The 142,526-nt window shown below is 45.2% G+C and overlaps 4 protein-coding genes and 2 pseudogenes across 10 annotated transcripts in view; 5 read left to right on the forward strand and 1 right to left on the reverse strand.

Annotated features, from left to right (window-relative positions):
- The first annotated feature begins 6,416 nt into the window (after positions 1-6,416).
- Positions 6,417-20,475, forward strand: LOC113889927 (cytochrome P450 4A25-like). Its single transcript, XM_027537349.1, has 13 exons — positions 6,417-6,661; positions 9,262-9,403; positions 10,706-10,750; positions 11,183-11,310; positions 12,557-12,681; positions 13,031-13,185; positions 13,622-13,728; positions 13,813-14,003; positions 14,101-14,234; positions 16,358-16,422; positions 16,567-16,643; positions 19,470-19,642; positions 20,000-20,475. The coding sequence occupies exons 1-13, from the start codon at positions 6,467-6,469 to the stop codon at positions 20,005-20,007; spliced, it is 1,545 nt and encodes a 514-aa protein (XP_027393150.1). The 5' UTR covers positions 6,417-6,466; the 3' UTR covers positions 20,008-20,475.
- Positions 20,476-40,356: 19,881 nt separating this feature from the next.
- LOC113889928 (cytochrome P450 4A25-like) lies at positions 40,357-99,259 on the forward strand. Of its 5 annotated transcripts, none has more exons than XM_027537352.1 (13): positions 40,357-40,598; positions 43,199-43,340; positions 43,967-44,011; positions 44,435-44,562; positions 45,508-45,632; positions 45,934-46,136; positions 46,579-46,685; positions 46,770-46,960; positions 47,058-47,191; positions 48,882-48,946; positions 49,091-49,167; positions 51,984-52,156; positions 99,188-99,259. In XM_027537352.1, the coding sequence occupies exons 1-13, from the start codon at positions 40,404-40,406 to the stop codon at positions 99,193-99,195; spliced, it is 1,593 nt and encodes a 530-aa protein (XP_027393153.1). In that variant the 5' UTR covers positions 40,357-40,403; the 3' UTR covers positions 99,196-99,259. The 5 variants fall into 5 exon arrangements, with proteins under 5 accessions (XP_027393153.1, XP_027393151.1, XP_027393154.1 ...); XM_027537350.1 differs by lacking the exon at positions 99,188-99,259 and adding an exon at positions 62,750-63,038; XM_027537353.1 differs by lacking the exon at positions 99,188-99,259 and adding an exon at positions 62,750-63,038 and having other exon boundaries at positions 45,982-46,136.
- Positions 86,807-98,929, forward strand: LOC113882515 (annotated as a pseudogene).
- Positions 99,260-117,437: 18,178 nt separating the features above from the next.
- Positions 117,438-132,528, forward strand: LOC113889930 (taurochenodeoxycholic 6 alpha-hydroxylase-like). 3 transcript variants are annotated; one of them, XM_027537356.1, is made up of 13 exons: positions 117,438-117,671; positions 121,131-121,272; positions 121,855-121,899; positions 122,353-122,480; positions 123,410-123,534; positions 123,903-124,057; positions 124,502-124,608; positions 124,693-124,883; positions 124,980-125,113; positions 128,504-128,568; positions 128,693-128,769; positions 131,297-131,469; positions 132,314-132,528. In XM_027537356.1, exons 1-13 carry the CDS (start codon positions 117,477-117,479, stop codon positions 132,322-132,324), a joined length of 1,548 nt encoding a protein of 515 aa, XP_027393157.1. In that variant the 5' UTR covers positions 117,438-117,476; the 3' UTR covers positions 132,325-132,528. The 3 variants fall into 3 exon arrangements, with proteins under 3 accessions (XP_027393157.1, XP_027393156.1, XP_027393159.1); XM_027537355.1 differs by having other exon boundaries at positions 131,297-132,528; XM_027537358.1 differs by lacking the exons at positions 123,903-124,057; positions 124,693-124,883 and having other exon boundaries at positions 117,457-117,671; positions 124,502-124,614; positions 124,964-125,113; positions 131,297-132,528.
- A 1,067-nt stretch (positions 132,529-133,595) lies between these two features.
- LOC113890351 lies at positions 133,596-134,256 on the forward strand (annotated as a pseudogene).
- A 1,836-nt stretch (positions 134,257-136,092) lies between these two features.
- LOC113889931 (cytochrome P450 4B1) overlaps positions 136,093-142,526 on the reverse strand; it is a 20,354-nt gene continuing 13,920 nt past the window's right edge. Inside the window, exons 5-12 of the mRNA XM_027537359.1 lie at positions 142,095-142,219; positions 141,664-141,815; positions 141,403-141,509; positions 139,949-140,139; positions 138,025-138,158; positions 137,189-137,253; positions 137,006-137,088; positions 136,093-136,597 (exon numbers count right to left, since the gene is read on the reverse strand). Coding sequence (XP_027393160.1) covers positions 136,414-136,597; positions 137,006-137,088; positions 137,189-137,253; positions 138,025-138,158; positions 139,949-140,139; positions 141,403-141,509; positions 141,664-141,815; positions 142,095-142,219 — 1,041 coding nt within the window. The 3' untranslated portion in view covers positions 136,093-136,413. The remainder of the gene's footprint in view (positions 136,598-137,005; positions 137,089-137,188; positions 137,254-138,024; positions 138,159-139,948; positions 140,140-141,402; positions 141,510-141,663; positions 141,816-142,094; positions 142,220-142,526) is intronic.

The raw sequence follows: 142,526 nt of genomic DNA on the forward strand, positions 1-142,526 counted from the left end.
AAGCAGAAACATCACTTTGCCAACAAAGGTCCGTCTAGTCAAGGCTATGGTTTTTCCTGTGGTCACGTATGGATGTGAGAGTTGGACTGTGAAGAAGGCTGAGCGCCAAAGAATTGATGCTTTTGAACTGTGGTGTTGGAGAAGGCTCTTGAGAGTCCCTTGGACTGCAAGGAGATCCAACCAGTCCATTCTGAAGGAGATCAGCCCTGGGATTTCTTTGGAAGGAATGATGCTAAAGCTGAAACTCCAGTACTTTGGCCACCTCATGTGAAGAGTTGACTCATTGGAAAAGACTCTGATGCTGGGAGGGATTGGGGGCAGGAGGAGAAGGGGATGACAGAGGATGAGATGGCTGGATGGCATCACTGACTCGATGGCCATGAGTTTGGGTAAACTCCGGGAGTTGGTGATGGACAGGGAGGCCTGGCGTGCTGCGATTCATGGGGTCGCAAAGAGTCGGACACGACTGAGTGACTGAACTGAACCAAACTGATTGATGGTCAGCAAGCCCACAGGACAAAGTCTTGTTGTGTAACAATCACATGGTTCCTGGGGAAAAGCCAGCTAACCTCTCAGGTCTTAGCCCCTCACCCAGTGCTGGGAGCTCACTCCTCTTCAGGCCCTGTGCTGACAACCTCGGGTCTGTTAGACACCCCTTCCTTAGGGAAATCTCAGGCTATCCTGACAGCCCGGCCCTTTGAAGACAACAGCTGTTCCTTCCTGAGTCTCCCTGTTCTCCAGGCTGAGCACCTTCAGCTGTTCTCACAGGCATCTGGATGCTTCCCTGCCCATTCTTCAATCCCACCGTCCCTGCCTGGACCTGAGCTTGCCTTGGACACAGACGTCAGTCTGATGGGCCAGCCCTGCGGGTCCACTGTGTGTGGAGACAACAGACAGGAATCTAAGATGGTGTCATGTCAAGGAAAAGAGGCTCACCTGCTGTGTGGGCGTTTTGTCAGGTAGAGCGGGCCAACTGGCTTGATTTTGTGGAACACAGGACTTTGCTTAAAACTGACATTCCCAGACAGAATGACCAGCCTCAAGGATGGCGTCTAGCAAAGGGTGCTGATATTTGACTTGTGCCCTTAAACTGGGTCTGGTTATCTCTGGGTGTTCTTCCCTCATACAGTGTGCTGTGAGTTTCCTGGGGCTGAGGTATCATCCCCTCCCTGTACCCCTGAACTCAGCACAGAGACTGACCTGGAGGGATGCTCAGCCCAGGTGTGTGGAGAGAGAGAGGAAGAGAGAAATGAGCTGCTTGCAGGCTGGGGAAGCGCAGCATCGACCCCCTGAAGGAGGCAGCACTCAGCCCTGTGGCGGGTCGGGGCTGGGGGGTAGAGGGGGTGAGGGCACACTGTGGGGCCAGTCTTTTCAAGAGAAGGAGTCTCAGTCATTATCAGCAGAGTGGAGGCAAGACGGGGACTGTTAGAATCAGCCACAGGGAGATGCCAAATCCCAGTTTGTTCACAGAAGTTGTTGTATTAGATTTCCAGAGTATTTTGATTTTGAGAAACTGTGGTCTTTTCTTGGTGCAACTGTCACATTTCTGAACTAAGGGTTGACACATGAAACCACTAAAACACTTCCATTGCTGTTCCCATTTCACTGTTTGCCATTACATAATATTTAGACTCTGTAAGTAGATAATTTCTCCTTTGTCAATTGTACTATTCATGGGGCTTCCATAATGGCTCAGATGGTGAAGAATCTGCCTGCAATGCAGGAGACCTGGGTCTGATCCCTAAAATGGGAGGATCCCCAGAAGAAAGGAATAGCTACCACTCCCTTATACTTTGGATATATTGGAGAATTGCAATACTTACGAGAATTCCAGGGATACAGGAGCCTGGCAGGCTGCAGTCCATGAAGTGGCAAAGAGTAGGACACAAATGAGCAACTAACACACACACACACACACACGGTGCTTAATCATCTCTCAATTTCTGCTGGTCTAGTATAGCAATTGCAACCAAATATTTCTAGCTGTTATAATACACAGATTTTTTCAATACTTCTGTTATTGGCACAGTTAGGAATTAGAATGCCAATTTAATTGGGTAGAACAAAGGACATGACCAGGAAGAAGAATTTGCAGGCATCTGGCTTTCTTGGGCACCAAGCAATCAGAAAAAATGTCCAGGACCTCTGGGTCCTCCAGAGGAGATCCAAGAAAACTAGGTAACATAGCTGGAATTTTAAGAAGCTCCTAAAGGTCAGTCCCTGCACTGGATGAGAAGAACAGGACAGAATAAATAATGGTCATGACTTTGGAGCACAGAGCTGCCCTCAGAATGCACTCAAGCAGAACATGTCTCAGTTCAGGGCAGGATTGTCAGCCCCCACTAGAACAGGAGCTCCATGAAGGCAAGGATTCTGTTGCTCACTGCTGAATCTCTAGCTCCTAGGATGGCAATTGATCCAAAGCATGTACTCAAGATATAGGTATCAAATAAATGAATAACTCAGCTCCTCTACCCACCCAGTCTTTCATGTACTTGACATTCACTATGGTGGAAACATTATGGGATGTCTGCCCAGCTCACTTGCTCTGAGATCTCTTCCCTCAAGAGGGTGGGCCTTTGGAAGGCCTTCACCCCAGCCACAGTTGATTGTAACAGGTGGACACCTTGGCCATGATATAAGAATCAGAGTCTTAGAATAATATTCAACAGGTCCCCTCAGGCTTAAGGGTGGCAGAATGGGGAAACGTGCCAACCCCAGAAAGGTAGACATTCTCTCCTCCACCGCCCAGACCCACCTGTGCAAGGATAGGAACTGTTTCTGTTGATTCATGACTGTATCATCAACTCCTAGAACAGTGTCTGTTCAAAGTAGAGCCTCCGTAGACACTTGCAGAGGGATGACTGCGTGGATGTACAGAGAGAAAGAATGGGAGACACAGTCCTGGCAGCCCTCCAGTCCCTGGTTCTCCCCTTCCACACCCTGGCTGCCTCTCCCCTTGTGCTCTATGAGATGCCCCTAAGCCCCAGCTTTATTTTTGTGCTTCCTTCTTTCCTACATTAGCTCTGATTCTATCTGACACTTGCAAACAGAATTTTGTATTAAACTCACTCATCACTCCTATATGTACTCATTTCTTCTTCATGAACTTATTGCTTCTTTGAAAAGTGAGGCTTAATCCATATGAACATGCTCTACACTCACTCTAAAAACAGATATGAAAGGCAAGCCTATGAACACAATGCTAAGCAATTAGAATATTGAATGGAAACGTGATAAGAGAGGCACCCAGGGAGTCTTGGGAATCCTGGGAAGGGACACCTTGGGGTCAGCAGCTTTGGGTTTAAATGATCTCACCTGGGTATATATCCTTTACATGGGTTTCCTCATTCTTCAGTGAAACATGATTGAGTAATAATCTCCCCTCATACAGGTTTGCCTTGAGTTTTACATAAGCCTATGAAAATGTTTTGTACTCCGTGGAGTTAATCCCTGAACATTTATCAAGCATTCACTGTGTTTAAAGTTCTAATGGCAGTTCTGAGTGAGAAACAAACAAGGAAACTAAATCAGATCTTAGGAAACTAAATTAGAAACAAAAAGGAAACTAAATTAGATCTAAATCAGATCTGCAGGCCAAGTTCTGGAGAGATATTAGAAGTCTGGATCAGAGTCTGACTCAGCAGTTCTAGTCTTTGATCTCTGTGGATACCTTCAGAACCATCCCACCATGCCTGTGCAAACATTCAGCCTTACCTCAAGCACTTGACCTTAAAATAGAGTTGCTGCTGTTTTTTATTTTTTGCTCTTTTTATAGATCCAAAGGATAGAAACAGCAACAACTTCTGAAAAGGACAGAGAAATTCCCATGTATTCCTGTTCAGTTTCTGTGGGTGAGCAATTTAGCCCTGTGACTCTGACCCTGACAACATGAAGGTGGTCCTGTGAAGGACAGGTGGAGTGAAACCCACATGCCAGCAGGAGCAAATCTTCCCTCTTGGGTACATGCCCTGGGTCTGAGAAATTCCTACAGAGACTGGCCCTTCAGCATCAGTATGTGACTCTCTACCAGCCATCCTTGAAGCCTGAGAGAGTCAGGGATGGGAAGCAAGTTTGTGGTGACTGAGACAGATTGATAGCTGAGAGTCATCAGGAAGGGAAGGCAGTTCATTGTATTATTCTTATTAAAAATAGTCATGATAGTAGCAACAACCCTCTGAAGTATTTTCTAGGATCTAAAGAAGAAGAGATAACAAGCGCTCTTAGTAACACGAACTCTTCTTATTAAGTGCCAGATGAGTTCCCCCACCTGCCACAAATAGTGAAAGCCTGCATGTAGCAACGAGGATCCAGCACAACCAAACATAATAAAATAAATAAATAATTTTTAATTAAATAAAATGGCCCTATATGCTGCCCAATATTATTCTTCATATACTAGAAAGGAGGAGATTGTTTCATGCCTATCACGATGGATAAAACTTGTGAGATGATCGGTTTTCTTACTTTTTTCTGAACAATGAATAATTAATAACAAATAACAAAGGAAAGAGATTATTAAATGTTTTCAGAGTGTGACTATATTTCAAATATATACGAGTTTTTATAACTTATTGTTAAAACCTTTTATTGCCATGTCATTGATTTACCCTGTTCTGCAGTGTTAGGTGTACAGCACAGGGATTCAGATTCTTTTCCCTATAGGTTACTACAAAATACTGAGTGTAGTTCCTCATTTTTTACTGTAGGTCCTTGTCTCTCCTACTCTTTTTTAACCTTTATCTGAAACTGTCACATCTTAATGGAACAGCCATTTTGGAAATTCACTTTCCAGAAATGTACTGGCCATGCTGAATTTTCTCGTGCCATACGGCCTTCTGACAATCTTGGTTCCTCCTATATAGTCCCCAGTCACCTCTCTGATCCAGTCTCCCCAACACATACCCATCTGTGGCCCAGGGAATGGTTCTCTCCTGTTGAAGGGGCAGATGTGGTTCCAGTACCAGTGGATGCTGACCCCAGCCTTCTACCATGACATCCTGAAGCCCTCCATGGGGCACACGGCCTACTCTGTCCAAATGATGGTGGTGAGTCCACCTCTGTTTCATCTGCTCATTCTCACACCAGGCTCAACCCACAGTTCACTCTCAAGCAGATATATCTATCAAACATCCATCAGACACAGCCCCCTAGAATAATATGCTCAATCCCAGAGACAGGCACATTAGACACTATAGTGCATAAACACATTGTCAAGTGCTGAAACTCCCTTCTACAGCCAAGCCTGTTCCCTCTTTCAGAAACATGGACATATTATTACCCATCTTACGTGGCACACACCTCAACATATGTGTGCTACTGCCACATGGAGATAAGAATTTGGGGCTATGGTGGGGCTGCATCTGGGCCCCCAGAGTCCTCATCCCTAGCTAGGAACCACTGTTCTGGGACAGATGCAGTGATCAAGGAGAGGAAGGCTCACCTGCAGAAGGAGGGACAGCTAGAGAAGGAGAAGACTAGGAGGAAAGTGAACTTCCTGGATGTCTTCCTCTTTGCAAGAGTGAGTGTGGGCAGGAGAGGCCTGAGCCTTTGGGCAGAAGCACACAGGAAGGGATACCTGCACTCTGGCCCTGCCTCCATAGATGGAGAATAGGAGCAGTTTGTCTTACGAGAATCTGTGGAAGTTTCAGTTGCCTTGGATAAATGAAAATGATTCATGTTGTCAAGCAGGGTATTTCAAGGCTATTTATACTAGAGAATTAAACCTGATTCTGAACAATATAACACTGTTATATAAGACATCACAGGGATATGCTATTCAAGAAAGCTTTTTTCTTTTTTTTAAATCAGTTTGTTTGTTTGTTATTTAACATTTTGTATTTTTTACTAAAATGAAAGTCGCTCAGTAGGGTACAACTCTTTGCAACCCTATGGACTGTAACGTGCCAGGCTCCTCTGTCTGTGGAATTCTGCAGGCAAGAATACTGGAATGGGTAGCCATTGCTTTCTCCAGGGCATCTTCCTGACCAAGGATCAACCTGGGTCTCCTGCATTGCAGGCAGATTCTTTACCCTCTGTGCCACCAGCCCAATTTTTATTGGGGTACAGTCAATTATCAATGTGTGATAGTTTCAGGAGAACTCTGAAGGGACTCAGTCATCAGGAAGCTTTTAAAAATATTTACTTTTCTGTTTTATTTCAAACTGTCTAAAGGTTTCAAAAATGTAAGCATATGATAGTTTCCAGTATCCTAGAAAAACTCAAACTCCCAGATCAGGTTACAAACATTATCTTCTCTTTATAATACTTACATTTTGTAACAAAAGAGAGATTGGTTTAAGAAAAACAGAAAAAAAGAACAGCAAATCTGGAGGCCCAGGTCTGAGCTCTGCCTTCACCCTCCCCCTCCCCCAGGTGGGCGGGAACATCCTCCCAGATCAGGCTGGGTGCTCAGGGGAGGTCAGCCACAGTCAGGGACAGTCAACAATCCAGAAGCCACTGCACCATGAGTGTCTCTGCACTGAGCCCCTCCAGAGCCCTGGGTGGTGTCTCCGGGCTCCTGCAGGTGGTCTCCCTGCTCGGCCTGGTTCTGCTTCTGATCAAGGCGGCACAGCTCTACCTGCGCAGACAGTGGCTGCTCAAAGCCCTTCATCACTTCCCATCTCCTCCTTCCCACTGGTTCTATGGACACAAGCGGGAGGTAGGATGGAGCTGGATGGGGGAGTGGGAGGGTCGGGAGGGCCGGAGATCTAGAGCATGGTCACACTCAGCAAGTTCATACCTGGCCCTGTGTTTTCCTGAGAGCACAGATGTCCAGTCTGATGGATCAGCCCCGTGGGTTCACTGTGTGTGGAGACAACAGACAGGAATCTAAGAAGGTGTCAAGTCACAGGAAAAGAGGCTTACCTGCGGGGTTGGGTTATGTCAGGTGTGGAGACAGAGCGGCTTGGTTCATTCAGACTAAGGGATTTTCTAGTCCGGTAAGGTCAGTGCCAGAAACCCACACCAGAGGCCACACACAGGAGCGAAGTTCCCATGATGAGGCCAAGTGAGGAGAACTGCCTGTTTGGTGTCGTCTTTCTGAACTATGAGCTCTGGGAACTGAGCCTGTAATCCTCCTCACCCTCAGCGCCCAAAACAGAGCCTGCACAGAGCGGTGTCAGTCCATTGTGTGGAGGGACAGGCAGGAGGGAAAGGAGCAGCTTGCAGGCTGGGAGGGGCAGCACCAGCCCACCCAGCACCGGCACCAAAGCCTGGGGGTGGGGGAGCTCAGAGCAAAGTCAGGGGCCACATGGAAATGGGTCACCAAGGGTCTGTGGCTTAAACAAGTTTGAGGAGATAATCACAGGTTGCAGAGAGCTGAGGTCTCTCTTTCTCAGCAGCACGATTAGAGCAGAGTGGAGCCAAAGACAAGAACTAGAAGCAGCCCATGCCCCATGCAGGCTGGCCCAGTACCTCTCTCCCCTCTCCTTCCTAATCTCCTGCACCCCAGGTCATTCAAGGTCCTTCCCCCCTGCCTGTGCATTCCAGCCTCTGGGACTCAGCTCCCATGTGCCCTCTCCCCGGAATGATCTCATCCCTCCAATGAGTGTCTCACAAGTCCCATGCCCAAGTCATTTTCATCCTGAATCTCCCAGGAGTGGAGAGGATACTCTTTTTCCCTTGGATGTCCTTCCCTCAAGTCAGTGCTAACTAGATGCAGCTATTTCTCTCTGCAGATCATAGCGATGAGCTTCTTCTGGGAAACCTTGCCTCTGGTTCATGTTTCTATCCTGAAAGCATCTTGGTAAATTAGGAGCCAAAGAAAAAGCAAGTGCAGGAAGACTTCCTAACATCCAGGTCTGAGTTAGGCCCCCTTCCCCAAAGCTTCCTCATAGGCTTTGTCTTCTGTCCATCACATGTTCATGACGCCCTCCACTTATGGCCACTTGCTCTCTCAGTCTATTTCACGAGCCTTCAGGCCACAAACAGACAAGCATCTCGAGCCGCTGCCTAATTTAGTGCCTTCAATCTGTGTCTGGCACAGAGTTGCTGCTCAGTAAACACAAGCTCAGTGAAGGAATGTGACCCAGAGTAGCCAATTTGCCTCAGAGCTGGTGAGTCTTGATGGTAGAAAGATGCTGGTAGAGGTCAGATACCAAAGTGTAGAGGGTTTGATCTGAGTTACACAGAAGCCATTGAAATAAAGATGATGTGACTATTTGGAACTTGCCTGGGATCAACTGTTGACCAGAAATCCAGAGGTAACAAAACAAACTGAGTCTCCAAAGTAGAGGAGAGGCAGTTGCTCTGTGGTAAAGATAACAGGCCACCAGGTAGAGGGAAGAACTTGAGCAAAGACACGGAAGATGAGCAGGTGGACCCAGTGCAGGAAGCGCTGGCAGCAGCATCCTGGGGGCAGAGCAATGGGTCCTGTGGAATCGCCAGCCTGTCAGGGCAAGAAGAGAGAGGGCAAATTCAGAAAGGAAAGGCCTCTGTGGTCCACACTCAGGGGTGTACAAAGATTCCACCACAAGACGGGAAGTGCACAAAAGTGTCTGACAATTAGTCAACGAAAATGAGATCAAAACTCCACATATCAAAATCTTATTTCAATACCATTCTCATATGTGTACATGCCAAATCTGACCTACAACTGTGCACACACTCAAGATGAAAAATTATATCACACACAATGTAATATTTAATTTTTTTCACTTAGCCAAACACATTCCAAACATTCTTTCATACTCATATACATTAAATGTATGCTGGGATAACATCAAACATATATATGATCAGGATGGCAAATGAAACTAATATATAAATTAAATTCTTAAAATATTTATCTCTTCTATAAATAAACCAAATAATATGAAAACTTGCTTACTTTCTCCAGGGAATCTTCCCAACACAGGCATTGACCCAGGTCTCCCACTTTGTAGATAAATTCATAATACCTGAGGTGCCAGGGAAGCCTACCAAGTGATACAAATTATCATAAATTGCTCAAGTAGTTTTCTGACTGTGTGCAAATTATTTCCAAATGTTTCACAAGCCATGGAGTTACCTAAGATTCTGTAGGCAGTTTGTAGTGTTGGCCCATAACTCTACTTGACATGGGACAGAATCCGATCTTAGGAGAATGGTGGACAGCCTGCAAGGTTGGATGAGATTCCAGGTCAGAAGAAATCGTTCTAAACTCTTAGTTCTGCTGATGGCTGCAGAGTGACCACCTGGTACCCTCGCAGGCCTCCACCTCCACTCCTGCTCTGGAACTAAAAGAAAGAAGTCACTGATTTGTCTTTCCCTTGGTGACAGTTCCAAGAGGAGGGCGAGCTGCCACACCTACTGAAAAGGGTAGAGAAATACCCAAGGGCCTGTGTTCGCTGGATGTGGGGCACGAGGGCCTTGTTATTGGTCTACGACCCTGACTACATGAAGATGGTCCTGGGGAGATCAGGTGAGAGGGAAACCCTCAGCCGGAGACAATCTTCCATTTGAGTACATGCCCCTGGGTGTGAAATTCCAGAAGACACAGGCACATCAGATGCCAAGGCCTGAATTCCTCCAAACACCCTCCCAATCAAAACCAGATAGGACAACATTATTTACTATTATTAAATGCCTTACTCCTGGTGGGGCTGGTTTCTCTTTTACGTCTTTTTTTCTTTTTACAAACAAACTGAAATGATCCCAGACTGGAGCCAATTCCTTGTCCACACTGTCTTAGGTTGGGCACCTTTCACTGTTGCCTGTCCTGGGTCTTTTTTTTTTTATTAAATTTATTTATTTTAATTGGAGGTTAATTACTTTATAATATTGTATTGGTTTTGCCATAAATCAACATGAATCTGCCACGGGTGTACACGTGCTCCCCATCCTGAACCCCCTCCCACCTCCCTCCCATACCATCCCTCTGGGTCATCCCAGTGCACCAGCCCCAAGCGTCCTGTATCCTGCATCGAACCTGGACTGGCAATTCGTTTCGTATATGATATTATACATGTTTCAATGCCATTCTCCCAAATCATCCCACCCTCTCCCTCTCCCACAGGGTCTAAAAGACTGTTCTATACATCTGTGTCTCTTTTGCTGTCTCGCATACTGGGTTATCATTACCATCTTTCTAAATTCCATATATATGCGTTAGTATACTGTATTGGTGTTTTTCTTTCTGGCTTACTTCACTCTGTATAATAGGCTCCAGTTTCATCCACCTCATTAGAACTGATTCAAATGTATTCTTTTTAATGGCTGAGTAATACTCCATTGTGTATATGTACCACAGCTTTCTTATCCATTCATCTGCTGATGGACAGCTAGGTTGCTTCCATGTCCTGGCTATTATAAACAGTGCTGCGATAAACATTGGGGTACACGTGTCTCTTTCAAGTCTGGTTTCCTTGGTGTGTATGCCCAGCAGTGGGATTGCTGGGTCTTGAGATGGCCAGACCACCACTGACTATAGAAAAATCACAGATTCTGTCTCATTCTATGGCACTGAACAGAGTTTATGTTTCAGGGCAATTCACCATCTTAGTCCTGTGGGTGTTCTGCTCTGCAACACTGAGTCTACTTTCCTGGGACCACAGTGACTATCAGGACAGAGAGAATCAGGGATGGGAGGCAAGTGGGTGGTGGCTTCAGAGTGAGTGCCATTTGGCAGGCACCAGGAAGGGAAGGAAGCCAAAGTCTAGACCTCAGCTGCTCTAGAGGCTGTCTCCGTGTTTGGTCCCATCCATCTTCCCTCCTTACTTTTCAGACCCAAAGGCTCAAATTATCCACAGATTCATAAAGCCCTGGATTGGTAAGTACATTTAAATAAAACTGCAAGCCACCCACCCGTTAGGTTAACCAAGAGTGGTCGTTTTGTGTAAATGGAGAACAGGTGTCAGGCACCCTCATCTCTGAATCAAACCTCATTTTTCTAAAATACCATCAGTCTTTGTAATGGCGCTGTAGCCCTCCTGAAGCCTAGCTGCTTCTTCATCACTTCTCAGTCTTTTCTAATGTTCCCTGACTTTTTGATAAGTTCTTTTATCACCTGCCCTCTTACACTTTTTTGACCTCATTGCTGTCATAATCACATGCTATGGACAGACATACTGGAAATTCACATCCCTGAAGTGTACTGGCCTTGCCGACCCTTGCCCATGAGGAAACTTCTCCTGACACCCTTGGTTCCTCCCAAGAGGGCCTTGGCCTCCACGACACCCATACACACCCATCTGTGGTCCAGGGACAGGTTTGCTGCTGTTGGAGGGGCAGACGTGGTTCCAGCACCGGCGGATGCTGACCCCAGCCTTCCACTATGACATCCTGAAGCCCTACGTGGGAATCATGGCCGACTCTGTCCGAGTGATGCTGGTGAGTCCATCGCTTGTCACCATACGCACTAGAATCCAGGACAGCTGACAAAGTCCACTATCAGACACTTACGTCCCTCAGACACCTATTGAATAGAGCCACCCAGAATGATGCACTCATGACTTAGTAGGAGACAGCACTCATTAAAGCTAGGTGGGACAGAGGAACATCTAGGCACCAACCTGGATCCATACTTTTCTCCTCACCAAGAGAAATAGGGCCACGGTGTATTCAGGGTCCACTCTTCTCCCATCTCCATGTTTGAACACAGGGGAGTAGATCAAGGAGGTCAGCTCACAGTGGCCCTGGCTGGCCTGGACAATGACAGTTGCAGAGGCAGAGTGGATATCCCAGGATGTCACACAGGTGGGCTCTGGCCTGGGTTCCATGGCTTCTGCACATCACTGAGCCACTCATGGGAGGAAATGAGGCCAGGTATACATTCACAGAGCTGGGTCTTCACAAACATCACCTCTGATCCAGACCAGGTACCACCTGTTCTTAGCTAACATTAGATGAACGAAAGCAATTGAGTAGCTCATGCCCCATTAGAGCCATTTTAGCTTTTCCTTGCCTTGAAATATTTGCTTCCTAGTGTTGGATATCAGAGAAAGCAATGACAACCCACTCCAGTACTCTTGCCTGGAAGATCCCATGGATGGAGGAGCCTGGTAGGCTGCGGTCCGTGGGGTCACTAAGAGTCGGACACGACTGAGACTGAGCGACTTCGCTATCACTTTCACTTTCACTTTCATGCATTGGAGAAGGAAATGTCAACCCACTCCAGTGTTCTTGCCTGGAGAAACCTGGGGACGGGGGAGCCTGGTGGGCTGCTATCTATGGGGTCGCACAGAGTTGGACACGACTGAAGCGACTCAGCAGCACCATCACCAGCAGTACTGGATATCACCTGTCCAGATCTGACATCAGGACACAAAGGTTCTGGCTTTGTCCCCTGAGAAACTATGCTTTCTGCTCTGCCAAAGGTGGTTATTTTCATAAATTATTCCACATATTCAAAATTACTTAGGATATTAGAGGAGAATATAACTGCATATATAAGAAAGATTCAGAAAAAATAGGCATCACATTACACATGGGTGTTACAGGCCTAAGTTGCTAAAACATGTCTACTTAGAAAAGGGGAAATCTCATCTGAAGATGTAGAGACAGAGAGAAAGCCTGGACCTGGCAGCACAGGTCTTCTAGGGGAGCAGAGCAGGGCCAGTGCCTCCTCCCTCCACAGGACAAGTGGGAGGAGCTCGTCAGCCAGGACTCACATCTGGAGATCTTTGGACATGTCTCCTTGATGACCCTGGACACCATCATGAAGTGTGCCTTCAGCCAACAGGGCAGCGTCCAGACGGACAGGTCAGTGACAGCTCTTCAAGGGCAGGGTCCTGTTTTCCCGAATGGGAAGGACTTACCTGAGAGGCAGTAAGGGCAGTGTGGATGTTTATCAACACAAAAAGTAACATTCTACAGAGAAACATGCACCACGGTCAAATTCCACCCAGACCACCCTTGACTCAGTCAGAGGTCCCTGACTTCTGCTCAGGGAGAAGCCTGGCCTCTCAGGACACCTGTAAAGGACTCCAGGGGGAGGGCTCCAGGGAAATGAGGCAGAAATCACAATGCCTCAGTGTTACCTGAGGAATCTGACCCTCTCCAGGTCAGTGCCTCCCTCACCTCCAGCCTCTTCTGCGTCCTCTCCCTTCAGGAACTCCCAGTCCTACATCCAGGCCATCAAGGACGTCAGTCATCTGATTATTTCCCGACTGCGGAATGCTTTCCACCAGAACGACCTCATCTACAGGCTGACCCCTGAAGGCCACTGGAATCACCGGGCCTGCCAGCTCGCCCATCAACACACAGGTTCCCCTCCTTCCTGGGCTGCTCCCCCACCTTCATCAGGCTCACATGGCCTGGCCTTGACCCCTTAGGCAGATCCCAGACTTCTGCTTCCTCTTCAGGAGCTGGCACAGACCCACCTGCTGCAGGGACTGGGAACCCAGAGGTCAGGGAGTCGGGTGTTGAACAGGGAGTTACAGGAGTCCCCATGTTGGTGATGACTGAGTGAGACCCTATCCAAGCAGCATTCAGCCAGAGGCCCAAGGGCTGTGCTAGTGTTGGGATTCCCATCTAGAGTAGAATGTGTTGGCGCCCTAATTCCTGACATGCTCACCCAGTCCCACCCTCACCCTCATCCACCTGGCACCAAACTGGGCCTGAGGGGCAAATGGGGTTATGGTGGGTGCAGAATCTGAACTGCCCAGAGTGCTCAGTTCTGGCTGGAAATCATCTGGGACAGATGCAGTGATCAAGGAGAGGAAGGCTCGTCTGCAGAAGGAGGGAGAGCTGGAGAAGGTGAGGAGCAGGAGGCACTTGGACTTCCTGGACATCCTCCTCTTTGCCAGAGTGAGTGTGGGCAGGAGAGGCCTGAGCCTTTGGGCGGAAGCACACAGGAAGGGCAGACCCTGCACTCTGGTCCTGCCTCCACAGATGGAGAATGGGAGCAGCTTGTCTGACGAGGACCTCCGTGCTGAGGTGGACACGTTCATGTTTGAGGGTCACGACACCACAGCCAGTGGCATCTCCTGGATCCTCTATGCTCTAGCCTCCCACCCAGAACATCAGCAGAGGTGTCGGGAAGAGATCCAGAGCCTCCTCGCCGATGGTGCTTCCATCACCTGGTGAGCATCCTGGAGATGGAAGAGCCCTGTCCTACCTGAACTAGAGAGAATCCGTGTTTGTCCAGTCCTGCCTGCCCTCAGATGGGCTTCCTTTCAGGGACCATCTGGACCAGATGCCCTACACGACCATGTGCATCAAGGAGGCCATGAGACTTTATCCACCAGTACCAGTCATCAGCAGAGAGCTGAGCAAGCCCATCACCTTCCCTGATGGACGCTCCTTACCTGCAGGTATGAACTTCACCTCACCACTCAGCTAAGCACTCTGTAGGACCACATGCTAGACCAGTAATCCACCTGTGCATTTCCAGTTCCAGGATGCTCTGGCTCTTGTCTGCCTGAAGATAATATTTATTCTGTAGTTTGAATGAGTTTTAAAAAATGCTTTTCCATAAATCCTAGGATTAATACTACCATATACTCAACAATCCTACTCCTAGGAATATACCTTGGGAAAACCAGAATCCAAAAAGCACATGTGCCACAGTGTTCATTGCAGCATCGTTTACAATAGCCAGGTCGTGGAAGCAACCAAGGTGTCCACTGATAGATGAATGGATATGAAGCTGTGGTCCGTATACACAATGGAATATTACTCAGTATAAAATGGAACAAATATGAGTCAGTTGCAGTGAGGTGGAAGAATCTACAGCCTGTTATACAGAGGGAAGCACTCAGAAAGAGAAAAACAAATATTGCATAATAACACACACATGTATATATAGAATCTAGGAAAATAATGCTGATGAATGTATTTGCAGAGCAAGAATGTAGATGCAGACATAGGGAATGGACTTGTGGATGCAGGAGGGGAAGGAGAGGGTAGGATGATTTGAGAAAGTAACATCGACATAGATAGACTATCATGTGTTAAATACTAGTATGTATCTAGTGGAAAGCTGCTATATAAAAGGAAAGTAAGAAAGAAATAGAGTGAAGTCCTCAGTCGTGTCCAACTCTTTGCGACCCCATGGACACCAGGCTCCTCCGTCCATGGGATTTTCTAGGCAAGAGTACTTGAGTGGGTTACCATTTCCTTATCCAGGGAACTTCCCGACCCAGGGATCAAACCCAGGTCTCCCACATTGTAGACAGACGCTTTACCGTCTGAGCCACCAGGGAAGTCATATAAAAGGAAAAAAGGAAAGGAAAGGAAAGCGAAGTGGCTCATTGTGTCCGACTCTTTGCAACCCCATGGACTGTAGCCTACCACGTTTCTCCGTCCATGGGATTTTCCAGGCAAGACTACTGGAGTGGGTTGCCATTTCCTTCTCCAGGGGATCTTCCCAACCCAGGGATCAAACCCGGGTCTCCTGCATTGCGGGCAGAAGCTTTACCGTCTGAGCCACCAGGGAAGTCCTATAAAAGGAAGCCCAGCCTAATTCTCTGAAATGACCTAGAGGGGTGGAATGGGAAGGGGGAGAGAGGTGCAAGATGGAGGGGATATAGCTGTTGTTTAGTTGCTAAATCATGTCTGGATCTTTTGCAACCCGATAGAGCGTAGCCCACCAGGCTCCACTGTCCATGACATTTCTCAGGCAAGAATACTGAAGTGAGTTACCATTTCCTTCTCCATATATATAGATACATAACTGTGCCTTATTTGCACTGTAGTATGGCAGAAACTAACACACTGTTGAAAAGTAATTAACCTCTACTGAAAGAAAAAATGTTTGACACAAAACTTGAATGCAACAAAGCTCAACAAATAAATGTTGGCCCTTCTGTGCGATCAGAACTAAAATTCTGATTCTTGAATCATGACGGCAGAAGCAGAGGGAGGCATGGTGCTTCCATATGGGGTGTAAATAAGGGAGGGAGCTCAAAAGACTCCACTGTCATGGGTCAGAGGCTCTAGTCTCTGAGGTGCCCTCTGCTGGGTGGCAGAGAGCAGGTGATGATGAGGTCTGAGCCCTGCCATGGCTGGAGGCTACCCACTGACTCAGCACCCAGTGGGTCTGAATCCCAGCCCTGTTCCCTCCTAACTGTGGGATCGTAGACCCAACCCTTAACCTCTCTGAGGCTCAGGTGCTTCATGGGCTTGTGGGGACAGGAGTGCTTGTGTGAGGATTCAATCCCAGCTTCATGATGGCACTTGATAAATGTGAGTTGTCACCTGAGCTGCTCCTAAGTGTAACCTTGCAGTTCTTTTAATTCTCAATCCTGGGCTGTGGTCACCTACCCCTAATCTGTGATCATGTGCTTTGTCATGCCCCGCCCACCTGTCTTGCAAGAGCATCATTTCTTTCAGAGTGACCGGGGGTGCTCCCATGATGGCTCCCAGGACTTTTGTGAAGCCGCTCATCCCCTGCACTATGGGACCATCAGGCTTCTCTCTCTCCTCTGCCCCACAGGAATCTTAGTCTCCCTCTCCATTTATGGGCTTCATCACAACCCGAAGGTGTGGCCGAACCCAGAGGTACGATGGACGTGGGAGGAGGAGATGGGATGCTCTCTCGACACCAAACCCTTCCCCTGCTCCCTCTCTGGGATTCTTATCCCCCGGTGCATTCATGTGAGGGGTTTGACCCTAAATGTCCTGGCCCTGATGCTCTCTCTACAGGTGTTTGACCCAACTCGGTTTGCGCCAGGTTCTACTCGACACAGCCATGCCTTCCTGCCCTTCTCAGGAGGATCCAGGTGAGGCCTCTGTACTGGGGGAGGCAAGTGTCACTGGTTGCTACCCGATGTGTGTGACTGTCTACCTTCATATGAGGAGCATGCAGTTCTGTCCTTGTCTGTTGATGTGCTGAGAAGGAGGCGTGGGTCTCCATGTACAAGAAGGTCTTCAGGGCCCTCCACTCTGACACTGACCTCCTACTGTCCACAAGGATTGACCTCATTTCCATGTCAGTGGCCAATCCAAAGTATCAGGGTTTTCCTCACTTTAGGAGTATGACATTTGAGCATTACAGGTCTTCATGAAATTTAAACTACACATGTTTGGTTAGCACAATTTCAGTCACCTTAAAAGATGGTTTTCTCTGTTCCCGCCTTCCTAGTCAGCCCACTGTCTTTCTGCTTAATTCACTTGTCACTGTATTCATCGTGCTTGTCTGGATTGGGAATTCCATGTCCTGAGGCTTCAAGTCATGTATGTGATCAGTTACAGTTGTAGTTTGAAGAAAGTTTCACAGTCATGAGTGTGTTCTCAATTCCTGCAGTATATCCGACATAGATTTGACTGTGTATTAATATAACTGTGACATATATTTTCTGTTGCCAAAATTATTTATTAAAAAGCAGAGTTTAGACCGCGTGGTCCCAGATTATACAGAGTAATGTTAGTAAGAAAAACTTTAAAGTGGAGGACAATCAAGCCTGCTTTGGGAAGTCTATTGCTGATCCTGCTCGTGATGCCAGTTTCTCACTGTTCATACTGTGCACACTGTTTGCTGAACCCAGGATAGATGCAAAGCGTCAGCTAAGAGGCTGGAGGAGGACTGGAGGAGCCATAGGAACTGCAGACACATTTATTCTCTCCTGGCTGTGTTATGGCCGCCATAACACAGCTCTGTCCTGCCTGACGCAGCCACTGTAGCAGCAGCCATAAAAACCATAACATAGCTAGAACATAACCTCATATAATATAACCATAATGTTGCTCCAACATGGCCCCAATGCAGCAGTAACCAGGGCTTTCATAGTCAAACTCATAAAGGCATACCACACACCTCCCTCAGAGCTTTTGCAGGTGGAGCTTATATAACAAAAGTAGCCAGAGTCCAAGCGAGTACCATGTGACACACATACGCAGTGCTATACCTGGTCTAGCTGTTCCATAATCATTAGTTACAAACCTTGAGGCGACAGTGAGAGACCGCAGGGAGAGAGCGCCTGACAATGCCATCTTGGCTAATTTGCTCTTTCCCTACATGGGGGAGAGTATTTTGTGTTTGACACGTGCATTTGAAAAATCTATTGCATGTAAAACATAAAGCACCCTTGAAATAGCTGTTAGCCTGACTGATACACTCCTAATGATTGCTGTGAAGATCTTAAAGGGCACAGAACCTCCCCTGAAATAGTAACTACAGTGACTTGTAACTTAGTAGAAACAAGTTTTTTCTGACTGTACAGATCTAGGAAACTTTCAGTTGGTGAATCAACCTTAACAGAAGAGTGTTGAAGTAAACTGTCTTCCTGAATTGATTCTAGGATTTGGTTTACACCAGGGTCCAGTCCTTCCTTGTAGACATGGCTGCAGGTCATTCAGTTGCTACTAGAGGGCAGGAGGGACTCAGCAGCTTGATTCCTACTTCAAACTGAATATTTCTTATATTCTCATTCCACTTGAGTTGTTTTCAATTCAATTACTATTGTTTAAATATGAAAGTATGTATTATGCGTGTCTTCGTGTGCCAAGACCTGTGCTAGGAGATGGGAACACGGGGATGATAACGCTGTCCTCCCCCAGGGCTCACTGTCAACAACATGTCTCCTCAAGACAGACATCATTCACACATCCACTCTTTCACTCATTCATTCCTTGAGCAGACTGTGGAGGATCCAGAATCCGGTGTTATGCTGGGCACTGGATGTGCTGTGTCCTTGAGTTACACCCATGGTGCCTTGAGGGTCCAGAGTGGGAAGAGGTGCAGCCAGCAGAGGGGGTGAGGGTGGTGGTCACTGGATGGAGCCTTGAGCATGAGGATGAGGGGAGGGGAGGGGACCTTAACCTTCACTGAGTTGGGAAGACAAGAGGGACAGGCCCCAGGTGAGTGAGGAAGAATCCAGAGAGGGCTGTGATGCCACTGAGGCACTGAGACGTGTGCTCCCTGTGGTGCAAAACACAGCAGGCCTGGAGCTACTGTGGGTTTAGAGGAAGGGGAGGAATGGAGGCTGAAAAGGCCTGATGAGGAGACCAAGTGATGGTAAGGAGGGTCATTTCTGGATTAGAATGGAACATTCCAAAGGTAGATTGACTGAGGGACTGAGGGGGACAGGAAGCAAGACCATTAACTGGAAAGGAATGGGTCCAGTAGGTTCAGGGTCATTAACCCTTGTCCTCTCCAGGAAGCCTCCCTGTTGCCATTCTGATTCCTTGCACAGCCCTGTCTTGTCATCTCTGGGGACTGGGCAGCCTGTCTGTCCACCGTAGGTGGTAAGGTTCTGAGAGGCTGTCTGCCCTGCCCCTACAGTGCCCTGGGCTGACCTGAAACCGGGAATTGCCAGTGAACGAGTGAATAAAGTACTAGTTCACAGTCTTGATCCACTAGACTTGACTCTGTGGTTTAGAGCACTGATGCTCCCCAGGTTTTCCTGCTGAGAGCAGGAGTATGAGTTAGGAGCTAGTCCTTAGAGAGGTGGGCTTTGTCATCTGTCAGGGGGAGAGCTTTGCTGGCAAGTTCAGTGTGTTGAGTAAGGAAGGGATTAGGGCTGGGCCACCTCTAGGAGAGCCCTGATTCCCTGTGCTCAGCAGGGGTTAGAAGCCTCTGCTTACTTCCTTTTTATCTCCGAACGTAGGAACTGCATCGGGAAGCAGTTTGCCATGAATGAGTTGAAGGTGGCTGTGGCCCTGACCTTGCTTCGCTTTGAGCTGTCACCGGATTCCTCCAGGGTCCCTGTGCCCATGCCAGTCATTGTGCTGAGATCCAAAAATGGGATCCACTTGCAGCTCAGGAAGCTCTCTGATCCAGGTGGGGACAAGGACAAGCCCTGAGGGCCCCTGCCCGCCATCCTGTCTTGCTGTCACTCTCCCTGTCCTTGCCCCTTTGCCCACTTCCAGCTTTGATCTGCCCACCTGCCAGCTTGCCTCATCTCCTGCCTCCTGCTCAGCTGACTTGCTGCCCTTCTCTCACCTTTCTCCAGGCTCCCTATCTGCTTGTCTCTCCATCTGTCTCTGACCCCCTGTATCTCTCACTGTCCACCGGAATCCTCATCACCCAACACCCTCGAGTCTGTCTGTTCTCACCTGTGTTTCTCCCTTTCTGCCTGCCTGTCTGTCCCTGTATTTACTTCTGTTTTGATGGTAAAATGAATTGTCTCTGCCTTAGGGACTTAGAACAACACAAAGTTATCCTCTGATGGCTCTGGAGTGAGAAGTCTGAAAAGGGTTTCCCTGGACACAACCAAGATGTTGACTCGGCCCTCATCCAGGGACCTGGTACAGGATCCTGCTTTTTGCCATTTTTGTATCTAGAGCTGCAATCCTTGCATTCCTTGGCTCCTGGGCCCTCCTCCACATTCAAATCCAGCAGCATCTTCAAATGTCCCTCTGCTTCTGTCTTCATATAACCTTCTCTTTCATCAAGACTTTGTGCTTACCTGGGCAACTCAGATCAAACAGGCTTATTCTGGGTTTCTGGGAACTAGGATAAGAACACCTGGGGAGCCATCACTGGACCTGTTAAATCCTGTGTGATTCCTTCACCCTGGGCCACTGCTCTCTCCTGTGTGAGATGGGTCTACCCCCGTTTCACTCACATGGTTTCCTCTTTCCCCATCCCTGGATAAAGTGTGCAAATTCATATGGAATGTGTGCGTCTTGTCTGAAAGGAGTTGGATGAAGCAGAAGAGAGAGAAGGGGAGGGAATAACAGTGGGGAGGAGGAGGGGAGACAGCACCTGCTCTATGGGGCCAAGACCCTAGCAGGGAGAGCATGTCCAGCCCCTCTGCAGCTTCACACTCTGGAGTCAATCAAGCCCCACATCCTGCCTGGCGCCTGAGGCTCCCAATGACAGCTGAGTCAGGAGAAAGGCCTTGTCGCCTAAGGCTCAGAGGGAAGACGCTCACTCCAACACCTGTCAAAGAAGGAGCCTGCCTCTTCTTCTGTGGTAGCTTTCTCACCACATCTGTAGAGGGGCCCAGCCAGTGCCCACCCTGTGCTGAGCAGGGGAGACTTACAGACTTGGTCAGGCACAAGGGTCTCCTTCACCCCAGAAGAGATTTGAGAAGAGCCCAGACTGGCCATGTCACCAGCCCCCTGGCAGCCCTTCCTCATGGACAGGACCTGCAGGCTCCTCAGATGCCACAAGGGGTGGGGGCGTGTGTGTGCAGGAGGGCCTGGGAGGAACCAGCTGGGCACAAGTCTTGGCTGCCATGCAGGGAGAAGCCAGGCCCCTCAGGACACTTGTAAATACTGAGCTTCTCCAGAGGGTAAGGCAGAAATGACAATGCCCCAGTTGGGAATGCAAGCTAGTATAGCCACTGTGGAGAACAGTGTGGAGATTCCTTAAAAAGCTGGAAATAGAACTGCCGTATGACCCAGCCATCCCACTTCAGGGTATACACACTGAGGAAACCAGAATTGAAAGAGACATGTGTAGCCCAATGTTCATTGCAGCACAGTTTACCATAGCCAGGACATGGAGCAACCTAGATGTCCATTGGCAGACGAATGGATGAGGAATTTGTGGTACATATACACAATGCAGTATTACTCAGCTGTAAAAAAGAATGCATTTGAGTCCATTCTAATGAGGTGGATGAAACTGGAGCCTATTATACAGAGTGAAGTAAGTCAGAAACAGAAAGACCAATACAGTACATTAACGCATATATTTAGAATTTAGAAAGATGGTAACGGCAACCCTATATGGAAGACAGCAAAAGTGACACAGATGTAAAGAACAGACTTCTGGACTATGTGGTAGAAGCAATAGTGGGGTGATATGAGAGAATAGCATTGAAACATGTATATTACCATATGTAAAACAGATGACCAGTGCAAGTTCAATACATGAAGCAGGGCACTCAGAGCTTGTGCTCTGGGACAACCCAGCGAGATGGGGTGGGGGGTTCAGGATCGGGGACTCACACACACCAATTCACAGTCGACGTATAGGAACAACCACCACAATATTGTAAGGTAATTAGCCTCCAATGAAAATAAATAAATAAATAAAAGGAATGGAGGTGGTGTGTAATAATTACAAAATAATATGAATGAACTTGTTTACAAAACAGAAATGGACTCACAGTCATTGAAACATGCATTTGCTTACCAAGGAGTAAGGGAGAAAGGAATAAATTAGGAGTATGGGATTAATCCTGAGAAGGCAATGGCACCCCACTCCAGTACTCTTGCCTGGAAACTCCCATGGACGGAGGAGCCTGGTAGGCTGCAGTCCATGGGGTTGCTAAAAGTCAGACACGACTGAGAGACTTCACTTTCACTTTTCACTTTCATGCATTGGAAAAGGAAATGGCAACCCACTCCAGTGTTCTTGCCTGGAGAATCCCAGGGACGGGGGAGCCTGGTGGGCTGCCGTCTATGGGGTCACACAGAGTCGGACACGACTGAAGTGACTTAGAAGTAGCAGCAGCAGCATGGGATTAATCAATACACACTACTGTGTATAAAGTAGATAAATATCAAGATTTTACTGTATAGCACAGGAATCTTATTCAATATATTTTGATAGCCTATAATGGAGAAGAATCTAAAAAAGAATATGTATGCATATACTGCATATATCTGAATCATTTTGCTGTACACCTGAAAGTAACACAGTATTGCAAATCAACTAGAAGTCAATAAAGTAAAAAAAAAAAAAAACAAACAAACAAATAGCACCATACATTGGCCTTTAATTTAGAGCATTTACCCTCTCCTGGAGAACCTTACCTCAGACATGCCAGTTATTGCCACCTAGAGGTGCTGTATACCCACCCCTCCTAAAGTTATTTTTCTGGTTCTGGAATGCATAACTAGAACACATATATTCATCAGTTGGTAAAGAAGAAGTAGCTAAATTTAGGGTTTTAATGTTTTGAGCTTCCCTGGGATCTTCCCATATGTCCCCATTCCAATGTCAGGTTCCCATTACTTCCCAATAAATGCTCACACTTTGGCAGAAGATTGAGGAATCAATTTGCATGTAATTCAGATACTGACAGGATGAGACTCTGGATTTTGTTTTCACAAATCTCAGCCCTGGCTGAGGCCCTGTGACTACAGGAAACAAAGGTTTCTTTCAGGTCAGATATTGAAGCTTTCTGGTCAATTACATGTAGTTTGGCCTGGGAATTTGAATCCCCAACCTCATCCATTTCCTTCAGTGCTTTCACCAGTACAGCTAGGACCAATCAGCTGGTCTCACTAAAGTCTTAAATTTGCCTGAAAAGTTCTAAGATATTGAATATATGGTCATCAGAATTTTCCTTTTTATGAAAATATGGTTAGTAACATCCAGTGATGATGTTTTATGTATCTTTATTTAAAATCCTCAAAGATGATGCTCTTAAAGGACTGCCCTCAATATGTCAGCTAATTTGGAAAACTCAGCAGTGGCCACAGGACTGACAAAGGTCAGTTTTCATTCCAATCCCCAAGAAGGGCAATGCTAAAGTATGTTCAAACTACATATCCTTGTGCTCACATTACATGCTAGCAAGATTATGCTCAAAATCCTTCAAGCTAGGATTCAGCAGTATGTGAATCAAGAATTTCCAGATGTGCAATCTGGGTTTAAAAAACAGAGGAACCAGAGATCAAATTATGAACATTCGCTGGATCATTGAGAAAGCAAGGGAATTCCAGAAAAACATCTACTTCTGCTTCATTGACTATCCTAAAGCCTTTGAGTATGTGGACCACAACAAACTGTGGAAAATTCTTTGAGATGGGAGTACCAGATCACCTTACCTGCCTCCTGAGAAACCTGAATGATGCAGGTCAAGAAGCAACAGTTAGAACTGGGCATGAAACAACAGACTGGTTCCAAACTGAGAAAGGAGTACATCAAGGCTGTATATTGTCACCCTGTTTATTGAGTTTATATGCAGCATATATCATGTGAAATGTTGGGCTGGCTGAGTCACAAACTGGAATCGAAATTGCTGGAGAAATACTGACAACTTCAGATATGCAGATGATACCACTCTTAATAGCAGAAAATGAAGAGGAACTAAAAGCCTCTTAATAAGAGTGAAAGAAGGGAGTGAAAAAGCTGGCTTGAAACTCAGTATTCAAAATACTAAGATCATGGCATCTGATTCCAACAATTTATGGCAAAAAAGGCAGAAAAAGTGGAAGCAGTGACAGATTTTATTTTCCTGGGCTCCAAAATCACTGTGGATGGTGACTGCAGCCATGAAATTTGAGACACTTGCTCCTTGGATGGAAAACGTTGCTAAAACCATATAGCACATTCAAAAGCAGAGACATTATTTGGCTGACAACGATCCGTATTGTCAAAGCTAAGATTTTTTTCAGTGGTCGTGTACAGTTGTGAGAATTGGACCATAAACAAGGCTGAGCACCGAAGAATTATTGCTTTCGATTTATGCTGCTGGAGAAGACTCCTGAGAGTCCCTTGGACTGAAAGGAGATCAAACCAGTCATTCCTAAAGGAAATCAACTTTGAATATTCATTGGAAGGACTGATAGTGAAGCTGAGGCTCCTGTACTTTTGGCTACCTGATATGAAGAACAGACTCGTTGGAAAAGGCCCTGATCCTGGGAAATCTTGAGTGCAGGAAGAGAAGGGGGTGGTGGAGGATGTGATTTTTGGATACCATCACCAATTCAATGGACATGAATTTGAGCAAACTCCAGGAGAAAGTGAAGGACAGAGAAGCCTGGCATGCTGTAGTCCATGGGTCGCAAAGAGTCAGACTCAACTTAGCAATGGATCAACAACAATATTGCTACCTCATGCCCTAGACTACCTGGGTCCTCTTTACCATTGACCACATAGTCATTAGTGTCTTTCCAACTACTTGTATTAGAGAACCAGTTCCATCCAGAAGCCAATTCAGGAAACTCATCCCTAAGATTTTGCTCCCCCACCACCATTATGGGTAGCAAAATCTGAGATAGTCTGAGTTCTAACAGAGAAACAGAACGAGCAGAATAGACGTCCACACAGGAAAAAAGACAAATGCAGCAGGAGAAGGTGCCTGCGTGCTGCTTCTCTGCCCAGCCACGAGCTCTCCTACCTCCTTCTCTGTCATCCCACTAGGAAGCTGAGCAGCTGAGCTTAAGAAGGGACCATGGGGACCAGGCAGTCCGGTGGATCAGATGACTGACTGAGTGGGAACAGGGCAGGGAGAGCCAGGCCAGGCAAAGATCCTTCTCACACAGCACCAAAGGGGAGTAGGAAGGGCAGGGAAGGCAGGTGTTCACTCACCAATCCGCTGGAAGAAGAAGTCATGTATATCTGGGCCTTAGGATCTTTAAGAGACAGAGAAGACTGAGTCAGGCAGAGACTGAGGGATTCCCAGAGGAAGCCAGGAATAAATAAGGTGGGTCCCCACCTGGCCAGACTTTGGGTGCAGGCCCAGGACCCCTCCCCACATGGCACCTTGAGCCCTCTCCTCACGAAGCTTCAACTCAGAATCATTTCTGTATCTGATTCCAGGCAGAGAGATGTGATACAGATTTGTTCTTGTTCAGTCCCTCAATCGTGTTTGAGTCTTTTTGACCTCATGGACTGAAGCATGCCAGGCTTCCTTATCCTCACCATCTCCTGGAGCTTGTTCAAACTCATGTCCTTTGAGTCGGTGATGCCATCCGACCATCTTGTCCTCTGTCATCACCTTCTCCTCCTGCCTTCAATCTTTCCCAGTATCATGGTCTTTGTTAATGAGTCAGCACTTCCCATCAGGTAGCCAAAGTATTGGAGCTTCAGCTTTAACATCTATCCTTCCAATGAATATTCAGGATTGATTTCCTTTAGGATTGACCTCCTCTAGGAGAGACTGGTTTGAACTCCTGGCAGTCCAAGGGACTCTCAAGAGTCTTCTTTAACACCACAGTTCAAAAACGTCACTTCTTCAACACTCAGCTATCTTCATGGTCCAGCTCTCACATCCATAAATGACTACTAGAAAAACCTTAGCTTTAACTTTACATACCCTTGTCAGTAAAGTAATGTCTCTACTTTGTCATATGTTGTCTAGTCTTCTCGTGGTTTTCCTTCCCAGGAGCAAGTGTCTTTAAATTTCATGGCTGCAGTCACCATCTTCAGTAATTTTGGAACCCAAGAAAAAAAAGTCTGTCACTGTTTCCATTGTTTCTCCATATAATTGCCCTGAAGTGATGGGACTGGATACCATATTTTAGTTTTTTGAATGTTGAGTTTTAAGCCAGCTTCAACAGGGGTGGTACATATTGTCCAAGGCTAAAATAAACAGAATTATTCTGCGGCTTCCACTGCATGGGGAAAGCAAGCAAATATTTAGGCTTGAAAGACTTTTCCTGGAAGTTTCTGTCTTTATATGAGGGTAAAGGTAAACAAGATATGATAAGTTGCATCAGCATGAAACCCAACTTTTTCAAGTGCAGAGAAGAAGAAGTGCCTGTGACCTCCCCACAGCAGTAATCCCTTCAAGCTGCTAACTTGGGAGTTGACTAATTTCCCTCTTCCACCTTTCTGTTGCCTATAACCTGAGCCAGGAAGCATCCTGAAATAAAAATATTAATTTCCTTGTTAAAATATGGCACTAAAAACTGACCCTAGCCTGTTGAAGATTATGATTTAACTAGTCCAAAGTTACACTTCCTCCCTCTTTCATTCATTTATCAAATCAGTAGGTATTTACTGAGGCTCATCAGTAGGTACTGTCTTCTGGTCCAGGTTATGGAAATTATAAGGACATAGAATGCTTAGTGACAACTTTCGAGGAATCCTTGGTTGGGTTAGGTGAGTACCAAATGAATGGGAAAAATATTTACTGGTTAATAAATGTTAACCATAGCTGACATAGTATTTTTAAAGAGTTTAGCTCATACTTTAGTTAAATAGTTTCACTTTGTAAAAAGCTCGTTGAAAATTCTCTGTAAACATCATTTTCAGTGATTGCTACATCTAACCACAGAGTTTGCCAACACTTTCTCACAAAGGCAGCCCTGAGTAGTGAGGCTGCATTTATACCAGTACATGGAGCTGATAACCTGAAAGACTCTCCTGCTACTTGGATCACTGGAAAACAGATCAAACACGAAACGCTCTTGGAAAATTAGGCTGCATTCACATATGGATGGCAGTTCAACCCACTCATTATCTTTTTATGCTCATGGTTAACAGCAAAGTCTCTGGATCCAGACTGCCTGGTTTGAATCCTGGTTCTACCTCTCACCAACAGAGTGACCCTGGGCAAGCAGCCAGCCTCTTAGTGCCTTTGTTTTCTTGCCTAGACTATTGGGATTATTTTAATTTGTCTTGTAGGATCCTTGTGGGATAAAACATATAATGTTCTTTGTTTAGTTCCTTTAATGAAGGAGGTGCTCACTAACATTAGCTATTGCCAAGCATTTTGAGCTCAGCTACATAGAAGAGGCCAAGGACTGAGGAAGGGAAAGGGTAACAATGAGAATTCAAATCCAGCTTCTCCCACTTCAAAGTTCTTTCCCTTACTTCCCCTATGCTGTGGGAGAAAAGCTAGTGCTGAGCCAAGTGAGGGAAAGAGTCAGGGTCCAAGAGTCCTTGTGTGGGGGCACAGAGGGGGATGGAAGGCAACCAAAGAACAAGGTGAAAGTGGAGAAGAATGAGTGTAAGCGGTTACATGCCCTGGAGTTTGGACAGACTCAGGATTTAGGGGAAAAAGAAAAGAACTCTGGCCTCACGGGTTGTGTAATAAATCCCCTGTCATGAGGATGGGTAAAGGAGGAGGGTGTTGGGAGTAAGAGGTTAAATAGTTCAAAGAGCACGTCCATAGGAAATGGGGCCCCATTGGGAAAGCTTTCCAAAAAATCCTTCCTGAAATGTATGGTGTTTTACTTTCTGTGTTATGGGTCTTGGATATGGCCTTGAAGGAGATAATCGTGGGAAAAGTGAGAGGCATGTTGAGTTGAAGGTGATGTCCTCACCCCTTGCTTTTTCATGTATGACATCCATCAATGTGCCAATACTTGGAAAATTTTCCTAGCGTTTGCCAACTTGTGTTCTCCAATCCATCTTCCAAAACTTCTTTATCTTTTAATTTTCACCTTCCCTAGGTGGCCCAAGCCTACTATTCATTCCTTCAGTGCATCCTTTATCATATTTTATTGAACTAATTCATTCTTCTGTCTTAAGGCACCAAACCGTGAACTCAAAAGATATTAATTTTTGAGTGAATGATTGAATAATTGTCTGAGGTATTTAGAGAAAGGATTACCATCCTACCTTTATTAGTTTTGCAGGAGAACTGTACCAATTGACCAGAAACTTGGTGACTTAAAACAATATAAATTTGTTGTGCCATAATTCTTGGGGTCGTAGTATGAAATCAATATCACTGGGCCAAAATCAAGATATTGGCAGGGCCATACTCTCCCTGGAATCTCTAGGGTGAATTCATTCTCTTCCCTGTCCCCACAGCTGCTCCTAATGTACCGGTTGTAGGAATATTTTGAATTTGAAGCTCATCCTCACCTTAAGATGGAGTACAGAGCTAACTTGTTATTTGTAGAATAAATATTAGCATTAATCTTATATTAATTAGTGGATGTGGTATGGGTAGAACAATTCAATTTGTTAATATTAAGGAAAGCAATAGAACTGATGCAATGATAAATATTAATACAGAAGAAGCTCATGGGTATAATGATTCTTTAATAATTTTACAGCTTTGGCAATTAGTATTGGTATTCCATAGAAGACAATACACTAGATCCTTTGTGAAGTTCTGCACACCCTAAAACCTTTTGTACCATTAATGTTAGGAATGTATGGTAATTAGACAGGAATAGCAGTCACAGGGCTTCCCAGGTGATGCAGTGGTAAAGAATCTGCCTCCCAGTGCAGGAGACGGCAGGAGACGGGTTTGATCCATGGGTTGGGAAAATCCCTGAAGGAGGAAATGGCAACCCACTCCAGTATTCTTGCCTGGAAAATCCCATGGACAGAGGAGCCTAGAGGGCTATAGTCCATGGGGTCACAAAGAGGTGGTCACGACTGAGCGACTTGGCACACTGGAGCACGCAGACAGCTAACAACACGTCATTAGTAATGAACATATTGTTAAGAGGAATTGCCCCTCTGAGTAGAAAGGTTTAAGTGTTATAAAATTACCAGGCTTGGCTACCTTAAGAAACCCATCTTGGAGTAAAGCTAATATTTTTGGTTTTGATTAAGATGATTTCATCTATAATAATAGAAAAAACTTTCAAAAGATCGGCCTTACATCTGTTGCCCACCTTAAAATACAGAAGCCTGTCAGGAGCTGTTTGTCTGTTAGGGCTGCTGCTGTTGCTGCTGCTGCTAAGTCACTTCAGTCGTGTCCGACTCTGTGCGACCCCAGAGACGGCAGCCCACCAGGCTCCCCCGTCCCTGGGATTCTCCAGGCAAGAACATTGGAGTGGGTTGCCATTTCCTTTTCCAATGCATGAAAGTGAAAAGTGAAAGTGAAGTCTCTCAGTCGTGTCTGACTCCTAGCGACCCCATGGACTGCAGCCTACCAGGCTCCTCCATCCATGGGATTTTCCAGGCAAGAGTACTGGAGTGGGGTGCCATTGCCTTCTCCAGTCTGTCAGGGCTAGATTTCCAATATTTACCAAAGATATAGGCAGAGTTTTAAGTGATCATCCTATTTTTTGCAAACCTGGCTCATCATTTAAATTACGAGTAATGGATACAAAGCATAAGACTAACCCACTGGAGTGGGTCGCTGATTCCTCTTTCACAGCATCTTCTCGACCCAGGGATTTAGCCAGACTTTCCTGCATCTCCTGCACCCCAGGATTTATTTATTTTATAACTGACAGTTTGAACCTTTTGACTCAACCCATTTTGCCTAACCCCCACCCCCCACCTCTGGCAACCTCCAATTTTTTCTGTGTAAGTCCAACTGTTTTATTTTATTTTGGATTAGACATTTAAGTGAGATGATGTCTCACTTAATAAGACATAACTAAGTGAAATGTTGGCATAATGCCCTTAAGTTTCATCCATGTTGTCACAAATAGCCAGATTTCCTTCCTTTTTTATGTCTGAATTACATTCCAGTTATATATATGTATATATGTGCTCAGTCGATTCAGTCATGTTTGACTCCTTGTGACACTGTAGACTGTAACCTACCAGGCTCTTCTGTCCATGGGGATTCTCCAGGCAAGAATACTGGAGTGGATTGCTATGCCCTCCTCCGGGGGATCTTCCCAACTCAGGGATCAAACCCATGTCCCCTGCGGCTCCTGCATTGCAGGCGGATTCTTTCCAACTGAGACACTGGGGAAGTCTCTCTCTCTCTATATGTGTGTGTGTGTGTGTGTGTGTGTGTGTGTGTATAAAACATGTTTTATCCATTTATAAACATTTTCTTATTCATTCATCCATCAATTAACACTTAGATTGTTTCGGTGTTTCTTGGCTGTTATTAATAACATACTGTTTTCCGTAGTGGTTTCACCAAGTTACATTGCCACACATGGTGCACTAGTGTTCCCTTCTCTCAATATTCTTGCTAACACATTTCTTGTCTTTTTGGTAATAAGCATTTTAAGAGTTCTGAGGTGATAACTCATTGTGATTTAACTTGCATTTCCCTGATGATTACTGATACTGAGCACTTTTTCATGTGTCTGTGGGCCATCTATGTTTTCTTTTGAAAAATGCCTATCCAGATCTTCTACCAGTTTCTAATCAGATATATAAGTCTGCTATTAATTTTATGAGTTCTTTATCCATTTTGTATACCAACCCTTTATCAGATTTATGAATTTCAAATATTTTCTCCCATCTGGTAGGTTGCCTCTTCATTTTGTTGATCACTTTCTTTGCTGTGCAGAAGCTTTTCAGTTTGACTTAGATGTTATATCCCACTTGGTTATTTTGCTTTTGGTGTCAAATTCAAAAAATCATTGCCAAGACCGATGTCAAGGAGGTTATCACCTATGTTTTCTTCTAAGGAGTTTTAGGATATTTTGAGCTTATGTCCACGTCTCTAATCTATTTTCAGTTAAGTGTAAGATAGTGGTTCAGTATCATTATTTTGCATGTTATGGTCCAGTTTTCCCAACACCACTTATTAAAGAGATTGTCTTTTTCCCATCGTATATTCTTGACTCTTTGGTCATGAATTAACCAACCATATACATGTGGGTTTATTTCTGGGATCTCTGTTCTATGTCAATGGTCTGTGTGTCCATTTCTATGACAATACTATATTGTTTTGATTACTACAGCTTTGTATTCTAGGCTGAAGTCTGGGAGCAGATTTGTTCATTTTCTCAAGATTGCTTTGGGTATGTGGGGACTTACATGCTTCCAACTTTTAAATTATTATTTAATTCAGTTTGCTAATATTTTGTTGAAGATGCTTGTGCCTATATCCATCAGATATTGGCCTGAAAGTTTCTTTTCTTGAGATATCCTTATTTGGTTTTGTTACCAGGGTAATACTGGCCTCATACAAAGGGTTTGGAAGTGTTCTCACCTATTCTATTTTGAGAAGAGTTTCAAAAGGATCAGTATGAATTCTTCTTCAAAGGTTTGGTAGAACTCACCAGTGAAACTGTCTGGTCCTACACAATTTGTTTATTGAAGGTTTTTGATTACTGATTCAATCTCCTTACTACTAATCCTAAGTTTAGATTTTCTCTTTTCTTCATGTTTCAGACTTGGTCGGTTGAACAATTATAGAAATTTACCATTTCTTCTAGGTCATCAAATTTGTTGGCATGTAATTGTTCACAGTATTCTCTTATGTACCTTGTATTTCTGTGGTATTGGTTGTAACATCTTTTCTTTTTCTTGGTGAGTCTAGCTAAAGTTTTCTCAGAAGAAAGCAACAAGTTTTAAAATACCATTTTTTGTTTGTTTGTTTAAGAACAGATTGCAAGGGATTTGCATTTCTATACACTAATAATGAGAAAATAGAAAGAGAAATTAAGGAAACAATCCCATTCACCATTGCAACAAAAAGAACAAAATACTTAGGAATATATCTACCTAAAGAAACTAAAGACCTATATATAGAAAACTATAAAACACTGGTGAAAGAAATCAAAGAGGACACTAATAGATGGAGAAATATACCATGTTCATGGATCGGAAGAATCAATATAGTGAAAATGAGTATACTACCCAAAGCAATCTATAGATTCAATGCAATCCCTATCAAGCTACCAGCAGTATTTTTCACAGAGCTAGAACAAATAATTTCACAATTTGTATGGAAATACAAAAAACCTCAAATAGCCAAAGCAATCTTGAGAAAGAAGAATGGAACTGGAGGAATCAACCTGCCTGACTTCAGGCTCTACTACAAAGCCACAGTCATCAAGACAGTATGGTACTGACACAAAGACAGAAATATAGATCAATGGAACAAAATAGAAAGCCCACAGATAAACCCACACACCTATGGACACCTTATCTTTGACAAAGGAGGCAAGAATATACAATAGAGAAAAGACAATCTCTTTAACAAGTGGTGCTGGGAAAACTGGTCAACCACTTGTAAAAGAATGAAACTAGAACACTTTCTAACACCAAAAATAAACTCAAAATGGATTAAAGATCTAAATGTAAGACCAGAAACTATAAAACTCTTAGAGGAGAACATAGGCAAAACACTCTCTGACATAAATCACAGCAGGTTCCTCTATGACCCACCTCCCAGAATATTGGAAATAAAAGCAAAAATAAACTAATGGGATCTAATTAAAATTAAAAGCTTCTGCACAACAAAGGAAATTCTAAGCAAGATGAAAAGACAGCCTTCAGAATGGGAGAAAATAATAGCAAATGAAGCAACAGACAAACAACTAATCTCAAAAATATACAAGCAACTCCTACAGCTCAACTCCAGAAAAATAAACGACCCAATCAAAAAATGGGTCAAAGAACTAAATAGACATTTCTCCAAAGAAGACATACAGATGGCTAACAAACACATGAAAAGATGCTCAACATCACTCATTATCAGAGAGATGCAAATCAAAACCACAATGAGATACCATTTCACGCCAGTCAGAATGGCTGTGATCCAAAAGTCTACAAGTAATAAATGCTGGAGAGGATGTGGAGAAAAGGGAACCCTCTTACACTGTTGGTGGGAATGCAAACTAGTACAGCCACTATGGAGAACAGTGTGGAGATTCCTTAAAAAACTGGAAATAGAACTGCCTTATGACCCAGCAATCCCACTGCTGGGCATACACACCAAGGAAACCAGAATTGAAAGAGACACGTGTACCCCAATGTTCATTGCAGCGCTGTTTATAATAGCCAGGACATGGAAGCAACCTAACTGTCCATCAGCAGATGAATGGATAAGAAAGCAGTGGTACATATACACAATGGAGTATTACTCAGCCATTAAAAAGAATACATTTGAATCAGTTCTAATGAGGTAGATGAAACTGGAGACTATTATACAGAGTGAAGTGAGCCGGAAAGAAAAACACCAATACAGTATACTAACACATATATATGGAATTTAGAAAGATGGTAATGATAACCCTGTATGCGAGACAGCAAAAGAGACACAGATGCATAGAACAGTCTTTTGGACTCTGTGGGGGTGAGGGGGAATGATTTGGGAGAATGGCATTAAAACATGTATAGTATCATATAAGAAACGAATCGCCAGTCCAGGTTCAATGCAGGATACAGGAAGCTTGGGGCTGGTGCACTGGGATGACCCAGAGGGATGGTATGGGGATGGAGGTGGGAGGGGGGTTCATGTACGCCCGTGGCGGATGCATGTTGATGTATGGCAAAACCAATACAATATTGTAAAGTAAAAAAATTTAAAAAAAGAACAGATTGCAACAAACAGTGCATTAAAAGCTCCCAAGCAGCGTGTAAAATCGTTAATTATATAATTGTTTTCTAACATAGTATAAAAGGGAATTACTAAAACTAGTCCTGCTACAAGTGTAGTACTTCAGTGAAGTAGGACTGAAACTGGTGTTGGATCCTCTACGTCTGATGGAAAGTGAGGGGTGTCGTCCAAGGTGAGCACATTTTCTGGTCACAGCTCAAAGTAAACCTATTAGTAGGAAAATACCATAATTAAGATCAAGGATAAAACCTTGTTGAAATTCTCAAGTGTTTGAATGGAGAAGTAATTATGCATTGATATTGCAAAACCAATCATTCCAATGTGATCATAGGGCTTCCCTGGAGGCTGAGACAGTGAAGAATCTACCTGCAATGCAGGAGACCCAGGTTTGATCCCTGGGTCAGGAAGATCATCTGGAGGAGGGCATAGCAACCCACTCCAGCATTCTTGCCTGGCCTGGAAAATTCTATGGACAGAGAGGCCTAGTGGACTACAGTCCATGGGGTCACAAAGACCCAGAAAAGCCTTGCATGACTGACTGGTCATTGCAATGTGATTATAAAAATGTGCTTAAGGGTTGTTAATTATCCACAGTCACAACCAGGAGGTAGGTAGGAGAAGGTAAGACAGCGGACTGGGAGGGCCGGACTGGAGGGCTCAGGTTCTTAGAGTATGGTTATGGTCAATGAGTCCACAGGACAAAGTCTTGTTGTGTAACAATCACATGGTTCCTGGGGAAAAGCCAGCTAACCTCTCAGGTCTTGACCCCTCACCCAGTCCTGGGAGCTCACTTCTCTTCAGGCCCTGTGCTGGTAACCTCAGTTCTGTCAGACACCCCTTCCTTAAGGAGATATCAGACTGTCCTGGTAGCCCTGCCCTTAGAAAACAACAGCTGTTCCTTCCTGAGTCTCCCTGTTCTCCAGGCTGAGCACCTTCAGCTGTTCTCAGAGGCTTCCAGATGCTTCCCTGCCCATTCCTCAATCTCACCCTATCCTGGCTTGATTTTGTGGAACACAGCACTTTGCTTAAAACTGACATTCCCAGACAGACTGATGAGCCTCAAGGATGGTGTCTAGCAAGGGGTGCTGATATTTGACTTGTGCCCTTAAACTGGGTCTGGTTATCTCTGGGTGTTCTTCCCTCATACAGTGTGCTGTGAGTTTCCTGGGGCTGAGGTATCATCCCCTCCAGGTACCCCTGAACTCAGCACAGAGACCGACCTGGAGGGCTGCTCAGCCCAGGTGTGTGGAGAGAGAGAGGAAGAGAGAAATGAGCCGCTTGCAGGTTGGGGAAGTGCAGCATCTACCCACTGAAGGAGCCAGCACCCAGCCCTGTGGTGGGGCCGGGCTGGGGGGTAGAGGGGGTGAGGGCTCACCGTGGGGCCAGCCTTTTCAAGAGAAGGAGTCTCAGTCATTATCAGCAGAGTGGAGGCAAGATGGGGACTGTTAGAATCAGCCACAGAGAGACGCCAAAGCCCAGTTTGTTCACAGAAGTTGTTGTGTTAGATTTCCAGATTATTTTGATTTTCAGAACTTGTGGTCTTTTTTTGGGTGCAAATGTCCATTTTCTGAGCTAAGGGTTGACACATGGAACCATTAAAACACTTTCACTGATGTTCCCATTTCACTGTTTGCCATTACGTAATAGGTAGACTCTGTACATAGATAATTTCTCTTATGTCGATTGTATTACTCATGGTGCTTCAATAATGGCCCAGATGGTAAAGAATCTGCCTGCAATGCAGGAGACCTGGGTCTGATCCCTGAAATGGGAGGATCCCCAGAAGAAAGGAATAGCTACCACTCCATTATACTTTGGAGTATATTGGAGAATCGCAATACTTATGAGAATTCCAGGGACACAGGAGCCTGGCAGCCTGCAGTCCATGAAGTAACAAAGAGTAGGACACAACTGAGCAACTAACACACACACACACACACACACACGGTGCTTAATCATCTCTCTATTTCTGCTGGTCTAATATAGCAATTGCAACCAAATATTTCTAGCTTATATAATACAGAGATTTTTTTCAAGACCTCTGTTATTGGCACGGTTAGGAATTAGAATGCCAATTTAATTGGGTAGAACAAAGGACATGCCCAGAAAGAAGGACTTGCAGGCATCTGGCTTTCTTAGGCACCAAACAATCAGAAAAGACGACCAGGACTTCTGGACCCACTAGAGGAGAAAACTAGGTAACATAGCTAGAGTGGTTAAGAGGCTCCTAAAGGTCAGTCCCTGCACTGGATCAGAAGAACAGGGCAGACTAAATGATGGTCATGACTTTGGAGCACAGAACAGCCCCCAGAATGCACTCAAGCAGTACATGTCTCAGTTCAGGGCAGGATTGTCAGACCCCACTAGAACAGGAGCTCCATGACGGCAGAGATTTTGTTTACTGCTGAATATATTTCTCCTGCTGCTGCTGCTGCTAAGTTGCTTCAATGATGTCTGACTCTGTGCGACCCCATAGACAGCAGCCCACCAGGCTCCCCAGTCCCTGGGATTCTCCAGGCAAGAATACTGAGGTGGATTGCCATTTCCTCTCCAATGCATGAAAGTGTAAAGTGAAAGTGAAGTCGTTCAGTCGTGTCTGACTCTTATTGACCTCATGGACTGCAGCCTATTAGGCTCCTCTGTCCATGGGATTTTCCAGGCAAGAGTACTGGAGTGGGGTGCCATTGCTTTCTCCTAGGTTGGCAATTGATCCAAAGTATGTCCTCAACATATAGGTATCAAATAAATGAATAACTGAGCTCATCTACCCACCTACTCTTTCATGTATTTGACATTCACTGTGGTAGAAACATTATGGGATGCCTGCCCAGCTGACTTGTCAGAGATTTATTCCCTCACAGAGGGTGGACCTTTTTAAGGTCTATTCACCCCAGCCACAGTTGATTGTAATAGGTGGACACCTTGGCCATGATATTAGAATCAGAGTCTTAGAATAGGATTTAATAGGGCCCCTCAGGCTTAAGGGTGGCAGAATGGGGAAACGTGCCAACCCCAGAAGGGTAGACATTCCCTCCTCCAGACCCCACCCAAGGACAGGGACTGTGTCTGTTGATTCATGACTGTATCACCAACTCCTAGAAAACTATCTGTTCAAGATAGAGCCTCCTTAGACACTTGCAGAGGGATGACTGCGTGGATGTACCGAGAGAAGGAATGGGAGACACAGTCCTGGCAGCCCTCCAGTCCCTGGTTCTCCCCTTCCACACCCTGGCTGCCCCTGCCCTCAGGCTCTGTGAGATGCCCCTGAGCCCCAGCTTTATTTTGGTGCTTCTTTCTTTCCTACATTAATTCTGACTCTATCTGATACTTGTGAACAGAATTTTGTATTAAACTCACTCACCACTCCTATATGTACTCATTCCTTCTTCATGAAATTATTGCTTCTTTGAAAAGTGAGGCTTAATCCCTATGAACATGCTCTACACTCGCTCTAAAAACAGGGATGATAGTTATGAAAGGCAAGCCTGTGAACACGATGCCAAGCAATTAGAACATTGAATGGAAATGTGATAAGAAAGGCACACAGAGAGTCTTGGGAATCCTGGGAAGGGACACCTTGGGGTCAGCAGCTTTGGGTTTAAATGCTCTCACCTGGGTATATATTCTTTACATGGGTTTTCTCATTCTTCAGTGAAACAAGATCAAGTAATATTCCCCCTTCATACAAGTTTGCCTTGTGTTTTACATAAGCCTATGAAAATGTTTTGTACTCCGTGGAGTTAATCCCTGAACATTTGTCAAGCATTCACTGTGTATAAGGTTCTAATGGCAGTTCTGAGTGAGAAACAAACAAGGAAACTAAATCAGATCTTAGGAAACTAAATTAGAAACAAAAAGGAAACTAAATTAGATCTAACTCAGATCTGCAGGCCAAGTTCTGGAGAGATATTAGAAGTCTGGATCAGAGTCTGACTCAGCAGTTCTAGTCTTTGATCTCTGTGGATACCTTCAGAACCATCTCACCATGCCTGTGCAAACATTCAGCCTTACCTCAAGCACTTGACCTTAAAACAGAGTTGCTGCTGTTTTTTATTTTTTGCTCTTGTTATAGTTCCAAAGAAACAGAAACAGCAACAACTGCTGAAAAGGACAGAGAAATTCCCATGTATTCGTGTTCACTACTGTGGGTGAGCAAGGTTAGCCCTGTGACTCTGACCCTGACGACATGAAAGTGGTCCTGCAATTACAGGTGGAGTGAAACCCACATGCCAGCAGGAGCAAATCTTCCCTCTTGGGTACATGCCCTGGGTTGAGAAATTCCTACAGACTGGCCCTTCAGCATCAGTACGTGACTCTCCAGCAGCCATATGTGAAGCCTGAGAGAGTCAGGGATGGGAAGCAAGTCTGTGGTGACTGAGACAGATTGATAGCTGAGAGTCATCAGGAAGGGAAGGCAGTTCATTGTATTATTCTTATTAAAAATAGTCATGATAGAAGCAACAACCCTCTGAAGTATTTTCTCGGATCTAAAGAATAAGAGATAACAAGCGCTCTTAGTAACACGAACTCTTCTTATTAAGTGCCAGATGAGTTCCCCCACCTGCCACAAATAGTGAAAGCCTGCATGTAGCAACGAGGATCCAGCACAACCAAACATAATAAAATAAATAAATAATTTTAATTAAAAAAGATGGCCCTATACGCTGCCCAATATTATTCTTCATATACTAGAAAGGAGGAGATTGTTTCATGCCTATCACGATGGATAAAACTTGTGAGATGATCGGTTTTCTTACTTTTTTCTGAACAATGAATAATTAATAACAAATAACAAAGGAAAGAGATTATTAAATGTTTTCAGAGTGTGATTATATTTCAAATATATATGATTTTTTAATAATTCATTTTAAAATACTTTTATTGCCATGTCATTGATTTACCCTGTTCTGCAGTGTTAGGTGTACAGCACAGGGATTCAGCTTCTTTTCCCTTATAGCTTACTACAAAATATTGAGCGTAGTTCCTCGTTTTATACTGTAGGTTCTTGTTTCTCCTACTCTTTTTTAACCTTTATCTCAAACTGTCACATCTTAATGGTACAGCAATTTTGAAAATTCACTTGCTGGAAATGCACTGGCCTTCCTGAGTTTTCCTGCCACATACCTCCTTCTGAAAATCTTGGTTCCTCCTATTCCCTCTGATCCAGTCTCTCTGACCCCCACACACACCCATCTGTGGCCCAGGGAATGGTTCTCTCCTGTTGGAGGGGCAGATGTGGTTCCAGTACCAGTGGATGCTGACCCCAGCCTTCCACCATGACATCCTGAAGCCCTCCATGGGGCACATGGCCTACTCTGTCCAAATGATGGTGGTGAGTCCACCTCTGTTTCATCTGCTCATTCTCACACCAGGCTTAATCCACGGTTCACTCTCAAGCAGATATATCTATCAAACATCCATCAGACACAGCTCCCTAGAATAATGTGTTCAATCCCAGAGACAGGCACATCACACACGAGAGTACACAACACATTGTCAAGTGCTGAAACTCCCTTCTACAGCCAAGCCTGTTCCCTCTTGCAGAAACATGGACATATTATTACCCATCTTATGTGACACACACCTCAACATACATGTACTACAGCCATATAGAGATAAGAATTTGGGACTATGGTGGGGCTGCATCTGGGCCCCCAGAGTCCTCAGCTCTGGCTGGGAACTAGTGTTCTGGGACTGACACAGTGATCATGGGGAGAAAGACTAATGTGCAGATGGAGGGACAGCTGAAGAAGAAGACCAGGAGGCACTTGGACTTCCTAGACATCCCCCTCTTTGCCAGAGTGAGTGTGGGCAGGAGAGGCCTGAGCCTTTGGGCAGAAGCAAACAGGAAGGGATACCTGCACTCTGGTCCTGCCTCTGTAGATGGAGAATAGGAGCAGCTTGTCTTATGAGAACCTGTAGAAGTTTCAGTTGCCTTGGACAAATGAAAATGATTCATGTTGTCAAGCAGGGTATTTCAAGGCTATTTATACTAGAGAATTAAACCTGATTCTGAACAATATCACACTGTTAAATAAGACACCACAGGGATAAGTTATTCAAGGAGCTTTTTCTGTAATCTGAATGTTTGTTTGTTCTTTAACCTTTTATATTTTTTACTGAAAAGAAAGTTAGTTGCTCAGTAGGTTCGAACTCTTTGCAACCCTAAAGACTGTAACGTGCCAGGCTCCTCTGTGGAATTCTGCAGGAAAGAATACTGTAATGGGTAGTCATTGCTTTCTCCAGGGGATCTTCCTGGCTAAGATTCAACCTGGGTCTCCTGCATTGCAGGCAGATTCTTTACCCTCTGTGCCACCAGCCCAATTTTTATTGGGGTACAGCCAATTATCAATGTGTGATAGTTTCAGGAGAACTCTGAAGGGACTCAGTTGTCAGGAAGCTTTTAAAAATATTTACTTTTCTCTTTTATTTCAAACTGTCTAAAGGTTTCAAAAATGTAAGAATGTGATAGTTTGCAGTATCCTAGAACAACCCAGATCCCAAATCAATTTATAAATATTATCTTCTCTTCATAATACCTACATTTTGTAACAAAAGAGAGATTGGTTTAAGAAAAACAAACAAAAAAAAAGAACAGCAAATCTGGAGGCCCAGGTCTGAGCTCTGCCTTCACCTTCACCCTCCCCCAGGTGGGCGGGGACATCCTCCCAGATCAGGCTGGCTGCTCAGGGGAGGTCAGCCACAGTCAGGGACAGTCAGCGATCCAGAAGCCACTGCACCATGAGTGTCTCTGCACTGAGCCCCTCCAGAGCCCTGGGTGGTGTCTCCGGACTCCTGCAGGTGGTCTCCCTGCTCGGCCTGGTTCTGCTTCTGATCAAGGCGGCACAGCTCTACCTGCGCAGACAGTGGCTGCTCAAAGCCCTTCATCACTTCCCATCTCCTCCTTCCCACTGGTTCTGTGGACACAAGTGGGAGGTAAGATGGAGCTGGATGGGGGAGTGGGAGGGTCGGGAGGGCCGGAGATCTAGAGCATGGTCACACTCAGCAAGTTCATACCTGGCCCTGTGCTTTCCTGACAGCACAAATGTCCAGTCTGATGGATCAGCCCCGTGGGTTCACTGTGTGTGGAGACAACAGACAGGAATCTAAGAATGTGTCAAGTCACAGGAAAAGAGGCTTACCTGCGGGGTTGGGTTATGTCAGGTGTGGAGACAGAGTGGCTTGGTTCATTCAGACTAAGGGATTTTCTAGTCCGGTAAGGTCAGTGCCAGAAACCCACACCAGAGGCCACACACAGGAGCGAAGTTCCCATGATGAGGCCAAGTGAGGAGAACTGCCTGTTTGGTGTCGTCTTTCTGAACTATGAGCTCTGGGAACTGAGCCTGTAATCCTCCTCACCCTCAATGCCCAAAACAGAGCCTGCACAGAGCGGTGTCAGTCCATTGTGTGGAGGGACAGGCAGGAGGGAAAGGAGCAGCTTGCAGGCTGGGAGGGGCAGCACCAGCCCACCCAGCACCGGCACCAAAGCCTGGGGGTGGGGGAGCTCAGAGCAAAGTCAGGGACCACATGGAAATGGGTCACCAAGGGTCTGTGACTTAAACAAGTTTTAGGAGATAATCACAGGTTGCAGAGAGCTGAGGTCTCTCTTTCTCAGCAGCACGATTAGAGCAGAGTGGAGCCAAAGACAAGAACTAGAAGCAGCCCAAGCCCCATGCAGCCTGGCCCAGTACCTCTCTCTCCTCTCCTTCCTAATCTCCTGCACCCCAGGTCACTCAAGGTCCTTCCCCCCTGCCTGTGCATTCCAGCCTCTGGGACTCAGCTCCCATGTGCCCTCTCCCCGGAATGATCTCATCCCTCCAATGAGTGTCTCACAAGTCCCATGCCCAAGTCATTTTCATCCTGAATCTCCCAGGAGTGGAGAGGACACTCTTTTTCCCTTGGATGTCCTTCCCACAAGTCAGTGCTAACTAGTTATTTCTCTCTGCAAGATATAGCGATGAGCTTCTTCTGGGAAACCTTGCCTCTGGTTCATGTTTCTATCCTGAAAGCATCTTGGTAAATGGGAGCCAAAGAAAAAGCAAGTGCAGGAAGACTTCCTAACATCCAGGTCTGAGTTAGGCCCCCTTCCCCAAAGCTTCCTCATAGGCTTTGTCTTCTGTCCATCACACATTCATGATGCCTTCCGCTTATGGCCACTTGCTCTCTCAGTCTATTTCACGAGCCTTCAGGCCACAAACAGACAAGCATCTTGAGCCGCTGCCTAATTTAGTGCCTTCAATCTGTGTCTGGCACAGAGTTGCTGCTCAGTAAACACAAGCTCAGTGAAGGAACGTGACCCAGAGTAGCCAATTTGCCTCAGAGCTGGTGAGTCTTGATGGTAGAAAGATGCTGGTAGAGGTCAGATACCAAAGTGTAGAGGGTTTGATCTGAGTTACACAGAAGCCATTGAAATAAAGATGATGTGACTATTTGGAACTTGCCTGGGATCAACTGTTGACCAGAAATCCAGAGGTAACAAAACAAACTGAGTCTCCAAAGTAGAGGAGAGGCAGTTGCTCTGTGGTAAAGATGACAGGCCACCAGGTAGAGGGAAGAACTTGAGCAAAGACACGGAAGATGAGCAGGTGGACCCAGTGCAGGAAGCGCTGGCAGCAGCATCCTGGGGGCAGAGCAATGGGTCCTGTGGAATCGCCAGCCTGTCAGGGCAAGAAGAGAGAGGGCAAATTCAGAAAGGAAAGGCCTTTGTGGTCCACACTCAGGGGTGTACAAAGATTCCACCACAAGACGGGAAGTGCACAAAAGTTTCTGACAATTAGTCAACGAAAATGAGATCAAAACTCCACATATCAAAATCTTATTTCAATACCATTCTCATATGTGTACATGCCAAATCTGACCTACAACTGTGCACACACTCAAGATGGAAAATTATATCACACACAATGTAATATTTAATTTTTTTCACTTAGCCAAACACATTCCAAACATTCTTTCATACTCATATACATTAAATGTATGCTGGGATAACATCAAACATATATATGATCAGGATGGCAAATGAAACTAATGTATAAATTAAATTCTTAAAATATTTATCTCTTCTATAAATAAACCAAATAATATGAAAACTTGCTTACTTTCTCCAGGGAATCTTCCCAACACAGGCATCGGCCCAGGTCTCCCACTTTGTAGATAAATTCATAATACCTGAGGTGCCAGGGAAGCCTACCAAGTGATACAAATTATCATAAATTGCTCAAGAAATTATGTCACTGTGTGCAAATTATTTCCAAATGTTTCACAAGCCATGGAATTATCTTTGATGTAAGATTCTGTAGGCAGTTTGTAGTGTTGGCCCATAACTCTACTTGACATGGGACAGAATCCGATCTTAGGAGAATGGTGGACAGCCTGCACGGTTGGATGAGATTCCAGGTCAGAAGAAATCGTTCTAAACTCTTAGTTCTGCTGATGGCTGCAGAGTGACCACCTGGTACCCTCGCAGGCCTTCACCTCCACTCCTGCTCTGGAACTAAAAGAAAGAAGTCACTGACTTGTCTTTCCCTTGGTGACAGTACCAAGAGGAGGGCGAGCTGCCACACCTACTGAAAAGGGTAGAGAAATACCCAAGGGCCTGTGTTCGCTGGATGTGGGGCACGAGGGCCTTGTTATTGGTCTACGACCCTGACTACATGAAGATGGTCCTGGGGAGATCAGGTGAGAGGGAAACCCTCAGCCGGAGACAATCTTCCATTTGAGTACATGCCCCTGGGTGTGAAATTCCAGAAGACACAGGCACATCAGATGCCAAGGCCTGAATTCCTCCAAACACCCTCCCAACCAAAGCCAGATAGGACAACATTATTTACTATTAATAAATGCTTTACTCCTGGTGAGGGCTGGTTTCTCTTTTACGTCTTTTTTTCTTTTTAAAACAAACTGAAATGATCCCAGACTGGAGCCAATTCCTTGTCCACACTGTCTTAGGTTGGGCACCTTTCACTGTTGCCTGTCCTGGTTCTTGAGATGGCCAGACCACCACTGACTATAGAAAAATCACAGATTCTGTCTCATTCTATGGCACTGAACAGAGTTTATGTTTCAGGGCAATTCACCATCTTAGTCCTGTGGGTGTTCTGCTCTGCAACACTGAGTCTACTTTCCTGGGACCACAGTGACTATCAGGACAGAGAGTCAGGGATGGGAGGCAAGTGGGTGGTGGCTTCAGAGTGAGTGCCGTTTGGCAAGCACCAGGAAGGTAAGGGAGCCAAGGTCTAGACCTCAGCTGCTCTAGAGGCTGTCTCCGTGTTTGGTCCCATCCATCTTCCCTCCTTACTTTTCAGACCCAAAGGCTCACGTTACCTACAGATGCCTGAAGCCCTGGATTGGTAAGTGCATTTAAATACAACTGCCAACCACCCACCCGTTAGGTTAACCAAGAGCAGTCTCTTTGTGTAAATGGAGAAGAACAGGAGTCAGGAACCCTCAGCTCTGAATCAACCCTCATTTTTCTAAAATTCCACCAGTCTTTGTAATGGCACTGTAGCCCTCCTGAAGCCTAGCTGTTTCTTCATCAATTCTCAGTCTTTTCTAATGTTCCCTGACTTTTCAATAAGTTCTTTTATGACCTGCCCTCTTACACTTTTTCATCATAATCACATGCTATGGACACACATACTGGAAATTCACATCCCTGAAGTGTACTGGCCTTGCTGACCCCTGCCCATGAGGAGACTTCTCCTGACACCCCTGGTTCCTCCCAAGAGGGCCCTAGTCTCTCCGATTCCCATACACACCCATCTGTGGTCCAGGGACAGGTTTGCTGCTGTTGGAGGGGCAGACGTGGTTCCAGCACCGGCGGATGCTGACCCCAGCCTTCCACTATGACATCCTGAAGCCCTACGTGGGAATCATGGCCGACTCTGTCCGAGTGATGCTGGTGAGTCCATCGCTTGTCACCATACACACTAGAATCCAGGACAGCTGACAAAGTCCACTATCAGACACTTACGTCCCTCAGACACCTATTGAATAGAGCCGCCCAGAATGATGCACTCATGACTTAGTAGGAGACAGCACTCATTAAAGCTAGGTGGGACAGAGGAACATCTAGGCACCAACCTGGATCCATACTTTTCTCCTCACCAAGAGAAATAGGGCCACGGTGTATTCAGGGTCCACTCTTCTCCCATCTCCATGTTTGAACACAGGGGAGTAGATCAAGGAGGTCAGCTCACAGTGGCCCTGGCTGGCCTGGACAATGACAGTTGCAGAGGCAGAGTGGATATCCCAGGATGTCACACAAGTGGGATCTGGCCTGGGTTCCATGGCTTTTGCATGTCACTGAGCCATCCATAAGAGGAAATGAGTCTGGGTCTACACTCACAGAGCTGGGTCTTCACAAACATCACCTCTGATCCAGACCAGGTAGCACCTGTTCTTAGCTAACATTAGATGAACGAAAGCAATTGAGTAGCTCATGCCCCATTAGAGCCATTTTAGCTTTTCCTTGCCTTGAAATATTTGCTTCCTTGTGTTGGAAATCACCTGTCCAGATCTGACATCAGGACACAGAAGTTCTCCCTTTGTCGCCTGAGAAACTATGCTTTCTGCTCTGCCAAAAGTGGTTATTTTCATAAATTATTCCAAATATTCAGAATTACTTAGGATATTAGAGGAGAATATAACTGCATATATAAGAAAGATTCAGAAAAAATAGGCATCACATTACACACGGGTGTTACAGGCCTAAGTTGCTAAAACATGTCTACTTAGAAAATGGAGAAATCTCGTCTGAAGATGTAGAGACAGAGAGAAAGCCTGGACCTGGCAGCACAGGTCTTCTAGGGGAGCAGAGCAGGGCCAGTGCCTCCTCCCTCCACAGGACAAGTGGGAGGAGCTCGTCAGCCAGGACTCACATCTGGAGATCTTTGGACATGTCTCCTTGATGACCCTGGACACCATCATGAAGTGTGCCTTCAGCCAACAGGGCAGCGTCCAGACGGACAGGTCAGTGACAGCTCTTCAAGGGCAGGGTCCTGTTTTCCCGAATGGGAAGGACTTACCTGAGAGGCAGTAAGGGCAGTGTGGATGTTTATCAACACAAGAAGTAACATTCTACAGAGAGACATGCACCACGGTCAAATTCCACCCAGACTACCCTTGACTCAGTCAGAGGCCCCTGACTCCTGCTCAGGGAGAAGCCTGGCCTCTCAGGACACCTGTAAAGGACTCCAGGGGGAGGGCTCCAGGGAAATGAGGCAGAAATCACAATGCCTCGGTGTTACCTGAGGAATCTGACCCTCTCCAGGTCAGCGCCTCCCTCGCCTCCAGCCTCTTCTGCGTCCTCTCCCTTCAGGAACTCCCAGTCCTACATCCAGGCCATCAGGGACCTCAGTCATCTGATTGTTTCCCGACTCCGGAATGCTTTCCACCAGAACGACCTCATCTACAGGCTGACCCCTGAAGGCCACTGGAACCACCGGGCCTGCCAGCTCGCCCATCAACACACAGGTTCCCCTCCTTCCTGGGCTGCTCCCCCACCTTCATCAGGCTCACATGGCCTGGCCTTGACCCCTTAGGCAGATCCCAGACTTCTGCTTCCTCTTCAGGAGCTGGCACAGACCCACCTGCTGCAGGGACTGGGAACCCAGAGGTCAGGGAGTAGGGTGTTGAACAGGGAGTTACAGGAGTCCCCATGTTGGTGATGACTGAGTGAGACCCTATCCAAGCAGCATTCAGCCAGAGGCCCAAGGGCTGTGCTAGTGTTGGGATTCCCATCTAGAGTAGAATGTGTTGGAACTCTAATTCCTGACATGCTCACCCAGTCCCACACTCACCCTCACCCTCATCCACCTGGCACCAAACTGGGCCTGAGGGGCAAATGGGGTTATGGTGGGTGCAGAATCTGAACTGCCCAGAGTGCTCAGTTCTGGCTGGAAATCATCTGGGACAGATGCAGTGATCAAGGAGAGGAAGGCTCGTCTGCAGAAGGAGGGAGAGCTGGAGAAGGTGAGGAGCAGGAGGCACTTGGACTTCCTGGACATCCTCCTCTTTGCCAGAGTGAGTGTGGGCAGGAGAGGCCTGAGCCTTTGGGTGGAAGCACACAGGAAGGGCAGACCCTGCACTCTGGTCCTGCCTCCACAGATGGAGAATGGGAGCAGCTTGTCTGACGAGGACCTCCGTGCTGAGGTGGACACGTTCATGTTTGAGGGTCACGACACCACAGCCAGTGGCATCTCCTGGATCCTCTATGCTCTAGCCTCCCACCCAGAACATCAGCAGAGGTGTCGGGAAGAGATCCAGAGCCTCCTCGCCGATGGTGCTTCCATCACCTGGTGAGCATCCTGGAGATGGAAGAGCCCTGTCCTACCTGAACTAGAGAGAATCCGTGTTTGTCCAGTCCTGCCTGCCCTCAGATGGGCTTCCTTTCAGGGACCATCTGGACCAGATGCCCTACACGACCATGTGCATCAAGGAGGCCATGAGACTTTATCCACCAGTACCAGTCATCAGCAGAGAGCTGAGCAAGCCCATCACCTTCCCTGATGGACGCTCCTTACCTGCAGGTATGAACTTCACCTCACCACTCAGCTAAGCACTCTGTAGGACCACATGCTAGACCAGTAATCCACCTGTGCATTTCCAGTTCCAGGATGCTCTGGCTCTTGTCTGCCTGAAGATAATATTTATTCTGTAGTTTGAATGAGTTTTAAAAAATGCTTTTCCATAAATCCTAGGATTAATACTACCATATACTCAACAATCCTACTCCTAGGAATATACCTTGGGAAAACCAGAATCCAAAAAGCACATGTGCCACAGTGTTCATTGCAGCATCGTTTACAATAGCCAGGTCATGGAAGCAACCAAGGTGTCCACTGATAGATGAATGGATATGAAGCTGTGGTCCGTATACACAATGGAATATTACTCAGTATAAAATGGAACAAATATGAGTCAGTTGCAGTGAGGTGGAAGAATCTACAGCCTGTTATACAGAGGGAAGCACTCAGAAAGAGAAAAACAAATATCGTATATTAACACACACACGTATATATAGAATCTAGGAAAATAATGCTGATGAATGTATTTGCAGAGCAGGAATGTAGATGCAGACATAAGGAATGGACTTTTGGACGCAGGAGGGGAAGGAGAGGGTAGGACAAATTGAGAAAGTAACATCGACACAGTTAGACTATCATGTGTAAAATACTAGTATGTATCTAGTGGAAAGCTGCTATATAAAAGGAAGCCCAGCCTGATTATCTGAAATGACCTAGAGGGGTGGAATGGGAAGGAGAGAGAGGTGCAAGATGGAGGGGATATAGCTGTTGTTTAGTTGCTAAGTCATGTCTGGCTTTTTTGTGACCCCATAGAGTATAGCCTACCAGAATCCACTGTCCATGAGATTTCTCAGGCAAGAATACTGAAGTGAGTTGCCATTTCCTTCTCCATATATATAGATACATAACTGCCTTATTTGCACTGTAGTATGGCAGAAACTAACACACTGTTGAAAAGTAATTAACTTCTACTGAAAGAAAAAATGTTTGACACAAAACTTGAATGCAACAAAGCTCAACAAATAAATGTTGACCCTTCTGTGCAGTCTTATAATACAGCCTAAAATTCTGATTCTTGAATCATGATGGCAGAAACAGAGGGAGGCATGGTGCTTCCATATGGGGTGTAAATAAGAGAGGGAGCTCAAAAGACTCCACCGTCATGGGTCAGAGGCTCTAGTCTCTGAGGTGCCCTCTGCTGGGTGGCAGAGAGCAGGTGATGATGAGGTCTGAGCCCTGCCATGGCTGGAGGCCACCCACTGACTCAGCACCCAGTGGGTCTGAATCCCAGCCCTGTTCCCTCCTAACTGTGGGATCATAGACCCAACCCTTAACCTCTCTGAGGCTCAGGTGCTTCATGGGCTTGTGGGGACAAAAGAGTGCTTGTGTGAGGATTAAATGATTCTTGCACATTCCCCAGCTTCATGATGGCACTTGATAAATGTGAGTTGTCACCTGAGCTGCTCCTAAGTGTGACCTTGCAATTCTTTTAATTCTCAATCCTGGGCTGTGGTCACCTACCCCTAATCTGTGATCATGTGCTTTGTCATGCCCCGCCCACCTGTCTTGCAAGAGCATCATTTCTTTCAGAGTGACCGGGGGTGCTCCCATGATGGCTCCCAGGACTTTTGTGAAGCCGCTCATCCCCTGCACTATGGGACCATCAGGCTTCTCTCTCTCCTCTGCCCCACAGGAATCTTAGTCTCCCTCTCCATTTATGGGCTTCATCACAACCCGAAGGTGTGGCCGAACCCAGAGGTACGATGGACGTGGGAGGAGGAGATGGGATGCTCTCTCGACACCAAACCCTTCCCCTGCTCCCTCTCTGGGATTCTTATCCCCCAGTGCATTCATGTGAGGGGTTTGACCCCAAATGTCCTGACCCTGGTGCTCTCTCTGCAGGTGTTTGACCCAACTCGGTTTGCGCCAGGTTCTACTCGACACAGCCATGCCTTCCTGCCCTTCTCAGGAGGATCCAGGTGAGGCCTCTGTACTGGGGGAGGCAAGTGTCACTGGTTGCTACCCGATGTGTGTGACTGTCTACCTTCATATGAGGAGCATGAAGTTCTGTCCTTGTATGTTGATGTGCTGAGAAGGAGGCGTGGGTCTCCATGTACAAGAAGGTCTTCAGGGCCCTCCACTCTGACACTGACCTCCTACTGTCCACAAGGATTGACCTCATTTCCATGTCAGTGGCCAATCCAAAGTATCCAGTGTTTTCCTCACTTTAGGAGTATGACATTTGAGCATTACAGGTCTTCATGAAATTTAAACTACACATGTTTGGTTAGCACAATTTCAGTCACCTTAAAAGATGATTTTCTCTGTTCCCACCTTCCTAGTCAGCCCACTGTCTTTCTGCTTAATTCACCTGTCCACCCTCACTGTATTCGGCGTGCTTGTCTGGATTGGGAATTCCATGTCCTGAGGCTTCAAGTCATGTATGTGATCAGTTACAGTTGTAGTTTGAAGAAAGTTTCACAGTCATGAGTGTGTTCTCAATTCCTGCAGTATATCCGACATAGATTTGACTGTGTATTAACATAACCATGGCATATATTTTCTGTTGCTAAAATTCTTTATTAAAAAACAGAATTTAGATAACATAGTCCCAGATTATACAGAGTAATGTTAGTAAGAAAAACTTTAAAGTGGAGGACAATCAAGCCTGCTTTGGGAAGTCTATTGCTGATCCTGCTCATGATGCCAGTTTCTCACTGTTCATACTGTTCACACTGTTTGCTGAACCCAGGATAGTGGCTGGAGGAGGACTGGAGGAGCTGTAGGAACTGCAGACACGTTTATTCTCTCCTGGCTGTGTTATGGCCTCCATAACACAGCTCTGTCTGGCCTGACGCAGCCGCCGTAGCAGCAGCCGTAAAAACCGTAACATAGCTAGAACATAACCTCATATAATATAACCATGATGTCGTTCCAACGTAGCCCCAATGCAGCAGTAACCAGGGCTTTCATAGTCAAACTCATAAAGGCATACCACACACCGCCCCCTGACCTTTTGCAGGTGGAGCTTATATAACAAAAGTAGCCAGAGTCCAAGCGAGTACCATGTGACACACATACGCAGTGCTATACGTGGTCTAGCTGTTCCATAATCATTAGTTACAAACCTTGAGGCGACAGCGAGAGACCGCAGGGAGAGAGCGCCTGACAATGCCATCTTGGCTAATTTGCTCTTTCCCTACATGGGGGAGAGTATTTTGTGTTTGACACGTGCATTTGAAAAATCTATTGCATGTAAAACATAAAGCACCCTTGAAATAGCTGTTAGCCTGACTGATACACTCCTAAATGGTTGCTGTGAAAATCTTAAAGGGCACAGAACCTCCCCTGAAATAGTAACTACAGTGACTTTGTAACTTAGTAGAAGCAACATTTTTCTGACTGTACAGATCTAGGAAACTTTCAGTTGATGAATCAACCTTTACAGAACAGTGTTCAAGTAAACTGTCTTATTGATTCTAGGATTTGATTTACACAAGGGTCCAGTCCTTCCTTGTAGACATGGCTGCAGGTCATTCAGCTGCTACTAGAGGGCACAAGGGACTTGGCAGCTTGATTCCTAGATCAGACTGAATATTTCTTATATTCTGATTCCACTTGAGTTGTTTTCAATTCAATTAATATTGTTTAAATATGAAAGTATGTATTAAGCGTGTCTCCATGTGCAAAGACCTGTGCTAGGAGATGGGAACACAGGGATGATAACGCTGTCCTCCCCCAGGGCTCACTGTCAACAACATGTCTCCTCAAGACAGACATCATTCACACATCCACTCTTTCACTCATTCATTCCTTGAAAAGACTGTGGAGGATCCATGATCCGGCGCTCTGCTGGGCACTGGATGTGCTGTGTCCTTGAGTTACACCCATGGTGCCTTCAGGGTCCAGAGTGGGAAGAGGTGCAGCCAGCAGAGGGGGTGAGGGTGGTGGTCACTGGATGGAGCCTTGAGCATGAGGATGGCAGAGGCAAGGGGAGGGGACCTCAACCGTCCCTGAGTCAGGAAGACGAGAGGGACAGATTCCAGATGAGTGAGGAAGAATCCAGAGAGGGCTGTGATGCCGCTGAGTCACTGGGACATGTGCTCCCTGTGATGCGGAACAGAGCAGGCCTGGAGCTACTGGGGCTTTAGAGGGAAGGGAGGAATGGAGGCTGAAAAGGCCAGATGAGGAGCCCAAGTGATTGTTAGGAGGGTCATTTTTGGATTAGAATGGAACATGCCAAAGGTAGATTGACTGAGGGACTGAGGGAGACAGGAAGCAAGACCATTAACTGGGAAGGAATGGGTCCAGTAGGTTCAGGGTCATTAACCCTTGTCCTCTCCAGGAAGCCTCCCTGTTGCCATTCTGATTCCTTGCACAGCCCTGTCTTGTCATCTCTGGGGACTAGGCAGCCTGTCTGTCCACCGTAGGTGGTAAGGTTCTGAGAGGCTGTCTGCCCTGCCCCTACAGTGCCCTGGGCTGACCTGAAACCGGGAATTGCCAGTGAACGAGTGAATAAAGTACTAGTTCACAGTCTTGATCCACTTGACTTGACTCTGTGGTTTAGAGCACTGATGCTCCCCAGGTTTTCCTGCTGAGAGCAGGAGTATGAGTTAGGAGCTAGTCCTTAGAGAGGTGGGCTTTGTCATCTGTCAGGGGGAGAGCTTTGCTGGCAAGTTCAGTGTGTTGAGTAAGGAAGGGATTAGGGCTGGGCCACCTCTAGGAGAGCCCTGATTCCCTGTGCTCAGCAGGGGTTAGAAGCCTCTGCTTACTTCCTTTTTATCTCCGAACGTAGGAACTGCATCGGGAAGCAGTTTGCCATGAATGAGTTGAAGGTGGCCGTGGCCCTGACCTTGCTTCGCTTTGAGCTGTCACCGGATTCCTCCAGGGTCCCTGTGCCCATGCCAGTCATTGTGCTGAGATCCAAAAATGGGATCCACTTGCAGCTCAGGAAGCTCTCTGATCCAGGTGGGGACAAGGACAAGCCCTGAGGGCCCCTGCCCGCCATCCTGTCTTGCTGTCACTCTCCCTGTCCTTGCCCCTTTGCCCACTTCCAGCTTTGATCTGCCCACCTGCCAGCTTGCCTCATCTCCTGCCTCCTGCTCAGCTGACTTGCTGCCCTTCTCTCACCTTTCTCCAGGCTCCCTATCTGCTTGTCTCTCCATCTGTCTCTGACCCCCTGTATCTCTCACTGTCCACTGGAATCCTCATCACCCAACACCCTCGAGTCTGTCTGTTCTCACCTGTGTTTCTCCCCTTCTGCCTGCCTGTCTGTCCCTGTATTCACTTCTGTTTTGATGGTAAAATGAATTGTCTCTGCCTTAGGGACTTAGAACAACACACAGTTATCCTCTGATGGCTCTGGAGTGAGAAGTCAGAAAAGGGTTTCCCTGGACATAACCAAGATGTTGACATGCCCCTCATCCAGGGACCTGGTACAGGATCCTGCTTTTTGCCATTTTTGCATCTAGAGCTGCAATCCTTGCATTCCTTGGCTCCTGGGCCCTCCTCCACATTCAAATCCAGCAGCATCTTCAAATGTCCCTCTGCTTCTATCTTCATATAACCTTCTCTTTCATCAAGACTTTGTGCTTACCTGGGCAACTCAGATCAAACAGGCTTATTCTGGGTTTCTGGGAACTAGATCAAAAACACCTGGGGAGCCATCACTGGACCTGTTAAATCCTGTGTGACTCCTTCGACCTGGGCCACTGCTCTCTCCTGTGTGAGATGGGTCTACCTCCATTTCACTCACATGGTTTCCTCTTTCCCCGTCCCTGGATAAAGTGCACAATATCATATGGAATGTGTGTGTCTTGCCTGAAAGGAGTTGGATGAAGCAGAAGAGAGAGAAGGGGAGGGAATAACAGCGGGGAGGAAGAGGGGAATAACACCTGCTCTATGGGGCCGAGACCCTAGCAAGGACAGTGTGTCCAGCCCCCCTGCATCTTCACACTCTGGAGTCACTCAAGCCCCACACCCTGCCTGGCGCCTGAGGCTCCCATGACAGCTGAGTCAGAAGAAAGGCCTTGTCACCTAAGGCTCAGAGGGAAAAAGCTCACACCAACACCTGTCAGAGAAGGAGCCTGCCTCTTCTTCTGTGGTAGCTTTCTCACCACATCTATAGAGGGGCCCAGCCAGCGCCCACCCTGTGCTGAGCAGGGAAGACTTGCAGACTTGGTCAGGCACATGGGTCTCCTTCACCCAAGAAGAGATTTGAGAAGAGCCCAGACTGGCCGTGTCACTAGCCCCCTGGCAGCCCTTCCCCATGGATAGGACCTGCAGGCTCCTCAGATGCCACAAGGGGTGGGTCCGTGTGTGTGCAGGAGGCCTGGGAGGAACCAGCTGGGCACAAGTTTTGGGTGCCAAGCAGGGAGAAGCCAGGCCCCTCAGGACACTTGTAAATACTGAGCTTCTCCAGAGGGTAAGGCAGAAATGACAATGCCCCAGTTGGGAATGCAAACTAGTATAGCCACTGTGGAGAACAGTGTGGAGATTCCTAAAAAGCTGGAAATAGAACTGCCGTATGACCCAGCCATCCCACTTCAGGGTATACACACTGAGGAAACCAGAATTGAAAGAGACATGTGTAGCCCAATGTTCATTGCAGCACAGTTTACCATAGCCAGGATATGGAGCAACCTAGATGTCCATTGGCAGACGAATGGATGAGGAATTTGTGGTACATATACACAATGCAGTATTACTCAGCTGTAAAAAAGAACGCCTTTGAGTCCATTCTAATGAGGTGGACGAAACTGGAGCCTATTATACAGAGTGAAGCAAAGTCAGAAAGACCAGTACGGTACATTAATGCATATATTTAGAATTTAGAAAGACGGTAATGACGACCCTACATGGAAGACAGCAAAAGAGACACAGATGTAAAGAACAGAGTTTTGGACTATGTGGTAGAAGCAAGAATGGGGTGATATGAGAGAATAGCACTGAAACATGTATATTACCATATGTAAAACAGATGACCAGTGCAAGTTCAATATATGAAGCAGGGCACTCAAAGCTGGTGCTCTGGGATAACCCAGCGAGATGGGGTGGGGGGGTTCAGGAAAAGGGGACGCATGTACACCTGTGGCTGGGTCGACATATGGCAAAAACCACCACAACATTGTATAGTAATTAGCCTCCACTTAAAACAAATAAGTAACAGGAATAGAGGTAGTGTAGAAAAATTATAAAATAAAATGAGTGAACTTGTTTACAAAACAGAAACAGACTCACAGACATAGAAACATGCATTAGCTTACCAAGGAAAAAGGGAGAAAGGAATAAACTAGGAGTATGGGATTATTCGATAAACACTACTGTATATAAAATAGATAAATATCAAGATTTTACTGTTTAGGACTGGGAATCTTATTCAACATATTTTGATAACCTATAATGGAGGAGAATCTGAAAAAGAGAATGTATGCATATAGTGCATACATCTGAATCTCTTTGCTGTACACCTGAAAGTAACACAGTATTGCAAATCAACTAAAAGTCAATAAAGTAAAAAAAAAAAAAAAAAAAACAAAGAAAAAGCACCATACATTGGCCTTTAATTTAGAGCATTTACCCTTTCCTGGAGAACCTTACCTCACACATGCCAGTTATTGCCACCTAGAGGTGCTGTATACCCATCCCTCCTAAAGTTATTTTTCTGGTTCTGGAATGCATAACTAGAACACATATATTCATCAGTTGGTAAAGAAGTAGCTAAATTTAGGGGTTTAATGTTTCCAGCTTCACTGGGATCTTCCCATATGTCCCCATTCCAATGTCAGGTTCCCATTACTTCCCAATAAACGCGCACACTTTGGCAGAAGATTGGGAAATCAATTTGCATGTAATTCAGACACTGACAGGATGAGACTCTGGATTTTGTTTTCACAAATCTCAGCCCTGGCTGAGGCCCTGTGGCTACAGGAAACAAAGGTTTCTTTCAGGTCAGATATTGAAGCCTTCCAGTCAGTTGTGTGTAGTTTGGCCTGGGAATTTGAATCCCCAACCTCATCCATTTCCTTCAGTGCTTTCACCAGTACAGCTAGGACCAACCAGCTGGTCTTACTAAACTCTTAAATTTGCCTGAAAAGTTCTAAGATATTGAATATATGGTCATCAGAATCTTCCTTTTTATAAAAATATGGTTAGTAACATTCAGTGATGATGTTTTATGTATCTTTATTTAAAATCCTCAAATATGATGCTCTTAAAGGACTGCACTCAATATTTCAGCAAATTTGGAAAGCTCAGCAATGGCCATAAGATGGGCAAAGGTCAGTTTTCATTCCAATCCCCAATAAGGGCAACGCTAAAGAATGTTCAGACCACATACCATTGTGCTAACTTTACATGCTAGCAAGAGTATGCTCAAAATCCTTCAAGCTAGGACTCAGCAGTATGTGAATCAAGAATTTCCAGATGTGCAAGCTGGGTTTAAAAAACATAGAGGGACCAGAGATCAAATTATCAACATTAGCTGGGTCATTGAGAAAGCAAGGGAATTCCAGAAAAACATCTACTTCTGCTTCATTGGCTATACTAAAGCCTTTGACTATGTGGATCACAATAAACTGTGGAAAATTCTGAAAGAGATGGGAATACCAGACCACCTGACCTGCCTCTTGAGAAACCTATATGTAGATCAGGAAGCAACAGTTAGAATTGGACATGGAACAACAGACTGGTTCCAAATAGGAAAAGGAGTATGTCAAGGCTGTATATTGTCACCCTGCTTATTTGACTTATATGTAGAGTACATCATGAGAAACGCTGGGCTGGAAGAAGCACAAGCTGGAATCAAGATTGCCGGGAGAAATATCAATAACCTCAGTTATGCAGATGACACCACCCTTATGGCAGAAAGTGAAGAGGAACTAAAAAGCCTCTTGATGAAAATGAAAGAGGAGAGTGAAAAAGCTGGTTTAAAGCTCGACATTCAGAAAACTAAGATCATGGCATCTGGTCCCATCCCTTCATGGGAAATAGATGGGGAGACAGTGGAAACAGTGTCAGACTTTATTTTGGGCTCCAAAATCTCTGCAGATGGTGATTGCAGCCATGAAATTAAAAGAAGCTTACTCCTTGGAAGAAAAGTTATGACCAACCTAGATAGCATATTCAAAAGCAGAGACATTACTTTGCCAACAGAGGTCGTCTAGTCAAGGCTATTGTTTTTCCAGTGGTCATGCATGGATGTGAGAGTTGGACTGTGAAGAAAGCTGAGCGCCAAAGAATTGATGCTTTTGAACTGTGGTGTTGGAGAAGACTCTTGCGAGTCCCTTGGACTGCAAGGAGATCCAACCAGTCCATTCTAAAGGAGATTGGTCCTGGGTGTTCTTTGGAAGAAATGATGCTAAAGCTGAAACTCTAGTACTTTGGCCACCTCATGCAAAGAGTTGACTCATTGGAAAAGACTCTGATGCTGGGAGGGATTGTGGGCAGGAGGAGAAGGGGACAACAGAGGATGAGATGGCTGGATGGCATCACTGACTCAATGGACGTGAGTTTGAGTGAACTCCGGGAGTTGGTGATGGACAGGGAGACCTGGCATGCTGTGATTCATGGGGTCACCAAGATTCAGACACGACTGAGCAACTGAACTGAACTGAAGAGGAACTAAAAGCCTCTTAATAAGAGTGAAATAAGGGAGAGTCGGACACGACTGAGTGACTGAACTGAACTAAACTGAAGGGAGTGAAAAAACTGGCTTGAAACTCAGGGTTCAAAATACTAAGATCGTGGCATCTGATTGCAACATTTCATGGCAAACAGAAGCGAAAAATTGGAAACAGTGACAGATTTTATTTTCTTGGGCTCCAAAATCACTGTGGATGGTGACTGCAGCCATGAAATTTGAGACACTTGGTTGGAGAGATTGTCTAGAGGGTGGTGTATGTTCTAGGACAGAGAGTATAGAAAGGATGATATAGAGAAAGCAGCTGGCACCATGGCACCACATAGCAAGCTGATACAAAATGAATGAGAGTCAGGAATTAGCAAAGCTGGAGTTATAAATTTAGGGCGATGGTCTTAATTCTGACAATGACTTGTTTTGTGTCTTGAAAAGTCCACTATCCCTGTTTTCTTATCCGTAAAACAAGCTTAATAACACATGGTAAATTGGGGAGTAGTTGTGATTGTGTTTTAGAAAGTATAAGCTCTATGTAAGCATTGAAGAGACACTTTAAAACCTTTACAGCTTTTACTGCCAGCATCGTGCAGAGTACAGGAAAAGGATACTGCGCTTTCTCAGATTCATTACTGTATCTAATTCCAGGCAGAAAGAGGTGATATGGATTTGTTCTTGTTCAGTCCCTCAGTCATGTTTGGCTCTTTGTGACTCCATGGACTGCAGCACACCAGGCTTCCTTATCCTTCACCATCTCCTGACCACTGAGTCAGTGATGCCATCCAATCATCTTGTCCTCTGTCATCCCCTTCTCCACCTGCCTTCAATCCTTCCCAGCATCACAGTCTTTGTTAATGAGTCAGCTCTTCCCATAAGGTAGCCAAAGTATTGGAACTCCAGCTTCAGCATCAGTCCTTCCAATGAATATTCAGGATTGATTTCCTTTAGGATTGACTGGTTCGAACTCCTTGCAGTCCACGGTACTCTCTAGAGTCTTCTCCAACACCACAGTTGAAAAGCATCAATTCTTCAACACTTAGCTGTCTTTATGGTCCAGTTCTCACATCCATACATGACTACTGGGAAAACCATAGCTTTGACTTTACATACCCATGTCGGTAAAGTAATGTCTCTATTTTTTCATATGTTGTCTAGGCTTGTCATGGGTTTTCTTCGAAGGAGCAAGCATCTTCTAATTTCATGGCCACAGTCAACATCCTCAGTGATTTTGGAGCCCAAGAAACTAAAGTCCGTCACTATTTCCACTGCTTCTCCATATAATTGCCATGAAGTGATGGGACTGGATGCCATGATGTTAGTTTTTTGAATGTTGAGTTTTAAGCCAGCTTCAACTGGAGTGATATATATTGACCCAGGCTAAAACAAACAGAATTGTTCTGTGACTTCCACTGCATGGGAAAAGCAAGCAAATATTTAGGCTTGAAAGACTTTTCCTGGAAATTGCTGTCTTTATATGAGCGTAAAAGTAAGCAAGATATGATAACTCACATCAGCATCAAACCCAACGTTCTCAAATGCAGAGAACAAGAAGTGCCTGTTACCTCCCCACAGCAGTAATCACTATAAGCTGCTGCCTTGGGAATTGACTACATTCTTTCTTCTGCCTTTCTGTTGCCTATAACCTGAGCCAGGAAGAATTCTGAAATAAAAATATTAATTTATTTGTTAAAATATGGCACTAAACACTGACCCTAGTCTATTGAAGAAAATGATTTAACTAGTCCAAGTTACACTTCCTCCCTCTTTCACTCATTTACCAAATCAGTAAGTATTTATTTCAAATCCTGAAAGACGATGTTGTGAAAGTGTTGCACTCAATATGCCAGCAAATTTGGAAAACTCAGCAGTGGCCACAGGACTGGAAAAGGTCAGTTTTCATTCCAATCCCAAAGAAAGGCAATGCCAAAGAGTGCTCAAACTACCACACAATTGCACTCATATCACACTCTAGTAAAGTAATACTCAGAATTCTCCAAGCCAGGCTTCAGCAATACGTGAACTATGAACTTCCAGATGTTCAAGCTGGTTTTAGGAAAGGCAGAGGAACCAGAGATCAAATTGCCAACATCCGCTGGATCATGGAAAAAGCAAGAGAGTTCCAGAAAAACATCTACTTCTGCTTTATTGACTATGCCAAAGCCTTTGACTGTGTGGATCACAATAAACTGTGGAAAATTCTGAAAGAGATGGGAATACCAGACCACCTGACCTGCCTCTTGAGAAATCTGTATGCAGGTCAGGAAGCAACAATTAGAACTGGACATGGAACAACAGACTGGTTCCAAATAGGAAAAGGAGTATGTCAAGGCTGTATATTGTCACCCTGCTTATTTGACTTATATGCAGAGTACATCATGAGAAACGCTGGGCTGGAAGAAGCACAAGGTGGAATCAAGATTGCCAGGAGAAATATCAATAACCTCAGATATGCAGATGACACCACCCTTATGGCAGAAAGTGAAGAGGAACTAAAAAGCCTCTTGATGAAAATGAAAGAGGAGAGTGAAAAAGCTGGCTTAAAGCTCAACATTCAGAAAACTAAGATCATGGCATCTGGTCCCATCCCTTCATGGGAAATAGATGGGGAGACAGTGGAAACAGTCAGACTTTATTTTGGGGGGCTCCAAAATCTCTGCAGATGGTGGTTGCAGCCATGAAATTAAAAGAAGCTTACTCCTTGGAAAGAAAGTTATGACCAACCTAGGTAGCATATTCAAAAGCAGAGATACTACTTTGCCAACAAAGGTCCGTCTAGTCAAGGCTATTGTTTTTCCAGTGGTCATGTATGGATGTGAGAGTTGGAATGTGAAGAAAGCTGATCGCTGAAGGGTTGATGCTTTTGAACTATGGTTTTGGAGAAGACTCTTGCGAGTCCCTTGGACTGCAAGGAGATCCAACCAGTCCATCCTAAAGGAGACCAGTCCTGGGTGTTCTTTGGAAGGAATGATGCTAAAGCTGAAACTCTAGTACTTTGACCACCTCATGCAAAGAGTTGACTCATTGGAAAAGACCCTGATGCTGGGAGGGATTGTGGGCAGGAGGAGAAGGGGACGACAGAGGATGAGATGGCTGGATGGCATCACTGACTCAATGCACATGAGTTTGGGTGAACTCTGGGAGTTGGTGATGGACAGGGAGGCCAGGCGTGCTGCGATTCATGAGGTCACAAAGAGTCGGACACAACTGAGCGACTGAACTGAACTGAAGTATTTATTGAGGATCATCAGTAAGTACTGTCTTCTGGTCCAGGTTATGGAAATTATAAGGACATTGAATGCTTAGTGACAACTTTAAAGGAGTCCTTGATTGGGTTAGGTGGGTACCAAATGAAAGGGAAAAATATTTACTGGTTAATAAATAGTAACTACAATTGACATAGAATTTTTAAAGAGTTTAGCGCATACTCTACAGTTGAATAGTCTCACTTTGTAATAAGCTCATTGAAAATTCTCCATAAATATCATTTTCAGTGATTGCTACATCTAACCACAGAGATTACCCAACACTTTCTCACCAAGGCAGCCCTGAGTAGTGAAGCCTCACTACTGCATTTATACCAGTTCATGGAGTTGATAACCTACTACTTGGATCACTGGAAAACAGATCAAACATGAAATGCCCTTGGAAAATTAGGCTGTTTTCATGTATGGACAGCAGCTCAACACACTCATTATCTTTTTATGCTCATGGTTAACAGCAGAGTCTCTGGAGCCAGACTGCCTGGGTTTGAATCCTGGTTCTACCTCTCACCACCAGAGTGACCCTGGGCAAGCAACTAGCCTCTTAGTGCCTTTATTTTCTTGTCTAGACTATGGGGATTTTTAAAATCTGTCTTGTAGGATCCTTGTAAGATAAAATATATAATGTTCTATCCTTAGTGCCTAGAACATAGGAGGTGCTCACCAACAGTAGCTATTACCAAGCATTTTGAGCCCAGCTACATAGAAGAAGCCAAGGACTGGGGGAGGGAAAAGGTAACAACCAGAATTCAAATCCCAGCTTCTCCCACTTCAAAATTCTTTCCCTTACTGCCCCTATGCTGTGGCAGAAAAGCTAGTGCTGAGCCAAGTGAAGGGGAAAAGTCAGGGTCCAAGAGTCCTTGTGTGGGGGCACAGAGGGGTATGGAAGGCAACCAAAGAACAAGGTGAAAGTGGAGAAGAATGAGTGTAAGCGGTTACATGCCCTGGAGTTTGGACAGAGCTCAGGATTTAGGGGAAAAAGAAAACTCTGGCCTCACGGGTTGTGTAATAAATCCCCTGTCATGAGGATGGGCAAAGGAGGAGGGTGTTGGGAGTAAGAGGTTAAATAGTTCAAAGAGCACGTCCATAGGAAATGGGGGCCCATTGGGAAAGCTTTCCAAAAAATCCTTCCTGAAATGTATGGTGTTTTACTTTCTGTGTTATGGGCCTCTGATATGACCTTGAAGGAGATAATCATGGGAAAAGTGAGAGGTGTGTTGAGTTGAAGGTGATGTCCTCACCCCTTGCTTTTTCATGTATGACATCCATTGATTTGCCAATACATGGAAAATTTTCCTAGCGTTTGCCAACTTGTGTTCTACTATCCATCCTCCAGACATCTTCAGTTTTTAATTTTCACCTTCCCTAGGTGGCCCAAGCCTAATATTCATTCCTTCAGTGCATCCTTTATCATATTTCATTGAACTAATTCATTTTCTGTCTTAAGGCACTAAACCATGAACTCAAAAGATATTAATTTTTGAGTGATTGAATGACTATGAATGAATGAATAATTGTGTGAGGTATTCAGAGAAAGGATTACCATCCTATCTATATTAGTTTTGCAGGAGAACTGTAGCAATTTACCAGAAACTTGGTGACTTAAACAATATAAATTTATTTTGCTATAATTCTTGGGGTCATAGTATGAAATCAATATCACTGGGTCAAAATCAAGATATTGGCAGGGCCATACTCTCCGTAGAATCTCTAGGGTGAATTCATTCTCTGCCCTGCCCTCGCAGCTGCTCCTAAGGTACCTATTGTAAGCATATTTTGAATTTGAAGCCAATCCTGACCTTAGGATGGAGTACAGAGCTAACTTGTTTTTGGTAGAATAAATCGTATCCTTAATTTTATATTAATTAATGGATGTGGTATAGGTAGAGGAATTCAACTTGTTAATATATAGGCAAGCAATAAACTGATGCAATGATAAATATTAATACAAAGGAAGCTCATGGGTATAATGATTCTTTAATAATTTTACAGCTTCATCAATTAGTATTGATATTCCACAGAAGAGAAAAAATGATCTTTTTGAAGTTCTGCACACCCTAAAACTTTTTGTACCATTAATGTTAGGAATGCTATGGTAATTAAACAGGAATAGCTAGTCACAGGGCTTCCTAGGTGGTATAGTGGTAAAGAATCTGCCTGCCAGTGCAGGAGACGGCAGGAGACGGGTTTGATCCATGAGTCGGGAAGATCCCTGGAGGAGGAAGTGGCAACCCACTCCAGTATTCCTGCCTGGAAAATCCCATGGACAGAAGAACCTGGAGAGTTATAGTCCATGGGGTCGCAAAGAGGTGGTCACAACTGAGCGACTTGGCACACTGGAGCACGCAAACAGCTAAAAACAGGTCATTACTAATGAACATATTGTTAAGAAGAATTGCCCCTCTGAATAGAAAGGTTTAAGTGTTACACAATTATCAGGCTTTGCTACTTTAACAAACCCATTTTGGAGTAGAGCTAATGTTTATTGTTTTGGTTAAGATGATGTCACTTATTTAATATAAAAAACTTTCAAAAGATTGGCTTTACTTCTGTTTCCCTTTTTAATATATAGTAGCCTGTCAGGAATGGTTTGTCTGTTCGTGCTAGATTTCTAATATTTAGCAAAGATATAAGCAGAGTTTTAAATGATCGTCCTATTTTTTGCAGATCTTGCTCATCACATAAATTACAAATAATGGATACAAAGCATAAGACTAACCCACTGGAGTGGGTCGCCATTAGCTCCTCCAGTGGATCTTCTCAACCCAGGGATCGAGCCAGAATCTCCTGCATCTCCTACACCCCAGGATTTATTTATTTTATAAATAACAGTTGGAAGCTTTTGACTCAATTCATTTTGCCTAACCCCTATCCCTTACTTCTGGCAACCTCCAATTTTTTCTCTGTAAGTCCAGTTGTTTTATTTTATTTTGGATTAGACATTTAAGTGAGATGATCTTTCTTGGTCTGACTTATTTTAGTTATCATATTGCCCTCAAGTTTCATCCATGTTGTCACAAATAGCCAGATTCCCTTCCTTTCTTATGTCTGAATTACATTCCAGTTATATATATGTATATATGTGCTCAGTCACTTCAGTCGTGTTTGACTCCTTGTGACACTATAGACTGTAGCCTCCCAGGCTCCTCTGTCCATGGGGATTCTCCAGGCAAGAATACTGGAGTGGGTTACCGTGCCCTCCTTTCTGGGATCTTCCCAACTCAGGGATCAAACCTGCATCTCCTGTGGCTCCTCATTGCAGGTGGATTCTTTACCACTGAGACACTGGGGAAGCCCCTCTCTCTGTCTCCCTCTCTCTCTCTGTGTGTGTGTGTGTGTGTGTATAATGTTTTATCCATTTATAAACATTTTGTTTATTCATTCATCCATTAACTAACACTTAGATTGTTTCTGTATCTTGACTGTTATAAACAACATACTGTTTTCCATAGTGGTTTCACCAAGTTACATTGCCACACATGGTGCACTAGTGTTCCCTGTAGGGTATGGAGTTAGAGAAGGTGAGGTTCAGAAAAAGAATGTAACTGGCACTTTACAGGAACAGATCACCTTTAATGAGGCAAGAAGGAGCAGCAGTCAGATTAGTGAGCTGCTGCACTAACCCAAGAAAAGAGTAGGTCTATATAGGCATACATGTGGAACTCTACTGTCTTAAGGGGGCCTGTTCTTCTTCAAGGTTGTTCGGAGTAGTTATCGCTTAAACTGCTGGGGCAAGGAATTCTGGACATCAGCCAGAGGCTGGACCTGCTGCGAGCTGAGCGTAATCAACCTTAATGTCCATTTTTTTTCTTTGGGTGTGAGAGTTCTTTGTTTTGCATAGAATGGTGGGGAGTTTTAACTCCAGGCTATTTTGAGCCATGTAACTTTCCTTCTTTCCAGACCCTAAGGAATATACACAAAAAGAGAAAGAGTGGTGGGTGCTGTTAATGTTCAGGGCTTCTTCGTGCTGATAAATCAGAGTCAGGGGTTTGTGGTCTGGGAGGAAGGAAGTCTAAGGCCCTTAGTGTTGATTTTCTATTCTAGCCATCAGGGTCTCAAGCAAAAGAACAGTCTTGACTTGGTCTCAGGAATTGGCTCACATTCGGTCTTGGAGGAATCCCTGGAAAAGATTAAACAAACAAGGCCCAAAGGTGAGTAGGAGGATGATAAAAATGAATGGTCTGAGAAGGGGTAAAACCCAAGGCATCCAGTTCCAATCTGTTAACCATGACTGCCAGGAGCTGCTTAATCCCTGGGGGACTCATGAGGCTCGATCTGTAAGGTTTTTTGCAGCTGCTTGGACATTATTGGACTGGTTGGCATAGAAACAGCAGGATTCATCTAGAAAAAGGCACAGACCTCCCTTCTCTGCAATGAGTAGATCTAATCCCCTTCTATTTTGTAATACTACGGCCGCCAAGGAATCAAGTTAATTTTGGATAGTTATTAGGCCTTGAGCTATTTCATGGAGGCTGTCTGATAAGTCTTTAGACAGTGTCTGGTAGTTTCGGATGGAGGTGGTTAAGCCCGCAGTTCCTGTTCCAGTTCCAGCCACTATTCCTAGTCCTACTAAAAGGGGAATGAAATGAATGGCTCGTTTTATTGGCTTGTGGATGAGAGGAATGGGCAAGGGTTGATCATTGGGGGCTATTAAAATGTTTGGACTGGAGTATACTAGGGTGCAGGTTCCAGTCCAATTAGTAGGTAAACAGAGGTTTGTAGACGTCCCACACAGGAAAAATAGGCCAGGTGTCATAATAGAACAGCTGAAGTCAATGGCAAAGAGGAGTCAAGGGGGCGTTTTGATCATTTGTTCAAGAATGTTCAGAGACCCCACTAAGGTGGCCCCTACGATAGGAGAAGTGGAGGAATATGCTGAGGGAAACCATCTTGTAAAGGTTAAAGAGTGTCCTGTAGGACCAGAAACATTATATATAGCCTTTCCAGTGGCAAAGAATAAGGTGGAGGCACGATTTATGGGGTCGCAAAGAGTCAGACACGACTGAGCGACTGATCTGATCTGATGGTTGTACATGGAGTTAGGGATTGTGCCCACGGGTTGGTCATACGAAATGTTTTGGGAATTTCTGGATATGCAAAAAGGAACTGCTTGTAACAGTGTTACTCTCTGGGAAATAGGGCCTCCTATTGGAGGTTTTTCATTGAAGGAGGGAAGTTCAGTGGGTAAAGATTTTAAGAGTATGTCTGAATTTCGAATTTGGTCACTAGTGTGAAGGTATTTAAGATATGAGATGAATAAAGGCTGTCCACATTATGAGTGGTGTAGGGACATGTTACCTGTGGCCCAGTCAAGGATGGATGTGGGGTTGGGGGGGGGGAGCTGAATCTCCCAGAGGAGTTACAGATAAACATATCTAGCAGTCTTTAGCCAATTGTGGGTTAGAGGCACTGAGAAGGGTATGGGTTAAATTAAGGGTCTGGAATAGATAGTTGAGGTTAGAATTTTGAAGGAGTTCGTGGGTCAGAGGAAGAAGAGAGGATAAGAAGAAGATGTTAAACAACATTTGGGGAAGTGAGTATAAGACAGATCACTATGGAAAAGAATTGGATTTCAAAGGGGTAAAAGTTATAAAAGGTTCTCTGTAGCCACGGGGTGGAGATGTAATCTTCAACATGTTCAAACGTGGATCCTTGAGGACTCGAGACCCAGATATCTGCCAGAAGTTGTTCCAGGAATAATTGCAGCTGTGAAACCAACAGGCTCATCCGTTGCCAGTTGGGGCCAGTGTGAGAAACTTGATAAGTATTAGTCTGGCAAGCATTTTCATCATTGGGCTGCATAAACTTTTTTAACCGAGTGATGTGTACCCAAGGGGTGATTTCTTTAAATTTTGCAGTGGTAGGGGTCAGCAGAATTACCATTTAGGGCCCTTGCCATTTTGGGGGTAGATCTGAGTGGGACTGAGTTGTCATATAAACTTTGTCTCCTATTTGAAGGGATGGGTATGGAAGATTGGGGTGTGGTCAAGGGAGTAAGTCATCCATATGTTGCCAAAGGGCATCTCATATCTGGGCAAGTAAAGGAAAAGGAAGGTGGGACGGCAGTTTGGGACCATCCTGGGAGGGGGGAAGACCCAAAGGTATTATGGGCCTCCCATATATGGCCTCGAATAGACTGATATTTAAGGGTTTTTTTGGTAAGGCCCAGACCTTCAAGAGGGCTAAAGGGAGGAGTTTAGTCCAATCTTGATGAAGTTTGATCATTAATTTGGTCAGAGTTTCTTTTAGGACTCGGTTGGCTCTCTCAACCTTACCGGAAGACCGGGGATGATAAGGAATGTGAAACCTCCAAGGAACTTGAAGGGCTTGTGCAATATTTTGGGTGATTTGGGATGTGAACTCGGGCCTGTTGTCAGACTGGAGGGAGGAAGGCATTCCAAACCTTGGGAGGATTTCAGTAAGAATAAGCTGAGCCACAGTAGGGGCTCATTTCTCAGTGGTCAGGAAAGCTTCAATCCATCCAGAAAATGTATCTATGAAGACTAGGAGAAATTTAACCCTTTTTACGGGTGGCATGTGGGTGAAATCTACCTGCCAGTCTTGTGCAGGAAGATGTCCATGAATTTGGTGGATGGGGAAAGGAGGGGGGCGAATGTTAGAATTAGGATTTGTCCGCTGACAAATGGTGCACTTTTGGGTCAGATTATTTTAGTAAGTCACATTGTCCTTAGTTAACTCTAAAGTTCTGAAGGAAAGTCTTAAGTACTTTTGCAGAGGGGTGGAAAAGGGAATGTAGATATGAAAGTAATGTGCGGATGTTAGGCTTGTCAATTTGGGCTATAGTAAAGACAGGACTAACAGAGGCGGCCTGCTGCTTTGTTTCTTGATCTGCTGTATTGTTATAAAAGGAGATAGGACTAAGTTGCTGATGTCCCTAGCAATGTATTACAGCAGCTTGTTTTGGGAACTGAGCCTCATGGAGGAGTTCAGAAATAAAAGAAGCACTGAGAATAAGTGTGCCCTTCTGAGAGAAATCCCCTCTCCCTCCAGATTATAATGTTAGAATGTAATATGTTATAGACATATTTGGAGTCAGTGTAAAAATGTTTACCTTTTGGCCTTTGGCTAGGGTCAAAGCTTGTGTAAGAGCTATCAGTTCAGCCTGTTGTGAGGATGTGTGAGCTGGGAGTGTGGCTGACTTGATGAGGTAAGGGGGGATAATTTTGTCAGGCTGTCTCTTAACTGTAGCATATCCAGCCCCAAATAGGGCTTGCTTCTGGGCACTGCCATCTATGAACCAGGATGGGACTTTGGGGTCAGTAAGGGGCTGATCAGTTATATGTTCAAAGGGGTTAAATGTCATATCTAAGGTCTGAACACAGTCATGAGATAGGTGTTCTACTGGATCTGGTGTGGGGAGTAAGCTAGCAGAATTAAGATGTTTACAAGGCATAAAAGAAAGGGATGGATTGAGGAGGCGAGCGTGGAGGATGTGTAGTCGAGCAGGGGGCTGAGAAAGGAAAGCCCGATGAGAGAGTAAATCTTTGAAGGAATGAGGTGAGCATACATTTAGAGGAGCATTTCGGGTTAGTTTTTGGCCTTCAGGTATTAAGAGGGTGGTTGCAGCTAAGGCCTGGAGACAAGGTGGCCATCTGAGCATGATGAGATCAAGTTGTTTATATAAGTAAGCTAGAGACCCCATATGTCCGCCCCCCCTTTTTGGCACAGAATCCCTAAGGCATGTCTTTGTCGAGAATGTACAAAAAGGAAAAAAGGCTTGGTGTAATCAGGTAAGTAAAGAGAAAGGGCCTGTAGTAAATGTTTGATAAGAGTCTGTACTGGGGTGGGGAGAGAGGTGGGGGCCAAAAGGATTCATCCAAGTTTCCTCGAGCAGCTTGGTAGAGAGGTTTTGCATGGAAGGCAAAATTTGGGACCCATATTCGGAAGAAGTTTAATAGACCTAATAGAGAAAGAAGTTCCCTCTTGGTTTGGGGCCTGCGGGTCTGTGTCAAGGCTTGAAGTCTCTGAGCTGGGATTATTTTAGATGCAGGAGTGAGAAGTAATCCCATGTAATTGACAGTGGTGGAAGCTATTTGTGTTTTGGAGAGTGAGACTCTGTAGCCCCAGTTGCCTAGGGCATTTAATACCATTGCAGTGTGGACGAGGCAGTTGTGGCTAGAGGAACTACAGAACAGTAAATCATCTATATTGATCTACATATTGTAAGGTAGTAGAGCCTAGGTCTAAAGTTTGTAGGTCTCTTTGGAGGGCTGGGCTGAAAAAATGAGGGGTATCTCAAACTCTTGTGGTAAAACGGTCCAAGTTAATTGTTGAGATTGATATGTGTCTGGATCCGTCCAGGTGAAGGCAAATAGGGGCTGTGAGGAGTGGTGTAGAAATAGTAAAGAAAGCATCTTTGAGGTCTAATACTGTGAAATAGAGTGTGTCAGGGGGAATATGTGAGAGAAGGGTGTAGGGATTAGTGACCATGGGATATACAGGTATTATGGCTTCATTGATCTTGTGAAGATCTTGGACTAGATGCCAGGAATGGAGTCCCCATTTGACTGCCAGTATAGGAGTATTAAGAGAACAGATAGACCTCAAAAGGCTGGCTCTGAGCAGTCGGGAGATTACTGCTTTAAGTCCTTGTTGGGATTCTGTGGTCAGGGTATGTTGAGTTTGTGTTATTACTTGAGAGGGATTTTAAAGAAAGATCTGTATGGGGAATGGTGTCGGGCTACCAATGAGGCTTCGGTGTCCCAGACCTGAGAATCTATCAGGGGAAGGTCAGGGGGCAGGTTTTGGGAGTGAGGGCTGGCCAGGGGTTTGGGTGCCATTGTACGCAAAGAATTGATATGGGATCTGAGAATGGGAGGTTCATAGAAGTTTGTAGCTTAGCCAGAATAACACATCTCATCAATGACATTAGGCATTGAGGAACTACTGTAAAACAATGTGTTAGCGTTGCCTTAAGGAACAAAGCAGAGGAGGGGTTATTTTGGGATAAAAAGGGATGCCTGAGACCCCTTCAATGCCCACTTCTGAAGGTTGGAGAGGACCCTTAAAGGAGGTTAAAAGTGAAAAGGCCGCTCCAGTGTCTATTAGGAACGAGATTTTGTGTCTAGCCACTGTGCCAATTACCTGAAGCTCCGAGTCCATCTGTATGGGCGGAGTTGGGGTCTGGAGCTTGGGCTCTGTCACTGGAATAACTCAGCCACAATTGGATCATCTCTCACCTCATCTGAGGAATCATGGTCTGGGGTGCCAGGGCCCCCCAAGTCTGGTTCCCGGCCCATTGTTGTTGGGCCTGGGGTGGACCCCGAGATTTGGTGTGTAGTGTCTGAGGACAATCCACTTTCCAGTGGCCCCATTGTTTGCAGGTGGGGCAGGGTTTGGTGGGTGGCCGAGGGTTTGGGCAGGACCTAGGCCAGTCTCCTGTTTGGTTACATCTGAAGCAGGGGCCTGGAGGGTGAGGTCCCATACGGGTGGGCCAAGGTTGATGGGCCAAAGGGGTTGAATTTTTTTCTTGGATAGCTGCAGCAAATAAAGCATATTTGGCCTTTCTTTCCTTTTCTTTTTCTTTTTTGGCTTCTTCTTCCCTATTGTTGAAAACTTTAAAGGCTATTTCTAGGAGATCTCGGGGCCCTTGTCTAACTGGCATAGTTTTTGGCAAATATCAGGGGCTGACTGCCTTATGAACTGGACATGTAGGTACAGAAGTCTGGCAGGGGTGGAAATATCTAGATTAGTGTATTTTTGGACTGCCTTAGTAAGCCCTGAAAGAAAAAGGACAGGATTTTCATCTTTTTCTTGAGTCACCTCCCTAATCTTATCATTCAGTTCAGTTCAGTTCAGTTGCTCAATCGTGTCCAACTCTTTGCGACCCCATGAATCACAGCACACCAGGCCTCCCTGTCCATCACCAACTCCCGGAGTTCACCCAAACTCATGTGCTTTGAGTCAGTGATGCCATCCAGCCATCTCATCCTCTGTCGTCCCCTTCTCCTCCTGCCCCCAATCCCTCCCAGCATCAGGGTCTTTTCCAATGAGTCAACTCTTCACATGAGGTGACCAAAATATTGGAGCTTCAGCTTCAGCATCAGTCCTTCCAATGAACACCCAGGACTGGTCTCCTTTAGGATGGACTCGTTGGATCTCCTTGCAGTCCAAGGGACTTGCAAGAGTCTTCTCCAACAACACAGTTCAAAAGCATCAATTCTTTGGTGCTCAGCTTTCTTTATAGTCCAACTCTCACATCCATACATGACAACTGGAAAAACCATAGCCTTGACTAGACAGACCTTTGTTGGCAAAGTAATATCTCTGCTTTTTTTTTGTTTTGTTTTGTTTTTCTGTTTTCAGTTTTATTTTATTTTTTAAATTAAATTTATTTATTTTAATTAGAGGCTAATTAGTTTAAATATTGTATTGGTTTTGCCAACATCAACATGAATCTGCCACAGGTGTACATGAGTTCCCAATCCTGGACCCCCTTTCTACCTCCCTCCCCATACCATCCCTGTGGGTCATCCCATCCCAGTGCACCAGCCCCAAGCTTCCTATATCCTGCATCGAACCTGGACTGGCTATTCATTTCTTATATGATATTATACATGTTTCAATGCCATTCTCCCAAATCATCCCCCCCCCACAGAGTCCAAAGACCACCAGAAAATTACTAGAGCTAATTAATGAATATAGTAAAGTTGCAGGTATCTCTGCTTTTTAATATGCTATCTAGGTTGGTCATAACTTTCCTTCCAAGGAGTAAGTGTCTTTTAATTTCATGGCTGCAGTCACCATCTGCAGTGATTTTGGAGCCCCCCAAAATAAAGTCTGACACTGCTTCCACTGTTTCCCCATCTATTTCCTAGGAAGTGAAGGGACCAGATGCCATGATTTTCGTTTTCTGAATGTTGAGCTTTAAGCCAACTTTTTCACTCTCCTCTTTCACTTTCATCAAGAGGCTTTTTAGTTCCTCTTCACTTTCTACCATAAGGGTGGTGTCATCTGCATATCTGAGGTTACTGATACTTCTCCCAGCAATCTTGATTCCACCTGGTGCTTCATCCAGCCCCGCGTTTCTCATGATGTACTCTGCATAGAAGTTAAATAAGCAGGGTGACAATATACAGTCTTGACATACTCCTTTTCCTATTTGGAACCTGTCTGTTGTTCCATGTCCAGTTCTAACTGTTGCTTCCTGACCTGCATACATGTTTCTCAAGAGGCAGGTCAGGTGGTCTGGTATTCCCATCTCTTTCAGAATTTTCCACAGTTTATTGTGATCCACACAGTCAAAGGCTTTGGCATAGTCAATAAAGCAGAAATAGATGTTTTTCTGGAACTCTCTTGCTTTTTTGATGATCCAGTGGATGTTGGCAACTTGATCTCTGGTTCCTCTGCCTTTCCTAAAACCAGCTTGAACATCTGGAAGTTCACGGTTTACATATTGCTGAAGCCTGGCTTGCAGAATTTTGAGCATTACTTTACTAGCATGTGAGATGAGTGCAATTGTGCAGTAGTTTGAGCACTCTTTGGTATTGCCTTTCTTTGGGATTGGAATGAAGACTGACCTTTTCCAGTCCTGTGGCCACTGCTGGGTTTTCCAAATTTGCTGGCATATGGAGTGCAGCACTTTCACAGCATCATCTTTCAGGATTTGAAATAGCTCAACTGGAATTCCATCACCTCCACTTGCTTTGTTCATACTGAATCTTATCATAGTTAACATGAATGTGATAGCCTTTTAGCATTCCTTCTAGTAAACAGGTGATCATATGGTGGGGGGTACCGGATGCCAGCCTCGCTGGTTTGATATGTCCATCGTGGCTGAGTTAAAGGAACACTGCATCATCAGCCATCAGATTAGTCCTATCTTGGTTATGGAGCTGATCACCATGAGTCCAGGCAGCCTGCCATATCTGTTCCTTTACATCAGGCATTAAAGTGGCATTTAAGATGTAATAAAGATCATTTCAGGTTAAATGATATGCTTCTGTAAGGCAGAGGAATTCTTTTCTGTATCTAGTAGGATTTTCTGAAAAGGATCCTAATCTTCCTTCAATTTGGCTCATATCAGAAATTGAGAAAGGCACATGAACCCGTGTAGGGCCCTCCGGTCCCGCTACCTCTCTGAAAGGAAACATGTGTTTGCTTCGGGTCCTGGCCAATGGAGGGAGGGTGGAAATCTCTTTTGGGGTGTCAGAGTCATCACTTCCTGTTTTGGAAGAGGAAGGGCTAAAGAATGGGGTCTCGTCCCAGAAAGCTTTCTTTCTGGGATGGTAGGGAGGAGGCTCATCTGCCGGGTCGAAATGGGGGGCTGAGAGTTTAGGGGGCCTTTTATGGGCTTTAGATTTAGATTCTTTTGTAATGGAGGGGGAGAGAGAGCAGAGGAGGATTTGAAAGGTAGAACAGTCCTTGCAGAGAGAAGGACAGATTCTAAGGTCCCAGAAGGCTTGAATATAGGGGACCTCTGACCATTTGCCATTCCGTTTGAGGAAGTTAGTGAGATCTGATAAAATGTTGAAATTGAAAGTCCCAAAACTCAGGTTTTGGTTATCCAGTTTGTATTGAGGCCAAATTTGAGTGCAAAGTGACTCGAGTTTATGAACCTTGAGATCGGTCAAGAGTAGAGGTTTGAGGTTTTGTTTTACACAGGCCAAGGGAGAGTCCTGTGGGACAGATTGGCTTGACCCCATATCAAATGGCTAGCGACTGTCTGGTCAAGAAAAGGTGGTCACCTAATCTTTGACTGGGCAGAGAGAGAGAGAGAGACTCTGAAGGAGGGAGGGGCGTCCCCCAAGTACCTCCCCAAAGGGCCTTTTGGCCAGAGGGTTCTCTGGGAACCCAGAAAGGACAATAGTCTATGGCAATAGTCTAGAGTACTGTCCGAGCTTACCTGGGCTACGGGGTCAGGCGAGAATTCATGGTGGATGGAGGGAGGTAGAATGGCAAAAGGCCTCTGTCCTGGAGTTGTTCGGTCTCATGGAAAAGAAAGTGTAGAGAAAAAAGCAAGAGAGAGAGAGACCAATATTCTTCAGGTTATGTGGAAAACCAATAAAGCCCTTACACAGGACTTGTACTGCTCACGAAGGCATGGGGTGTCCTCTCAAGGAGGTCTTGAAAGCCCAGGCAGGAAGGTGAGCTCAGCAGGCTTCCATGCTCCAAAGAGCTGGCCATGGAGAACAAGAAGGAATCTCAACCTCCCGGGTTCTGGCACCAAAAAGTGTTGGGTAAGGGAGTTAGAGAAGGCCAGGTTTGGAAAAAGAACGAGACCGGCACTTTACAGGAACAGATCACCTCTAATGAGGTGAGAAGGGGCAGCAGTCAAATTAGTGAGCTGTTGCACTAACCCAAGAAAAGAGTAAGTATATATAGGCATACATGTGGAACTCCACTGTCTTAAGGGGGCCTGTTCTTCTCCAAGGTTGTTTGGAGTAGTTTTCTCTTAAACGGCTGGGGCAAGGAATTTTGGAGATCGGCCAGAGGCTGGACCAGCTGGGAGCTGAGCGTAATCAACCTTAATATCCATTTTTTTCTTCAGGTGAGAGAGTTCTTTGATTTGCATAGAATGATGGGGAGGACCAGGAGGGGAGTTTTAACTCCAGGCTATTTTGAGCCATGTAACTTTCTTTCATTTCCTTTTCTTAACATCCTTGATAACACATTTCTTGTCTTTTTGGTTATAAGAATTTTAACAGTTGTGAGGTGATCATTCATTGTGCTTTGACTTGCATTTCCCTAATGATTATTGATATTGAGCACCTTTTCATGTGCCTGTGGGCCATCTATATGTTTTCTTTTAAAAAATGCCTATCCATATCTTCTCCTCATTTCTAATCAGATATATAAGTCTGCTATTATTTTTATGAATTCTTTATGCATTTTTGTATACCAACCCTTTACCAGATACATGAATGGCAAATATTTTCTCCCATCTGGCAGGTTGCTTCTTCATTTTGTTGATCACTTTCTTTGCTGTGCAGAAGCTTTTCAGTTTAATCTGTATGTTATATCCCACTTGGTTATCTTTGCTTTTGGTGTCAAATTCAAAAAGTTATTGCCAAGACTGATGTCAATAAGTTTATCAACTATGTTTTCTTCTAATAGGATCTTTTGAGCTAATGTTCACGTCTCTAATCTATTTTCAGTTAAGTGTAAGATAGTGGTCCAGCATCATTGTTTTGCATGTTACTGTCCAGTTTTCCCAACACCACGTATTAAAGAGATTGTGTTTTTCCCATTGTATATTCTTGACTCCTTTGTCATGAATTAACCGACCACATATGTGTGGGATTATTTCTGGAATCTCTGTTCTATGTCAAAGATCTATGTGTCCATTTTTATGACAATACTGTGTTGTTTTGATTACTACAGCTTTGTAGTCTAGGCTGAAGTCTGGGAGCATGATACCTCCGGATTTGTTCATTTTCTCAAGATTGCTTTGGGTATGTGGGGACTTTCATGCTTCCACCTTTTACTTATTTATTTATTTTTAAATATAAATTCATTTATTTTAATTGGAGGCTAATTACTTTACAATATTGTATTGGTTTTGCCATACATCAACATGAATCCGCCATGGGTGTACATGTGTTCCCCATCCTGAACCCTCCTCCCACCTCCCTGCCTGTACCATCCCTCTGGGTCATCCCAGCACACCAGCCTCAAGCATCCTGCATCAAACCTGGACTGGTGATTCGTTTCATATATGATATTATACATGTTTCAAGGCCATTCTCCCAAATCATCCCACCCTCTCCCTCTCCCACAGGGTCCAAAAGACTGTTCTATACATCTGTGTCTTTTTTGCTGTCTCACATACAGGGTTATCATTACCATCTTTCTAAATTCCATATATATGTGTTAGTATACTGTACTGGTGTTTTTCTTTCTGACTTACTTCACTCTGTATAATAGGCTTCAGTTTCATCCACCTCATTAGAACTGATTCAAATGTATTCTTTTTAATGGCTAAGTAATACTCCATTGTGTATATGTACCACTGCCTTCTTATCCATTCATCTGCTGATGGACATCTAGGTTGCTTCCATGTCCTGGCTATTATAAACAGCGCTGTGATAAACATTGGGGTACACGTGTCTCTTTCAATTCTGGTTTCCTCAGTGTGTATCCCCAGCAATGGGATTGTTGGATCGTATGGCAGTTCTATTTCCAGTTTTTTAAGGAATCTCCACACTGTTCTCCATAGTGGCTGTACTAGTTTGCATTCCCAGCAACAGTGTAAGAGGGTGCCCTTTTCTCCCCATGCTCTCCAGCATTTATTGCTTCTAGACTTTTGGATAGCAGCCATTCTGACTGGCGTGAAATGGTACCTCATTGTGGTTTTGATTTGCATTTCTCTGACAATGGGTGATGTTGAGCATCTTTTGATGTGTTTGTTAGCCATCTGTATGTCTTCTTTGGAGAAATGTCTGTTTAGTTCTTTGACCCATTTTTTGATTGGGTCATTTATTTTTCTAGAATTGAGCTGCAGGAGTTGTTTGCATATTTTTGAGATTAGTTGTTTGTCAGTTGCTTCATTTGCTATTATTTTCTCCCATTATGAAGGCTGTCTTTTCACTTTGCTTGTAGTTTCCTTTGTTGTTCAGAAGCTTTTAATTTTAATTAGGTCCCATTTGTTTATTTTTGCTTTTATTTCCAATATTCTGGGAGATGGGTCATAGAGGATCCTGCTGTGATGTATGTCGGAGAGTGTTTTGCCTATGTTTTCCTCTAGGAGTTTTATAATTTCTGGTCTTATGTTTAGATCTTTAATTCATTTTGAGTTTATTTTTGTGTATGGTGTTAGAAAGTGTTCTAGTTTCATTTTTTTACAAGTGGTTGACCAGTTTTCCCAAATTAAGTTTGTTAATATTTTGTTGAAGATGCTTGTATAGATTTCCATGAGATATTAGCCTGAAAGTTTCTTTTCTTGAGATATCCTTATTTGGTTTTGTTACCAGGGTAATACTGGCCTCGTACAAAGGGTTTGGAAGTATGTTCACCTATTCTATTTTGAGAAGAGTTTCAAAAGAATAGGTATGAATTCTTCTTCAAAGTGAGAGAGTCATTTCCTAGGCAGGTTGATAGGGAGTCTAGGGGTCTCCAAGGAAAGAGGGGTCTGGAATTCTCAAGGAGGAAGAAAGGACAGACTTTTTTTTTCTTTCTCCACATTCCTTAGGATTATATAACAATAATGTATCCTGCCTAAGGACAGTCTTTGGATTAAACCTTCTGTTATCTTAAAATGTAAATTATGTGAGTAGACCTGGTCTTTACAAGGATGTATCCTGCTTGAGGACAGTGTTATCTTAAAATGTAAATCATGGGAGTAGGTCTGATGAGGTCTTTACAACCTCCAGACATTCTTTGGATTATATAACTTCATTGTTAACACTAGCAAGCAGGTACTCTTTCTGCCCCCTTCTGATGCCTATGTCAGAAGCTTTCTCTATCTCCTTTATACTTTAATAAAACTTTATTACACAAAAGCTCTGAGAGATCAAGCCTTGTCTCTGGCCCCGGATTGAATTCTTCTCCTCCGGGGACCAAGAATCCTAGTGTCTTCGCATGATTCAACAACAACCTTTCATCTTGGGGGCTCGTCCAGGATCCTTCAGGACAAGGTAAGGATGCTTGGAGCTTTAGTTCTTTGTTCTCTTAGCAAACACGTTTTCTGCTGTGCTTTACTAACTCTACGGTGTGCTTGTGTGAATGAATGGCATGCCCTGCGTGAAGCAAGTAAGGAGCCCTGCTCTGCGGTTCCACAGTGATCTCATACGGCTTATGGCAGAAACCTGTTGGGGCATTATACTGACCTGCCAATGCCAAGAGGCACCCAATGTCTCCTTCGGGAACCGACCAGAAGTGAGCAAAGTGTGTGGACCGAACTCTCCTTACTCAGTCAAACTTTTCGGCCTCTTTGACCATTTCATAACTCCTTGGGAATTAGAAGTACTAACCTAATCTATCGGATCATAGACTTTCAAGGGACTTGTGATCTATACTGTTATTGTGTACTGTGGCTTAGCTCCCAAACTTGGATTGGTAGTCAAGAAAGCGCCTAGCCTCGCTAGGAATCGAAAGTTCAGAAGCTAGATGGAGCTCTAGCTCCAAGAACATTTCTGAGGTTAAAGGTTACTCAGATTGGGACTGCAATGGGTTTTTGTTTCTTTGGTAACGCCGGCTCTTAGTGGATCAGAGGAGGCTGTTATACTGGTGTGATGATGCTTGGAAAGAACATCTCAGTTTTATGTTCATGTCGGTCTTATTGTGGTCAGGAAATACTCAGGGTCGTGCACAGGCACTCAGGTGATGAATGTTTTCGTGGTCTTAGCTTGGGAGGCATTCCGGAAGGTTACTCTGATTGTACCCCGGGTGGCTTCAGAGGCAAGCAAGGTTAAAGGTGAAGAGCTGGACGTCAAGTAGGGATGCTATCAAGTCTACCCCTGGTACATCCCCACCCCATCTCAGTGGTAGAACCAGGAGGGATGCGGACTGCACCTGGGTCGGTAAGGGACAGACTAAGTCCCACCAGAAAGGAAAAGCTTTTGGTGTAACGTCTGTCTACACCCCCATCTAGAGCAGGGAGGGATGCCTCCGGTAGAAAAAATGGCATGGGTCGTTTTTTTTCTCTCTTACAGATGGGAGACAACAATTCCAGCCTCATTCCTTTGAACTGTATCCTGAAAAATTGGGATAGATTTGATCCCCAGGGCTTAAAGAAGACACACCTGGTCTTCCTATGTGATACTGCATGGCCACGGTATCCATCGGAGGACGGTGAACGGTGGCCACTTGGAGGGTCTTTTAAGTATAATACTGTTCTACAATTAGACCTGGTCTGTAAGGAACAAGGGAAATGGGTAGAAGTAGCATATGTGTTGCCCTTTTTCTCTCTGCGAAATATGCCAGACTTATGTCCTAAGGGTATAGATTTGGGCTTGAAACCTTCAGCTCCCTCCTTTACATCTCCTGTCTCAGTACGACCTCAGACTACTCTGGTTTCAGTAGAAACTCAGACCATCGAAGTAAGAGATGAGATGGAGGACAGGAGACAAAAAGAAAAAGAAAAACAGGTTTCTCCAATCTATCCCTGGGATCATATGCGCAGAGCAGCCAGAGAGACTGAGGAACAGCCACACAAGCTGTTGCCTCTTTATGAAACACCCACCGGGAGAAATAATCAGTCTGTGAGAGTTAATAAGCCTTTCTTTTATCAAGAAATACAAAGAATCAAGGAAGATCTGGGAGACTATTTAGAGGACCCAGAAAAATATATTAGAGCCTTTAAAGGTGTTACTCTGCTTTATGACCTCACTTGGAAGGATGTGATGTATATCTTGGGACAAACGCTGACTCCCAAGTCAAAGACTCGAGTTTTGGGAAAAGTGGTTGCTTATGGAGATGAATGGCTTGGTAATGAATCAGTAGGGAAGAGGGAGAACGAGATAGTGGCCCTCCCCACTGGGAATCAGGCAGTCCCAACTATAGAATCAGACTGGGACTACAATACAGCTAAAGGAAGATGAGATCAGAGTTATTTTGTTAGATGTATTCTTGAAGGACTTAGGCAGGCACGTTCTAAGCCTTAAACTATCGCAAGTTGGCAGACATAGAATAGGAGGAGAAGGAAGCTCCTGGTAAATTCCTAGATAGACTGAGAGAAGGCCTTCGCAGATTCACTGAGATTGATCCCAAAAGTGAAGAGGGAAAAGTGATCTTAAAGGATAGATTTCTCACTCAGTCGGCTCCAGATATCCGCCGTAAGCTATTAAAACGGGCGTATGAACCAAATCAGTCTTTAGATACTCTATTACAATTGGCTCAGACAGTCTATTATGGTAGGGAATATGAGGAAAAGAAAGAAAAGCAAAAAAAGACAAAGGAAAAGGCGGAAGCCTTCGCCATGGCTATGAACAGCCTGAGAAAAATGCCCAGAGGGGCCCAGGTGAAAAGGGATGGGCTTGCTATTACTGTGGGAAGGAGGGGCACCTCAAGCGGGATTGCCCTCAGGCATCTAAGCCGCCCCCGGCTTCATGTCCGGTCTGCTGCAAAGGACCACACTGGAAGAGAGACTGCCCCCAGAGGCGTAGGTCTCCCGGGTCGGACTCTCAAGACAATCAGGACTGAAGGTGCCCGGGGGTCCCCACACAGGCTCCCATCCTAATTACACCTGAGGAACCCCAGGTATTAATAGTTGTGGGGGGCCAATCTGTCGATTTCCTTTTAGATACTGGGGCAACTTATTCTGTGCTTACTGAAGCCCCTGGCCCACTTTCTTCCCAATCCGCTTCCGTAATGGGACTGTCTGGACGAGCCAAAAGGTATTATTTCAGTTATTCTTTATCTTGCAACTGGGATTCTGTGCTGTTTTCACATGAGTTTCTGATCGTGCCAGACTCTCCCTCACCCCTTTGGGGAAGGGATATACTGAGCAAGGTCCATGCCTCTGTTTTCATGAATATGGAGCCCTTCCTTTCTCTCCCTTTAGTTGAACAAAATGTAAATCCTAGAGTATGGGCTGATGGAAAATCTGTGGGTCGAGCACAAAATGCTATTCCTGTAGTTGTTAAGCTCAGAGACCCACACGTATTTCCACATAAGAAGCAGTATCCACTGAAACCTGAAGTTAAGGAAGGGTTAAAACCCATCATCAAAAATTTAAAGGAGCAGAGACTATTAATTCCCTGTACCAGTCCTTGCAACACTCCTATTTTGGGTATAAAGAAATCAAATGGTAAATGGAGACTAGTTCAAGATTTATGAATAATAAATGAGGCTGTAGTTCCTTTACACCCCGTGGTGCCTAATCCTTATACCCTATTGTCTGAAATTCCTGAACGGGCCAAATATTTCTCAGTAATTGATTTAAAGGATGTCTTCTATTCAGTGCCTTTGGCGGAAGAAAGTCAATTTCTTTTTGCCTTTGAAGACCCTACATAGCCAGCTTCTCAGTTAACCTGGACAGTTTTGCCTCAGGGATTTCGTGACAGTCCTCACTTATTCGGACAAAGTTTGTCACGGGATCTACAAAACTTTAATAGCTCTGAAGCAGTGGTGTTACAATATGTAGATGATATTTTGCTCTGTGCTGAGACAGAGGAAGCTTGTTTGCGAGCCTAAGAAGATTTCTGAAACTTTCTGGCAGACTGTGGTTACAAGGCATCAAGAGAAAAGGCTCAGCTTTGTCAACAATTGGTTAGATATCTGGGCCTAATCATATCAGAAGGGACTAGGGCCATAGGCCCTGAGAGAATTAAACCTATACTAAATCATCCCCTACCTATGACTTTAAGACGATTGAGAGGATTTTGGGGAACCACAGGTTACTGTCGCATTTGGATTCCGGGTTACGGGGAACTTGCCCGGCCTTTATATAAACTTATAGCTGAAACTCAGCAGGCCCAAACCGACAAACTGGTTTGGTCTCCAGAAACTCAAAAGGCTTTTAAGGTTCTTCAGACTGCACTCCTGCAAGCTCCAGCTCTGAGCTTGCCCACAGGGTCAGAATTTGTTTGTCACTGAAAGAAAAGATGTGGCATTGGGAGTTTTGACACAACCCCGAGGGCCTCACCAGCAACCTATTGCTTATCTAAGCAGAGAATTAGATGTAGTTTCACGTGGGTGGCCCCACTGCCTAAGAGTAATTGGGGCAGCGGCTTTATTAGCACCTGAAGCTTTAAAAGTAATTAATGGATGAAACCTTACTGTACTGACTTCTCATGATGTGAGTGGAATCTTAACTTCTAAGGTTAATATTTGGATGACAGACAGTAGGCTTCTTAAGTATCAGTCATTGTTGTTAGAAGGACCAGTAACTAAGCTTAAAGTTTGTGGAAATTTAAATTCTGCCACTTTCCTTCCTGAGAAGGAAAATGAAACACCTGATCACGATTGTTCTCAATTCCTAACTTTAAACTATGCAGCTCGGGAGGATCTAAAGGATACCCCATTAGACGATCCTGACATGGAAATATTTACAGATGGCAGTTCTTTTGTTCAGGATGGAAAGCTCCTGACATGGAAATATTTACAGATGGCAGTTCTTTTGTTCAGGATGGAAAGCGTAAAGCAGGTTACGCCGTGGTGACTGCTAAACAGGTTTTGGAAGCAAAATCTCTCCCCCAGGGAACCAGTGCTCAGTTAGCGGAGCTTGTGGCTCTGACCTGAGCTCTAGAATTAAGCAAAAGGCAGCGGATGGGCCTGATAATCTATGTGAGTCTACTTCTGCTGACTCCAAAAATCCTGAGTCTGCCATTTGATCCTCAAGACAATGTCTTCCTGTCCTGGGCTCACTCCTATGCTGCATTCCACAATCGGTATAACTGCTGGTCTGCAGAGCGCTCCCCTCTTCATCAGTGGAAGGCTTCCTGTGGTGGACATCCCCACTTCAAGGAAAAGACTTTCTCCAAGTCTGTGAATACCTTCAACAACAATCACATGCGATGCCTCTTCTTCATCTGATGACATCTACCAACCCTAAAATGGACTGGTGCAACACGTTGCACTTTAACTATGGACATAATGTGACTTTTAATTTTGATTTTAACTTGTTTTAATGACTATGTTGCCTGCATCTGTAATTGTATAACTGGATTTGTTTCTAGCTGCATGAAAGCTTTTAAGTTACAAATGGTTGCTCAAACTCCTGCTACTGCTGTAGCTTCCTCCAGCCAGTATTTGGGGCCCCTGGATCAGATATCCTCAATATGAGGATTAGGAGAATATGTTGCCTCACCAATTTAGGGACAACGCCCCTTGTCAGCTCAGAAGCAGTTATGGAACAAGAACAACACCCCTTTTCCCTAGGCAACATAATTCCTCTAAAAGAAAAGGGGGGAATGAGAGTCATTTCCTAGGCAGGTTGATAGGGAGTCTAGGGGTCCCCAAGGAGAGAGGGGTCTGGAATTCTCAAGGAGGAAGAAAGGACAAACTTTTTTTTCTTTCTCCACATTCCTTAGGATTATATAACAATAATGTATCCTGCCTAAGGACAGTCTTTGGATTAAACCTTCTGTTATCTTAAAATGTAAATTATGTGAGTAGACCTGGTCTTTACAAGGATGTATCCTGCTTGAGGGCAGTGTTATCTTAAAATGTAAATCATGGGAGTAGGTCTGATGAGGTCTTTACAACCTCCAGACATTCTTTGGATTATATAACTTCATTGTTAACACTAGCAAGCAGGTACTCTTTCTGCCCCCTTCTGATGCCTATGTCAGAAGCTTTCTCTATCTCCTTTATACTTTAATAAAACTTTATTACACAAAAGCTCTGAGAGATCAAGCCTTGTCTCTGGCCCCGGATTGAATTCTTCTCCTCCGGGGGCCAAGAATCCCGGTGTCTTCACATGATTCAACAACAACCTTTCAAAAGGTTTGGTAGAACTCACCAGTGAAGCTGTCTGGTCCTAGACAATTTGTTTATTGAAAGTTTTTCATTACTGATTCGATCTCCTTACTACTAATCAGTAAGTTTAGGTTTTCTCTTTTCTTCATGTTTCAGACTTGGTAGGTTGTACGCTTTTAGAAATTTTTCCATTTCTTCTAGGTCATAAAATTTGTTGGCATGTAGTTATTCATAGTATTCTCTTATGTACATTGTATTTCTGTGGTATCACTTGTAACATCTTTTTTTTTTTTTTTTTCTTAGTGAGTCTAGGTAAAGTTTCCTCAGAAAAAAGCAACAAGTTTTAACACAAGTTTTAAAAAATACAAGTTTTTTTTTTCTTTAAGAACAGGTTGCAACAAACAGTGTATTAAAGGCTCCCAAGCAGAGTGTAAAATTGTTGATTATATAATTGTGTTCTAACATAGTATAAAAGGGAATTTCTAGAACTACTCCTGCTACAACTGTAGTACTTCAGTGAAGTAGGACTGAAACTGGTGTTGGATCCTCTATGGCTGATGGAAAGTGAGGGGTATTGTCCAAAGTGAGCACATTTTCTGGTTGCAGCTCAAAGTAAACCTATTGGTAGGGAAATAGTATAATTAAGATCTAGGATAAAACTTGATTGATATTCTCATGTATTTGAATGGAGAAGTAATTATGTATTGATATTGCAAAACCAATCATTCCAGTGTGATCATAGGGCTTCCCTGGAGGCTGAGACAGTGAAGAATCTACCTGCAATGCAGGAGACCCAGGTTTGACCCCTGGGTCAGGAAGATCATCTGGAGGAGGGCATAGCAACGCACTCCAGCATTCTTGCCTGGAAATTTCTATGGACAGAGAGTCCATGGGGTCACAAGACCCAGAAAAGCCCTCAGTGACTAACCGGTCATTGCAATGTGATTATGAAAATGTGCCTAAGGGTTGTTAATTAGCCTCAGTCACAACCAGGAGGTAGGTAGGAGAGGATAAGACAAGGGACTGGGAGGGCCGGAATGGCTCAGGTTCTTAAAGTATGGTAATGGTCAGCAAGCCCACAGGACAAAGTCTTGTTGTGTAATAATCACATGGTTCCTGGGGAAAAGCCAGCTAACCTCTCAGGTCTTGACCCCTCACCCAGTCCAGGGAGCTCACTCCTCTTCAGGCCCTGTGCTGGTAACCTCGGGTCTGTCAGACACCCCTTCCTTAAGGAGATCTCAGGCTGTCCTGGCAGCCCTGCCCTTAGAAGACAACAGCTGTTCCTTCCTGAGTCTCCCTGTTCTCCAGGCTGAGCACCTTCAGCTGTTCTCACAGGCTTCCCCATGCTTCCCTGCCCATTCTTCAATCCCATCCTCCCTGCCTGGACCTGAGCTTGCCTTGGACACAGACGTCAGTCTGATGAGTCAGCCCTGTGGGTCCACTGTGTGTGGAGACAACAGACAGGAATCTAAGATGGTGTCATGTCAAGGAAAAGAGGCTCACCTGCTGTGTGGGGCGTTACGTCAGGAAGAGTAGGCCAACTGGCTTGATTTTGTGAAACACAGGACTTTGTTTAAACTGACATTCCCAGACAGAATGACCAGCCTCAAGGATGGCATCTAGCAAAGGGTGCTGATATTTGACTTGTGCCCTTAAATTGGGTCTGGTTATCTCTGGGCGTTCTTCCCTCATACAGTGTGCTGTGAGTTTCCTGGGGCTGAGGTATCATCTCCTCCCTGTACCCCTGAACTCAGCAGAGAGACTGACCTGGAGGGATGCTCAGCCCAGGTGTGTGGAGAGAGAAAGAGAGAAATGAGCCACTTGCAGGCTGGGCAAGTGCAGCATCTACCCCCCCTGAAGGAGGCAGCACTCAGCCCTGCGGCGGGTCGGGGCTGGGGGGTAGAGAGGGTGAGGGCTCACCGTGGGGCCAGTCTTTTCAAGAGAAGGAGTCTCAGTCATTATCAGCAGAACGGAGGTAAGACGGGGACTGTTAGAATCAGCCACAGAGAGATGCCAAAGCCCAGTTTGTTCATGGATGTTGTTGTATTAGATTTCCAGAGTATTTTGATTTTCAGAACTTGTGGTCTTTTTTTGGGTGCAAATGTCAATTTTCTGAGCTAAGGGTTGACACATGGAACCAATAAAACATTTTCACTGATGTTCCCATTTCACCGATGGCCATTACGTAATAAATAGACTCTGTAAGTAGACAATTTCTCTTATGTTGATTGTATTACTCATGGTGCTTTGATAATGGCTCAGATGGTAAAGAATCTGCCTGCAATGCAGGAGACCTGGGTCTGATCCCTGAAACGGGAGGATCCCCTGGAGAAGGGTACAGCTACCACTCCATTATACTTTGGAGTATATTGGAGAATTGCAATACGTAGACGAATTCTAAGGACAGAGGAGCTTGGCAGGCTGCAGTCCATGAAGTGGCAAAGAGCAGGACATGACTGAGCTACTAACACAAACACATGGTACTTAATCATTTGTCAATATCTGCTGGTCTAATATAGCAATTGCAACCAAATACTTCTAGCTCTTATAATAGATTTTTTTCAATACCTTTGTTATTGGCTCAGTTAGAAATTAGAATGCCAACTTAATTGGGTTGAACAAATGACATGCCCAGGAAGAAGGATTTGCAGGCATCTGGCTTTCTTGGACACCAAGCAATCAGAAAAAAAGACCAGGTCCTTTGGGTCCACCAGAGGAGATCCAAGAAAACTAGGTAACATAGCTGGAGTGTTAGGAGGCTCCTAAAGGTCAGTTCCTGCACTGGATCAGTAGAACAAGACAGATCAAATGATGGTCGTGACTTTGGAGCACAGAGCAGCCCCCAGAATGCACTCAAGCAGGACATGTCTCAGGTCAGGGTGGGATTGTCAGCCCGCACTAGAAGAGGAGCTCCATAAAGGCAAGGATTCTGTTGCTTACTGCTGAATCTCTTGCTCCTAGGATGGCAATTCATCCAAAGTAAGTCCTCAACATATAGGTATCAAATAAATGAATAACTGAGCTCATCTACCCACCTACTCTTTCATGTACTTGGCATCCACTGTGGTGGAAACATTATGGGATGTCTGCCCAGCTCATTTGCTCTGAGATCTCTTCCCTCAAAAAAGGTGGGTCTTTGGAAGGCCTATTCACCCCAGCCACAGTTGATTGTAACAGATGGACCACTTGGCCATGATATTAGAATCAGAGTGTTAGAACAGGATTCAACAGGTCCCCTCAGGCTTAAGGGTGGCAGAATGGGGAAACGTGCCAACCCCAGAAGAGTAAACATTCCGTCCTCCACTGCCCAGACTCTGCCCAAGGACAGGGACTGTGTCTGTTGATTCATGACTGTATCACCAACTCCTAGAAAACTGTCTGTTTAAGGTAGAGCCTCCTTAGACACTTGCAGAGGGATGACTGTGTGGATGTACCGAGAGAAGGAATGGGAGACACAGTCCTGGCAGCCCTCCAGTCCCTGGTTCTCCCCTTCCACACCCTGGCTGCCCCTGCCCTCATTCTCTGTGAGATGTCCCTGAGCCCCAGCTTTATTTTTGTGCTTCCTTCTTTCCTACATTAGCTATGATTCTATCTGACACTTACAAACAGAATTTTGTATTAAAACTCACTCATCACTCTTACATGTACTCATTCCTTCTTCATGAACTTATTGCTTCTTTGAAAAGTGAGGCTTAATCTCTATGAACATGCTCTACACTCGCTCTAAAAACAGGGATGATAGATATGAAAGACAAGCCTGTCAACATGATGCCAAGCGTTTAGAACACTGAATGGAAACATGATAAGAGAGGCACCCAGGGAGTCTTGAGAATCCTAGGAAGGGACACCTTGGGGTCAGCAGCTTTGGGCTTAAATGATCTCACCTGGGTATATATCCTTTACATGGGTTTCCTCATTCTTCAGTGAAACAAGATCAAGTAATATTCCCCCCTCATACAGGTTTGCCTTAATTTTACATAAGCCTATGAAAATGTTTTGTACTCCATGGAGTTAATCCCTGAACATTTATCAAGCATTCACTGTGTTTAAAGTTCTAATGGCAGTTCTGAGTGAGAAACAAACAAGGAAACTAAATCAGATCTTAGGCCAAGTTCTGGAGAGATAGTAGAAGTCTGGATCAGAGTCTGACTCAGCAGTTCTAGTCTTTGATCTCTGTGGATACCCTCAGAACCATCTCGCCATGCCTGTGCAAACATTCAGCCTTACCTCAAGCACTTGACCTTGAAACAGAGTTGCTGCTATTTTTTATTTTTTGCTCTTGTTATAGTTCCAAAGGAACAGAGTCAGCAACAACTTCTGAAAAGGACAGAGAAATTCCCATGTATTTGTCCTCAATTTCCATGGGTGAGCAAGGTTAGCCCTGTGACCTCTGACCCTAACGGCATGAAGGTGGTCCTGCCAAGGACAGGTAGAATGAAACCCACATGCCAGCAGGAGCAAATATTCCCTCTGGAGTACATGCCCTGGGTCTGTGAAATTCCAACAGAGACTGGCCCTTCATCATCAGTATGCGACTCTCTACCAGCCATCCTTGAAGCCTGAGAGAGTCAGGGATGGGAGGTAAGTTCATAGTGGGTGAGACAGGTCGATAGCTGAGAATCATCAGGAAGGGAAGGCCGTTCATAGTATTATTATTATTAAAAATAGTCATGATAGTAGCAACAACTCTCTGTAGTGTTTTCTCAGATCTAAAGAATAAGAGATAACAAGTACTATTAACATGAACTCTTATTAAGCACCAGATGTGTTCCCCATTCACCACAAATAGAAAAAGGCTGCAGGTAGCAACGAAGACCCAGCACAACCTGTGTTTAGCACAACAGACTAAATTAATTTTAAAAATTTTTGATTAAAAAAATAACCCTATAAGCTGCACAATTTTATTCTTTATATACTAGAAAGGAGGGGATTCTTTCATGATGTATCACTATGGATAAAACTTCTGAGATGTCTCAGTTTTCTTAATTTTTTCTGTACAATAAATAAGTAATAACGACTATCAAAGGAAACAGATTTTTAAATGTTTTCAGAATGTGATCATACTTCAAACATATATGAGTTTTTATAACTCATTTTAAAAAACTTTTATTCCCATGCAGTTGATTTACCTTGTTCTGCAGTGTTAGGTGTACAGCACAGGGATTCAGATTCCTTTCCCTTACAGCTTACTACAAAATATTGAGCGTAGTTCCTCGTTTTATACTGTAGGTTCTTGTTTCTCCTACTCTTTTTTAACCTTTATCTCAAACTGTCACATCTAAATGGTACAGCAATTTTGGAAATTCACTTGCTGGAAATGTACTGGCCTTCCTGACTTTTCCTGTCACATACCTCCTTCTGACAATCTGGGTTCCTCCTATGCAGTCCCCAGTCACTCCTCTGATCCAGTCTCCCCGACCCCCACACACATCCATCTGTGGTCCAGGGAATGGTACTTTCCTGTTGGAGGGGCAGATGTGGTGCCAGTACTGGGGGATGCTGACCTCAGCCTTCCACCATGACATCCTGAGGCCCTCCATGGGGCACATGGCCTACTCTGTCCAACTGATGGTGGTGAGTCCACCTCTCTTTCATCTGCACATATCACACCAAGCTCAATCCATAGTTCACTCTCAAACAGATATATCTGTCAAACATCCATCAGACACAGCCCCCCAGAATAATGCGGTCAATCCCAGAGACACACACGTCACACACTGGAAGTGCACAAACACATTGTCAAATGCTGAAACTCTCTTCTACAGCCAAGCCTGTTCCCTCTTGCAGACACATGGACACATTATTACCCATCTTATGTGGCACACACTTCAACACACATATGCTACTGCCATATAGAGGTAAGATTTGCAGCTATGATGGGGCTGCATCTGGGCCCCCAGAGTCCTCAGCTCTGGCTGGGAACCACTGTTCTGGGACAGATTCAATTATCAAGGGGAGAAAGTCTCACCTGCAGAAGGAGGGAGAGCTGGAGAAGGAGAGGAAATGGAGGCCCTTGGACTTCCTGGACATCCTCCTCTTTGCCAGAGTGAGTGTGGGCAGGAGAGGCCTGAGCCTTTGGGCAGAAGCACACAGGAAGGGCAGACCCTGCACACTGGCCCTGCCTCCACAGATGAAGACTGGGAGCAGCTTGTCTGACAAGGACCTCCATGCCGAAGTGGACAAGGTCATGTTCAAGGGTCAGGAGACAACAACCAGTGGCATCTCCTGGATCCTCTATTCTCTGGTCTCCCACCCTGTGCATCAGCAGAGGTGACAGAAGAGATCCAGAGGCTCCTGGGGGATGGTGCCTCCATCACATGGTGAGTGTCCTGGAGATGGAAGAATCCTGTCCCACCTAGGTAGAGAGAATCCTGGTTGTCGAGTCCTGCCTGCCCTCAGGTGGGCTTCCTTTCAGGGACCATCTGGACCAGATGCCTTATACCACATGTGTATCAGGAGGCACTGAGATTCTACCCACCAGTACCAGTTATTGGCAGAGAGCTCAGCAAGCCCATCACCTTCCCTGTTGGACACTCCTTACCTGTATGTATAAACTTCATCTCACCACTCAGCTAATCACTCTGTAGGACCACGTGGTAGATCAGAAATCCACGTGTGCTTTTCTAGTTGTGTGATGACATGACTATTGTACCCAACTTAAGGTAATTATTTACTCTGTAAAGTCACTTGCTCATTGGAAGAAAAGCTATGAGTAACCTAGACAGCGTATTATAAAGCAGAGCCATTACTTTGCCAACAAACATCTGTCTAGTCAAAGCTATGGTTTTCCAGTAGTCATGTATGGATGTGAGAGGGACCATAAAGAAAGCTGAGCACTGAACTGTGGTGTTGGAGAAGACTCTTCAGAGTCCCTTGAACTGCAAGGAGACCAAACCTGTCAATCCTAAAGGAAATCAGTCCTGAATATTTATTGGAAGGACTGATGTTGAAGCTGAAACTCCAATACTTTGGCCACCTGATGCGAAGAAATGACTCATTAGAAAAGACCCTGATGCTGGGAAAGATTGAAGGCAGGAGGAGAAGGGGACAACACGAGTCTGAGCAAGCTCTGGGAGTTGGTGATGGACAGGTAAGCCTGGCGTGCTGCAGTCCATGGGGTCACAAAGAGTCAGACACTACTGAGCACTGAGCAGCTGAACTGAGCTAGGATAAGGTGTGTGAAATGCATGACACAGAACATGAACACAGCAAAAGCTCAACAAACAAATGTTTGCTCCTGAATGTCATCTTGTAATAGGCCCTAAAATTCTAATTCCTTGAGATGTGAAGGCTTCAGAGAAGAGCAGACAGAAGCCAGAGGTGTGATTCTTCCATATGGGGTCTAAATATAGGAAGGAGCTCAGGAACTCCACTGTTATGGGTCAGATGGCCCAGTCTCTGAGGAGCCCTCTGATGGATGGCAGAGAACAGTCAATGATGAGGTCTGAGAGCCCTGCCATGGCTGGAGGCTACCCATTGGCTCACCTCCAAGTGGGTCTGAATTCCAGCCCTGCCACTCCTAGTTCTGTGATCATAGACACATCCCTTACCTCTTGGAGGCTCAGGGGCTTCATCTCATCACAGGGACAGGACTACCTTCCTTGAGGGCTGTGTGAGGATTAAATGAGTTATTGCACATTCCCCAAGGGCCATGATGGCACTTGATAAATATAGGTTGTCACCTGAGTTGCTCCTAAAAGTAACCTGTGAATTATTTTACTTCTCAATTTGGGGCCATGGTTAGCTAGTCCTAATCTGTGCTCATGTGCTTTGTCATGCCCAGACTGCCTGTCTTGCAAGACCACCATTTCTTTTAGAGTGATGGAAATACTGTTGCAGAAGTTGGTCTGTCAAGAAACCAAGCACCGCATTCGGAAAGTCGGAAATTTCAGGTTTACTACGCTGGTGAGCCCAGAGGAGTTAACACTTCCAGTTCTGAGGCTTGAAAAACCGAGTTACAGAGCTTTTATAGACAGGGCATGACACCAGACTTTAGTGGGCATCTCTAACTCTTTATAGGCTAGTTCAAACTAGGGGTGTCCTGCAGGCAGAAGCAGCAGTTAGGACACAGCAGGGGAGATGCCTGACCTTTCCATAAACATGGTTAAGCATGATTACAGGGGCTGGGTAATTGACATGGGTGATGGAAGTAAGTTTCAGCTGCTAGCATTGTAAGTTTCTGTCTTTCTGAAACTATGTAACTTACATGACTTTGCAGGAGCTAGCTGAGTTGCAGAAGCAGAAAGAGCATGAGGTTATTTCCAGCTGGGTGCAAGGTTTTAAATTTTCCTCTTCAGTATGATGGCCAAGGGAGAAGGGGATTGGATGCTCTCTCCATACCAACTCCTTCGCCTGCTCCTGCTCTGGGATACTTGTCCCCTGGTGGATTGGTGGGAGGAGTTTGACCTCACTTGTCCTGGCCCTGGTACTCTCTCTTCAGGTGTTTGACTCATCCTAGTCTGCACCAGGTCCTGCTGGACACAACCATGCCTTCCTCCCCTTCTCAGGAGGATCGGGTGAGGCCTTTGTACTTGGGGAAGAGGTGTGACTGGTTGCTACCCCATGTGTGTGACTGTCTACATTCATATGAAGTACACACAGTTATGTTCTTGTATGCTGATGTGTTTGTTAAGAAGGCATGGGTCTCCATGTATAAGAATTGCATCAGGGCCTGCCATGGAGATATTGACCTCCTGACATCCACAATGATTGGCCACATTTCCATGTCAGTGGCCTGTCCAAATTATTCTTGGATTTTGGTCACTTTAAGAGTATGATTTTTAATTTTAGAAGTTTTCATGAAAGTTGAACTTCAGATGTTTGTTTTAACAATTATCAGTCATCTTTAAAAGTGGTTTTCTCTCTTACCACATTCCTAGTCCAGCGCACTGCCTTTTCTGCTTAATTCACCAACTAGCCCCTCTCTATATCTGTCCTGTTTGCATGAGCTTGGATTTCCAGCTGCCCTCCATGCCCTGAGGTTTCAAGTCAGGTCTGTGATCAGTTACAGTTGCCATTTGAAGAAAGTTACACAGTCATGTGTGTGTTCTCTATTTCTGTAGTCCATCCCAACAAAATTTTGGCTGTATATTCCTATAAGCATTACACTTCTCCCAGCTGCTAAAATTCTTTTTGTGTTCAGTTCAGTTCAGTCGCTCAGTCGTGTCTGATTCTTTGTGACCCCATGAATCGCAGCACATCAGGCCTCCCTGTCCATCACCAACTCCCAGAGTTCACTCAAACTCATGTGCATCGAGTCAGTGATGCCTTCCAGCCATCTCACCCTCTGTCGTCGCCTTCTCCTCCTGCCCCCAATCCCTCCCAGCATCAGGGTCTTTTCCAATGAGTCAACTCTTCTCATGAGGTGGCCAAAGTACTGGAGTTTCAGCCTCAGCATCAGTCCTTCCAATGAACACCCAGGACTGATCTCCTTTAGGATGGACTGATTGGATCTCCTTGCAGTCCTAGGGACTTTCAAGAGTCTTCTCTAACACCACAGTTCAAAAGCATCAATTCTTCAGTGCCCAGCTTTCTTTATAGTCCAACTCTCACATCCATATATGACTACCGGAAAAACCATAGCTTTGACTAGATGGACCTGAGAGAGTCATTCCTAGGCAGGTTGATAGGGAGTCTAGGGGTCCCCAAGGAGATAGGGATCTGGAATTCTCAAAGAGGAAGAAAGGACAAACTTTTTTTCCTTCTCTACCTTCCTTTGGATTATATAACAATAATGTATCCTGCCTGAGGACAGTCTCTGGATTAAACTTTCTGGCTAATTCTGTTATCTTAAAATGTAAATTATTGGAGTAGACCTGGTTTTTACAAGGATGTATCCTGCCTGAGGACAGTCTCTGGATTAAACCTTCTGGCTAATTCTGTTATCTTAAAATGTAAATTATGGGAGTAGGTCTGGTGAGGTCTTTACAACCTCCAGACATTCTTTGGATTCATTGAGATCAGATCAGATTAGATCAGTTGCTCAGTCGTGTCCGACTCTTTGCGACCCCATGAATCACAGCACGCCAGGCCTCCCTGTCCATCACCAACTCCCGGAGTTCACTCAGACTCACATCCATTGAGTCAGCGATGCCATCCAGCCATCTCATCCTCTGTCGTCCCCTTCTCCTCCTGCCCACAATACCTCCCAGCATCAGAGTCTTTTCCAATGAGTCAACTCTTCTCATGAGGTGGCCAAAGTACTGGAGTTTCAGCCTCAGCATCAGTCCTTCCAATGAAATCCCAGGGCTGATCTCCTTCAGAATGGACTGGTTGGATCTCCTTGCAGTCCAAGGGACTCTCAAGAGTCTTCTCCAACACCACAGTTCAAAAGCATCAATTCTTCGGTGCTCAGCCTTCTTCACAGTCCAACTCTCACATCCATACATGACCACTGGAAAAACCATAGCCTTGACTAGACGAACCTCTGTTGGCAAAGTAATGTCTCTGCTTTTCAATATGCTATCTAGGTTGGTCATAACTTTCCTTCCAAGGAGTAAGCATCTTTTAATTTCATGGCTGCAGTCACCATCTGCAGTGATTTTGGAGCCCAGAAAAATAAACTCTGACACTGTTTCCCCATCTATTTCCCATGAAGTGGTGGGACCGGATGCCATGATCTTCGTTTTCTGGATGTTGAGCTTTAAGCCAACTTTTTCACTCTCTACTTTCACTTTCATCAAGAGGCTTTTTAGTTCCTCTTCACTTTCTGCCATAAGGGTGGTGTCATCTGCATGTCTGAGGTTATTGATATTTCTCCCGGCAATCTTGATTCCAGCTTGTGTTTCTTCCAGTCCAGCGTTTCTCATGATGTACTCTTCATAGAAGTTAAATAAGCAGGGTGACAATATACAGCCTTGACGAACTCCTTTTCCTATTTGGAACCAGTCTGTTGTTCCATGTCCAGTTCTAACTGTTGCTTCCTGACCTGCATACAAGTTTCTCAAGAGGCAGGTCAGGTGGTCTGGTATTCCCATCTCTTTCAGAATTTTCCACAGTTTATTGTGATCCACACAGTCAAAGGCTTTGGCATAGTCAATAAAGCAGAAATAGATGTTTTTCTGGAACTCTCTTGCTTTTTCCATGATCCAGCAGATGTTGGCAATTTGATCTCTGGTTCCTCTGCCTTTTCTAAAACCAGCTTGAACATCAGGAAGTTCATGGTTCACATATTGCTGAAGCCTGGCTTGGAGAATTTTGAGCATTACTTTACTAGCGTGTGAGATGAGTGCAATTGTGCGGTAGTTTGAGCATTCTTTGGCATTGCCTTTCTTTGGGATTGGAATGAAAACGAGACAGCAAAAGAGACACTGATGTATAGAACAGTCTTATGGACTCTGTGGGAGAGGGAGAGGGTGGGAAGATTTGGGAGAATGGCAATGAAACATGTAAAATATAAGGTAGGAAACGAGTTGCCAGTCCAGGTTCGATGCACGATGCTGGATGCTTGGGGCTGGTGCACTAGGACGGCCCAGAGGGATGGTATGGGGAGGGAGGAGGGAGGAGGGTTCGGGATGGGGAACACATGTATACCTGTGGTGGATTCATTTTGATATTTGGCAAAACTAATACAATTATGTAAAGTTTAAAAATAAAATAAAAAAAAAAAGAAAACTGACCTTTTCCAGTCCTGTGGCCACTGCTGAGTTTTCCAAATTTGCTGGCATATTGAGTGCAGCACTTTCACAGCATCATCTTTCAGGATTTGGAATAGTTCAACTGGATTCACTGGAGAGTATATAACTTCATTGCCAACACTAGCAAGGGGGTACTCTTTCTGCCCCCTTCTGATGCCTATGTCAGAAGCTTTCTCTATCTCCTTTATACTTTAATAAAACTTTATTACACAAAAGCTCTGAGCGATCAAGCCTCGTCTCTGGCCCCGGATTGAATTCTTCTCCTCCGGGGGCCAAGAATCCCAGTGTCTTCACATGATTCAACAACCTTTCAGACCTTTGTTGGCAAAGTAATGTCTCTGGTTTTAATATGCTGTCTAGGTTGGTCATAACTTTTCTTCCCAGGAGTAAGCGTATTTTAATTTCATGGCTGCAGTCACCATCTGCAGTGATTTTGGAGCCCCCCAAAATAAAGTCTGTCACTGTTTCTCCATCTATTTGCCATGAAGTGTGTGTGTAATTGTGCATTATTTTCATTGTTGTATAGGAGAAATCAACATAACACTGTAAATAAATTAACCTCCAATTGAAAAAAAATGATTGACACAGAGCTTGAATGCAGCAAAAGCTCAGGAAACAAATGTTGACCCTTCTATATAGTCGTATGATGTAGCCTAAAATTCTAATTCCTTGAAACATGAAGGCTTAAGAGAAAAGCAGACAAAGGGGGAGGCATGGTTCTTTCATATGGGGTCTAAGTAAAGAAGGGAGCTCAAGGACTGCACTGTTATGGGTCAGTTGGTCTGTTCTCTGAGGTGCCCCCTAGTAGATGGCAGAGAGCAGCTGATCATGTATCTGAGAGCCCTGCCATGGTTGGTGGCCACCCACTAACTCACCTCCCAGTGAGTCTGAATCCCAGCCCTACTCCCTCCTAGCTGTGGAATCATAGACCCAACCCTTAACCCCCCTGAGGCTCAAGTGCTTCATCTGCTCATAGATATAGGAGTGCTTGCCTTGAGGGCTGTGTGAGGATTAAGTGAGTTACTACATATTCCTCAGAGTCATAATGACACTTGATAAATGTGAATTGTCACTCAACTGCTCCTAAGTGTAACCTTGAAGTTCTTTTACTTCTTAATCCTGAGCCCTGATCACCTTCTCCTAATCAGTGCTCATGTGCTTTGTCATTCCCCACCCACCTGTCTTCAAGAGCATCATTTCATTCAGAGTGATGGAGGGTGCTCCCATGGTGGCTCCCAGGACGTTTGTGAAGACACTCATGCCCTGCACTATGGGACCATCAGGCTTCTCTCTCTCCTCTCTGCCCCACAGGAATCATCCTCCCCTCTCCTTTTATGGGCTTCATCACAACCCAAAGGTGTGGCCAAACCCAGAGGTACAATGGTGGTGGGAGGAGGAGATGGGATGCTCTCTCCACAACAACCTGTCCTCCTGCTCCTGCTCTGAGATTCTTGTCCCCTGGTAGATTGATGCTAGGAGTTTGACCCCACATGTCCTGGCCCTGGTGTACTTTCTGCAGGTGTTTGACCCATCTTGGTTCACATTAGGTTCTACTCGACACAGCCATGCCTTCCTGCCCTTCTCAGGAGGATCCAGGTGAGGCCTCTGTACTGGGGGAAGCAGATGTCACTGGTTGCTACCTGCTGTATGTGACTGTCTACATTCATATGTGGAGCATGAAGTTCTGTTTTTGTATGTTGATGTGCTGAGAAGGAGGCCTGGGTCTCCATGTACAAGAAAGCCTTCAGGGCCCTCCATAATGGCGTTGACCTCCTGATGTCCACAAGGATTGACCTCATTTCCATGTCAGTGGCCAATCCAAAGTATCCAGAGTTTTCCTCACTTTAGGAGTATGACTTTTTAGCACTAGAAGTTTTCATGAACGTTAAACTACACATTTGGTTAGCACAATTTCAGTCACCTTAAAAGGTGATTTTCTCTGTTCCCGCATTCCTAGTTGGTACACTGCCTTTCTGTTTAATTCACCAATTTCCCCTCACAGTATCTGTCATGTTTGCATGGGTTTGGAACTTCAGCTTCCTTCCATGTATAGGATCAGCTACAGTTGTAGTTTGAAGAAGGTTTCACGGTCATGAGCATGTTCTCTATTTCTGCAGTAACTCCGATAGTTTTGACTGTGTATTAATATAACCGTGACATATTTTCCTGTTGCCAAAATTCTATATATAATAGCAGAGGTTATATACCATAATCCCAGATTCTACAGAGTCTAATGTTAGTAAGAAAAGGCGTAAAGTGGAGGACAATCAAGTCTGCTTTGGGGAGTGTATTGCTGATCCTGCTCATGGTGCCAACTATCTTGCTGTTCACACTGTGCACACTGTTTGCTGAGCCCAGGGTAGTCAAGGCATGGGCTAAGAGGCTGGAAGAAGACTGGAGGAGCCATAGGAACTGCAGACACATTTATTCTCTCCTGGCTGGCAAGGCTGCCATAACACTGCCTGTCTCCTTGCTGATGCAGCAGCTGTAGCAGCAGTCATAACATAACCATAAGGCAGCCAGAACACAGTCAGAACATAACCTCGTATAACATAACCATGATGTTGCTCCAATATAGCCCCAATGCAGCAGGAGCCAGGGTTTTCTTGGTGAAACTAATTAAGGTGTACCACACACTGCCCCCAGGGCCTTTTCAGGTGGAGCTTATATAACAAAAGTAGCCCCAGTCCAAGCGAGTACCATGTGAAGTGTGAATGCAGTGCCATACAGTGATCTCATCTGTTACATAATCATTGTTTACAAACTGTGGGGCAAGAGCAAGAGGCCACAGGGCAAGAGAGCCTGACCATGTCATCTTGGTTAATTTGCTCTTTCCCTACAGGTGGAAAGCTTCCTTGTATTTGACAGAAGCATTTGAAAAATCCCTTGCATGTAAAGTATAAAGCACCCTTGAAATAGCTGTTAACCTGGATGATACACTCCTAAATGATTGCTGTGAAATCGTAAAGGCTACAAAAAGTTTGGCTTCCCTGGTAGGTCAGTTGGTAAAGAGTCTGCCTGCAATGCAGGAGACCTGTGTTTGATCCCTGGGTTGGGAACATCCGCTGGAGAAGGAAATGGAACCCACTCCAGTATTCTTGCCTGAAGAATCCCAAGGACTGGTGGGAATCCCATGGGCTACATACAGTCCATGGCATCGTAATTTCAGTGACTTTGTAACTTAGTAGAAACAAGTTTTTTCTGACTCTACAGTTCTAGGAAATTTTCAACTGTGAATCAACATTCACAGAACAGCTTTGAAGCAAATTGTCTTCCTGAATTGCTTCTAGAATTTGGTTTACACCACGGTCCAGTCCTTCCTTGTAGACATGGCTGCACGTCATGCAGCTGCCACTAGAGGAAAGGCACTAGGCAGCTTGATTTTAGGTCAGAATGAATATTTGTTATGCTCTCAGTCCATTTGAGTTGTTTTCAATTCAATTAATATTGTTCAAATGTGAAAGTATGTATTAAGCGTGTCTCCGTGTGCCAAGACCTGTGCTAGGAGATGGGAACACACGGATGATAATGCTGTCCTCCTCCAGGGCTCACTGTCAACAACAGGTCTCCTCAAGACAGACATCATTCACACATCCACTCTTTCACTCATTCATTCCTTGGGCAGACTGTGGAGGATCCACGATCCAGCACTGTGCTGGACACTGGATGTGCTGTGTCCTTGAGTTACACCCATGGTGCCTTCAGGGTCCAGAGTGGGAAGAGGTGCAGCCAGCAGAGGGGGTGAGGGTGGTGGTCACTGGATGGAGCCTTGAGCATGAGGATGGCAGAGGCGAGGGGCGGGGACCTCAACCGTCTCTGAGTCAGGAAGACGAGAGGGACAGATCCCAGGTGAGTGAGGAAGAATCCAGAGAGGGCTGTGATGCCACTGAGGTACTGGGACGTGTGCTCCCTGTGATGCGGAAGATAGCAGGCCTGGAGCTACTGTGGGTTTAGAGGGAGGGGAGGAATGGAGGCTGAAAAGGCCAGATGAGGAGCCCAAGGGATGGTTAGGAGGGTCATTTCTGAATTAGAATGGGAAGGTTCCAAAGGTAGATTGACCAAGGAGGTGAAGGGAGACAAGAAGTCAGATCATTAATTGGGAGGCAAATGATCAGCAGGTTCAGGGTCATTAACCCTTGTCCTCTCTAGGAAGGCTCCCTGTTGCCATTCTGATTCCTTGCACAACCCTGTCTTATCATCTCTTGGGACTGAACAGCCTGTTTTTCCACCATAGGTGGTAAGGTCCCGAGAGGGTGTCTCAGGACCCCTGCCCCCTACAGTGCCCTGGGCTGACCTGAAACCAGGAATTGCCCATGGACGAGTGAATAAAGTACTAGTTCACATTTTGATCCACTTGACTTGACTCTGTGGCTTAGAGCACTGATGCCTCCCTACAGGTTTCCTGCTGAGAGCAGGAGTAGGAAGTTGGAGATAGTCCTTGGAGAGGTGGGCTTTGTCTTAGGTCAGGGGGAGAGTTTGGCCCAAAGCTTCACTGGCAAGTTCATTGTGATGAGTAAGGAAGGGATCAGGGCTGGGCCATGTAGGGGACAGCCCTGAATCCCTGTGCTCAGCAGGGGTTAGAAGCCTCCGCTGTCTTCCTTTTCCCCTCCTTACCCAGGAACTGCATCAGGAAGCAGTCTGCCATGAATGATGCAAGGTGGCCGTGGCCCTGACCTTGCTTCGCTTTGAGCTGTCATCGGATCCCTTCAGGGTCCTTGTGCCTGCTCCAGTCATGGTGCAGAGATCCAAAAATGGGATCCACTTTCAACTCAGGAAGCTCTCTGATCCAGGTGGGGACAAGGACAAGCCCTGAGGGCCCCTGCCCGCCATCCTGTCTTGCTGTCACTCTCCCTGTCCTTGCCCCTTTGCCCACTTCCAGCTTTGATCTGCCTGCCTGCCAGCTTGCCTCATCTCCTGCCTCCTGCCCAGCAGCACACTTTCTGCCCTTCTCCTCTCACCTTTCTCCAGGCTCTCTATCTGCTGTCTCTCCATCTGTCTCTGACCCCCTGTATCTCTCACTGTCCACCTAATCCTGATTGCCTGCTCTCCTCCAGCATGTCTATTCTCTCCTGTGTTTTTTCCCTTCTGCCTGCCTGTATACCTGTATTCACTTCTATTTTGATGCTACAATAATTTGCCTCTGCCTTAGGGACTTAGAACAACACAAAGTTATCCTCTGATGGTTCTGGAGTGAGAAGTCAGAAATGGGTTTCCCTGGACACAACCAAGATGTTGGAAGGTCCCCTATCCAGAGACCTAGGTTAGGATTGCACTTTTTGCTGTTTTCACATCTGGAGCTGCAATCCTTGCATTCCTTGGCTCCTGGGCCCTCCTCCACATTCAAGTCCTGAGGCATCTACAAATGTCCCTCTGCTTCTGTCTTCACATAATCTTCTCTTTTATCAGGACTTGTGATTTACCTGGGTAATTCAGATAAAACAGGCTTGTTCTGGGGTTTTGGGAACTAGGACAAGGACACCTGGGGAGCCATCACAGGACCTGCTAAATCCTGTGTGACTTCTTTGCCCTGTGCTCAGCTCTCTCCCATGTGTGAGATGGGCCTACCCTTGTTTCACTCACATGGCATCCTCTTTCCCCATCTCTGCATAAAGTTCACAATATCATATGGAGTGTGTATGTCTGCTCTGAAAGGAATTGGATGAAACAGAAGAGAGATAAGTGGAGGGAAGACAGCGGAGAGGAGGAGGGAAAATGATACCTGCTCTGTGGGGCTGGAACCCCAGCAGGGAGAGCATGTCCAGCCCCCTTGCAGCCTCACACTCTGGGGTCCCTCATGCCCCACACCCTGCCTGGCATCTGAGGCCCCCGTGACAGCTGAGTCAGGAGAAAGGGCTTGTCTCCAAAGGCTCAGAGGGAAGATGCTCACACCAGCACCTGTCGGGGAAGGAGCCTCCTGCCCTTCTCTGGTAGCTTCCTCACCACATCTGTAGAGGGGCCCAGCCAGCACCCACCCTGTGCTAGCAGGGAAGACTTTATAGACTTGTCCAGGCACAAGGGTCTCCACTCCAGAAGAGATTTAAGCAGAGCCCAGCCTGGCCATGTCAGGCAGCCTCCTGGCAGCCCTTCCTCACAGGCAAGGCCTCAGGCTCTTCAGAGGCCAAGAGTGGACGCCTGTCCTGGAGGACCTGAGAGGAATTAGCTGGGCACAAGCCTTGGCTGTTGCGGGGGTATGTCAGACTCGAATCCAGGACAGCTGGTGTCACCTCTCCCACAGGACAGCACCTTGGAATCCCTGACATGTGGACTGGCCACTCTGTGTGAGGACAGGCTTCTTCAGCCCTGCCATTCCTGGAGACCATGTTGGGGCCTGTCCTCCTGACCCTGGGCACTGACCAGAAACAGGCCCCTTGTACTCCACCTCTAGCCTTTCTGCACCCAGCCCTGCTACCTTATGGCTCTGCACACAAGTCCTCTTCCTCCCACCCCTGCCCTTCCTAGCCCAGGGCCCTGGTGCCAGAGGAGACGTCCCTTCAGCCCTGTGCTGTGCTGTGCTGTGATTGCGCCATATGCCTCCTGAAGGGACATCTCCCCAGCCAGTGCCTGAAGCTAGGGCCTTGAGACCAGTTCTCCTGCAACTGGTTCCTAGGTCACTAGGTTAGTTCATTATGCTCCAAGAAGGGGCCAGATGGACACTCTGTGTTTGACTGGAGGTGGGGAGGAAAGTTAGTTTGGAGTATCCTGGGCAGGAAACTTGGCAGGTTCCCCAGTGTCAGGGAGTCAGAAAGGCACAGACTGGTCACTCTGAGAGGATGAGATTATGGTCCCTCACTCTCTTCACATAGCACTGAACCACATTGCTGAACCAATAAAGGAAAGTTTCATTGTTCAGGGTCTTAGGGGAAGGGAAGGCAGAGATCTGAGAGGAACCCAAAAGGGTTGTAGGTTGGGCTGGGAGTTGGTTGAGTGTAGGTGCTTACCCACCCTTGACCTTTAGTTTGGACAAATGTCCAACATGTGGCCCGATCTGTTGTGTGTGAACTACCCTCCATCATGAGTTCAGACAAAGGAAGATGGTGTTGGGATCCCAGTTAAGCTGGTAAGGGAGCAGTTTGGAGGAAAGACTCAGAGTTGGAAAACCAACCTATGGTTACCAAATGGAAAAATTAGGGGCAAGGTAAATTAGAGGCTTGGTGTTAACATATCCACACTACTATATTTTAAGAGATAGTTAGCAAGGACCTACTGCATAGCAGGGAAATCTACTCAGTATTCTGTAATAACTATATGGAAAAAGAACCTGAAAAATGCATATATGTACATGTATAACTAATTTCTTGGCTGTACACCTAACACATTGCAAATCAACTAGATACCAATATAAATTAAAATTTTAGTTTAAAACAGCAACAAAAAATTGCAGCTAAACACCATGAAACATCAATTGAAATCCAGAACATTACAGAGAAAATTTCACAGAGAACTGACATATGTTAAAAACATAAGATGACTGCACTTATTGGTATTAAAATTAACCATACTTGCTGCAGTGCCTCATTAAATATTTATTTGCAGCCCAGAAGAGCACATCATACATATGTATTATTTTGGTCTGGCACTTCAGAAAGACTCATCTCACAATTAGTCCTTCTCTTAAACTGTAAGCCACATACAGAAATCTCCCTTGACGCTTGAAGACAAAATAATGTAGAAGCTTTTACAAGAAGGTTAAAGAACAGATGGGTAGTAGATTTCACTGAACACTAAAGCATAACAAACTTACTAGAAAGGAAAATGTTGCCCAAGCATGGTTCAAATGCAATATACTGAATGAAATTTCTGTGTCAGGTATTTTTTTTCTTTCAAGTTTTATTTGAGAACAATAGGAGACTAAAAAGCCTGTCTCACAATTTTTTAAATTTATTTTTTATTGAAGGATAATTGCTTTACAGAATTTTGTTGTTTTCTGTCAAACCTCAACATGAATCAGCCATAGGTATACATATATCTCCTCCTTTTTGAACCTCCCCATCTCCCTCCCCATCCCACCCCTCTAGGTTGATACAGAGTCCCTATTTGAGTTTCCTGAGTCATACAGCAAATTCCCGTTGGCTATCTGTTTTACATATGGTAATGTAAGTTTCCATGTTACTCTTTCCATACATCTCATCTTCTTCTCCCCTCTCCCCATGTCTATAAGTCTATTCTCTATGTCTGTTTCTCCATTGCTGCCCTGTAAATAAATTCTTCAGAACCATTTTTCTAGATTCCGTATATGTGCGTTAGAATATGATATTTATCTTTCTCATTCTGACTCATTTCACTCTGTATAATAGGTTCCAGGTTCATCCACCTCATCAGAACTGACTCAAATGTGTTCTTTCTTATGGCTGAGTAATGTTCTGTCAAGTATATGTACCACAACTTCTTTATCTATTCATCTGTCGATGGGTATCTAAGTTGCTTCCAATGTTCTAGCTATTTTAATAGTGCTGCAATGAACAATGGGATACATGTGTCTTTTTCAACTGTGGTTTCCTCAGGGTATATGCCTAGGAGTAGGATTGCTGGGTCATATGATGGTTTTATTCTCAATTTTTTAAGGAATCTCCATACCATCTTCCATAATGGCTATATCAACTTACATTCCCACCAACAGTGCAAGAGAGTACCCTTATCTCCACATCCTCTCCAGAATTTATTGTTTGTACTCTTTGATGATGGCCACTCTGACTGGTGTCAGGTGATATTTCATTGTAGTTTTGATTTGCATTTCTCTAATAATGAAAAGCAGAGACATTACTTTGCCAACAAAGGTCCATCTAGTCAAGGCTATGGTTTTTCCAGTGGTCATGTATGGATGCAAGAGTTGGACTGTGAAGAAAGCTGAGCACCGAAGAATTGATGCTTTTGAACTGTGGTGTTGGAGAAGACTCTTGAGAGTCCCTTGGACTGCAAGGAGATCCAACCAGTCCATTCTAAAGGAGATCAGCCCTGTGTGTTCTTTGGAAGGAATGACGCTAAAACTGAAACTCCTGATACTTTGGCCACCTGATGCGAAAAGTTGATTCATTGGAAAAGCCTCTGATGCTGGGAGGGATTCAGGGCAGGAGGAAAAGGGGACAACAGAGGATGAGATGGCTGGATGGCATCACTGACTCAACGGACGTGGGTTTGAGTGAACTCTGGGAGATGGTAATGGACAGGGAGGCCTGGCGTGCTACGATTCATGGGGTTGCTAAGAGTCAGACACGACTGAGCGACTGAACTGAACTGAACAGAACTGAATAATGAACTATGTTGAGCATCTTTTCGTGTGTTTATTAGCTATCGGTATGGCTTCTTTGGAGAAATGTCTGTTTAGTTCTTTTCCCACTTTTTGATTGGGTTGTTTGTTTTCCTGGTATTGAGTTGTATGAGCTGCTTGTATATTTTGGAAATTAATCCTTTGTCAGTTGTTTCACTTGCTGTTATTTTCTACCATTCTAAGGGCTGTCTTTTCACCTTGCTTATAGTTTCCTTTGCTATGCAAAATGTTTTAAGCTTAATCAGGTCCCACTTGTTTATTTTTGTTTTTATTTCTGTTACTCTAGGAGGTGGGTCATAGAGGATCTTGCTTTGATTTATGTCATTGAGTGTTCTGCTTAAGTTTTCCTCTAAGAGCTTTATAGTTTTATAGTTTCTGGTCTTACATTTACATTTTGAGTTTATCTTTGTGTATGGTGTTAGGAAGTCTTCTAATTTCATTCTTTTACATGTAGCTATCCAGTTTTCCAAGCACCATTTATTGAAGAGGCTGTCTTTTCCCCATTGTATATTCTTGCCTCCTTTGTCAAGAATAAGGTACCCCTAGGTGTATGGGTTTATTTCTGGGCTTTCTATCTTGTTCCATTGGTCTATATTTCTGTTTTTGTGTCAGTACCATACTGTCTTGATAACTGTAGCTTTGTAGTATAATCTGAAGTCAGGAAGGTTGATTCCTCCAGCTCCATCCTTCTTTCTCAAGACTGCTTTGGCCATTCGGGGTCTTTTGTGTTTCCATATACATTGTGAAATTTTTGTTCTAGTTCTGTGAAAAATGCCATTGGTAATTTGATAGGGATTGCATTGAATCTGTAGATTGCATTTGGTAATATAGTCATTCTCACAATATTGATTCTTCCTACTCAGGAACATAGAATATCTCTCCATCTGTTTATGTCATCTTTGATTTCTTTCATTAGTGTCTTATAATTTTCTGTGTACAGTTCTTTTGTCTCCCTAGGTAAGTTTATTCCAAGATATTTAATTCTTTTTGTTGCAGTGGTGAATGGGATTGATTCCTTAATTTCACTTTCTGATTTTTCATTGTTAGTATATAGAAATGCAAGTGATTTCTGTGTATTGATTTCGTATCCTGCAACTTTGCTAAATTCATTGATTAGCCCTAGTAATTTCCTGATACTATCTTTAGGGTTTTCTATGTACAGTATCATGTCATCTGCAAACAGTGTGAGCTTTACTTCTTCTTCTTCAATCTGGATTCCTTTTTTATTTTTCTTCTCTGATTGCTGTAGCTAGGACTTTCAGAACTATATTGAATAATAGTGGTGAGAGTGGACACCTTTGTCTTGTTCCTGATCTTAGAGGGAATGCTTTCAGTTTCTCACCATTAAGAATAATGTTTGCCATAGGCTTATCATATATGGCCTTTACTATGTTGAGGTAGGTTCCTTCTGTACCCATTTCTTAAAGAGTTTTAATCATAAATGGGTGCTGAATTTTGTCAAAGGCTTTTGCTGCATATATTGAGATTATCATGGCTTTTATCTTTCAATTTATTAACATGGTGTATCACATTGATTGATTTGTATATATTGAAGAATCCTTGCATTCCTGGAATAAACCCAACTTGATCATACTGTATGAGCTTTTTGATGTGTTGCTGAATTCTGTTTGCTAAAATTTTGTTGAGGATTTTTGCATCTATGTTTTTCAGTGATATTGGCCTGTAGTTTGTGTGTGTGTGTGTGTTGTCTTTGTCTGGTTTTGGTATCACGGTGATGGTGGCCTCACAGAATGAGTTTGAAAGTGTTCCTTCCTCTGTAATTTTTTGAAAGAGTTTTAGAATAAGCATTAGCTCTTCTCTAAATGTTGGTTCCTATCACTTCATGGCAAATAGATGGGGAAACAGTGGAAACAGTGGATGACTTTATTTTTCTGGGCTCCAAAATCACTGCAGATGGTGATTGTAGCCATGACATTAAAAGACGCTTACTCCTTGGAAGGAAAGTTATGACCAACCTAGACAGCATATTAAGAAGCAGAGATATTACTTTGCCAACAAAGGTCCATCTAGTCAAGGCTATGGTTTTTCCTGTGGTCATGTATGGATGTGAGAGTTGGACTGTAAAGAAAGCTGAGTGCCGAAGAATTAATGCTTTTGAACTGTGGTGTTGGAGAAGACTCTTGCAAGTCCCTTGGACTGCAAGGAGATCCAACCAGTCCATCCTAAAGGAGACCAGTCCTGGGTGTTTATTGGAAGGACTGATGCTGAGGCTGAAACTCCAATACTCTGGCCACCTCATGCAAAGAGTTGAGTCATTGGAAAAGTCCCTGATGCTGTGAGGGATTGGGGGCAGAAGGAGAAGGGGATGACAGAGGATGAGATGGCTGGATGGCATTAGTGACTCAATGGACATGGGTTTGGGTGGACTCCAGGGGTTGGTGATGGACAGGGAGGCCTGGCATCCTGTGGTTCATGGGATCACAAAGAGTTGGACATGACTGAGCGACTGACCTGAACTGAAATGTTTGATAGAATTCTCCTGTGAAGCCATCTGGTCCTAGGCTTTTGTTTTTTGAGAGATTTTGATCACAACTTCAATTTCAGTGCTTGTAATTGGGTTGTTCATAATTTCTATTTCTTCCTGGTTCAGGCTTGGAAGATTTAACTTTTCTAAGAATCTGTCCATTTCTTCCAGGTTGTCCATTTTATTGCCATATAGTTTTTCATAATATTCTCTTATAATCCTTTATATTTTTGCATTGTCTGTTGTAACTTCTCTTTTTTCATTTCTAACTTTGTTGACTTGATTCTTCTCTCTTTTTTTCTTGATGAGTCTGGCTAAACATTTGTCAATTTTGTTTATCTTCTCAAAGTTCCAGCTTTTAGTTTTATTAATCTTTACTATTATTTCTTTCATTTATTTTTCATTTATTTCTGCTCAGACCTTTATGGTTTCTTTCCTTTTACTAATTTTGGGGATTTTTTGTTCTTCTTTTTCCAGTTGTTTTAGGTGTGAAGTTAGGCTATCTATTCGATGCTTTTCTTGTTTATTGAGGTAGGATTGTATTGCTATAAACTTCCCTCTTAGGACTGCTTTTGCTGCATCCCATACGTTTTGAGTTGTAGTGTTTTCATTGTCATTGGTTTCCAGAAATGTTTTGATTTCCCTTTTGATTTCTTTAGTAACCTGTTGGTTATTTAGAAATGTATTGTTTAATCTCCATGTGTTTGTGTTTCTTACAGATTTTTTTTCTTGTAATTGATATCTAGTCTCATAGGGTTGTTGTTGGAGAAGATGCCTGATATGATTTCAATTTTCTTAAATTTAATGAGGTTTGATTTGTGACCCAAGATGTGGTCTATCCTGGAGAATGTTCCATGGGCACTTGAGAAGAAGGTGTATTCTTTGGCATTTGGATGGAATGTCCTGAAGATATCAATGAGATCCATCTCATCTAATGTATCATTTAAGACTTGTGTTTCCTTATTAATTTTCTTTTTTGATGATCTGCCCATTGATGTGAGTGGGGTGTTAAAGTCTCCTACTATTATTGTGTTACTGTCAATTTCTCCTTGTATGTCTGTTAGTGTTTGTCTTATGTACTGAGGTGCTCCTATATTGGGTATATAGATATTTACAATTGTTATGTCTTCCTCTTGGACTGATCCCTATATCATTATGTAATGTTCTTCCTTATCTCTTGTAATTTTCTTTATTTTAAGCTCTATTTTGTCTGATATGAAGACTGCTATTCCAGCTTTCTTTTGCTTCCCATTTGCATGGAATATATTTTTCCATCTTCTCTCTTTCAGTCTATATGTGTCTTGAGGTCTAAAGTGGGTTTCTTGTAGACAGCATATAAATGGGTCGTGTTTTTGTATCCATTCAGCCAGTCTGTGTCTTTTCATTGGAGCATTTAATCCATTTACATTTAAAGTAATTATTTATATATATGTTCCTATTGCCATTTTCTTAATTTTGGGGGGGTTGATTTTGTAGATCTTTTTTCTTTTCTTGTATTTCTTGACTATATAAGTCCATTTAACATTTGTTGTTAAGCCGGTTTGGTGGTACTGAATTCTCTTAACTTTTGATTGTCTGAAAAGCTTTTGATTTCTCCATCAATTTTGAATGAGAGCCTTGCCAGGTACAGTAGTCTTGGTTGTAGATTTTCCCCTTTCAGTACTTTAAATATATCCTGCCATCCCCTTCTGGCCTGCAGAGTTTCTGCTGAAAGATCAGCTGTTAAGCATGTGGGGTTTCCCTTGTATGTTACTTGTTCCTTCTCCCTTGCTGCTTTTAGTATTCTTTGTGTTTTGTCTTTGTTAGTTTGATTAGTATGTGCCTTGACATGTTTCTCCTTAGGTTTATCCTGTATGGGACTCTTTGTGCCTCATGGACTTGATTGACTATTTCCTTTTCCATGTTGGGGAAATTTTCAATGATAATCTCTTCAAAAATTTTCTCATATCCTTTCTTTTTCTCTTCTTGTTCTGGGACCCCAATTATTTGAATATTGGTTCATTTGATATTGCCCCAGAGGTCTCTGAGACTATCCTCAGTTATTTTCATTCTTTTTACTGTATTCTGCTCTTCAGAAGTTATTTCCACCATTTTATCTTCCAGCCCACTGATTCATTCTTCAGCTTCAGATATTCTACTATTGATTCCTTCTAGAGTACTTTAAATTTCAGTAATTGTGTTGTTTGTCTCTGCATGTTTATTCTTTAATTCTTCTAGGTCTTTGTTAATTGATTCTTGCATTTCCTCCATTTTGCCTTCAAGGTTTTTGATCATCTTTACTATCATTATTCTGAATTTGTTTTCAGGTAGTTTGCCTATTTCCTCTTGATTTATTTGGACTTCTGTGTTTCTAGTTCATCCCTTCATTTGTGTAGTATTTCTCTGCCTTTTCATTATTTTTTTAACTTATTATGTTTGAGGTCTCCTTTTCCCAGGCTTCAAGGTTGAATTTGTTCTTCCTTTTGGTTTCTGCCCTCTAAGGTTGGTCCAATGGTTTGTGTAAGCTTCTTATAGGGTGAGATTTGTGCTGAGTTTTTGTTTGTTTGTTTACTAGTTTGTTTTTCCTCTGATGGGCAAGGCTGAGTGAGGTGGTAATGTCTGCTGATGATTGGGTTTGTATTTTTGTTTTGTTTGTTGTTTATTTTTTAATTAATTTATTCTAATTGGAGGCTAATTACTTTACAATATTGTAGTGGTTTTTGCCATACATTGACATGAATCAGCCATGGGTTTACATGTATTCCCCATCCGGAACCCTCCTCCCCGCTCCCTCCCCATCCCATCCCTCTGGGTCATCCCAGTGCACCAGCCCTGAGCACCCTGTCTCATGCATTGAACCTGGACAGGCGATATGTTTCACATATGATAACATACATGTTTCAATGCTATTCTCTCAGATCATCCTATCCTTGCCTTCTCCCACAGAGTCCAAAAGACTTCTATACATCTGTGTCTCTTTTGCTTTCTCACATATAGGGTTATCGTTACCATCTTTCTAAATTCCATATATATGAGTTAGCAAAGTGTATTGTTGTTTTTCTTTCTGGCTTACTTCACTCTGTATAATAGGCTCCAGTTTCATCCACCTCATTAGAACTGATTCAAATGTATTCTTTTTAATGGCTGAGTAATATTCCATTGTGTATATGTACCATAGCTTACTTATCCGTTCGTCTGATGGACATCTAGGTTGCTTCCATGTCCTGACTATTATAAACAGTGCTGTGATGAACATTGGGGTACATGCATCTCTCTCAATTCTGGTTTCCTTGGTGTGTATGCCCAGCAGTGGAATTCCTGGGTCATATGGCAGTTCTGCTTATTTAACTTCTATGCAGAGTACATCATGAGAAACACTGGACTGGAAGAAGCACAAGCTGGAATCAAGATTGCTGAGAGAAGTATCAATAACCTCAGATATGCAGATGACACCACCCTTATGGCAGAAGGTAAAGAGGAACTAAAAAGCCTCTTGATGAAAGTGAAAGTGGAGAGTGAAAAAGTTGGCTTAAAGCTCAACATTCAGAAAATGAAGGTCATGGCATCTGGTCCCATCACTTCCTGGGAAATAGATGGGGAAAGAGTGTCAGACTTTATTATTCTGGGCTCCAAAATCACTGCAGATGGTGACTGCAGCCATGAAAGTAAAAGACACTTACTCCTTGGAAGTAAAGTTATGACCAACCTAGATAGCATATTCAAAAGCAGAGACATTACTTTGCCAACAAAGGTCCGTCTAGTCAAGGCTATGGTTTTTCCAGTGGTCATGTATGGATGTGAGAGTTGGCCTGTGAAGAAAGCTGAGTGCCAAAGTATTGATGCTTTTGAACTGTGATGTTGGAGAAGACTCTTGAGAGTCCCTTGGACTGCAAGGAGATCCAACCAGTCCATCCTAAAGGAGATCAGCCCTAGGATTTCTTTGGAAGGAATGATGCTAAGGCTGAAACTCCAGTACTTTGACCACCTCATGCGAAGAGTTGACTCATTGGAAAAGACTCTGATGCTGGGAAGGACTGCGGGCAGGAGGAGAAGGGGACGACAGAGGATGAGATGGCTGGATGGCATCATTGACTCGATGGACCTGAGTCTGAGTGAACTCCGGGAGATGGTGATGAACAGGGAGGCCTGGCATGCTGCGATTCATGGGGTTGTGAAGAGTCGGACATGACTGAGCGACTGAACTGAACTGATGGCAGTTCTTCTTCTAATTTTTCAAGGACTCTCTACATTGTTCTCCATAGTGGCTGTACTAGTTTGCATTCCCACCAACAGTGTAAGAGGATGCCCTTTTCTCCACACCCTCTCCAGCATTTACTGTTTGTAGACTTTTGGATAGCAGCCATTCTGATTGGTGTGAGATGGTACCTCAATGTGGTTTTGATTTCTCTGATAATGAGTGATGTTGAGCATCTTTTCTTGTGTTTGTTAGCCATCTGTATGTCTTCTTTGGAGAAATGTCTGTTTAGTTCTTTGGCCCATTTTTTGATTGGGTCCTTTATTTTTCTGGAATTGAGCTGCAGGCACTGCTTGTATATTTTTGAGATTAATTCTTTGTCAGTTGTTCCGTTTACTATTATTTTCTTCCATTCTGAAGGCTGTCTTTTCACCTTGTTTATAGTTTCCTTCATTGTGAACAAGCTTTTAAGTTTAATTAGGTCCCATTTGTTTATTTTTGCTTTTGTTTCTATTACCCTCGGAGGTGGGTCATAAAGGATCCTGCTGTGATTTATGTCAGAGAGTGTTTTGCCTATGTTCTCCTCTAAGAGTTTTATAGTTTCTGGTCTTACATTTAGATCTTTAATCCATTTTGAGTTTATTTTTGTGTATGGTGTTAGAAAGTGTTCTAGTTTCATTCTTTTACAAGTGGTTGACCAGTTTTCCCAGCACCACTTGTTAAAGAGATTGTCTTTTCTCCATTGTATATTCTTGCCTCCTTTGTCAAAGATAAGGTGTCCACAGGTGCGTGGGTTTATCTCTGGGCTTTCTATTTTGTTCCATTGATCTATATTTCTGTCTTTGTGCCAATACCATACTCTCTTGATGACTGTAGATTTGTAGTATAATCTGAAGTCAGGCAGATTGATTCCTCCAGTTCCATTCTTCTTTCTCAAGATTGCTTTGGCTATTCAAGGTTTTTTTGTATTTCTATACAAATTGTGAAATTATTTGTTCTATTTCTCTGAAAAATACCGTTGGTAGCTTGAGAGGGATTACATTGAATCTATAGATTGCTTTGGGTAGTAAACTCATTTTCACTATATTGTTTCTTCCAATCCATGAACATGGTACATTGCTCTATCTATTTGTGTCTTTGATTTTTTTTCACCAGTGTTTTATAGTTTTCTATATATAGGTCTTTTGTTTCTTTAGGTAGATATATTCCTAAGTATTTTATTCTTTTCATTGCAATGGTGAATGGAATTGTTTGCTTAATTTCTCTTTCTGTTTTCTCATTGTTAGTGTATAGGAATGCAAGGGATTTCTGTACTTTAATTTTATATCCTGCAACTTTACTATATTCATTGATTAGCTCTAGTAATTTTCTGGTAGAGTCTTTCGGTTCAGTTCAGTTCAGTCACTCAGTCTTGTCCAACTCTTTGCGACCCATTGAATCGCAGCACGCCAGGCCTCCCTGTCCATCACTATCTCCTGGAGTTAACTCAAACTCATGTCTATCGAGTTGGTGATGCCATGCAGCCATCTCATCTTCAGTCGTCTCTTTTTCCTCCTGCCCCCAATCCCTCCCAGCATCAGAGTCTTTTCCAATGAGTCAACTCTTCGCATGAGGTGGCCAAAGTACTGGAGTTTCAGCTTTAGCATCATTCCTTCCAAAGAACACCCAGGGCTGATCTCCTTTAGGATGGACTGGTTGGATCTCCTTGCAGCCCAAGGGACTCTCAAGAGTCTTCTCCAACATCACAGTTCAAAAGCATCAATTCTTTGGCGCTCAGCTTTCTTCACAGGCCAACTCTCACATCCATACATGACCACTGGAAAAACCATAGCCTTGACTAGACGGACCTTTGTTGGCAAAGTAATGTCTCTGCTTTTCAATATGCTATCTAGGTTGGTCATAACTTTACTTCCAAGGAGTAAGTGTCTTTTACTTTCATGGCTGCAGTCACCATCTGCAGTGATTTTGGAGCCCAGAATAATAAAGTCTGACACTGTTTCCACTGTTTCCCCATCTATTTCCCAGGAAGTGATGGGACCGGATGCCATGATCTTCGTTTTCTGAATGTTGAGCTTTAAGCCAACTTTTTCACTCTCCACTTTCACTTTCATCAAGAGGCTTTTGAGTTCCTCTTCACTTTTTGCCATAAGGGTGGTGTCATCTGCATGTCTGAGGTTATTGATATTTCTCCCAGCAGTCTTGATTCCAGCTTGTGCTTCTTCCAGCCCAGCATCTCTCTTGATGTACTCTGCATAGAAGTTAAATAAGCAGGGTGACAATATACAGCCTTGATGTACTCCTTTTCCTATTTGGAACCAGTCTGTTGTTCAATGTCCAGTTCTAACTGTTGCTTCCTGGCCCGCATATAGGTTTCTCAAGAGGCAGATCAGGTGGTCTGGTATTCCTATCTCTTTCAGAATTTTCCACAGTTTATTGTGATCCACACAGTCAAAGGCTTTGACATAGTCAATAAAGCAGAAATAGATGTTTTTCTGGAACTCTCTTGCTTTTTTCCATGATCCAGCAGATGTTGGCATTAGGGTTTTCTGTGTAGAGGATCATGTCATGTGCAAACAGTGAGAGTTTTACTTCTTTTCCAATCTGGATTCCTTTTATTTCTTTTTTTGCTCTGACTGCTGTAGCCAAAACTTCCAAAACTATGTTGAATAGTAGTGGTGAGAGTGGGCACCCTTGCCTTGTTCCTTTCTTTAGGGGAAATGCTTTAAGTTTTCACCATTGAGGATAATGTTTGCTGTGGGTTTGTAGTATATAGCTTTTATTATGTTGAGGTATGTTCCTTCTCTGCCTGCTTTCTGGAGGGTTTTTATCATAAATTGATGTTGAATTTTGTCAAAAGCTTTCTCTGTATCTATTGAAATAATCATATGGTTTTTATCTTTCAATTTGTTAATGTGATGTATTACATTGATTGATTTGCAAATATTAAAGAATCCTTGCATTCCTGAGATAAAGCCCACTTGGTCATGATGTATGATCTTGTTAATATGTTGTTGGATTCTGTTTGCTAGAATTTTGTTAAGGATTTTTGCATCTATGTTCATCAGTGATATTGGCCTATTTGTTTGTTGTTTAGATGAGGCATCCTGCACAGGGTGCTATTGGTGGTTAGCTGATGCCAAGTCTTGTACTCAAGTGGTTTCCTTTGTGTGAGTTCTCACTGTTTGATACCCACTAGGTTCAGTTCACTGGTAGTCTAGTGTCTTGGAGTCAGTGTTCCTTCTTCAAAGGCTCAGGGCTTGATCTCTAGTGAGGAACAAAGATTCCACAAGTGGTTTGTTATGACATTAAGTGAGATTAAAACAAATATCCAAAAATGAGAAACCAAAGATGACTGCCAGACAAATGGCAGTTACAAAATCAGGCAAACAATAATTAAAATAATGGGGTATACACATATACATATACATCCATTCAGTTCAGTTCAGTTCAGTTGCTCAGTCATGTCCGACTCTTCACAACCCCATGAATCGCAGCATGCCAGGACTCCCTGTCCATCACTATCTCCCGGAGTTCACTCAGACTCACGTCCATCGAGTCAGTGATGCCATCCAGCCATCTCATCCTCTGTCGTCCCCTTCTCCTCCTGCCCCCAATCCCTCCCAGTATCAGGGTCTTTTCCAATGAGTCAACTCTTCGCATGAGGTGGCCAAAGTACTGGAGTTTCAGCTTCAGCATCATTCCCTCCAAAGAAATCCCAGGGCTGATCTCCTTCAGAATGGACTGGTTGGATCTCCTTGCAGTCCAAGGGACTCTCAAGAGTCTTCTCCAACACCACACTTTAAAAGCATCAATTCTTTGGCGCTCAGCCTTCTTCACAGTCCAACTCTCACATCCATACATGACCACAGGAAAAACTATAGCCTTGACTAGATGGACCTTTGTTGGCAAAGTAATGTCTCTGCTTTTCAATATGCTATCTAGGTTGGTCATAACTTTCCTTCCAAGGAGTAAGCGTCTTTTAATTTCATGGCTGCAGTCACCATCTGCAGTGATTTTGGAGCCCAGAAAAATAAAGTCTGAGAGTGTTTCCACTGTTTCCCCATCTAGATGAAGCAGATGATTAATAAGCAACAGGATGAAAACAATAACTCAGAAAGGAAACTTGCTTTAAGAAACTGACGGCTATAAAAGGCAACTAAAGCAAGAGATTTTAATAAAATTTCCAAAACCTTAATTACAGGATCCCAATTTTAAAAATCAAAACAAAAAACTAAGACTCTCATATTTCAGTAGTTGTTATCTTTCACTGTATTTCAAATTTATATTCTCTCATCTCTTAAGATGGAAGATAGGGATATTCACACAGACAAGTCACTGCAAACTTAAGAAAATACATAAGCATCCATAGCCTCAGCGTGTATTAACCTATTGGAGGGTTTAAATAAAAGAAAAGGTAGAATTTTCAGTTGCATTGGACAAATGAAAATGAGCCATGTTGTCTTGTAAGGTACTCCACAGCTAGATGTTCCTACAGACTTCAACTCCAGTTCTGTGCAACATCACAACGTTAAATAAGATAACACAGGCATCAGATATTCGAGAAAGGTTTAATTTAAATAAATATATACATTTTATTGAAGTATAGTTGATTACAGTGTTTCAGGTGCACAGCAAGGTGATTTAGTTATACAAATACATATATATATATTTGAAAATATTTTCCATCATAGCTTAGTACAAGGTATTGACTACAGTTCCCTATGTTATACAGTAAACCTTTGTTACTTGTTGTATATCTATTATTAAATTAGAAATATAGCCTTCTATTCATACTAAGTCAAATAAGTGGAATAAAAATGTCATACATTTTTAGTTAGGCAAAATTTCATGTTTTCTAAAATATATATATTATACATATTTGTATATGCATGTATACAAAATCTTTTCTACCACACTTGATAAAGGCTTGAGAAAGAGCATTAAAAAAAAAAAAGAAGAGATGGAGAAATTGGAGAACATAAACAAAATGAAATGGGAGCACTGAATATGAAATAGAAAAAGTGAAACAAATGAGATAAAAGTAAAAGATCATCATATAGTCCAGTTGTTTTTAAACATGACTGCTCATTAGAAACATATCTGGAGCTCTAGAAAAAAAAGAAATATCTGAGCATTTTTTATCTGTGTTTTTTAAAACCTTTTTATTTTATATTGAGGTCTCACTCACCTAGAGCCAAACATCCTGGAATGTGAAGTCAAGTGGGCCTTGAAAGCATCACTACGAACAAAGCTAGTGGAGGTGATGGAGTTCCAGTTGAGCTATTTCAAATCCTGAAAGATGATGCTGTGAAAGTGCTGCACTCAATACGCCAGCAAATTTGGAAAACTCAGCAGTGGCCAGAGGACTGGAAAAGGTCAGTTTTCATTCCAATCCCAAAGAAAGGCAATGCCAAAGAATGCTCAAACTACCACACAATTGCACTCATCTCACACACTAGTAAAGTAATGCTCAAAATTCTCCAAGGCAGGCTTCAGCAATATGTGAACCATGAACTTCCTGATGTTCAAGCTGGTTTTAGAAAAGGTAGAGGAACCAGAGATCAAATAGCCAACATCCACTGGATCATGGAAAAAGCAAGAGAGTTCCAGAAAAACATCTATTTCTGCTTTATTGACTATGTCAAAGCCTTTGACTGTGTGGGTCACAATAAAGTGTGGAAAATTCTGAAAGAGATAGGAATACCAGACCACCTGACCTGCCTCTTGAGAAACACGTATGCAGGGCAGGAAGCAACAGTTAGATCTGGACATGCAACAACAGACTGGTTCCAAATAGGAAAAGGAGTACATCAAGGCTGTATATTGTCACCCTGCTTATTTAACTTCTATGCAGAGTACATCATGAGAAACACTGGGCTGGAGGAAGCACAAGCTGGAATCAAGATTGCCAGGAGAAATATCAATAACCTCAGATATGCAGATGACACCACCCTTATGGCAGAAAGTGAAGAGGAACTCAAAAGCCTCTTGATGAAAGTGAAAGTGGAGAGTGAAAAAGTTGGCTTAAAGCTCAACATTCAGAACACGAAGATCATGGCATCCAGTCCCATCACTTCATGGGAAATAGATGGGGAAACAGTGGAAACAGTGTCAGACTTTATTTTTCTGGGCTCCAAAATCACTGCAGATGGTGATTGCAGCCATGAAATTAAAAGACGCTTACTCCTTGGAAGGGAAGTTATGACCAACCTAGATAGCATATTGAAAAGCAGAGACATTACTTTGCCAACAAAGGTCCGTCTAGTCAAGGCTTTGGTTTTTCCAGTGGTCATGTATGGATGTGAGAGTTGGACTGTGAAGAAAGCTGAGCACCGAAGAATTGATGTTTTTGAAGTGTGGTGTTGGAGAAGACTCTTGAGAATCCCTTGGACTGCAAGGAGATCCAACCAGTCCATTCTAAAGGAGATCAGCCCTGGGATTTCTTTGGAAGGAATGATGCTAAAGCTGAAACTCCAGTACTTTGACCACCTCATGCGAAGAGTTGACTCATTGGAAAAGACTCTGATTCTGGGAGGGATTGGGGGCAGGAGGAGAAGGGGACGACAGAGGATGAGATGGCTGGATGGCATCACTGACTCGATGGACGTGAGTCTGAGTGAACTCCGGGAGATGGTGATGGACAGGGAGTCCTGGCATGCTGTGATTCATGGGGTCACAAAGAGTCGGCCACGACTGAGCAACTGAACTGAACTGAACTGATTTTATATTGAAAAGGAAGTATTAGTTGCTCGTTGTGTCCAACTGTTTGCAACCCCAAATTGCAAATATATTTTGGGATAGAAAATAGTACTGTATTACACACTTAAAATTTTAAGAAGATAGATGTCTTTAGACATTGATAGATGTCTAGATATCAGGCTCCTCTGACAGCCTATCCTCTTAGACATCTATGTATAGATATCTATAGATAGGCTGTCAGGCTCCTCTGTCCATGGAACTCTCCAGTCAAGAGTAGTGGAGTGAGTTGCCATTCCCTTCTTCAGGGAATCTTCCCTACCCATGGATCGAACCCTAGGTCTCCTGCATTGCAGGCAGATTCTTTACCATTTGAACTACCAGCCCAATTTTGTACTGGAGCATAGTCAGTTAACAATGTTTGATAGTTTCAGGGGAACATTGAGGGAACTCAGCCATCGGAAACTTCAAAAAACATTTACTTTCCTGTTTTATTTCAAATTGTCTAATTATTTCAAAAAATATATATGCATATGATAGTTTGATAGTTTGCAGGATCCTAGAACAACCCAAACTCCCCCTTCAAGTTATAAATACTATCTTCTCTTTTTTATTCTTTACATTTTGTAACATAAGAGAGATTACATTTAATAAAACCAAATGCTAACACACAAAAAAACTCTGGAGGCCCAGGTGTGAGATCTGCCTTCACCTTCACCCTCCCCCATGTGGGCGGGGAGATCCTCCCAGACCAAGCTAGGTGTCCAGGAAGGTCAGCCACAGTCAGGGACAGTCAGTGATCCAGAAGCCACTGCACCATGAGTGTCTCTGTGCTGAGTCCCACCAGAGCCCTGGGTGGGGTCTCTGGGCTCCTGCAGGTGGTCTCCCTGCTCGGCCTGGTTCTGCTTCTGCTCAAGGCGGCACAGCTCTACCTGCGCAGACAGTGGCTGCTCAAAGCCCTTCATCAATTCCCGTCTCCTCCTTCCCACTGGTTCTATGGACACAAGAAAGAGGTAGGATGGAGCAGGATGGGGGAGTGGGAGGGCAGGGAAGGCTGGGGTAAGGGATGGTCACGGTCAGTTAGTCCATGGGACAAAGCCTTTTTGTGTGACCAGCACATGGCCCCACGAAGTAACACAGCTTATCTCTTAGATCTAGGCTCCTCATCCAGTCCTGGGGGCTCACTCCTCCCAGGCCCTGTGCTGGTGTCCTCGAGTCTGTCAGACACCCCTTCCTCAGAGACATCTCAGGCTGTCCTGGAAACCCTGCCCTTTGAAGACAATGGCTGTTCCTTACTGACTCTCCCTGCTCTCCAGGCAGAGCAGCTTTAACTGTCCTTACAAAACAGGCTTCTAGATGTTTCCCTGCTCATTACTCAATTGTATGCTCCCTGCCTGGCCCCGAGCTTGCTTGGGAGCACAGACATCAGTCTGATGGATCAGCCCTGTGGGTTCACTGTGTGTGGAGACAACACACAGGAATCTAAGACGGTGCGGGTCACAGGAAAAGAGGCTCACTTCCTGGGTCGTGTTATGTCAGGTATTAGAAAAAACTGGCTTCGTTTCTTAGGACTGAGGGATTTTTCCTGGTATGTAATTACAGTGCTTAATTCCTGACAAGTTGCTGTCACGCAGGAACGGTTTCCCAGGATGGGGTTAGGTGAGGAGAACTGCCTGTTTGGTGTCCTCTCTCTGAACTATGAGCTCTTGGAACTGAGCCTGTAATCCCCCTCACCCTCAGCACCCAGCCCAGAGCCTGCACAGAGAGGTGTCAGTCCATTGTGTGGAGGGACAGGCAGGAGAGAAAAGAGCAGCTTGCAGGCTTGGAGGGGCAGCACTTGCCTAGAGGTACGGGGAGCTCAGAGCAAAGTCAGGGGCCACGTGGAAATGGCTCACCAAGGGTTTGTGGCTTAAACAATTGTTAGGAGACAATCACAGGTTGAACAGATCTGAGGCCTCTCTTTCTCTGCAGCACGATTAGAGCAGAGTGGAGACAAAGAGAAGAACTAGAAGTAGCCCAAGCCCCATGCAGGCTGGCCCAGTACCTCTCTCCCCTCTCCTTCCTAATCTCCTGCACCTTGGGTGTCTCAAGGTCCTCTCCACCTGCCTGTGCATTCCAGCCTCTGGGACTTGGCTCCCCATGTGCTCTCTCCCTGGAATGATCTCATCCCTCACATGACTTTCTCACAAGCCCCAGGCCCAATTCATTTTCATTCTGGGTCTCCCAGGAGTGGAGAGGACAACTCTTTTTCTCTTGGATGTCCTTCTCACAACTCAGTGGTAACTGGATTCAGCTATTTCTCTCTTCAAGATCATAGCTATGAGCTTCTTCTGGAAAGCCTGCCTCTGGTTCATTTTTCTATCTTGAAATCATCTTGGTAAATTATGAATCAAATAATAGCAAGTGCAGGAAGAAGACTTTTCTAACATCCAGCTCTGAGTTAGACCCTATTCCCCAAAGCGTCCCCATAGGCTTTGTCTTTTCTCCATCACACTTTCATGACCCACTCCTGTTTTGGCCACTTAATATCTGAGTCTCCTCCACTAGCCTGCAGGGTCCAAACAGATGAGCATCTAGAGCCGCATCCTAATTTAGTACCTTAAATCCATGCCTGGCACAAAGTAAATGCTCAGTAAACACAGGCTTAGTGAAGGAACGTGACCCACAGTACAAGTTGCCTCAAAGCTGGGGAACTCTGATGGCAGAAAAATGTAGGCCGAGATCAGATACCAAAGGGGCAGAGGGTTGCTCTGAGTTACACAGAGTCATTGAGGTGAAGACAGTTTGACTACATGAAACACACCTGGGACCAATTGTTGATGAGAAATCCGGAGGTGACAAAACAAACTGAGTCTCCAAAGTTGAGGAAAGGCAGTTGCTCTGTGGCACAGAAAAAAGGCCACCAGGTAGAGGGAAGAAGGTGGGCAAAGACCTGGAAGATGAACAGGTGGAGCCAGTGCAAGAAGCACTGGAAGCAGCATCTTGAAGGCAGAGGCAATGCATCCTGTGGAATCGCCACCTCATCAGGGCAAGAGTAGAGACGGTAGAGACAGAAAGGAAACGCCTTGGTGGTCCATAATCAGGAGTTTACAAAGATTCCTCTAAGTAGTGGTAAGTGTACAAAAGTTTCTGACAGTTAGTCAATGAAAATGAGATGAAAAATCCACATATCAAAATCTTATTTCAATACCATTCTCATATGTGTACACTCAGAATCTGTCCTACAACTGTGCACACACTCGGTATGAAAAATAATAATATATACACACAATGTGGTATTTAATTTTTTCCACTTAGCCATATACATTCCAAACAATCTTTCTTACTAAGAAACATTAACATGTATGCTGGGATAATATTAAACGTGTGTAGTGATTGGTATGGCAAAATTAAATTAACATATAAATTTAATTCTTAAGATATAATCTGTTCATTCTTTAAATAAATCTAATCATATGGCATCTGGTCCCATCACTTCATGGCAAATAGATGGGGAAACAGTGGAAACAGTGGCTGACTTTATATTTCTGTGCTCCAAAATCACTGCAGATGGTGACTGCAGCCATGAAATTAAAAGATGCTTACTCCTTAGAAGTAAAGTTATGACCAACATAGACAGCATATTAGAAAGCAGAGACATTACTTTGCCAACAAAGGTCCTTCTATTAAAGGCTATGGTTTTTCCAGTGGTTATGTATGGATGTGAGAGTTGGACTGTGAAGAAAGCTGAGCGCCGAAGAACTGATGCTTTTGAAGTGTGGTGCTGGAGAAGACTCTTGAGAGTCCCTTGGACTGCAAGGAGATCCAACCAGTCCATCCTAAAGGAGATCAGTCCTGGGTGTTCATTGGAAGGACTGATGCTGAAGCTGAAACTCCAATACGTTGGCCACCTGATGCAAAGAGTTGACTCACTTGAAAAGACCCTGATGCTAGGAAAGATTGAGGGCAGGAGGAGAAGGGGACGACAGAGAATAAGATGGTTGGATGGCATCATCAACTCAATGGACATGGGTTTGGGTAGACTCCGGGAGTTGGGGATGGACAGGGAGGCCTGGCATGCTGCGGTTCATGGGGTCACAGAGTCAGACATGACTGAGCGACTGAACTAGACTGAACTGAATCATATGACAATACTGCTTACCAAGTGATAGAAATTATCATCAGTTGCTCAAGCAACAAATGATTTCCAAAATTGTCATAAACCAAGTAATTATCTTTGATGTAAGTTTCTGTAGGCAGTTTGTAGTGTTGGCCCATACCTCTACCTGACATGGGACAGAATCCGATCTTAGGACAGTGATGGACAGCCTGCAAGGTTGGATTAGATTCCAGGTCAGAAGAAATAGTTCTAAACTCTTAGTTCTGCTGATGGATCCAGAATGATAATCTGGTACCCTTCCAGACCTTCACCCTGACATCAGCTCCAGAACTAAAAGAAAGGCATTATTGACTTGTCTTTCCCTTGATGACAGTTCCAAAAGGAGAGTGAGCTGCCACCACTACTGGAAAGGGTAGAGAAATACCCAAAGGCCTGTGTTCGCTGGCTGTGGGGCACAAAGGCCTTAGTATTGGTCTACGACCCTGACTACATGAAGGTGTTCCTGGGGAGATCAGGTAAGAAGGAAACCCTCAGCTGGAGACAATCTTTCATTTGAGTACATGTCCCTGGATGTGAAATTCCAGAAGAGACTGACACTTCAGACATCAAGGCCTGAGCTCCTCCAAACACCCTCCCAACCAAAAGCAAGACTAGGATTTCTCTTTTGTCTTACTTTTTACAAACGAATTGAGATGATCCCAGAACTGGAATATGATTCCCTGTCCACACTGATACAGGTTGGGCACCTCTCATTGTTGCCTCTTCTGGGTCATGAGATGGCCAGATGACCACATGCTGTAGAAAAACCACAGGTTCTTTCTTATTCTCTGGCAGTGAACTGAGTTTATGTTTCAGGGCAATTCACCATCTTAGTCCTGTGGGTGTTCTGCTCTGGAGCACCAAGCCTCCCTTCCTGGGACCACAATGACTATCAGGACAGAAAGAGTCAGGGATGGGAAGCAAGAGTGCTGTGGCTTCAGAAAGATTGTCATCTGATAAGAACCAAGAAAGGAAGGGAGTCTATGGTCTAGACCTCAGCTGCTCTGGAGGCTCCTTGCCAAGTCTGTTGCCATCCACATTCCTTCTATACCTTTCAGACCCAAAGCCTCATAGAACCTACAAATACTTGGCTCCCTGGATTGGTAAGTACATTTAAATACAACTGCAGACCACCCACCATTTAGGTTAAACAAGAGCAGTCTCTTTGCGTAAATGGAGAACAACAGGTGCCAGGCACCCTCATCTCTGAATCAAACCTCATTTCTCTTCTGCTAATAAAACCCTCAGCCTTTATAATGGTGCTGTAGCCCTCCTTTTACCTAAGCTTCTTCTTCATAATTTCTCAGTCTTTACTAATGTTCCCAGTCTAACTTTTCGATAAGTCCTTTGATCACCTGTCCACCTACTCTTTTTCAACCTCGATCTCACTGCTCTCGTAATCACATCCTATGGACAGACATACTGTAAATTCACATCCCTGAAATGTACTGGCTTTTCCCACCCCTGCCCATGATGAGCCTTCTCCTGACACCCTTGGTTCCTCTCAAGTTGGCCCCACTCTCCCCAATGCCCATACACACCCATCCATGGTTCAGGGACAGGTTTGCTGCTATTGGAGGGGCAGAAGTGGTTCCAGCACCGGCGGATGCTGACCCCAGCCTTCCGCTATGACATCCTGAAGGCCTACGTGGGAATCATGGCCGACTCTGTCCGAGTGATGCTGGTGAGTCCATCCCTTGTCACCATATGCACTAGAATCCAGGACAGCTGACATAGTCCACTATCAGACATTTATGTCCCTCAGACATCCATTGAATAGAGCCCCACGGAATGATGCATTCTCAACTTAGTATGAGACAGTGTTCATTAAAGCTAGGTGGGACAGAGGAACATCTAGGCACCAGCTTGGATGCATACTTTTCTCCTCACCAAGAGAAATCAGGGTCTTGGTGTATTCAGGGTCCACTCTTCTCCCATCTCCATGTTTGAACACAGGGGGTTAGATCAAGGAGGTCAGTGCAAACTGGCCCTGGCTGGCCTGGGCAATGGCAGCTTCGGTGGCAGAGTGGACATCCCAGGATGTCACACAGGTGGGCTCTGGCCTGGGTTCCATGGCTTCTGCACATCACTGAGCCACTCATGGGAGGAAATGAGTCCAGGTCTACATCACAGAGCTGGGTCTTCACAAACATCACCTCTGATCTGGACTGGGCATCACCTGGTCTTAGGTAACATTAAATGAATGAAAGGAATTGAGTAGTTCATGCCCCTTCTAAGAGCCCCATTAGAGTCACTTTAGCTTTTCCTTGCCTTGAAATATTTGCTTTGTAGTGTTGATAACACTTTTCCAGATCTGACCTCAGGACACAAAATATTCTCCCCTGACTATGCTTTCTGCTCAGCCACAAGCTGGTTAATATCATAAATTATTCCTAAAATTCATAATTAATTAGGATATTAGAAGAGAATACAACTATTATATAGTAACAGTTCAAAGAAATAGTCATTGCATTATACATGTGTGTTACAGCCCTAAGTTGCTAAAACAAGTCTGCTTAGAAAATTAGGAAATTTCATCTGAAGATGTAGAGACAGAGAGAAAGCCAGGCCTTCTGGGGAAGCAGAGTAGGGTCAATCCCCATACCTCCACAGGACAAGTGGGAAGAGCTTGTCAGCCAGGACTCACATCTGGAGATCTTTGGACATGTCTCCTTGATGACCCTGGACACCATCATGAAGTGCGCCTTCAGCCACCAGGGCAGCGTCCAGATGGACAGGTCAGTGACAGCTCTTCAACAGCAGGGTCCTTTTCTCACCAGCTGGGAATGACTTACCTGAGAGGCAATAAGGGCAGTGTTAATGCTTCTCAGCACAAAAAGTAAGTTCTGCGAGAGACATGGACCAAAGTCAAATTCTACCCAGACTATTCTTGACTCAATCACTAGTTCCAGTTTCCTACACAGGGAGAAGCCTGGATCCTCAGGCCACTTGTAAATACTGAGAGGCTCCACAGGCTAAGACAGAAATGGCAATACCTCAGTGCTCCCTGTCCCCACTGATGAGGAATCCTTGACCCAGAGCCCCAGTCCCTCTCTAAGTCAGCGCCTCCCTCAACTCCAGCCTCTTCTGCATCCTCTCCCTTCAGGAGCTCCCAGTCCTACATCCAGGCCATCAGGGACCTCAGTCATCTGATTGTTTCCCGACTCCGGAATGCTTTCCACCAGAACGACCTCATCTACAGGCTGACTCCTGAAGGCCGCTGGAACCACCGGGCCTGCCAGCTCACCCATCAACACACAGGTTCCCCTCCCTCCTGGGCTGCTCCCCCACCTTCATCAGGCACATATGGGAGGGCCTGGCCTTGATTCTTCAGGCAGAGGCCAGACTCCTGTTTCCTCTTCAGGAGATGGCACACGCCCACCTGCTGCAGGGACTGGGAACCCAGAGGTCGGGGTTTCAGGTGTTGTGTAGGGAGTTACAGGAGTCACCAGGTTGGTGATGACTGAGTGAGACCCCCCTTCCCAGCAGCATTCAGGCAGAGCCTTCATGGGCTGTGTTACTTTAGGGATTGCTGCCTGGAGTAGATGTCGCTGGAGCTCTCAGTCCTGACATGCTCACCCAGTGCCACCCACCTCATCCACCTGGCACCCAGACTGGGCCTGAGGGGCAGATGGGGCTATGGTGGGGCTGCATATGGGCCCCCAGAGTCCTCAGCTCTGGCTGGGAACCTCTTTTCTGGGACAGATGCAGTGATCAAGGAGAGGAAGGCTCACCTGCAGAAGGAGGGAGAGCTGGAGAAGGTGAGGAGCAGGAGGCACTTGGATTTCCTGGACATCCTCCTCCTTGCCAGAGTAAGTGTAGCCAAGAGAAGCCTGAGCTTTTGGGCAGAAGCACACAGGAAGGGCAGACCCTGCACTCTGGCCCTGCCTCCACAGATGGAGAATGGGAGCAGCTTGTCTGACGAGGACCTCCGTGCTGAAGTGGACACGTTCATGTTCGAGGGTCATGACACCACAGCCAGTGGCATCTCCTGGATCCTCTATGCTCTAGCCTCCCATCCTGAGCATCAGCAGAGGTGTCGGGAAGAGATCCAGAGCCTCCTGGGGGATGGCGCCTCCATCACCTGGTGAGCGTCCAGGAGATGGAAGAGCCCTGTCCCACCTAGCTAGAGAGAATCCCTGCTTGTCCTGTCCTGCCTGCTCTCAGATGGGCTTCCTTGCAGGGATCACCTGGACCAGATGCGCTACACGACCATGTGCATCAAGGAGGCAATGAGACTTTATCCACCAGTACCATTCATTGGCAGAGAGCTGAGAAAGCCCATCACCTTCCCTGATGGACGCTCCTTACCTGCAGGTATGAACTTCACCTCACCACTCACCTAAGCACTCTGTAGGACCATGTGGTAGACCAGAAATCCACATATGCTTTCCCAGTTGCAGTATGCTCTGATTTTTTTCTGCCAGAAGTTAATACTTACCCACTAGTTTGAATGAGTTTTGAAAAATGTTTTCCTTTAAAAACCTAGGAATAATACTACCATATATACAACAATCCCACTACTGGGAATTTAACCTGAGACCCTGGAAATAAAAAAGAATGTGTACCACAGTGTTCATTGCAGCATTATTTACAATAGCCAGGACATGGAAGCAAACTACATGTCCATCAACAAATGAATGGATTATGAAGATGTGGTCCATAAACTCAAGGGAATATTACTGTCATAAAACAGTATGAAACTGAGTCTGTTGCAGTGAGGTGGATGAACCTGCAGCCTGTTATACAGAGTGAAATAACTCAGAAACAGAAAAACAAATATCATATATTAACACATATATATAGAATCCAGAAAAATAGTACTGATGAACCATTTGCAGAGAAGGAATGGAGATGTAGACATCAGTTCGGTTCAGTCACTCAGTCGTGTCTGACTGCAACCCCATGGACTGCAATACGCCAGGCTTCCCTGTCCATCACCAACTCCAAGAGATTACTTAAACTCATGTCCATCAAGTCGGTGATGCCATCCAAACTTCATCCCCCTTTCCTCCAGCTGTCTGTCTTTCCCAGCAAAAGGGTCTTTTCCAATGAATCAGATCTTTGCATGAGGTGGCCAAAGTACTAGAGCTTCAGCTTCAGCTTCAGCATCAGTCCTTCCAATGAATATTCAGGACTGATTTCCTTTAGAATGGACTGGTTGGATCTCCTTGCAGTCCAAGGGACTCTCAAGACTCTTCTCCAACACCACAGTTCAAAAGCATCAATTCTTCGGTGCTCAGCTTTCCTTATGGTCCAACCTTCACATCCATACATGACTACCGGAAAAACCATAGCTTTGACTATATGGACCTTCATCTCAAAGTGATTTCTTGGCTTTTTAATATGCTGTCTTGGTTGGTATTAGCTTTTCTTCCAAAGAGCAAGCGTCTTTTAATTTCATCACTGCAATCACCATCTGCAGTGATTTTGGAGTCCAAGAAAATAAAGTCTGTCACTGTTTCTATTGTTTCCCCATCTATTTGCCATGAAGTGATCGGGCCAGATCCCATGATCTTATTTTTCTGAATGTTGAGTTTTAAGCCACTTTTTCACTCTCCTCTTTCGCTTTCATCACGAAGCTCTTCAGTTCCTCTTTGTTTTCTGCCGTAAGGGTGTCATCTGCATATCTGAGGTTATTGATATTTCTCCTGGCAATCTTAATTCCAGCTTGTGCTTCTTTCAGCCCAGCGTTTCTCATGATGTACTCTGCATAGAAGTTGAATAAGCAGGGTGACAATGTACAGCCTTGACATACTCCTTTTCCTATTTGGAACCAGTCTGTTGTTCCATGTCCAGTTCTAACTGTTGCTTCCTGACCTGCATACAGGTTTCTCAAGAGGCAGGTCAGGTGGTCTGGTCTTCCTATCTCTTTCAGAATTTTCCACAGTTTACTGTGATCCACACAGTCAAAGGCTTTGGCACAGTCAATAAAGCAGAAATAGATATTTTTCTGGAACTCTCTTGCTTTTTCCATGATCCAGCAGATGTTGGCAATTTGATCTCTGGTTCCTCTGCCTTTTCTAAAACCAGCTTGAACATCTGGAAGTTCACAGTTCACGTATTGCTGAAGCCTGGCTTGGAGAATTTTGAGCATTACTTTACTAGCGTGTGAGATGAGTGCAATTGTGTGGTAGTTTGAGCATTCTTTGGCATTGCCTTTCTTTGGGATTGGAATGAAACCTGACCTTTTCCAGTCCTCAGAAAACTGCTGAGTTTTCCAAATTTGCTGGCATATTGAGTGCAGCACTTTCACAACATCATCTTTCAGGATTTGAAATAGCTCAACTGGAATTCCATCACCTCCACTAGCTTTGTTCATCGTGATGCTTCCTAAGGCCCACTTGACTTCACATCCCAGAATGTCTCACACCATCGTGATTATCTGGGTCGTGAAGATCTTTCTTGTACAGTTCCTCTGTGTATCCTTGCCACCTCGTCTTAATATCTTCTGCTTCTTTTATGTCCATACCCCTTACCATCTCTGTCCTTTATTGAGGCCATCTTTATATGAAATGTTCCCTTGGTATCTCTAATTTTCTTGAAGAGATCTCTAGTCTTTCCCATTCTGTTGTTTTCCTCTATTTCTTTGCATTGATCACTGAGGAAGGCTTTCTTTTTATCTCTCCTTGCTATTCTTTGGAACTCTGCGTTCAAATGGGAATATCTTTCTTTTTCTCCTTTGCTTTTCACTTCTCTTCTTTTCACAACTATTTTTAAAGCCTCCTCAGTCAGCCATTTTTTTTTTTTTTTTTTTGCATTTCTTTTCCATAGGGATGGTTTTGATCCCTGTCTCCTGTACAATGTCACGAACCTCAGTCCATAGTTCATCAGGTACTCTGTCTATCAGATCTAGTCCTAGTAACATCCAAGTAAAACAATGAGTGGGTTGCTATTTCCATCTCTCTCTCTCTCTCTCTCAATGTACACACACAACATTGTACAGCTAGTAACATCCAATAAAAACATGATTGACACGGAACTTGAATGCAACAAAAGCTCAATAAACAAATGTTAACCCTTGAATGTGGTCTTATAATGGAAACTAAAACTATAATTCCTTGAAACCTGAAGACTTAAGAGAAAAGCAGACAGAAGCAGGGGGAAGCATGCTTCTTCCACATGGATCCAAGTAAAGGAGGGAGCTTAGGGACTCCACTGTCATGGGTCGGAGAGTCCAGTCTCTGAGGATTTCTCTGGTGGGTGGCAGAGAGCAGCTGATGATGAAGTCTGAGAGCCCTGCCATGGCTGGAGGCCACCCACTGATTCACCTCACAGTGGGTCTGAATCCCAGCCCTTCCCCATCTTAGCTGTGTGATCATAGACAAATCCCTTAATCTTTCTGAGGCTCAGGTGCTTCATCGGTTCATGGGGATAGAACTGCCTTCCTTGAGGGCTGTGTGAGGATTAAATGAGTTATTGCACATTCCCCAGGGTCATGATGGCACTTGATAAATGTGAGTTGTCACCTGAGTTGCTCCTAAATGTAAGCCTCCAATTCTTTTACTTCTCAGTCCTATTTCCTGGTCACCTACTCCTAATGGAGCTCATGTGCTTTTTCATGCCCAGCCCACCTGTCTTGCAAGAACATCATTTCATTCAGAGTGATGGAGGGTGCTCCCATGGTGGTTCCCAGGACTTTTGTGAAGACATACTCCCCCTGCTTCATGGGGACCATCAGGCTTCTCTCTCTCCTCTGCCCCACAGGAATCTTAGTCTCCCTCTCCTTTTATGGACTTCATCACAACCCAAACGTGTGGCCGAATCCAGAGGCAAGTTGATGGTGTGAGGAGGGGATGGGATGCTCGCTCCACACCAGCCGCTGCTGCTCCTGCTCTGTGGATTGATGTGAGGAGTTTGACCACCACTGTCCTAGCCCCATTGTTCTCTCTGCAGGTGTTTGACCCAACCCGGTTCTCACCAGGTTCTACTCAACACAGCTATGCCTTCCTGCCCTTCTCAGGAGGATCCAGGTGAGGCCTCTGTACTGGGGGAAGCAGGTGTCACTGGTTGCTCCCTGATATGTGTGACTGTCTACATTAGTATGTGGTGCATGCAGTTCTGTCCTTGTGTGCTGATGTGGTGAGAAGGAGGCATGGGTCTCCATGTACAAGAAGGTCTTTAGGGCCCGCCACAATGACGTTGACCTCCTGATGTCCACAAGGATGGACATCATTTCCATGTCAGTGACTGATCCAAAGTATCCAGGGTTTTCCTCACTTTAGGAGTATGACATCTTAACATTAGAAGTCTTCTTGAAAGTTAAGCTACACATGTTTGGTTTGGACAATTTCAGTCACCTTAAAAGACGGTTTCTTCTGTTCCCACATTGCTAGCCAGCCTACTGCCTTTCTACTTAATCCACCAGTCCACCTCTCACTGTATCTATTGTGTTTGCATGGGTTTGGAATATCGGTTGCCTTCCATGTCCTGAGGCTTTGAGTCATGTCTGTGATTAGTCAGTTGTTGTTTGAATAAGTTTCACAGTCATGAGTGTGTTCTCTAGTTCTACAGTACATCTGACATAATTTTGGCTTCATATTAATATAACCATGACATATTTTCCTGTTGCCAAAATTCTTTATATAATAGCAGAAGTTATATATCATAGTCTCAGAGTCTACAGAGTCTAATGTTAGCAAGATAAAGAGTAAAGTGGAGGACAATCAAGTCAGCTTTGGGGAGAAAACTATTTTTTATTTGACAAGCATTTGTAAAGTCCCTTGCATGTAAAGTATAAAGCACCTTTGAAATAGCTATTAACCTGGATGATACATTCCTAAATGACTGAAGATCTTAAAGGCTACAGCTGCTGCTGCTGCTAAGTCACTTCAGTCGTGTCCGACTCTGTGCGACCCCATGGACGGCAGCCCACCAGGCTCCGCTGTCCCTGGGATTCTCCAGGCAAGAACACTGGAGTGAGTTGCCACTGCCTTCTCCAATGCATGAAAGTGAAATGGAAGTCACTCAGTCGTGTCCGACTCTTCGCGACCCCATGGCCTGCAGCCTACCAGGTTCCTCCGTCCATGGGCTACAGAACCTCCCCTAAAATAGTAACTTCAGTGGCTTTGTAACTTAGTAGAAACAAGTTTTTTCTGACTCTACAGTTCTAGGAAATTTTCAACTGTGAATCAACATTCACAGAACAGCTTTGAAGCAAATTGTCTTCCTGAATTGCTTCTAGAATTTGGTTTACACCAGGGTCCAGTCCTTCCTTGTAGACATGGCTGCACATCATGCAGCTGCCACTAGAGGAAAGGGGAAACTAGGCAGCTTGATTTTAGGTCAGAATGAATATTTGTTATACTCTCAGTCCACTTGAGTTGTTTTCAATTCAATTAATATTGTTCAAATGTGAAAGTATGTATTAAGCATGTCCATGTGCCAAGACCTGTGCTAGGAGATGGGAACACAGGGATGATAACGCTGTCCTCCCCCAGGGCTCACTGTCAACAACATGTCTCCTCAAGACAGACATCATTCACACATCCACTCTTTCACTCATTCATTCCTTGAAAAGACTGTGGAGGATCCATGATCCGGCACTGTGCTGGGCACTGGATGTGCTGTGTCCTTGAGTTACACCCATGGTACCTTCAGGGTCCAGAGTGGGAAGAGGTGCAGCCAGCAGAGGGGGTGAGGGTGGTGGTCACTGGATGGAGCCTTGAGCATGAGGATGGCAGAGGTGAGGAGGGGAGGGGACCTCAACAGTTGCTGAGTCAGAAAGAGGAGCTGGACAGATCCCAGGTGAGTGAGGAAGAATCCAGAGAGGGCTGTGATGCCGCTGAGGCACTGGGACGTGTGCTCCCTGTGATGTGGAAGATAGCAGGCCTGGAGCTACTGGGGCTTTAGAGGGAGGGGAGGAATGGAGGCTGAAAAGGCCAGATGAGGAGCCCAAGGGATGGTTAGGAAGGTCATTTCTGGATTAGAATGGAGCATTCCAAAGGTAGATTGACTGAGGGGCTGAGGGGGACAGGAAGCCAGACCATTAATTCAGAGGCAAATGGTCAGCTGGTTAGGGTTGTTAACCCATGTCCCACCAGGAAGCCTCCCTGTTGCCATTCTGACTCCTTACACAACCCTGTCTTGTCATCTCTGGGAACTGGGCAGCCTGTTTGTCTACCATAGGTGGTAAGGTCCTGAGAGGCTGTCCACCCTGCCCCTACAGTGCCCTGGGCTGACCTGAAACCGGGAATTGCCAGTGGATGAGTGAATACTAGTTCACAGTCTGGATCCAGTTGACTTGACTCTGTAGCTTAGAGCACTGACGCTCCCCAGGTTTTCCTGCTGAGAGCAGAAGTAGAAGGTAGGAGATAGTCCTTGGAGAGGTGGGCTTTGTCATAGGTCAGGGGAAGAGTTTGGCCCAAGGCTTGGCTGTCAAGTTCAATGCAATGAGTAAGGAAGGGATCAGGGCTGGGCCATGTGGAGGGCAGCCCTGAATCCCTGTGATCAGCAGGGGTTAGAAACCTCTGCTCTCTTCCTTTTTATCTCCCAACCCAGGAACTGCATCGGGAAGCAGTTTGCCATGAATGAGTTGAAGGTGGCCGTGGCCCTGACCTTGCTTCGCTTTGAGCTGTCACCAGATCCCTCCAGGGTCCCTGTGCCCACTCCAATCATGGTGCTGAGATCCAAAAATGGGATCCACTTGCAGCTCAGGAAACTGTCTGATCCAGGTGGAGACAAGGACAAGCTCTGAGGGCCCCTGCCCGCCATCCTGTCTTGCTGTCACTCTCCCTGTCCTTGCCCCTTTGCCCATTTCCTGCTTCTGTCTACCCCCTACCAGCTTGCCTTATCTCCTGCCTCCTGCCCAGCAGCTGACTTTTTGCCCTTCTCCTCTCACCTTTCTCCAGGCTCTCTATCTGCTGTCTCTCCATCTGTCTCTGACCCCCTGTATCTCTCACTGTCCACTGGAATCCTGATCACCTGATACCCTCCAGTCTGTCTGTTCTCTCCTCTGTTTCTCCCCTTCTGCCTGCCTATCTGACCCTGAATTCACGTATATTTGCTTCTAAAATAATTTGCCATTGGCTTAGGGACTTGGGGCTTCTCTGATGGCTTATGGGATAAAGAACCCACCTGGTATGCAGGAGCCACCAGAGAGAAATTCAATATCTGGGTCAGGAAGATCCCTTGGAGAAGGAAATGGCAACCCACTCCAGTATTCTTGCCTGGGAAATCCCATGAACAGAGGAGCCTGGTGGATTGCAGTTCACAGGATGGCAAAGAGTTGGACTTGACTAAGCACAGGGCAGAATATCTTAGAGACTTAGAAAAATACAAAGTTATTCTCTGAAGACTCTGGAGTGAGAAATCTGAAGTGGGTTTCCCTGGGAAAAGGAAGATGTTGGTGGGCTCCACCTCCAAAGATCTAGGACAGGGTCCCACTCTTTGCCTGTTCTGCATCTAGCTCTGCAATCCTTGCATTCCTTGGCTCCTGGGCCCTCCTCCCTATGTGAATTGAGCAGCATCTCAAACGTCCCTCTGCTTCTGTCTTCACATCACTTTCTCTTTCACCAGGACTTTTGTGATTAGATGAACAACTCAGATAAGACAGACTTGTTCTCCTGTCTGGTGATTAGGATGAGGACACCTGGGCAGCCATTGCTGGACATGTTAAGTCTTGTGTGACCACCATCAGCCTGTCTCCGGCTCTCTCCAATGCCTACCCATGTGTCAGTCATGTGGCTTCCCCTCTCTTGCTCTCCCTTAATAAAGTTCGCATGTCATATGGAGTGTACTTGTCTTCTCTGAAAGGATCTGGATGAAACAAAAGAGAAAGAAGTGGAGGGAAGACAGTAGAGAGGAGGAGGGGAGATGACATCTGCTCTGTGGGGCTGGAACCCCAGCAGGGAAAGTGTCTGGCCCCACTGCAGCCTCACACTCTGAGGTCCCTCATGCCCCACATGCTGCCTGGCACCTGAAGCTCCCATGACAGCTGAGTCAGGAGAAAGGGCTTGTCTCCAAAGGCTCAGAGGGAAGATGCTCACACCAGCACCTGTCAGGGAAGGAGCCTCCTGCTCTTCCGTGGTGGCTTCCTCACCCCATCTGTAGAGGGGCCCAGCCAGCACCCACCCTGTGCTAGCAGGGAAGACATTACAGACTTGGCCAGACACAAGGGGCTTCTTCACCCCAAATGAGATTTGAGCAGAGTCCAGGCTGGCCTTCTCTCCAGTCCCTTGGCAGCCCTTCCTCTCAGGCATGGCCTCAGGCTCCTCAGAAGCCTAGAGTGGGCAGCTGTGCTGGAGGGTATAGGAGGAGCCAACTGGGCACAAGGCTTGACTACTGGTAACAGGTGTCAGACCCAAATCCAGGACAGCTGGTGGCACCTCCCCCACAGGATAGCACCTTGGAGTCCCTGGCATGCAGCCTGGCCACTCTGAGTGAGGACAGGCTTCTTCAACCCTGCCATTCCTGGAGACCATGTTGGGGCCTGTCCTCCTGACCCTGGGCACTGACCAGAACCAGACCCTTTGCACTCCTCCTCCAGCCTCTCTGCACCCAGCCCTGCTCTCTTCTGGTTCTGCACACAGGTCCTCCTCCCTTCCACCCCTGCCCTTCCTAGACCAGTGTCCTGGTGCCAGAGTAGACCTCCCAGCAGCGCTGTGCTGTGCTGTTGCCATGTGCCTCCTAATGGGACCTCTCCCCAGCCAGTGCCTGTGGCCGGGACCTTCAGACCAGTAATCCTCTCCCCATCTCCAGGTTCCTAGGTCACCAGGCTAGTTCATTCTGCTTCTAGAAGTGACCAGGGGAAGGCTTTCTTCTGCAACAGGTGGGTCACACTCTCACTTGCTCTCTTTCTATGGCCATCTTAGTTCTGCACTCCCCCTACAAAACACCCGGTGAAGCCACAGAAAAATCCCTGCCCTAGAGCAGGAGTTGCCACAGTCGCAGGCTGAGACAAGGTCTAGAACAGAAACCAGAACTTGAGGAACAGGATTCTGTGCAAGCAACCACACAAGCCCAGCTGGCAGCAGCAGCTGAAACTGATGAAGAACCAGTTAGGAAAGCAAAACAGAGCTGGAGTGAAAGGAAGGTGTGGAAGGCTATGTCCAAACTAGGTCTTCACCAGGTTACAGGGGTTACTAGAGTGGCTATCCAGACATCTAAGAATATCCTTTTTGTCATCAAGAAACCAGATGTGTACAAGAGCCCAGCTTCAAATACCTAGATAGTTTTGAGGGAAGCCAAGATCAAGGACTTATCTCAGCAAGTACAATTAGCAGCTGCTGAGAAATTCAACGTTCAAAGTGAAGCTGTTTCCAAAATTCAGGAAAACACAGATTCCAACTGTACAAGAGGAGAGTGAAGAGGAAGAGGTTGATGAAACAGGTGTGGAAGTTAAGGGGTTAGAATTGGTCATGTCACAAGCAAATGTGTCAAGAACAAAGGCAGTCCGAGCCCTGAAGAACAACAGTAATGATATTGTAAGTGCTATTACGGCATTAACAATACCTATCTGAAAAAAGGACCTTTTTTGGTGCTTCAAAAGAGTAACTGCAGCTGACTTTGAAGTTTGTACTGTTTCTAACATTAATAAAGTTAATGCTTCTTGTTGGATGGAAAAAAAAAAAAAGTGGCCAGGTAGACACTGTGTTTGACCAGGAATGGAGCAGTAGAGTTAGCTGGGTGTGTCCTAGGCAGGAAGTTTGACGAGTCCCCTGGAGTGAAGTGGCACCGAAAGGGTCAGTCTAGTCACTCTCAGAGCATGGGGAGATGGGAACTTTTTCTTCTGTGTGGCCAGCCATGAACATGAGTTGTAATCACAGGATTTTACAGGAGCTGAAGAGAATGACCAAGAAGAGACCCGGCTTGTTCCAGGCAGTAGGAAAGACCCCAGCTGCATCCATACTCCTACGTGCATCTGCCAGGATACAACTGGGGTTGTACATATCATATACATGTAGCAGCTGGGGTTGTACATAGACAATCCCTGTGCAACCTCAAGCTATATGTGCCCCTTACGCACTCCACACTCTGCTCACACACATGTGCACAAATCCTGGATCCTATGAGGCAGCAGGATCTCTTTGGAGAGCTGGTAGGATTAAATGGAATTCAGCTTTGGTGCCCATTGGTCCCCCAGCTCCCCTCTCACAGGGACCTTCCCCATTCCTTCTGACTCCAGAGGTCTCAAGGGCATGTGCCCTCAGAGAGAGATGCAATTCTACCCATGGAGTCTTAGCCAGAAGAGGGCAGAGTCAGGTTCCTTCCCTTAGTGTTTAAGTGGGATAACATCTTCTTCCAGTCCTGCCTCACTGGCCTCCTGACAATCCAGGGATCAGAGGAGTAGATGCATCCTAGACTTGAGTTCCACCCATGGGTCAGAGATGGATGGTACGCTGAGCTCTTCTCCCCAGGAATGCCTATGGAAACCATTTTTTCACTTGTGCAGAGAAAGTTCTGTCCAGGGCCAGGACAGAGGGGAAAGTGGGTGGCATGGGAGACACTCTGGTGAGGCCTCAGCATCCCAGCCTCAGGTGAGCAAGGAGATCTGAGTCTTGACAAGGCTTTGTAGGAGTGAGCATGAGGCCCATGGCCCGACTCCCAAGGCTGTGACCTTCTTCTCAGAGGCCACGCATCAGCAGCAGGAAGGATGTGTCTCCAGGTGGTCTATCCCCAGGGCAATATAAAGACATCCCCAAGTCCCAAAGCCAGAATTCTCCCTCTCTTGCCTCTCCCCTAGAGCCCAGTTCCCTTCCTTCCACACCTGTCCAGTTCCTGGATTGAAGCCCACTAATGGCTTTAGACTTGAACCCTAGAGGTGTATATGCTCCCAGCCATCAGGCAGGGACTACTTTGGGAAGAGCACTAATTCCCCACATGGCCCCAGCCTGAGTCCTTCTCCAAAAGTCCCTCTTTGCACCCTCATACCTCACCCTGCCTTAAACCCTGATTCAAGCACCATCTCTTCCAGGAAGCCACCCTTTAATGTCACTCTGCTACCTTCCCCAGCCAAAACTCACATGCCCAGGGCACCAGGTAACAGTGATACAGATGCTGATGATGGCAGGAGTACCCCAGAGACCATCTCAGAAGGGGCAGAATTTATACCCATGAAACCATAGTCCATATTTCTCAACCTCAACAGTGGTTATCAGGGAGTTTTCTCTAAAAATTCCTTCTTATGTATCTTTGATTTAAGCAGTTTTTCCTTATGTCTGTTATATTCCAGACACATACATACAAAGTTAAACAAAGAAACAGATCTTGGTGAAAGGGGCAAGCTCCGAAAGCCATCTGTCTATTGTGTGGAGTGGATGAGTGTCTGATCATAACCACCAGTCCCAAGGCACAGATTCCATGTGAATGCCGTGTAAATTTTAGAAAGATGGACAATTATGGGAGATCAATAAAGAATCTAGAAGCAAGTAGTTATTCAGCATGTTTGTTAAATGAATGAGTGAGCTCGGGAACACATGTGCAGTAAGCATTTATAGACACACATGTTTACATGGCATTGCCTTTGAGGTGATTGTCTATCAGATGCCTATTCTGATTCTAGTCCATAAGCCTACAGAAGACAGGGGAGCACAGCTACTCTACAACCCAGCTTGGAGAGGGCAGCGTCCAGGAAGAGGCCACAGGTTGGGCTGTCTGGAGCTCTCATCTCAGCAGAGCTACTTCTCAGAGCCTGGCCCCAGCGGCTTCAGATGGAGGTGGATGCCATTCTTGGAGCGTAGGACCAGTTGGGGCATCTTGATGGGTAGCCTCGAGGGATCCGGGGCAAACTCAAAACGGAGCAAGCAGAGGGCTGTGACCACCTTTACCTCGGCCATAGCAAACTGCTGGCCAATGCAGTTCCTGCAATGAACAGCACAAAATGACATCAGGCTATGAGACATCCAGAGTGATGAAAACTAGCGCTCTAAGTGTCCAACAGAAATCAGTCACTGTGTATGGATGAATCATTGACTGACCGATTGATTGGCCTGGTCTTCAGAAACAGATCTTGGGGGCATAGTGAGGGTCCCAGACTAGGTAGGTTCATACTGTGGGTTGTGACTTAGGGGTCTCTCTTGGAATGACTCACCCACCCCACCTGCCAAAGACAAGAGTATGCTAATGGCAGGAAGAGGGTCCCTGGAACTTCCCTCACATCAGGGTCACCGCACACCCAGCATGGCCCTCCTCATCGCAGAGTTCCCCCAAAGGATGTTCCATGACATCCTCCATCCTCACCTCTGGACAGGGACGTTGGGCTCTCCTTACCTGGGCCCAGCAGAGAAGGGAATGAAGGCAAAGCTGTGACGTCCGGCCACGTTCTCGGGAGAAAAGCGCAAGGGGTCGAAGACCTGAGGGGACAGGGCTTGCTTGAATATCTGCCAGGTCCCAGGGCAGGCTGACCCCACAGAAGCCCACCTCCTCTGAACTCCGAGCCCAGGGATGGCATACCTCAGGGTCAGGCCACACTGTACTATTCCTATGGAGGGCATAGATGTGCAGAGAAATCAGGCTGCCTGTGGGCAGAGCAGAGCAGAAAACTGGTGACCAGACAGTCCTGGGACAGCCAGGCCCACCTCTTCACAGGGTCAGAATCCCCTAACTGGTGCCCCTAACTGAGCACCAGTCCGTCCCTGAGCACTACCAGTGACGGAAAGTTCATACCCACCCTCAACACATCAAAGTGTGTTGATCAACAGCACACCTACTTCCCATAGCCCCAGCACCAGGTGTAGCACCTGACACAGACATTTGTAGAACGGAAAAGTTAAAGAGGACCAAACCCACCGCACCACGAGGAAGGACAGGCAAGGATTATTACCCACTTCCCACTTTCCATTAACTGACTCTCAAGAGAAGTAGTATGCCATCAGTAGTAACAACTACCATTCATTGGGCGCTTACTATGTGTCAGATCCAGAGTCAAATGCTCCTTACAAAGCCACCACACACAGTTGTACAGCTTGTCCATTGCACCACATCATAGTCTAAGTGAATGACGCCACCTGAAGCTGTTCAGGGCACAATCTGCTTGGTGGTACATGACATCCCTGATGAATACTGCCTCTTTAATTCTGAAAACAGCCCTGTATGGCAGGGACCCTTCTCACCCCCAGTTCATAGGAGACAGACCAGAGGTGTAGATGTTGGTGGATTTACCCACACATTATGGAGCTAGGACTTTGATGCTGGCCGAACACAAAGCCTGGTCTCTTCCCCTCTGGTACAGGGGTAGAGAGAGCACCCACAGGGACTCTGGCTCCACCTCGAAATCTACCGCATCCCACCTTCAGGTAGAGAGCGACCATCCACAAAGTTGACAGGCTGGCTGAGCTGGCGGTACACTTGGGGCACAGGCGGGTACAGGCGGAAGCTCTCCTTGATGCACATGGTCAGGTAGGTCATCTCTGCCAGATCGTCCCTGCCAGCAACACAAGCAGGCCTTTGTGGACTGGGGGGCAGCACAGTCCTGCAGGAAGGCAGGCCCAGCCAGAATCCCCACTTCACCACCATCACACATAAGGGAGTCAGAGGGACGCAAGTGCTCCAAGTGTCCAGGCCAGACGTGGAGTGGACACACAGACTCAGGGGCCTGGCTCCACTTTTCTCCATCCCTCCCTCATTTTCACAGCTAGGAAGGGAAAGCACAGGATCCTAGGGGTGTATGTGCTCCTGGCCATCAAAGGCAAGGTCACTCTTTCAGTGTCCCCCAGAAACCCCACGAGGAACAGTTCTTTAGGTTCTGCTTCATTCCCCATGGAGCTGGAATGGCAAGGGGTAGGGGCTGACATACAGTGGCTGAATGAATAAATGTCAAACAATAACGAGCTTGGAGGGGGTGAGTAACTACATATAGATAGACAGATGGATAGATAGATAGACAGATGGATAGATAGATAGACAGATGGATAGATAGATAGACAGATGGATAGATATTTCCATTTTGCCACTAGGAAGTTCAGACCTCAAATGTGCTCCAGCTATAATGACTGTGCAACAGCTAACTACAGAGCCCCAAACTCTAGGGTTTATTCCCTCGGTCCTCATTTTTCACTTGTGTTCTACATTTAATTGAATGTGTCCTTTAAGTTGCTTCAAGATTGAGATGGAATAAAATGAAAATTAAATAAATGTTTCAACTCCCTGCCTCCAGGCTGTGTTCACACTGTTCCCCAACCCAGAGCACCCAGTTCTCCCCCTTGGCCTTTCTGAGCCTCACACATCTCTTTAGAAAGCCAACTTGGGCCCACCCCTTTTGATTCCTCTCTTCTGAACATGGGGCCGCTCAATCTTACCCCACTCTGTGGTTTTCTCTAGCTTTTTGGTTCTGCAAGAGTTTGTCTTTCTAAAAACTCCCCCAAGGCAGTATTGGCCACTCACTCTCATCCCCCACACTCCTAACAGCATCTGGCACCTGGCTGGACACCCTAGGAGGTTTCCAACCTCTGACCAGTAAAACCACATCCTTCAAATCCCAGATTCTGGAATTCTAAGTCAGTCTCCCTCAGCGAGTCTAAAGTTTCTTCCCTCGACTGAGCATTTTCTGTGGCCCCTGCTGTGTCCTATCCCTGGGCTGGAGGTAACACAGGAGTCTAGAGAGAAAGGTGACAGGACTCGAAAGCCCAAGGGGAAGAGGCAGGGAGAGGCGGGGCAGAGGGCACATGCAGGAGGGGGGCCAGTCAAAACTGCCAAAGATCATTCTCCAGAGAGAGGTCAGCGTCAATCAGTGTCGTGATATGAGCTCAAGCTTGAATGAAGAAACAAAATAGTTGTAAGTTTCTAAGTGATGATGTTTGGGCAACAGCCTTTTCTCCTTCATCAGAGGAGTCTAGAGGCTGCACATTGGCCATCCAAAAGCAGGTGGGAGGGAATCAGCTCTTCCTGCTACCCCAGCTCTGTTCATCCTCAGTGTTCAAATCCTTTCCAATGCTCCCTGATCTATCTGGGAACCCAGAAGGGTAGTCACGTTCTGCCACCAGAGGGAGCCAACATAAAAGTCAGCCTCTTGACCACCTTTACAAGACACATCTGAAAATGGTCCACGGTGAGAGAAAGGGCTCGGGGCTGTGTCCACACATAGCTTCCCCCCAAAAGCCACAACTCTGGAGGGGAAAATGACAAGGGCTAACTGCCGTCGCCTGGTTTCCAGGATGGCCCTGTAGGCGCAGCTGTTCCTTGGGACAGACTGGGCTCACCCGCAGCCTCACTCACCACTTCAAAGTGTCCCGGTCCCCAAGAATCTCCTGAATCTCTTCCCGACAACGACGCTGGTGCTCGGGGTACAGGGACATGCAGTAGAGAACCCATGAGATGGCGCTGGTGGTGGTGTCATGGCCTTCGAACATGAATGTGTCCACCTCGGCCCGGAGGTCTTCATCTGATAGCTTGATGCCTTCTTCATCCTGGGTCAGGAAAGCACAATGGGACAGCCCAAGGCATGTGAGGTAGGTTCCAACAAGGCCTCACAAGAGTAGCTGTCAAATGAAGGTCTGGGAGAGGGAGGGAAATTCCTTTTCAGACTAGGGGTTCGGAGCGTCTCTTTGATTCCTATCTGTTCTCCCAAGGCCAGCTTGGATGACTCCTACTCCAGGAAGTCTTCTTTGATCCCTCTGGCCAAATGACTTGTGATTTTACCCAGTCCTATCAATTGGGCTCACCTGACACACACAATGCCTTCTGGAGGAGGAAGAAGTCTTTGTCAACATCTACCTCCTGTCCCTGCCACCTGACTGTGAGAGTCAGGAGACCAGGGCTAGGGCTTTCTCAGCATCTGCATCCCTAGCGTGAGAACTAACCAAGAGTAGGGCTCAGTGAGTTTGTGGAGTGGAAGGACCAGTTGAATGAGTGAATAAATGAATGTTGCTGCGGGTGTTCAGTCACTTCAGTCATGTCCAACTCTGTGTGACCCTATGGACTCTAGCCCCACCCAGGCTCCTCTGTCCATGAGATTCTCCAGGCAAGGGTACTGTAATGGGTTGCCATGACCTCCTTGAATGAATGAATGAGTAATGTATAAAGTCTAAGGTTCTAGGTTGCTAAGATTCTTCAGAGTCTTCAAAGGCTGGAATTGGTCTTCTGTTTCATGTAGACCCAGCCTCCCTGCCACTACATCTCTCCCCAGCACCACACCAGTCACCCTCCCACCTCTGAGCCTTTGCTGATATATACCATTGGACAAGGGCTTCCCAGGTAGCTCAGCTGGTAAAGAATCTGCCTGCAATGCAGGACACTCCAGTTCGATTCCTGGGTCAGGAAGATCCCCTGGAGAAAGGAAAGGCTACCCACTCCAGTATTCTTGGGCTTCCCTGGTGGCTCAGACGATAAATAATCCACCTGCAATGCTGGAGATTTGGGTTCAAGCCCTGGGTTGGGAAGATCCCCTGGAGGAGGGCATGGCAACCCACTCTAGTATTGTTGCCTGGAGAATCCCCCACTGACAGAGGAGCCTGGCGGGCTACAGTTCACGGGGTTGCAGAGTTGGACACAGCTGAGCGACAGAGCACAGCACAGCACCACAGGACAAGAAACAGGTCATATTTGCTGGAGAAAGAGGGAAAAGATGCTTAACAGCCCCTGCTGCTGTCCAGGGAGCCCTGTCTCAGGAGGACAGTCTGAAGACCCGTCAGGGACATGTTCTAGGCAAGGGTGGGTGACTGCGCACTCACCCGAGCCCCCAGGAGAATGTCCAGGAAGTCCAGGTGCCTCTTGCTCTGTATCCTCTCCCGCTCTTTCTCATCCTGGAGGGCTGCTTTCCGTTCCCTGATGACCTGGTCTGGGCCGGGAGCACAGGGTGTCACTGCCTGCGGACCCACCCTCTGCCCAAAAGGGGAACAGAGGTCCTGCAATGGGAGGGGTCCCCCAGGGGCCAGGAGGAGCTAGACCAGAACCTAGGCCTCCTGTGGGCGGGCGGCGCAGGAAAGGCCCACCTGTGTGGTCATGGGCCACCTGGCAGGCCCGCAGGAAGCGGCGGCCATGTGGGGTGAGAAAGTAGATGAAGTCATTGTGGTACTGGAAGGAATCGATGCGCTGCTGCATCAGCAGTGTGAGTTCTTTGACCGACAGGTAGTAGTTATTGTCCCTGCACAGTAGAGGGAAGGGGAGATGCTGAGACCCTGACCCGCAGCAGAGCCCCCGAGTGAGTGGAATCCAGTTCCAAGTACTGCACTCTCTGCCCGTCCTCGGCCCACCATCAAGCTTCCCATGAGAGCCATGGGAAAGGCCCAGCTCCACCTGAGCTGGGGCTCCGTAGAGCAGGACGCCCCTCTCTTCTCAGACCAGGGCCCAGGATTCCTGCCACCTCACATGCCCTCTGAGCCGACCTGGGTGGAGACCGTGGTCAGCCCCGAGGGCCCCTGACCTGTCATTCAGGCCGCTGGTTCCTTTGCCAAAGGTGCACTTCATGAGCGAGTCCAGCGCCATGTGGCCCACATCGCTGTAGATGTCAAAGCTCTTTTGCTCACGAGCCTTTTTCTCCCACTTGTCCTAGAGCCCAGAGATGGGAGGTGATGTAGGGGAGGGGGCCCACCAGGCTGGGTGCCCCACCGTGCCTGCAGGACCCACCACTGTCCTCCCCACACGCACTCCGGGTCCCTGGCCTGGCCTCATCCTGCTGTTATGGGTGGGGGTGGGGGGTGGTTCAGGCTCAGAGGGCAGAACCCACAGAACCTCAGAACCCTCAGAACCCACAGAACCTCACCCAGCACACACAGCCAGGGCAGCTGTGTATGAGGGAAGAGGAGGGCCAAAGGTGGTAAGCTCCCCAGCTCAGTCTGTGTGCGTCAGGCCTGCA

Source organism: Bos indicus x Bos taurus, chromosome 3 (genome assembly GCF_003369695.1).
Source record: "Bos indicus x Bos taurus breed Angus x Brahman F1 hybrid chromosome 3, Bos_hybrid_MaternalHap_v2.0, whole genome shotgun sequence".
In the NCBI taxonomy this organism is placed as follows: Eukaryota; Metazoa; Chordata; class Mammalia; order Artiodactyla; family Bovidae; genus Bos; species Bos indicus x Bos taurus.

Bases quoted from the DNA above. Each gene is read 5' to 3' on its own strand.
- LOC113889927 (XM_027537349.1), top strand. From the start codon at position 6,467: ATGAGTGTCTCTGCACTGAGCCCCTCCAGAGCCCTGGGTGGTGTCTCC. The intron at 14,004-14,100 runs GTGAGCATCCTG...GCTTCCTTTCAG, and splicing joins GATGGTGCTTCCATCACCTG to GGACCATCTGGACCAGATGC. The intron at 14,235-16,357 runs GTATGAACTTCA...TCTGCCCCACAG, and splicing joins TGGACGCTCCTTACCTGCAG to GAATCTTAGTCTCCCTCTCC.
- LOC113889928 (XM_027537350.1), top strand. From the start codon at position 40,404: ATGAGTGTCTCTGCACTGAGCCCCTCCAGAGCCCTGGGTGGTGTCTCC. The intron at 44,563-45,507 runs GTGAGTCCATCG...CTCCCTCCACAG, and splicing joins ACTCTGTCCGAGTGATGCTG to GACAAGTGGGAGGAGCTCGT. The intron at 46,961-47,057 runs GTGAGCATCCTG...GCTTCCTTTCAG, and splicing joins GATGGTGCTTCCATCACCTG to GGACCATCTGGACCAGATGC.
- LOC113889930 (XM_027537355.1), top strand. From the start codon at position 117,477: ATGAGTGTCTCTGTGCTGAGTCCCACCAGAGCCCTGGGTGGGGTCTCT. The intron at 121,273-121,854 runs GTAAGAAGGAAA...TATACCTTTCAG, and splicing joins GGTGTTCCTGGGGAGATCAG to ACCCAAAGCCTCATAGAACC. The intron at 128,770-131,296 runs GTGAGGCCTCTG...CTCCCAACCCAG, and splicing joins CCCTTCTCAGGAGGATCCAG to GAACTGCATCGGGAAGCAGT.